Source organism: Pelecanus crispus, chromosome 1 (assembly GCF_030463565.1).
Source record: "Pelecanus crispus isolate bPelCri1 chromosome 1, bPelCri1.pri, whole genome shotgun sequence".
Taxonomy (NCBI): domain Eukaryota; kingdom Metazoa; phylum Chordata; class Aves; order Pelecaniformes; family Pelecanidae; genus Pelecanus; species Pelecanus crispus.
In genome coordinates, this window is record NC_134643.1 from 74,194,041 (window position 1) to 74,338,219 (window position 144,179).

Sequence of the window (144,179 nt, forward strand, 5' to 3'; positions counted from 1 at the left end):
TACTCTGCAAACACTTTGGGCATCATGTGTATTTTGATTTCAGGGTACTGGAGTTCAGAGACAATAGTATCTTTCATGGGGTCTGCAGGATTTACTGACATTGTTGCAACTGGCTTGCAAAGCTGCTGTTATCCTATTTCTCAGATATTTCTGGGATCACTGTCTTAGCATTAAGCACAGACACCAGCTGAGTTAGAAATTAGTAACACCTGAATACACAGAAGGCAGGCAAACGATGAAATGGAAGAAAATGTCAAGGGCCCAATCCTTCTTAGTCTAAGATGTAAGCCAATTCCAATGAGGGTCCTGTTTGGTGAGTGAGGTGCTTGCAGGATCAAGTCCTAAGGTGTCCAAGAGCATGTGCAAAGCTTTGAAGAGGCAGTGTTTTAAACTGTTCAGTTCCAGAGTAGCAATGTGTTGTGTGATTGTACTCCAGCCACTGATGCAACTGTGTATTACAAGGGAAAAGCTGCCAGCAGCACTTAGGGTGAGTACCTAGGCCTACAGTGTGTGAGGCAGAACAAACATCCCCTTTCTCCAAGCAAAACATGTCAATCAATTTAAACTTTTTTTTATAAACTATCCTTTTTCTTCCAATAATCTACGCAGGAGCTCAGAGCAGCAATATTGGCTGGAGGCATTATGGCGACACGGTGCACAAGCCATACTATAAAGCAATGTGTTCATTGCAGCTTGGGGAGCAATGGAGATGGTAAGTAGAAAGCTCTGCTAAGACTTTGGAAACCCTGTGGCTGGCTGGTGGTCCTACAACAGCGCTGGTATCACCTGGTACATGCTCTGGGCTGTGTGGTGCTATCAGCACTGCCTGCAGCTCCCCTCTGCTGACCTCAAGGTGCTGAGTGAAGAGATGCCTGCTGGCCGCAGGTCAGCCCTGATAGCACAGTCCTGCTTTCAACCGCTAGATTTTGACCCAGATCAACATTGGTTGTTTCAAAGCTCTCTGTCTCCAGGGTCCAAAATGCATAAACCCTTTAAGGGTTGATTTGTTAAGGTCCTGAGACCTCTAGCCTAATTCTGCTCTGATCTTTTGGGAATTGTAGAATAACTGAAAGTTTTGGAGAAACTTTTCTCATGACAAACTGGTGTTCAGAAAGATTAGTTTTATCAGTGTTGTTAACTCTGTTTCCATGAATCTGAAAGGACAGCAGACAGCTTCATTTTGCATGTTGGTGAATTAGTTTCATCTTGTCAAGCTCAGGGAATCACAAGTGCTTATGTCTTATCTGGATCAAGCCCTTGCTTTCTGACTTGAGGGAAAAACAGAACTTCACTCTAGACCAGTGGAGATGATAATTGTTTACTGTCATGTGCTTTTTTTTGAGTGGTCTCTCCACTGGTTCAAGCTCTGGATCAGACCCTCTTGGAGCCTGTGTGAGGAGACCTGATGTCTATGTAGGTGCCAGTAAGACTCTGGACAGAAATGAATTTCACCTGGGGTGAAACTACATGATATGTGTATTCTCTGGCAATAAAACCTGCAGTTAACCACAGGGTGAGGAAAAGACTGATTACAGCCGGTGGATGTTTGGCAGTAGGCTGTGTTTTACACGCCCCTGAAGTTCAGCCCTGACCCTGTAAATTAATGGGAGCTACAGCACTTTGGGATCAAGTTGTTATTGTCTAGTTGGACACATTGACTCGTTTTTGTTGGACTCAATCAACTGCAAAGTTTGATGTGTAGATGACAAGTTTGCTTTAAAAAATAGATGTTTTGAATTACCTATTATCTTGTACAAAGTGAAGCTATTTGCCCAACCCCGTGGTTGCCTTAGAGACTTGTTGCAAACAACAGATATAAGCATGAGCTTAATATGAGGAATGTCCAAAGGACAAGTATGTGAGTGTTGAAAACAGAAAAATGCAACATCATTGCAACATCTGTCAAAGAGTAGGAGACTATTTGCAACTTTTCAGTTTCATTGGATACTGGTTACAGGCCTCTGGAACCTTAGGCCAGCACCTGGCATTTGTATTTCTTCCTGAAGGCCATTAAGTGTTTCAGTCGACATTTAATCCATCACTTTCCCTCTGAGCCCCCAGATTGCCTTGTTTGAAGGCAGGAAAAATCTGTTTGTTTCAGACAACATGGGGAAAAGTTCATTCTTAGCATTTGGGAAACAGAAGCCCAAACCCTGGAGTTCTGTCTTGGATTTTATTCAGGATCACAGGCTCTGTAGAATTTGCCTGATGTAAAGGCTTCTGTGTTTGTTATAGTTTTAGTCTTTGTATGTAAAAATTAAAGTTCACAATTGTTAAGCTTTCATTTTATAAAACAATTAAGGGTGGCTATCTAGTATATTCTAGATGTTTATAAAAACATAGATAGCATTTGTTATATAGACTCATAAGCCAGTTATTAAAACATCTGTGAATCATTTGATACTACACATTGCAAATAGAATATTAATGGATACAGTAATAATGCGTGGTCAACTTAGGACCCCTGTGCTTTAATAAACTTTACCCAGATGGAGCTTTTATGTTTGTGCATTTCCCTACTCATACATCTCAATTGCTTCTAAAGAGAAGCCCTGACAGAAGCTGGGATCTGCTGGCATGAATCGGTTTAAGTGGAGCTTTAGGTGTCTCATTCCTTTCTTGTGCATACATCTATAATGCAGTGGAAAATAAGTTAGCCAGCAAGGTCTACATTTTCTCAAATGCTAAAATAAGAAATAAATAATGAGTTTCACTTTGCATGGGATTGCCCAATAGCAAGAGAAATTATTGTATTTAACTTGAATTCAACTCTTAGTTTTTTGGGTTTTTTTAAAGGGATTACTAATGTGCCAGAAAGGTGATAGTTCCATGTTTAAAACAGTTGTAGCAGCTGTTATTCCCCAGCTAGTGATATCTTTGAAGTTTTCAATCAAATTTAATTCTGCAGGCTTTGAAGAGCAGAAGGAACCCTATCAGGCTGATTTGGAGGGTATTTTTGAAGCCCACCTAAAGCCCTGTTGAATCTAGTGAAAGAAGGGCGGTGTGGGAGACCATGAGTAAGTACAGGAGAAGCAGGGTGCCCCTTCCAAATACAGCTAAGGATAACTTAGGATTTTTTAAAAAGCATATCATGGGGGGGGGAAGGATTTGGGCAAAACCTGTCTAAGTGGCTTATCTAGCTGAAATTACCATTTCCCAGGAAAGGTGCACAGTTGAAGCTCCGTAATTTCAGGATCATCGCCTGATTGCAGTAAATCAGCTACTTACATACCACCACCCTCCTCTTCTGTCTCCACTGAATTTACCTATGAATAAACTGTGTGGCTCCCACCTGGCAGGCAGGGGATCGGAAAATCCTCCTCTTGAGCTCCTTATATGTTGCAGGTGCTCTGTAGATGGCTGTGCAATTGGGTGCAGGGCACCCCACTAGGTGCTGACCTTAGCCAGCACTAAATGTTGCTGGTTCTCTGTTCACCCAAAAATCTCTACTTTCTCTGAGGGTTAGGATTAGCAGAGAGTGTCTTTAAGGTTGTAGAAACAGGGGGTCAAGAACTTGGTGGCCTGATTTTATGTTGCCTGCTTTGTTTTCCTGTCTTTCATTCCATTATAAGTGTAGGGTATGTTTCATGAATGTCATGACAAAGTTTCTGGGCTTCACTGGGGGAGGAAATCACTAGTTTGACTTGTATCTCAAGACAACTAATTGATATCTGTGGAATAATTTCAGATACTGATGGATTTTCTGGTTTATGAGCTTAAGGGCTTTCCAGAAGTAATTCACATGATGAATAATTGGTGCCAAACAACAGAAGCACAAATGGGACTTTCCTTCTAAGCAATTTTATTATTCTGGGGTTTTTTGTGCACATGTGTTAGGGGGAGTGATCTGGTTATCGTTATATGACATGCTAAACCTTCAAAATGAAATAAAGGTCTGTTGTGTTGTCAAGGCATCCAGTCAGCAGCTAGGAAATGTGAGCAAAGAAAATTATGTTCTAAATAGAGACAGGAAGTTTTTTTTAACTCCAGAAGCCTATCTATGCTTGAGGATCTGTCCTGTCCAAAGCACAAGTTTGCGTTTTATTGCATCAGTGTTGCTGCAAAATTCTGAACTCCTATTGGCACACAAACTGTTTGTGTTTTCAAACTAAATTTTGTCTCTGCTCTGCAAATAATGGTGTTGCCCTTACAGGTAAGAACAGAGGAACTTTGAGAGATCTGACTTTGCCTAGCTCCAATCCAATTGATTTCAACAGGGATTTTACACAGGATGGATGTCCTTGTAGTATAATCACCATCAGGGCTTGGCATTGCTGCATTGGGAAAACACTTTAAAATGCTTCTTAGGGCAAACAGAGTCTAAGGTGAGTAGAAGTCTGTGGAGTTACTTCACTGCAAGTGGAATTTCATCACAAGTTTTGCTGTGTATGAAATACTGGCCAGCCTGCCAGCCTTCTGATTGTGTGGTTATGTAGCTCTTGTATAAGGTTTTAAAAGCAGCTTTGTTCAGAATTGCTCAGTGGGATCATTGACCATTGTTTTTAACTGCTCCACAATAATGCTCCCAATCAGTGTTTTCTCACTAAAGCATCTTTGAGGCAAATTGTTCAGATGTGATCTCTATGGGCATCATGTAGACCTACAGTGTCATGTTTCATGTGTAGGACTTGTGCATCTATGTCCTGTTCTTTCACTAAAGCAATGGCGCCTTGCTATTTCTTCCCGGTCTCATGCCAGAGCACCCTCAGTTAGTATGTCAACTTGCAGCACATGACATGTGAGATCTAAGAATGGCAGGTAAGATGCAGCATGCTGCAGCAGTGGGGTAGAATGGGCTTCCTTTGTGGTATAGCTCCATGGTGTAAGACTATATCCATCATGCAACTAGCTGGCAAAGTAGTGGGCTCCCATTTCATGTGGCTCAATGTGTGGGGCTTCTTTTCTTGCATCAAAAGGAACTCCCAAGTCCTGAACATGATGAGCCTGCATGGTGCCTGATGCACAGGTAAAGTTCAAAACAGTGGATCACTCTTAAGATTCTTGCATGCATAAATGTATTCCCAATAGTGTGTGTGGATTATAGTTTGGTTTTATGAATACCATTACATTCAACACTTCCCTGATAATAAGTTAGAATTCAGTGAATTATTGTACAGAAGCAGAACTGTCATTTTGAGAGTCAAAGTAATTTAGCCAAAATTATGATTGCTGCACTGGAAAAAAAACAGACAGATGTCTGGTCTGTTCTGTTTCCTGCTGCTTCCCAGATGCAATGTATTCCTATAGGAAAATCTTGAAAATCTTTGGCATGTGCACACCTTTGTTTTTTTGCATAAGCAGTGAGTATGTTAACTAATTACTTAGATAAAAAAAAAACCAAAAACCAACTTTACTATAAATTATGTGAGACAGAATTTTGTATGTATGTGTGCCTTGTTTCTTGAGAGAGAGAAAATAAGGCCACCTGGTAAGCAGGCTTTTAAAAACACACTAAATTCAAGCATCTCTGTATGTGTGTGGTCATAGATAATATCCTTTAAATGCTACGGATCTCTCTGTATGTATATATTTAAATAAGAAACAAAGTGATGTTCAAGTCAGGAAAACTTCATAAATCATACCATGGTGTTAATCTGTATACCACAGTGTATTTTTCATGATTTTGCACTTGAAACCATAAGCAAGAGTATGCTATGACAAGAAAAGAAATTGAAAAGTAGCACCACATTGTTATGAATCCTTAAATTTGTCCAGCCAACAATGATGATTTTTTTGTCTTAATTTGAATCACTCACTGAATTACAGAATGTTCATAGGCAAAAAAAAAAAAAGAACCAACCCATCATAAATCTCCAACCCATCTACTCCCTGAAGGACAGTTGAGAACCCACGTCTAGCACAAAATATCCTAAAATGACAGGTGAGGAGAGCACACACAAGGCAGCATAGCCAATGCATGAGACACAAGATATCAGACAGGGAACACAAGTTAGATGCTCAAAACTGGGGACTGAGATTGGAGAACTAATTAGATTGGAGCAGAGATGACACTGTCGATGATGCATTCCTTGATGAATTGTAGGATGGCAGCCCCCAGGAAGCCCACTAATGGCTGGCTTTTCTGAAAGACTGCCTCTGCATTCCTTGAAGAGACTTAAGGCCATCTCTGTCTCCGGCATGCTGTTGGATCTATGTTGTCTATAAATATGTCTGTCTTTTCTGCATCCCTGTGATTGCAGAATGTCTGAATGAATTGCAATGAGCACTCGTATATGGTACAAATTAATAAATGGGAGACCAGCTGAAAAAAAGAGAGGGAGAAGTATGAATGGATCAAATAGTTAAATACTGCATTAAAAAAACCAAACAAACAAACAAAAAAACCCCAAAAAACCAACCAGAAGTTGATTCAGCCACAGGGAAGAAGGGAGTGATGAACTATAGATTTTGCACAGTTGCTTAGTTTGCTGTTCATAGAAAATTGCATGGTTACCCGAGCAAATGCCACATCAGATGAATTATCTGTGATCTACATGACATCTCCTTCAGTGAAGCACACGTGCACATCCCAGTCACATGGGCTAGTTCTCGCTCAGATATGTTTATTGTCAGACTAGCTACAGGAAGCACAGAATGGATGCTTACCACCATATGAGTTTAAAGTTGTACAACTCCCCCTTCCTCTCCCTTCAAACTTTTTTATGTGTAAGGAGAATTACTCAGTTAGTATATCCTATCTTCCTTCTCCTACTCCTCTCTATTTCTCTGGCCCTGTTCTCTCTAGCACCCATTCTTCCAGAATCTCAGTTTGGTTAACAGGTTTTAAAATCCTTAGAGTGCTCAGATGCCTCTATTCATACATATTGACCTTTTCATTCATCCCTTTTGTCCTCTGTTCTCCCAAGTCACTCTAGCGTCTTGGTGCCTTGCTCCATAATGTGATTTATTGCCCATTAAGTATGGGGGTGGTATTATTCCTGCTTTTACATGGATAATAGTCCCCACCCCCAAATTTATTTGTCTATTTCTGCCTTCAGACATTGTGCAGGATATATCTTGCCTATAAATGTTTCCTTCCAGGGTTTTTTTGACTTTTCAAAAGCATCTAATTCATTTAGAGTGGCATATTCCTCCAGGGTTGTTCTGGAGCTGTTGGGATCTCAGCTTGTTACTGAGTGAACTGTTACAATGCACTTGCTATTGCTGGCTTCTTCCCTCCACTGCTTTAGAGGGGTGGTGGTGAGTTTTCTCCCCCAGCCTTGAGCCTCTACAGGTATGAAGCTTTTGCACAGGTGCCTATTCCTTTCCCATGTCAGCAAACCCACTTCTCCAGAGACCCTGCTTTTGCCCTGCTCCCAGACTAGAGAGTACTGAAAGTCCAGCAGTGAGAGCTGTGTATGCAAAAGGGTGTGTGTCTGTCTGCGGTCAGCTCACATGCAGTGCTCAAAACCCAGGTAGGAGTACATGTGTGGTAGATGGTCCATTGGCTGCTTGCAGTTTCTCATTCAGTTGTAGGTAAAGGTCTGCAGCACAAGAGACACCGTGAAATGGGTAGTGGAGGACTGTTGGTGAGCTCTCATCTTCTAGGCTGCATCCTCTGCAAAGAGGGTGGTAAGGCTTTGATTTCAGGCTTTGATCTGTGCCTGCAACAATCAAAACCTGAGTTTATAGTGGAAAATAGTGATGTGCGGTGGGGAGGGTGTGCAGAAGAAAAATGTGTGGGAACATGGGATTACAGTGCTTAACTTCTGCTGATGTAGTTTAGTAAATGTTACTCTGACTGACTTATGGTCATGGGATCACTAGAGTGAAAATGGGATTTGATCCTGTGGTCTTTGGGTCACCACCCGGCAGCTTTCATCTGTCCTTTTTGTTTTCTATCATAACAAAGATCATGTTAAGTGAGCATGATCTGAAACTGAGGAAGCAGAAGTCATTCCTAACTTTCTTGCATCTTAAAGCACACTGCAGTGGCTGTCCTGAAAACAACTACCGGCTGACTAAGCTTTGTTTAAAACAATGAAGTAGAGGCAATGTATTCCATCTCTCCCACAATTCAGTACATCAACAGGGAAAGTAAGTAAAGTACGTACAGCACTAAGATATTTACTTTGCCATACTCACTTGGCGTTTAAGGTGAAAATGCTAGTGGAACTGTGGATGTGGGGTGGGTTTTTTTCCAGACTCTGATTTGACAGTAAATTTTTGCTAGGTCTCTTAGCTGGATTTTGCCTATGAAACCGTGTCTCGGATTTATTCCTCCAGACGTGAACTGCCAGCTCTGACGCATGTGAGCTTGGAGCTACCTGACTCACTTCAAATCTGGATGGTCCTGAATCAATAGAGACATCTTACATCAGCAGTAGTTGTTAAGCGCTGCTAAGGGGCTACTTAAGCTGCCAACTCATAAATCAAGTTATTTTTGGTACAGCTCCCTGAATGGTGTAGTTCTTAATTAAGTGAATTCAAGCAAATCCTTTATATTTTTCAGCTGACAGAGTGGTGGTGATGCACAGATCAGACATAGCAAGTCCAGGTTAGCGGTGGACAGGTGGTAAAATGTGAACACAGAACGAGCAATGGATAGAAGCCTGTATCACAGCAATAGATGAGGTTCTGCACCTCTGGGTAAAAAAAAAAAAAAAAAAAAAAGTACTTCTGCTCTTTCTGAATCACTGTAAATATTCACCCTAAAATTCTAAATCAAAGCATAAAGCAGGAGCAGTGATAATGCCAAACTGCCAGGTGTCTTTATAAAAAGGTATAAAGCAGGCTGTCTTTGAGGGACCTTCTGCCATTTGGCTTGCTGGCATTAGACTGTACCAGCAATGGAGCTGACAAACTGCACTGAAAATTTTGCACCCTTGTGCAGCAGTACCTGAAAAACCTTCAGTCATCAATAAGCAATAGTGTGATCTTGTAATAAACAAAATAATAATAAAAAAATCCAGGCAGCCCAGGAATCAAAGACATGACCACAAAACTAGAGCAGGAAACAGAACATAGGTCAACCTAGACAGTCCAGGCTAAGTCACAAAGACCCCGATAAACCCCAATTTTTTATAAACCACTTAATTTCTTTGACTTCTCTCTCCTGGGCCGCCTAAGAGCAAAGAGGAGTGTTGGTCTCTCTTAGGTAGACTTTGGGAGCTATTCTAACCTGGTCCTGTTTACAGAAGCTGTTTAGTCACTACACCAATCTGCTGAAAATGGACCTATGCAATACCTCCCACTCCCTTTCCCCTCCTCTTCCTCCAGCAGTTTGAATAGGCACAGCATGATTGACAGGCAGAGGTACTCCTGGGTGCTAACCATGTGTCTGGTTGTTTTCTTGGGCTGTGGACTCCAGAGTCTGAAAACTACAGCTTCTGGAGTAAGCATGATGCCCTTGCCACCTTTTCAACACAGAAAAATACCTGACTATGGGAGCTGACCAGATAAATCCTTAGGAGAAGATGAGGCTGGAAAGCAAGACAGTAGGTTTAGCAAAATTAATTTTTTAACCATAGCCTGGAAAGTTCTAGAGATCCTAATGGCTCTTTGGAAAACAATAAATGGACCTGAATGCTGTGCCTCTGCCTGACCTCATCCCTCCTAAGCCCAGAGGCTTGGTTTGGCATTCTTGTGCCTGGCAGCTGGCCTGTCATGTGGGCTCTGCTGGTGGTCTGGGCTGGTGCTCTGGAAAGCAGTCATTTCTTGAAAACAAGCTTTTTCTCACCTCCTCCAGTGTCTCACCTTTCCATGACCCAGCCTGACCCAATTTCTCAGTAGAAAGTTATTCAAATCAACTGCAATAGTTTAATTGCTTGTAGGTCCAGTGAAGTAGACTTGTTAAATGTTGGCCTGAGTGATTCTTATATGGTTATCTCTCTTCCAAGCATGTGAAATCCTAGCACAACCATCGTGTCAGAATTGACAGACATTGTCAAACATCAATCAGTTTTCAACAGAAACTGGGTATCTCAATCCACTGTGGAGGTTAAAATGCAGAGTGAAAGTTATAATTATGGTGACATTCATAAAGCAACAGGCAATTACAATTTGACACAGATAAAACCCTTGTCTGGCATGAGGTATTTAGCATGTGAGCATTGTAAATGTGCCTAAGCTATTTAGCTGAATAAGAGCTGCTGTCTTTTAGCAGCCTCTGAATGCTCCAGACACTTCTGAAAACAGGGCTTAGATTCACATGACACTTTTGTGCTCTGAAAATGTTATTTGCTTCTGAAAAGAGCTTTTGGAAAAGGAGGAAGGGATAATAAGTCTTACCTGAACATTGTACGAACTACCTGAAGATGCAAAAGCTTGAAAAGTTCTTTGTCATCTCAAGTTAGGTATTCTACCTGAGGCAAGAAAAATACCAGATGTGTTAATTTGTCATGAGAGTTACCAGGTATAAAATTAATATGCCATAAAGATAAAAAATTGGTAGCTTACCTATTTTGTTAATTAAAAAGTGCAAGCACATTATTTGCAGATATCTTAAAATTTTACAAGCACAATATATACAATATATATACAAGGTCAATACATATAGTATATCAATATATTGTTTAGCTTTGCTTTGGAAATGACCTGTGGAAGAGGTAAGAGTAGTTCTACCCAGCCAACTTCAATAAAAATAGTATTAGAAAAATCTCTCCTCTTAACAGAAAGGAAAAATCTTGATGTTGATTGGGCGTGGATCTTAATGTGGGTAAAAAGGGGGAGGGGAAAAAAAGCTTTTCTTTTAGCAGGTGGAAATTAAAGAAGGCATGGTAGGATTTGAGCTTTCTTTGAGTTAGTCAAATGGATTCTAAGGGAGTGATCTGGCGTGCAGGTACCTTCTGTGTGTGAGCTGTCTAAGCATACTAGGTGTCTAGCCTGCCTGAGGGCACAAAGAGGAGAATTGTCCAACAACCCCTGACTTCATTCTTACAAGTTTTGCTGCAAGGCAAAGTAACTTGCCGGGCCCCTAGTGTGTTGTCCTGTTCCAATAACATTGTTATGAGTTTGTACTGTTATAATGATTAACTGTGAAAGATGACCTAGGAGGAAGTACATGAATAAAACAGCAACTGAACCTGAAGCTGCTGAAGACAGTGATAGGAAGATGCTGAAATACCTCAAGAAAAATTCTCCTTGCAAAGACTGCGTGAGTTAGAATATTTGCCAAGGGTAAGCAAGAAAAGGTTTAGATGCAGAGAAAGAGTGACAAGCAATGAGAAGCAACGCATTCATCTGGTGCTACATGTGTACTGTTTCTCCAGGACACTGACAAAGGAAATGGTAGAGTCTAACATCATGAAAAGAGAAAACCAGCTAAAAATGCAAGAAAACTGTAGCCAAAGACCAGGTAGTTATAAAGAAGGAGAGAAGCATATGAGGGCAAGGTAAAGGATAAAATTACTGACTTAAATGAAGCAAGGGACCAGGAAATGTCAGTGGATAAATAGGTATTGCCATCTACATACCAAAGAAAACTATGGCAAATACTGATGCGATGTTATGCAACTTTCCTGAGAAGAATCTTCAAAAGACCTAATCAATGAAAGTTATGAAGGTGAAGTTAGTTTCAGCTGGAAGATCATAAATTGCCCAGATTTCCTCTGTAAGAATCCTTGTGCAAGTATCAAAGAGGCTATCAAAAGGAAGGGAGACGAAAGCCAGTCATACACTCACAGGTTTTATTTGGAAGCTTCCACCACAATCCACTGAGGAATGCTGTAAAGTGTGAGATGCCAAGAAAAATAGCACAAAAGTCTGATGCTGTTCTTGATTATCAGCTTGAACAATTGATCAATTGTAGGTGTTAGCATCAAACTTGAATGTATTCTCTCACCTCCAGTAAATAGCATTGTTATTGACTTCATTATGAGAAAACTTGTAGATGTACGCAGAGAATCATTACATGCTTTGATAACAATATACTAGCATTGCACGTAGATTATCTAGCTCTTTGATGTGACCATTTAGTCAGGAACAAGTAAACACAAGAAAACCATCCAAAAACCAGGGTGTTGGTCATCATTTTTGGAGGGGGTGGGGGGGGGAAAAAAAAAAAAAGCCCTAGAAACAAATTTAATGAGAAATTGGAATCTGGACTCTAGTTTAGAAGACAAAGAAAAAAGTGACTCAATCGACATATCTTGGCAGTAATATCCTCATGAAAACGTCAGAAGCTGGCTAAGGCAGGGTTGCATTTGGCAGCTTAAGATTTGTTTTTGGGAAATATGCAGTTTCAAGTGAATCAGTGAATCTTCAGTGTTCCATTTTAATAAACGTATTTGAATGTTGTAGGTCTTCTAAAAGTGCAGGAGATCTAAACACAATGAAGTGCTTCAACAAATTTCTAAGAAATACAGGGATTCAGCAACTGTCAACAACACCTTAGGTTTGCAGAACCTATTAGGAGAAGATGATGAAAAACATTGGACCCTGTGTTGAGAAAGAGTTTCTAATACTTAAGCAATTGAGCAATTGCCAAATTATGCAAAAGAGACCAAGGAACCTAGATTCCCTCCAGGGGTACTCTTCAGAATGGGGGAAAAATACTGCTACTCTCCAGGACACTAGAAGAAAGGTTCAATACAGATAAACATGGTGGATGCTTCTTTATGGATAGTAATATCTAATATGCCATATTTTAAAGTCAGTGAACACATAGCTAATTAAATTTACAGTGATTTTTGGCATTTTTTTTAAAAAATACACACAAAACTCTAATGAGAACTAAATTCTATTCCATGCATCTCTGATATCCTAGGAACTGAAGATTAAGTGTGTAAGCAGAAGCTTTCTCTCCATGGTTTTAAAAAAACATGTTTCATATATAGCACACAATGCCACTCATCTGTGAACACTCTCAGTGCCTTGTCTGAGAGAAGTATAAAATTTTGCTAGAAAATTTGGTGTGTTCTGAAGATAATTTTTTTTTTTAATAACCTCAGTTTGCAGGTTAGTCTTTCTGTCAGGCCTCAGTTCTCTTTAGTTATGACTGATAAGTACAGGTAAATGAGGCTCCTCTTACATCTGTGTCAATGCCAGTTTGGGGTATAAAGAACCATATATTATAGACATGGATTGTTTTCACCAGTGTATGGAAAGAGACAGAAGGTTCATTACAAGTATAGGCTTGGTTTTTGCTAAAGGGAATATGCTCTTTTTTAGGTCCCTATGTTGATGTCCAAGACAGCACATATGATGCTTTCCTTCATATGGTGCTTTCCTCTATAGTAAATCAATCTTAATACCAGTGCCAGTACTCTGGGGTTATATTTGTTATTCAAATTGTCTGCCTCTATTTTTATATAACTAGAGTAATTTGAACTCAAATAGTTGCCTTAATGCTGAAACAATATATATTAATTCATGACTGGATTTGTGGTGGCATATCCAAGTTAACATTTCTGGAGAAACTTAAAAAAGCATAAATGACTGCTTTTTTTTTTTTTTTTTTTTCAGAGGCAATGCACAGGACATGATCCTTTGCCAAGGTGTGGCCTCTTTTAAGAAACAAATTTTTGTAGAAGCTATAGGTAGGCTGGCAAAGGGGAAACCATAACTTTATTACAGAATACGATAGAGAAAAAAGTCCCAAACAGTGCTAGATGTTTGGGAAACTGAGCCAGCTGTGAGGGATGGATCAGATGTTACTTGAGAAATCTGTCACCAAACCTGGGCCGAGAAGGATAAGGAATATTGAATTAACATCTTGCACTTCATTTGAGTGTCTGGAGATGCCCAGAAAAAAAAACCAAAACAGCAAGGCAGCGCAGAATTGAGACACAAGGGTTTGTGAATAGCACTATGTTGGTGGTGAGTGCCTGAAGAATTGACTTCAGGCTGGTGGTCCTAACACATCACAAAAATAATTACTCCTCTCCTGCTTGTAGCTGCACCTTTCTGCTTTCCTTTTGCCAGATTCTTCTCTCCCTGCAGCTCAGCTTCAAGAAAAGAGCCCAGAGGTTGCAGCAAGGACTCCATGGGAACTTGCCCCCTCTCTTGTGCGAGAGTCCGTGGTGTTAATGGTCCTGGTTGAGCTGCCATCTCCTCTCACTCCTCAGCTATACTGCTTACTGTTAGCCCACAAAGCCAGCATTGCCCACTGTTTCCAAAGAACAGCTTTTCGGTTTCAAGGGGGATGTTAAATCTTCTCATACAACTTGGTTTCTCCAACACCAACTATCTGACAGAATGGAGAAAAACCTCAAACTCCAGCAGAACAACATCCAGTCCCAGCTGCAATATTCTCATCTTCTCCTGGCTTCTGCAGACAAGTTTAAAATTTTCCAGGATTTAATGAAGTACATGGCAGAAGTCTTAGGCATTCTCTAGAAGGCTGTCCAAGAAAAACAGGAAAACTTTTGGAAATATTGCACTAGTCAACACAAGCAGTGTAACCATGCCCATCTGGCATACACCTGTAAGGAGCTTGGCTATGTCCAGAAAAAGCAGATGGAAGATATCAAGCTCCTGCAAAAGCTTTTTAACATGTTTTTTTGCTCCTGTGCCTGACTGCAGTGCTTGAGGGAATAAAGTAGAAGATCCACCCTTAACGCATTCGGTGGGGAAAAGACATCCTTGAAACATTTTGTATGGAAGTGTTTATCCTGCATTTTTTTAAATGGTAGTGATGGATTATGTGATATCATTTTTGTTAGAAAATCTACCTGTAGAACTCGTTAAAGACTGCTAAATTAGCTACAGCTCCAAACAAGTCATCTCTCTCCCTTATATGTCTCTAGGTTACACTAAACATAGCTGGCACTCCAGCGTATGCAATGACTTGTATCAATGCCATCGCAGTTTAAGCTTTCTGAAATCCGCTGAATGATCCATGTAACAGTTGGAGACATCTGTCTGAGATTGTCTTCATCAGTGTGTATGTGATGCTTTCCACATCATAATATGCTCTCAGGCAAGTTCTGCAAGGCTTCTGTCTCATCATTCCTTAGAAAACCAAACCAAAACAAAAGAAAACTTATGACAAGAAGCATATTTTAGTGTGATGTTATTCCGTCACCAGCCACTAAGATTCACAGATTTAACATGGTAGAACTGGAAAAGGCACCCTGTGCTTTGGATGAGACTTCCCACAGGTAGTAGGTTTGCTGATGGCACTAGGAGCATTTTGCACTATTTTTCTATTCTATTGTTCTTGAGATCTGAAGAAGAATTCATCATGAAGTTCTGTCAGATCTATTGATCTTTGCTTTCATAAATGTATTAGGTCAGATAAATCTACACAGCTTAGTATCCTTGCAAACCCTTTGGCTGTTTTCTCTCTTTTCTTTTTTTTTTTTTTTTCTTTTTAAGATTCTTTTCACAAGAGGAGGCTAGTCATCACCTATGTTTGGATCTGCTGATGGAGGTGCTTTTAAAGTTCAGAGGTTTGTCTTTTATTCCTGATGCTTTCAAAGCAGCAAAGGGACTGGAGGCACATACTTGATCTCTAATGTTTTACGCTACTTACAGTTTCAAATTTTGAATGATGATTTCAGCCGTGTTCCCTTCATCCTTGCTTTGGTTTATGGATCTGAAAGATGTGAGATGTCTGCTTTACTGTTCTAATGCTATCAGTTAACCTTCTTTAGTGACTCAGGACTCTAGGTGGAAAACTCATCTGAATTACCCTCTAATTCAGGATCTCCAAAAGCTTGCTTCTGCTTAAGTACATGTTAGAACCCTGAAGCCCATGGCTGGTATACAAAGTTTTCTTCTCCCTTTCTCATGGATTAATTAGTTATAAAGGTAGATAATACCATAATAATACAAGTAACTAATAAAAAAGAGGTGAGAAGACAACCCTTTGCTTTGTCAGGATCCCTTCTTCATTCTGCCCCAAGACATTTCAGTACCTATGCAGGTTTCTTTTAATTAGTAGGAATTCTTCAGACAGTCTTAAAGTCTTAGTGATGAAGGGGCTCTTGAACAAAGAGGATTCCCTGGAACAGAACCACTTGAAATAGAGGAGTTGTGACCCCATGCGTTGTGTGGGAGATAGCTTCCTTTTCTTTTGGATATCGTGACTGGTGTACATATTTAATTCTGAGAATCCTGAGAAAGTAAGGCTGAGATTTCTCTCTAATGAGACAGATAGGCCTGGTATTTTGCTCTGCTGGCAATTGCAAGCTAATGGATGGCTTTACATACCTTACCAGATATTGTCTTTCAGAACAATGAGAAAATCCTGTACCTGGTCCCTTGATCTATTTTTATAGCAAATTAGTTTTTGCTTCACTGAAGGTCCAATAAGAGACCTGTTCTGTTTCAGAGGTTCAATGCAGTTTACTTACAAAGCCAACTTTTTCTACCTGAGAACTTCAGAACTAGTCTTCTCCACAGACCTTGATAGTAATGAGTTCTTTGCTCCTCCTGAAAGGAGCATATGTTGGATTTTGGGTTGGGTTTTTTTGGTTTTTTTTAGGATCTTCATCAAAGTCCACTAGGCAGTAATAGTATGCAAAATAACCTACTGCATTCTTACCCTCTTCCAGAGTTTCTTACTATAGCCATACAAATCATCATACAGGAAAAAACCATAGGATAAAGGTAAGAAATCCTAGTTTTCTTTCCTTAACCTCATACTAACCTGGGAAGAGAGACTCTTACATTGTGTGATGAATTTTTTGCAAGCTATGCTGGGCTAGGGATAGATGGTAGCAATTAAGTATCTACAAAGATGTCCAAGTGCTTCAGAAATTGAATCAGAAACTGTTATTGTGTGGCTGGGGAAAAAAATCCTGCCATATTAGGAATGGGACAGACTCTTTTCTACAATGCATTTTTCTATGACACATTTTCTATGTGGAGAATATAATACTTCAGATGGACCAAAATCCTCTAGAGTAACCCAGGAAACTTGATGTTCACATTTAACTCTAACTGTACCCAGGCATGGGCTTCCTGATAGTATGCTGGTTTTAGGAGTGTTATCCAGCAGTCTCTGTTCAGGTGTCACCCGTCGTGCCTGTTCTGTGATGTACAGAGGATTGATCAATTGTTCACCAAGAGTGGAATCTGTACAGGTAGTGACTGGAAAAAGAAGAAAATTTTATTTACCTTACAGTAATTGTGAATCTTCAAATATGTTTTCTGGATTGAATCTATAATCTGTTCTTCCTCCTGATATTATGGGTTCTTTCCTGCTGGGAGTCCATACTGACCCCATATAAGCCATGTAGGCTAATTCCAGTCTTTATGCTGTCCTCTAGAAAGATGTGAGGCTGATTTTATTGTGTATGTAGCAGAATGCATACTGATGTCAGAAGCCCCCAGACTCAGAGTCCTGGTGTTGAATGAACACCGATGCATGTAGACACCTCAAAGCATCACAATTTCTCCAGAATAGTTAATAGTTCTTAAAGTTTTTGAAAGTGGTCTAGATTAGATTTCTAAACACTTTTGGCTGCAGACTATATATAGTAGTGACTGCACATCACTGGTAGGCTGGAAGAAGAGAGGAAAGAAGGATTTTTTTATAATGAGGAATGTAAAACAGTGTGAAGAAACTGTACCAAGGCAGTGGCATGCATTTAATACTATGCTGAAACTAATTCTTATGGTTCAGCCTTTTGTTTGAGATCTGTAGAAAAGTCTGTTATTTCATTTCCTGTTTATGTTGCGTAAATACCTAATAATGGTAGCTACTGCTTTTCTTTCACATCAGTTACAATTTGGAAAAAAAAAATACAGATCTGGGTCCTCTCTGTTCATTATAGTAGCTATAGAAGAAAAGAGCTCTGGCAAACTGTCACTGTAGATACGAGAATCTAGGGATAATGTAATGACAGTGGAAATGTCAAATAGGTGAATATTATAACTGATTTACTGTAAACAATGCAAGTGTGGCATTTAAGTTACGGAATAAGTGATTTGCTACTTGAAGACAGAGTTAAGTCCTCTGTGTTGGTGGGATGTGGGTGGGCTGGTTGATTCAGAAGATTGTTTTCACTGTCCTAGTATTCAGGAGTAAACTGAAGGGGTTTGATTTGTTAGTAAAATGGTTCTCTGGAAGAATCCTCCAGCTGCAATAGCTGCAAGATATCATGGAGGAAAATAAACCTACCATCCTGTAGAAAAACTCTTGTCTGAGGTGGTTTTTTAGATCTTCTAGTATTCTGTGCCATTTCATACATGACCAGTCCCCTTGGCATAGGTGCTGGTGCTGAAAGGCATAACTGCTCTATATAGCATACCCCTGTAAAAGCAAGGTAGTTTTGTACCTAAAAAAAAAAACCCCAAAAACAAACCTGTGTTGCACATAAATTTGCTAATGTAGATCATTGTCCTGGTTTCAGCTGGGATAGAGTTAGTTTTCTTCCTAGTAGCTGGTATAGTGCTGTGTTTTGGATTTAATATGAGAATAATGTTGATAACACTGATGTTTTAGTTGCTGCTATGTAGTGCTTACACTAAGTCAAGGACTTTTCAGCTTCTTATGCTCTACTGACTGAGAAGGCTGGAGATGCGCAAGAAGCTGGGGGGGGGGGGGGGGGCGGGGCACAGCCAGGACAGCTGACCCAAACTGACCAAAAGGGTATTCCATACCATATGACATCATGCTCAATATATAAACTAGGGGAAAGCTGTCCTGGGGACTGCTGCCTGGGAACTGGCTGGGCATCTGTTGGTGGGTGGAGAGCAATTGCATTGTGCATCACTTATTTTGTATATTGTTATTATTTTCCCTTCCTCTTCTGTCCTATTAAACTGCCTTTATCTTAACCCATGAATCTTACCTCCCCCCTCACCCCAATTCTCTCCCCCATCCCACTGCAGGGAGGGGAGTAGGCAAAGAGCTGTGTGGTGTTTAGCTGCCTGCTGGGTTAAACCATGACAACGGTTTTAAAATTCAGAAACAAGGAGGAGGCAATAATATTTAATGTTCTAATGACTTCCTTCAAAAAACTGTGTCAGAATTTAGGTAGAACCTGGATAAGGGTGAATTTTTAAAGCTCTCATGCTGTGTGTGCTCAGCTTTGAGAAGTGGAAAATCAAAGCACTTGCTGGACATCCAATCATTCGCTTTATGGACTCCTCTGTGTATGCTTTACTCTTCAGTTCATTGGAGCATATGATCTCAATTTTTTTTCATTAGCAGCCTTAAAAATAATCCTCTTACCTATCGCTTCCAACAGTAGTCCTGGCTGCGAAGGACTGGGACTGGGACTCTGAGAAGCATCAATGACAGTGTTTGAATTCTGCATAGCAGAAGAGCTGGTGAGTTAAAGGAGCTTTTGGTAGAGATGATTTTCCTTTTCACTTCTACCATCATCCACAATTTTAAACAGAAGTTGTTTCTGAGTTTCAGCAAAGCTGACCATGCAGACTCCTTGGGGATACCCTGGTCACAGGCTCTGGACAGGAGTGCTATTGTCTGTAGAGAGTCTGAGGAGTTTGCCCATGATTTGGAGACAGGGGAAGATGCAGCAGCAACAGGACAGTGGGTTGTGATCAGTGTTTTCTTTTCTTTGGCTCCTGCTGGGTCTCGTTAAGTTTTCAGTACTTTCTTCAGAGGAATGAGACTCCTGCAAGATCCCCTCTATGCCCAGCTTTCAGGCCACAGCCCTAGCTTGGAATTAGTGGTTTGCCATCACACTGCTTGCATGCTAGAGTTGTTACAGCTGTGAGCAATTGCAGTTGGCCCTGGTAGCCAGAGCAGTGCTATTCTTCACAGCTGAAATGAACAGAGATCCTTTAAAAAACTTGAGAGAGATCTCTGAGGTCAGCTCTGAGTAGTTGTTTGTCCTGACTGTGAAAATAACTTGATTGTAAAAAAACATTTATGACACTTTCCACTGTATCAGTCAGTATATGTTGTCAAGATTATTTTGAAAGATAGAGGATAGACCAGGGATAGAATCATGCTTATTTTTTAAGCAAGATGAGATTAGAGCAAGCATTTACAGTTTGGCAAATCAAAGAAGCCTGGGACTTGCGTCTTTGGAGACCCTAAAAGCCAGCTCTGTCAGCCAGAAATAAAACTTGCTAGATAAGACAACAGAGCTATATTCCAAATCCTTGTCCCATGGTGACATGATCCTGCTGTGCTGAACTGTCTTAGATCTACACCATCGATTGCTCCCTCTGAGGAGCAGCATGGCCTCCTGTGACCTGTCCGTGCAGAGCGCTCCTCTGACGTAAGCATCTGCTTGTGACTCCAGTGACGATGCTGTTCACACAGTCTCTGTTTACAATGGCATGTGGCAGTTCTGGCTGCACTTCAGTGTCATCTTGGTGGTTTTATTTTGAGATGACTGCTTTGTTTTCTCCAGTGCCCCTCATCCTTTTCTTCCTGCCTTTGGAGAACTGATTTACAATGTATTTCAGATTTTGGCCAGTGTCACCTTGACCAGTCCCTTTTTCTAGGAGAAGAAGGAGGAGAAGAAAAAAAACCCTCAACAACTGTTAATTCTGGCTTTATTAGTGTAAATACCACTATGCTGCAAAATGAGAAACTAAGCATGCAGCTTAGATATCTAACTTTAAAATGTGTGGTGGTAATTTAATTTCTGTTTCTTTTTTTCTTTTAACCATTATTTGATTAAAGCTCCCTTTTGACCAAATTTGGAGAGATTGGGGTAAAAGCTTTTGAAGAATACCTTTCTGCTCCAGCTCTCAGTGAAACTTATCCAAATATATGAAACAGAAAGGTTGTTGATACAGTTTCTTTGGAAGCTGTGTTGTATTTTCTCACATTTCAGGCTGTTTCCTTGAAACTTGCTTCCTGCTTATTGCTCTTCTCACTAAACCTGAATCCAAACCAGCATAAATAAATAAATAAACAAAGGGGAACTTCTAGGTCTGTTCTAAGTTCTCTTCTGTGGCTCTCAAAAAAAACACTCTGCCAAGATTTCCAATGAATGTTGTATGCCTGGACAGCTGTAGGTGTAAGCTGAGGCAGGGGAGTACTATTACAGAGCTGTACAGGAGCCTTTTGTGGGTTCAGTAATTGTGGAAACTGATCCCGGTTTGATTGTGCCAAACTCAATGTCTCTCAACAAGCTGCAGGATTTCCTTCCAAGCTTAATATCAAATTTAAACAACCGTTCCTCAGGCTCTCCCTAAATTTTTGCCACTTTGGCTCAAATGTTTGTCAGCTCCTTTTCATCTCATTGGTGGTAACACCATCCTGTTCTGTTATCTCCCTTTCTGCCTTTTACTGAAAAACCCTTCAGTTGCAATAAACTGGGCCTTTTTCCTTTCATCTTGTTATTCTTGTAAGCCTCTTCTGAGATGTCTCAAACATTAGCACTAAAAGTCTCTAATAAACTAGTATGATAAACTAGTACTTCCTTCTCTGTTTTCCTCTTGTCAATCATATTCAGGGTTGCCAAGATAAGTCTTTAAAGCAAGTCCTGAAGCTTAACAGTCTCTTCATCTGACATTTTGTTCCATAGACAGTATGCTGTGTTTTGTGCTTGTATGTTGCGCTTAACCTTGACTTCATGACTAATCGCATATCATTATAAACTGTATTACTAAAATAGTTTTGACTGTCTTCCATAAGAATACTATCTCTCCAGTATGCTTACCCATAACGTAAGACATGACATAGAGATAACCGATCTAGATACTCTTTTTAAGAGTTTCCTGATTTGCTTTCTGCTGCTTCTTCACTTTTTAAAATAATTATTTCAATTGTTTTAGAGACTGGCAATGTTTAGACTCTGTAAAATTCCTTAATAGTAAAGGATGGCCTATGTCTTTATGGATCTGCTTTCTTTTGCCTTTGTGTTTAGTTTGGTATCTTCTGCCTGGTCTGCATTACTATTCCTAGGGAGTTTTTTATTTCAGTCCAGACCTGTCTGAAATGTGTTGGGCTAGTTTTGGTTTTGTTTTGCTTTTTTTTTTTCCCATGCACACGCGGTTGGTTGGTTGTTTTGTTTTTGTGGGTTTTGGGGTTTTTTTTGGGGGGGGGCAGGGAGAGGGAGAAGGGAGGGTGTTTGAGGTATTTTTGTCTTGGTTTAGAGGAATTAGGTTCCTCATACAGACTGGTAGAGGAGCTTTTCACCAGTTTTCCATTAACAAGTCTGTTCCTGGGGAGGGTCAGTACTCTCTCAGGTATTGCTATAAATAGTCACGGCATCATAACTGTGGTTGACTTTGTCTGTTAATGTGCAAGTTGTGAAAGGTAGATCTTTACTGTCAGTTCTCTCATTCAAGATAAATTAATCAACATTTTTAACAGTTCCCAGTGTCTATTCTATTGTGTCTTATGTTCTCTGCTGCTTTCTTGGATTGTGAACTAACAGTAAGTCTCTTGCATGAAATGAATTCTGCAAATATGTGACCATTCCCTTCTTCCTATGCTTCCTGACTCTTGGCCATGTTCTGCTCTATCAAATGTATTGTCAATCTTCAAACATTTTGAAATGTTTTCACATTTGCGGTGACTGGAACATAGCTCCATGTCTGGAGAGAATCCCACGTGTGACATTATTGATATGATAGATGACCACTTTAGTAACCTGAGTGCCTCTGCTTTTCTTTTTTTTTTTTTTTTAATGTTGCTTTCCTATTCCTTTCCACAAATTTGCCATTTTTAGGCAGCCAAGTCTTTATCATTCTGACTGTTTGTTGTCTTCTTGAGAAGAAAGCTAGCAACAAGAAGTAGAAAAATAACCACTAGCCAAATATCTGTTCCGCCAGGGCCTAGCAAAGATGGCGAGGCTATTTTTTGTGTCTCCTGACCTTTCAGCAATCAGGACAATAAGGGTTAACATGAGCCTTCACAGCCTTGTTGATGACTAAAGCCAGTTTCAGCTTACAGTGTAAGTTGTACAGATATCTGTATTCTACAAATCACAGTTTTCATGCTTAACTAAATAATTAATATTAATAATTACAGTTATTTACATTCATAGTATTATGATGCTTTGATATTAACAGCTTGGCTTAAACATAGTTGCCAAATGCTGTTCCTCAACATGTTTTGCATGTGTGTTTCCTTTTAAAGATTTTAATAATTTGAAACAATGAATTTTCTTATCAGACTTGAAATGCATCGTCAAGATGCACATATTCATAATAATGAGTCACTAACAAAAACAGTATCTTGAAAGGGGACCTCTTTTAAGCATTCTTGGCTACTGCAGCAGTCTCCAGGATAGGATTTAGAGGTGGCAGATAGATTAAGTTGCTTCCAATGTGTTCCAGAAGGGACTAGAGCAATAAAATACAGATTTGTTTTCTGTCAACGCTTTAAAATCTAAATCAATATATTTTCCATCCCTCATGCTGAATAGAAGTTGTGAACAGCAAGAAAGTAGAGTTTGAAGGGCTGTTAGTAGAAGGCTAAAGAGCTTTTGTCTGAGCACGAATTGACCTAATAAACATAGTCCAGGGAGCAGAAATGACTTTGCTTGTGTCAAGCACAAAATCTGGCCAGCATCACTGGTTTAATCATAGACACAATCTGCTACACCGAGAAAGTCACTTAGTTTCTTTGAGAGGCACCTAGATCCATTTTTAGGTGAATAAAAGGTGGTGGATTTTCCAAAGTGGTAACTGCTGTTTCCATTGATTGTATTAGTGCCCAGATACAGAATATTGTGCCTAATCATCCATGTTTAAAGCTGCTATTCTTAATCAGTGATCACATATGTCATTCTTCTCACCTGTAAAATCACTACTGTGTGTTCTTTCTCAAAAACTTTCATTTAACTTCAGAGTGTCACTTGGGTGGGACAAAGTCCATGTCTTGGTGTGTATAGGGCACCTAACAGGATGAAGCCCTAACCTTTGTTGGCATCTCTAAACAGCTGTTACTTTATATATAATAATAAAAATGTGTTGTTTGGTTTTTTTCTTAACCTGAGCATTTTCAGAATGCAACATCACAGAAGTCATAAGTATCACTACAGTTTGCTTTTGGACGTTATTGTGATGTCATAAAATTATGTACTTTGTATAGCCACTATCATAAGAGAGTTAGCTTGGACTGGGTATCATGGAACTTATTTTAAGTCAAGCTCAGCCTTGTCTGGGTGTGCCAAAAAACTTTAAAAATTACTATCCTTCCATGCACATCTGGCAAAAAGCTGCTTTTCCGCTCCATTTAGTACAACCTGCCTCAATGGGGAGAGGTAGAAAACTTAAAAATGATGGTGGGATATCCATCTGCCAGGATAAAAATACTGTTGGTTTATATCAGCAGAATATTTGTTGAGAATGAGAGTGAAAAGCTTTAGAGATGGGCTAGCGTTTCTTACACATGTTAAACAGGGTGTGGGTTTTGTTTATCAAAGCTATATTCTCTACAGCACTTATTTGTGGGAAGAGAAATGTATTTAGAGAAAAAACTCTGCTGAAAAAAACATGGGACTGCTTTGGATAAGTAAGAGCTGTGGAGCTGTCAGCAAGCTTGTTACTGCTCCGGGCATGACTGCTTGCTGTGATTCTTGACTGAAAAGCGCATTTTCTGGAATTTTAGGTGGCCTCTGCAGAAAATACCCAAAGGCATAATGGATGAGATGCCCAGAACTAATTATCTGCAACTTGGAGGGAAGTTTATAGTGCTTCTATTTTGAATGAGTAATTCCAATTACTTGAGGACATTTTAAAAGCACTGGCATATTTAATGGAGGGTGGGGAAACCCAAATACAGCTTGTCAATGGGATCTGTTGATGCTGGCGTTTAGTGGTGTAGATATTAAGAGTGGGATAATACTTGCAATTCATTTAACTTGAAAAATGGAAGTGTCCAGTGGAAGGCCAAGGTTTACAATAAATGAGTCTCTGAAGATAGGCTCCTCACTCAATGTTTATTTACTTAATAAAGACAATTGCTTTTTAAAAGTGTCAAGTACTTATCAACAGCTATTAATACCAGCAGAATGAGTAGCAAAGGAAATAACTAAGAATGGTGCCATAACTATTAAGTTGGTTTTGCGCTAGGTAATCTGTGCATGGGGTCAGAAGCAAGCCAAGTATTCAGTTTGCAGATTCTGGCCCAAATAAGCCTACCTTCTGATGTAAAATAATATAAAACCCCAGAATTGTGTGTTACAGACAGGAAGGTAAACAAGGGTAGTAGAAGAAAGGTCATATGGCCAACGCAGGGAGGTGTATGTTTCTCTTGTGGATTTGACATTGTATTTCAACTGTCCTCGTTCCTACAGGCAGCATGGAAAGCAAACATTGACAGACAAGGTCGCTTGGCAGATGGACTTGGACAGCGTACCCTGTGCAGAAGGGGCAGCATGGAAGGTGACACTGAGGCACCTGTATGCCTTTGAAGAAGGAGGCAGGAGATACAGATAGATAGGAACGCACATGGCCAGTATGATGTGAGCTCAAAATGTAGGCTTGCTGTGAAGGGGACTGAATTAGTTTCATATGACATCATACAAAATTACTGATTATATTTAGAATATGTGGTAATATGGTCTGATTCCTTCCATATGTTAATTCTGCAAACTTCAATATATATCTACAGGAAGCTTGTGAAATCAAAGCAAGCCTAGGCAGGGGAAATATTTTCTCTATATGAACTTTAAGCACAGTTCTGCAAAAAGGTAACATACCACAACCAAAGTTGTGCTTTTTTTTTTTTTTTTATTATCCAAGTTGTTTGTCTTTAATGTGTGCAAGAATTGCATACTTACATATTCAGCCTTAGTTCATATTTTGGGACATGAAGGTATTTGGTCCATATATATCATATATATATAGTGGTTTTGTTGAAAAGTAGAGAGTAAACACTTCTAATATATTACATTATAACATGAGTCTTAAGGCTTAAATACCTCTGTGGAATCTGTTAGCCAATGTTGAAAACATTGCCTCTGAAATATCTTAATAACTTACTATATATGGATGAGCTATTAAAAAGAACAGCAAACACCCCCTCTCCAAACAACAACAACAAAACAAACCAAAACTCAAAAAGCTCTTGTAGCCTTATTTTTCATGTGTGAGATCTCTTACTGTCCTTCTGTCCATCCTTACAGTTATCTCAGAAGCATAATACCAAATACTTGAAATTATGAATGTTCATCCTGATAGCAACTCTGTGTAGGTAAGTAGTCTGGACCCTTAAACTCAGGTACAGGGAGGATTAAATTGGTTAAAAGAGCATTATTAATCTAGGCTGAGCTGGTACTGAGGCAGACTACCTTCAGAACATTCCTTCTACCTTTAAAAATACTAATCTACTTTACTACCAGTAATGCATGGATTTTGGCTAAGTATCTGTGGGACAAACTAACCTGCAAATCCTTTTTTTTTTTTTTTTTTTTAATAGAAAGTCATTGTCTTTTACAGGAAGTCTAGTGAAAAAAATTACTTTTCAGAAAAGACTGAAAAGTTTTGTCTGTGCACCAAATAATTTGATTGAAAAACACTGCTGAAAGAAGCTGTTGGAAATTGTAGATCAGTTGTCTTATATTCTCAGTCTACAAGGTGAAACTTTGTCTGGATAGATCTCATAATAAAAGTTGCAAAATTGTTGGATAGTTTGATACAATCTGTTCAAGCAGCCCAGTTCAGACAGAGTGTACAACGTTAAGTTCCTGAACTACAACATCTTACCAAAAGGGACTTTAAATTTGAGATGAAATAGATAACTTCTATAGAAAGCCTACACTTCTCTCTTTCCTACTCTTCCCAACATTTATTGGAAAGCCCAGATTTTAGTTGAACAAATGTTTTAATAGAAAGTCCTTGACTGACCTACTTACAACCTTCTGTTTGAGAAAAATGATTTATTCAAATATGTTTAAAACCAATTCTTTTTTATGCAGGGAAGCTGTGATTTAGCTCAGGTCATGTGGCAACTAGGTATCAGGACTGAGAGATGTCTTTGGGAAAAATTTCTGTTCTTCCTTGTCTTTTGATTCTGCATCTGTTCTCCCCCAGAAAATTTCTACTGCTATATGTGGGACTGAACTACTACTCTGGCTGCACACAGAAGGAGTACAAATGCTTCTCAGAATATTTTACTGAAGTTGTTTTTGTAGTAAATTCTGATGTGGCAGTGTCCCACCGTTAGTGTTTGAAATGTGAACCTGCACCTTCACATTTCACCCAACACTACCTCCTTTTCATTGAAGATCTCCAAATATATAACATTTATTTTACTGCCATGGTTATATGAAAGCACTATGGCAGCACTTACTGTCATTGGAAGAACTGGGACTGTTTGTTCTTCTGAGCTGACTAATGAAGAAATGGAAGAAACCAATTTCATCAATCTCACATTTTTGTGCTCTGGTAGTTTTGAAAAAGAGAACTTCGTTGTTGGTGGTTTTCTTCCTGTGAATAAAGTGTAGTAATAAGCTTTTCCATAACTTTACTAAACCAGATCACATAAATGCTTTGGAATGGGCTCTTCCTATACTGGTCATGCAGAAGGAGGTATTTGCTGACTTGACCTCATAGTCCTCTTTGGTGTTGTTGTAGCTGGTGTGAAACAGTGGAAATGACTGAATACTAACATCAGGGGGCTGAGTAACCAAACTGAGAAATTTATGCTAGCAGTAGGAGAAGTGAAATGGGCATCATAGGGGTAATATAAACAGTGTATAGCAACAGTCTTGACTGGAATAGATGTGAAGGATATTTGATCTTCATTTAAGGTAGGTGGTTTTGCACCAGGTGTTAGTAATAAAATTTTCTGCAAAAAGAAAATGAAAAATCAGTTGGGAGAATGCTGAAGTAACCTCTATTGGGCAAGTCTGCTCTAGATCATTTGGGATGACTTCAAAAGGGAATAGAGATGTCTTTTTGCTGTTAGAAAGAGAGTGACAACTGGGAATTGTACTATTATAGAAAGTTCATCTTCCCACATTAGAGAGAGAACGTTGCGGAGTCCAACAAAAAACAACAAAACTGATACTGTTTTAGGTTTAATTTTGGTAAGCAGTGAAGGCCCAGAAAAAAAATAGGCATAGAAAATAACTTTGGACAATATGATTGAGCGTAAATGCAGGAATTGCTGTAAAACCTATTCACCTTCATTTTATTACTGCATTGTTGTAGTGACTAGATAGATTATTTTCTTTTCAGATATCACCTGATGTTTCTTTACTGCCTGTCTTGCCAGAGAGTTTTTAAAGAGTTGCTCAGCAGGAATTGCAAACTTCTTCCCAAGGGGTACAACATAATCTCTTGTTTTGGTTTACAAGTACCCAGACAAGTTCATCAGCAGCACCACTTTTTTGAGGTTTACTGTCTGTATGAAAATAATGGGCTTAGTGGCTTAGAGCTTTCTGTCCTTTTAACAGTCCTGCAGCTTTGGTGCAGGAGCTATGTATTTCAAGATGCTGGAGGTTGATTCCTTGCCTTCTTGGGAGGTCAGTCTCTTGTTTCCTAAGAGATAGGTTGGGAAAGGCTTGATGGTTTTCTTTTTTTTAACCTCCTTTTTGGCTTCTCATAAAAAAGAGAGATGCTTATGGAAGTGGTGTTTCATAGTTTTATCAGTATGAATAAATAGAGGAGCCAAGAGATGACACCTTGGCATAGACCTGGTATACAGTGGAGAAAACCAAAAATTCTTACAAATTGAAGTCCCTCTCCTAGTACAGGTCCATCCATAGGTGGGAATGGGGGGAATAATGAGAAACGAGTTGCTATGCATGTGAAAATCCAGCTGAGTAACATCCTTTTCTACTGTTATGCTAATAGGATTACAGCCTGCTACTGCAACTGTCTTTAATAATTTGTTTGTTGTTGGGGTTTAACCCACATGACCATTCACTCACTCTGCCCACCCCACCTGTGGGATGGGGGAGAGAATCAGGGGAAAAAAAAAAATTCATGGGTTGAGATAAAGGCAGTTTAATAGGACAGAAAAGGAAGGGAAAATAATTAATAATAATAATAAAAGAATATGCAAGATAACTGATGCATAATGCAATTGCTCACCACCTGCTGACCAATGTCCAGCCAGTTTCTGAGCAGCAATTCTCTGCGCCCCACCCAACTCCCCCCAGTTTATATACTGAGTACGACATCATATGGCATGGAATAGCCCTTTGGCTAGTTTGGGTCAGCTGTCCTGGCTGTACCCCCTCCTAGCTGCTTGTGCACCTGGCAGATCATGGGAAGCTGAAAAAGTCCTTGACTGGTGTAAGCACTACTTGGCAACAACTAAAATATCAGTGTGTTATCAACATTTATTCTCATACTAAGTCCAAAACACAGCACTATGCCAGCTACTAGGAAGAAAATTAACTCTATCCCAGCCGAAACCAGGACAGTATCCACCCCTTATTCTACATCATCTATGTCATGCCCAGGTCCTACCCTTTCCAATACATTTCAATTAATCACCACCACTTTCCCTGTCACACACAGATATCATTCCCTTAGTCTGTGGGCCATCCCTTTAGAATGTCCGTTGAGTTAATTTAGTCTGTTACTTTGGGCTCCATCTGTCATAACAGTCTTTTAGAGCAGGAGAGATGGTGTGTGGTGTTGGATTGTTGCATGCTGAAGCCAGTTCTGGTTCCATCACTGCTGCACTTTGCTTGGTTTCATCGAAGTTCATTCCTCATTAATCTGGGTGATTGTTACTGTAATACCATTGCTATGGCATATAGCAACCATGAAAGAGATGACATACAGTATTATATAGCAATTAACATAATACCCTTCAGTTCATTGGCTATTTTCACCCAGAATCAAATCCCCTTGAGGTACACATCGGAATTCCCCATCCTTTCGCATTACCCACAAAGTGCACCCAGGTCCTTGAGCAAAAGCAATCCCACGAATGGTGTTCCTTTGCCCGAGGCAGGAGTAACCCAGACTGTCTTCCCCAGCATATTTTTTACGTGTACTACAGGGACTTTATCCCTTTTACTGTATGTAAAGGTTTTGATTGGGCAGGGCCTGCTTGATTGGCAGATCCCCTAGTATTGACTAACCAGGTGGCTTTTGCTAAATGTGTATCCCGATGTTTGAATATCCCAGCTCTCAGTGTAGTCTTTAACAGTCCATCGTATCATTCGATTTTCCCAGAGGATAGTTCTATGATAGGGGATGTGATATACCCACTCAATGCCATACTCTTTGGCCGAAGTGCCTATGAGGTTGTTTCAGAAATGAGTCCTGTTGTCTGACTCTGTTTTTTCTGGGGTGCCACGTCACCATAGGACTTGCTTTTCAAGGCCCAGGATAGTGTTCTGGACATTGGCATGGAGCACGGGATATGTTTCCAGCTATCTGGTGGCTGCTTTCACCATGGTGAGCACATAGCACTTGCCTTGGTGGGTTTGCAGGAGTGTGGTAAAATTAACATGCTAGACCTCCCCATATTTATATTTCAGCAATTGTCCTGCTTACCAGAGAGGTTTGAACTGCTTGGCTTGCTTGATTGCAGCACATGTTTGACATTCATGGATAACCTGTGCCATAGTGTCTACGGTCAAGTCCACCCCTCGATCATGAGCCCATCTATATGTTGCATCCCTTCCTTGATGGCCTGAGGTGTCATGGGCCCACCAAGCTATAAATAATTCACACTTATGTTGCCAGTCCAGATCCACCTGAGCCGCTTCAATCTTAGCAGCCTGATCCACCTGCTGGTTGTTTTGAAGTTCTTCAGTGGCCGGAATCCTGGGTACATAAGCATCTACATGATGTACTTTTACAACCAGGTTCTCTACCCAGGCAGCAATACCTTGCCACAATGTGGCAGCTCAGATGGGTTTGCCTCTGTGCTGCCGGTTGCTCTGCTTCCGTTCCTGTAACCACCATCCATGAGTCAGTATGGAGATAAAGCACTGGCCATTTTTCTTGTTCAGCAATATCTAAAGCCAACTGGATGGATCTCACCTCCGCAAACTGACTCGATTCACCTTCTCTTTCCTGAGTTTCTGTGACTTGTGTAGGACTCTATACGGCAGCCAGCCTTCCACCTCTGATGTTTTCCCACAAGACAACAGGACCCATTAGTGAACAGGGCACATTGCTTCTCATTTTCTGGTAGTTTATTATACAGCAAGGCCTCTTTAGCACACCCCACCTCCTCCTCTAGTGATATTTTGAAATCTTTGCCTTCTGGCCAGTCCATGATCATTTCCAAGATTCCTGGGCGACTGGACTTTCCTATTTGAACCCATTGTGTGATCAGTGCGACCCACTTACTCCACGTAGCATCAGTTGCATAATGTGTACAGGGGATCTTCCCTTTGAACATCCAACCCAGCACCAGCAGCTGGGGTGCCAGGAAGAGTTGTGCTTCAGTACCAATCACTTCCAAATAGCTGCACAAAGGCAAACAATCTTTTCACAGTTTTCAAAGCATGGCTTCAAACAACCATCAGGTGAAAGCTTGTGTCTTTGGAAGGATCCAAAGTGTCATCTCCAAATGGTTCTGACCAAGAAAGCATCTGACTACCTGACTGGAAAAGATGACTATGGAGACATCACTCAAAACAAAATCTACAAAATACTGACTTTGAATGGATATGACCCAGCCTACATGGGAAGCACATTCGTTGGGTGGTGCAGAAGAGACTTCAATAACAGGAACATGATATGGCTGTATGGACCTGCCAACACTGGGAAAACCAACATTGCTCAGGCTGTATCGACTGCCATGCCCTTTCATGGGTGTGTCAATTGGTCAAAGGACAACCTTCAGTATAACGATGTCATGGACAAAATGGTTATTTGGTGGGAAGAGGGCAGATCAAGACACCTTGCCTCTTTGACTACTTCATATAATTTCAATATATGTGTCATGTCGGATAATTAGCTGAAACAGACTTTTAAAAGAAATCCCTTTTCCTGTTACAGAAAGAACAGAATTTCCATCATGTGTACAGTGCAGAGGAAAACTCAATACCCAATTAGTAGTTCACTGCATGGCATTTAAAATCAGTATAAAGATACCAAAATCATTATAACAGCAACCTTTTCTTTGCTTCAGAAATATTTTAAGTATTCATAGCCAGGATCTTACTGAGAGGAAGCTCTGCAGAAGATGAGGGTCTTCTTTTGTTGCTGTTCTCTGGACAGTGAATTTCCCCAAGGGTGAAGTAGCAGAATTTGGTGACATCCAGAGGAAGCCATAAAACCTCACTGCAATGCTCAGCTATGAACAGACTCACCTAAGAGGAGAAGAAAATCAAATGATACAATCTATCACCATCTGCCTGTTATTTGCAATTGTATTTAGATATTGTAACGAGGAGAAATGATGGTTCAGTTAGTGAGTACAGTTCAATTTCCTTCCCCATTGCAGAGCTCAAGGACAGATTGTTGAGTTCTTGTTGCTCAACAGGATAACTACCTTGACTTACAAAGTCAAATGGTCTGACTCAGTCCTTAGACAATGAAAATGGGTAGCTTGGTCTCTGCTTAGCCTCCCAAATGTAAATAACAGCACAGAGGTGTTCTGAGGTTTTGAAAAGAAGCATGTGATACTTGGCTTGGATATAAGGCAATGGAAGCAACAGAAGCGGCAGAATGCAATGGATAGCCTATCTGATAAAGATGGAAAAACATCTGTGACAAAAGTAACAGGAAAGAGTCTTGGAGCTGTTACAGTTGTGTTCTCTCTTCTGACTGAATGGGGAAACTCCTAAAAGCATTGAAAAGTGTCCTTGTGGTACTGCACTCGAAGTTAGGGACTTTTCCTGGAAACAGCTTAAGTGCAACTCCAGCCAGGTTATAAAATCCCTCCTCAGACCTTCACCCTAACAACTGACAGCTCTGATGTGTTAAGACACTGGCTTATTTAGCCAATGCTGCCTTCCTATTCATTTCCCGGTGTACAGGAGTTAAAGAACTAAATAGTGTTAAAACACACTTTGAATGCCCCTAACACCTGCTTGATGCTTCTGACTGGAGGAGCTGTTCTGTCATTCTTGTCTGACAAGAGGTCTTTGTAGTAACTCTGTACCTCTGATTGTGCACATAATTTAATGCACATCAACTAAATAGGATTGCCCCATGGCAGTGCTTGGTGTTAGAAGGGTTTTGAAACTCTTGTTGTTTTGGGTTTTAGAAAACTTGAAACTCTCCACTTTTCTTTGGTCTGGCTTTGTATTTCTTGATCTTCATGTTCAGTTTCAAAAAAGAGATTTGGCTATATGCCATAGTAACAAATCTCTTCCATCCACCTTCTGCGTGAAAGAAAAAGTCTTGTAATGAAGTTTCATAATTCTTCTCCCTTGTTGAATGCTCCATTATTTTGTGGAGAAGCTCTTTTCTGTATATTTTCTTTTTAACCTTTGATTTGAAAACTGAGCTACTTCCATGACACAAGCCATTATGAACTTCAGAGAATCAAAGCTGATTTTACAGCTGGAGAGGAGACCTTGTAAAACTTAAAGGATCTATGGCCTTTTGACTGTAAACCAGAGAAACTGCAGCAGTTTAGTCTTGATTGTCATGGCTCAGATTGCTGTCAGAGACATCTCTCTCTCGTATGATTGTCTTCAAAGCATTTCTCCCCTTGATATGCTTGAATGATAGCATGCTATGTTTTGAATAGGCTGCTGAGGCTGCAAGATAACAAATGTATGTTTACATAAGTAGTCATTGCTATTTCTTTTTTTTTTTTTTTAAAGTTTTTATCGACAGGGATGTGACATTTGTGTAAAAATTGACTCTAAACACTTCTCCAATGTTATAGGCATAACAGCCTTTATTAAGAAGGCTTTAGGGTTCTGCAAAAACTAAAGCTAATCTTTGAATAATAACGTATGTAAGCTTTAATTAAAAAACCTACTGGAAATAGGAGAAAACTGACAGAAAGTTGTCATGGAAACCACTAACACCTAGATATGGGTGAAAACAGAAGCTTTCATTCAGAGACCACAATTATTTGCAGAAGAAACTGTAGGTTTCTGAAACATTTTTTCTACTTAGTTCTGATGGTAGGACTGCTTTTAATTTTCATAAACATATATGTGGATTCACACACATACTCAAATGAGGAATATTGTGTATTGTGCTTTGTGCTGGATGAATAAAAAGTAGTTTTGGAAGATGAAATTTCTGAGAACCAAAGAGGCAGACTAAGAGGAGGATTTTATTGGTCTCTTGTGTTTAATTAAAACTTTTTCATTTTTGAAAAATGTGTTTAATTCTTGTTGACTGAGCACAAGAGAGAAAAATGTGCATATAAAATAAATGTACAGGTATGATGTGGAATAAAGAATATCTGACAAGTCTGGCTGATCAGGAAATAAAATAGCAGTTGAAATAAAGAAGAAGAAAGGAAGACTAGGTTTATAGCCTGTGTTTTAGATACTCTTCTATTGAGTTTTTCTTGCTAAAGGTAACTTAGCAGTTACTCAACATTCCTAGCAAATACATAGTATGTATCTAAATATGGATTTACAGAGCAATTTTTTAAAAATTCGATTCTAAACATTGTGTTGGATGTTGAAAGGTCTGCGTCCTTTAGGTAGTCTTTTTAAAATGTCACCTCCTCTATCTTTATAGAACAATTTCAACTCAAATATTTAAGTGTTACAATAATCTTTGGAATGTACAGAACTGACAGTTCTGCACAGAAAACGCACTATATTGTCAAAGGCACACTTTGTGAAATCTGAAGTACAGAATGACTTCAAATAGGGAAAGACAAGTCAGATCTTCAAATTTTTTTGCGTTCTTCAGGTTCATCAGAAAAATATGTCTGCAGAAAAGATTTGAGATGGTTCAGCAAGACAAGTAGAACTTAGAACAATGTTCCAAGCCCACTGGGAGATAAGCACATTCATAACTGTTTATAGAAATTGTCCACAAAGCCCCGAAGTTTATTTCTAGGGAGCGGACATACACAGGCAGATGCCTGGGAGAAGAGTTGAGAACAGGTCAATCATACATGCTATTTCCACCCTAGTACTTTTCAGGCTGTGACTGTACTCACCTCAGAGAATTTCTTGAGCATGCTTATGCTTAGTCTGCTTTGCTGATCTACAATGCATCTTTACAAGCACAAAACAGGTGCTTTTAAACCTGCATGCAAAGTGGCAAGGAGTTCCATAGGTCTACTCTATCCACCACACTGAGAACCACCCTCCTTAAATTTGTTTTGTACCAGTCTCATGGCAGCTTCATAGGATGGACCTTACTTCACCTTGGAAGAAACAGGAAACAGTCAATCCCTATCTCTGCTTTCATTGTCATTCAAGATTTCATAGACTTCAACTCCATGCCATCTTTTCCCAGGCTGAAAAGTCCTTTTCCTTATAAAGCAGCCACTGTGTACTTTGACAAGCCTTGCTACTCTTGTCTGAACCTTTGCCAGTTGTAACATATTCCTTTTGAGGCGATGGGACCAGAACAATGTACATTATTCAAGGTATGAACGAACCATCAATATATACAATGACATAATTAGGGAGCATAATAGCATTTGACTGGATTAGGAAGATTACCTCAGTTTCTGTAATGTGGATAACCTCACAAAAAGCAGGCATGGCATTTCTCTGTTTGTTCATGAAATGTGTATGTAAGTAATCTCATCCATGTATTCCTATGTTTCTGCCACACAACATGTATTTCCAAAACTCAGCACAATACAATAACAGGTTTCATATCAATTTTGCAGGAAACACTCCTCTGGTTGTGGTCTTCATAGACCTGGATGAGTCTCCGGTCTTTAGATGTGTTAGCATGTATGGGGCTTTTTGTTGTTGTTGTTGTTGTCATCAGTATTTCTTTGAAGACCGGGCACCCAATTCAACTTGTTTCCACAATGCTGAGAAGGTTTAATAACATACAAGAAGTTAATAAGTAAGACTTAAGGTCAAGCTTTTAGCTGAAAGACCAGAACCACTTGGTGAAAAATGAATAACAATTGTAATTCTGTTCTATCTCAACAACTGGGTAGTTATCTAAACATTAAATTTTCTTTCTGAAGGTACTGTAGACATTTTCTTGCTGTTAGACATGGGGGGCTCAAAGTCCACAAAGAATTCAGTGAATTGCTGCTCTTGGATTCTGAGACAAAGCTGGAGAGGCAGGCTTATAGCTCAATATCAGACTGCTCTGTCCTGGCAAGCTCTTGCCAGAGTCTTTCCACCCTATCCTTCCCGACTTGGAGATCTACCAACTTCGAGGTGTGGTTTTCATGGACTTACTCCAACTTTGGTATCTTCCTTCAGTCATAAGTGGTGACAACTTCTCACTCTTTTTTTTTTTTTTTTAAACTCTAAACCTGGCTTCCTATTTCTAATCCAATACAACCACATTTTTGATGACTTGCTTCTCCTGCTGCTGTGGTATTTGGAATATAAGTTCACAGCTTTTCTTTCTGGGATTAAGGGCCTTGGATGTTTGAGGGGTATTATTCCTGTTCAGTTTGCTGCCCTCTGTCTAATGCAGAGTTTTAAAGTGATGCTGTGCGTCCTTGATCACTAATACTTAATCTTTCCAGTGTGTGATCATTTACTGACACATTCTTGATCTCGACTTGGAATAGTGAGGCAATAACTTTGTATCTTAATTAACCAGAATTTGTGATGCAGTGTTTACATTGACCTTCTGCTTTCATGTCAGCACTGGGAGGACAGACAATATGTGACTCAGTAAAAAATCCCCATACAAGAGCAAGAAATCTGAATTGGCAAAATGATTACTCTTGATTTAGCAGTAGAGGCACTAGAAACAGAGCTACTGAATAAAGATACCTGGTGAGACCTGCTGTTGACTCATGTTAACAGTTATATAAAAAAGTAGTGTGTGTATTCTGTAAAGCTCATGGTTTCTTCTACATTATTAGTTTGCCAGTGAAACTTCATGCTGAATAAGAATGGCATATCTGGGCCAGATCCATCTAGTCCTGTATCTCTGATAGTGACAGTAGTGGCAATATAAGGCAGGATAGAAGAATAAAGCAAAGATACAGTTCTGGAGTAAAAGGTAGCGTCTTTGGGTTTAAAAGAGAGCTATGTGGATGGCAGGTTGAGTAGCAAGCTCTTTATTCAGCCTGCTTCCTCTGGCACCATGTGTGTGTTGGGGGCAGCCTCTGCTTATCACTCTCTGCAAAGTGCTGCACTGACAGTACTGTGTACATGGCCAAGGACTGTAATGACCCAGACTGCAATACTAATATCCTTTATCTGGACAGAAGGTAAAGCTCTGACCCAAAGAAGTCAAATACGATTGCTTATGTTTCTGAAGCTTGAGTTGTGGCTTTATCTTGAAATGTGAAGGGACTGCATTAAGCCTGTTGTAGAAATCATTCTTACAAAAGCTTAGTTGGCTACTCTGCCTTGTTCTGTTGATACTAGGATAAAACAAGTAAAGGTTTAATAAGGATTTCAAGCAGGTAGCCCACACTATTTATTTTACATGAATGGTTATATACCCATGTCTGTTTAGCTACTCATTACCTTGCTTTTTCGGTACCATTGCTAAGTAAAGGCTAATTCATTCCTATTTTTATTAAACCAAGTATACTTGGTGCCGTAATGATGAGCAACAGACTAAATCCATGGTGGAAGAGAATTACAGCTGGAACCAGAAGGCGTTTAAGAGATCAACATAACATATTTTGTGGAAAAGAATGGTAGTTTAATAAAATATGAAACAGGATTAATGCTGTAGATGACCTTGAAATACTGAATAGCAAAGAGCAGAGTGGCAATTATACATAGATGTATTGCTGTAACTGGCTGATAGTAAGTGCCTGCAAGTTTTCAAAAAAGACAATCAAAATGGTATAAAAGGCCCTAAATACTGAATACTTGTGCTCATACAGTTTAATGTGAATGTTAGCTTACCAGAGAAGCAAACAAAAATAAACTCTACTATTTCTCCCATTCTGTGAAAATGTAAACAAACTGGGTTTGGAAACAGAAATTCTTTAAAGCAAATTTCACAGTGTTTGACTACGGTGTTTTAACTGCCTGGCCAGGCTTGACAGTCTCTCAGGTTAGCTTTCCACTCTCATGCAGACTGTATCCCTTTCCATTCCAGGACCCCCACCGTGTATGAGGGGTGTCTATGTGGCAGGACGTGTTCTTCTGCTGGGAGCAGTCCTTAACCTGCTCAGCGTGCGTAGTGCTGCACTAAGCTCCCACAGACAGCAGATTATTTCTTTAGTGTCGTGTTCTTGGAGACTGTAAGCCATGGGCTGATGCTGGGGAATGCAGTCTGCCTCCAGCAGGTTCTCCCAGAACTTTGAGGGCAATAAACTGTGTTTTTCCCAAGACCTCACTTGTTATGTTTATAAAAGCTCATTTTTAAAAATAAACTCCAGCAAGTATTTCTCATGCATCTTAGTTCAACTGAGATTTGTAATAGGTCCTTGCCTTAGCCTTTTGTAGTAACCTTTTCATTTAATTCACAGCAACACAGAACAAAACTTACAAGATAATGCTGAGATTTGCTTACACCCAGTGTCAAAAACAAGGCATTATAAGAATGATTTGTGACTGAATTATCATTCACCTTCTGTTATTATTGAGTTTTAGGCTATGTACACTGAAATGGCACTTCAATGACTCTTGCTTGAGCTTTAAAAACTATTTAATGCATTTTCAATAACATTGTGACATATTTTCCAAATGTGTTGGTTTAGTTTTATTAGAAATTGGTCCATTTTTATTATACTTTTTAATGCTAGTAATATCTAGCCTTATGCTAACAAGCATCTCATAATAGCTATGCTTTAGTTTTGTAAATGTTTACATTTGTAGTAGGCCTATCAAGTAATAACATGCCCACAGGTATTAAGGCCTTGTTCTGCTTTAATCATAAACTGTTTTCCCCAAGTGCAGTTTATTTGTGCTGAATTTGCAGTGCAAGGATGAAAGCCTTTGGCACTTGCTGAAGGAACACGCCAAAGAGGTATGGTAAAACGAGTGATTTCACTGAAACCTGGTACCTGTGCTGTGCTGTACCCCAGTCCAGACAGTGCAAGCAGTCACTCAGCTCCCTGTCAATGAACGCCTTGGATCTGACAGAAAGGTCTGGGAGGAACTTGCCCACAGGTACTCTGATGACCTGTATGCTGTAATCAGGTTGGGGTTTAAGTATGGGTATCCTTGAGCTTTTCTTTTGGGACATATCTGATGTGAGGCATTTGCTGTGTGGAATGGAGTTGTATACATAGAAAAGTGATATGACTTCCTTTAATAATGCTCAGTTATCTTGATTTCTGAGCATTTTCAGTATTAAATCCTCATTATGGACAATGCATGCTGGTTCCAAGTCAACAATTTTAATGTGGCCTGAACAGCCTGTTCGTGGAGCAGGGTGCCGAGTGCCTCCATGGCTTTTGCAACTGTCAGCCTCTAAGCATGTTCCAGTCTGTAAAAAGTGATGCAGCTAATGTCTGTTACATGTTGTTTAGTCTCTCAGCTTTTCCCCTGGAGGACAAATGTGTGTGCTGTTATTTCTACCATTTTGTATGGGTTTTGTTCCAAAACAATCCACAGCTGTATTCTTGTGGTAGAAAGAGAAAAGGACAAGGTTAAAGAAGTGTGCTTTGCATACAGATTGGGATGTGGTAAGACTTGTCTTAGCTTCTGTGAGAATTTTTGGACAGTTCTTCAGGAAATCTCAGTATCCTGCACAGCTGAGCTTTGCCTTTACGTAAACAAAGTTGTATTGTGCTAGTGTGTCATCACTGCTGGCAATGTGATTTTCATCCTGCAGCTTTGGGAGAGGTCTTAAACATATACGTGCAGTACTTGAAGGCAATTGTGTGATGAGCAGATAAGAACTGTGACCTGGCATTAGGCTTTTTTTTCTGTGGGAAGCTGTGACAGGAGAGCAGAGTTAAGTGTTAGTTTGAATTGCAGAGGAGAGGTGTTGCAGAATCTTCATTTGTCCAGAGTTTATTAGGAGCTGTTGTTTTTTTCTCTGGGCACGCTCTGCTCTTGTAGTAGGTGTGTGTCTGTTAAGACTGTGGTGTCTTCCACAGAAATGGGACAAATTCTTCTGCTGATTGGAGATGGTAAGAACCAACTAAAAAGACATCACTTACAGTTTCTCTGCACAACTGAAAGCAGGACACTACCATTCAATGGGGAGTTAAACAGAAAAGTAATTTCCCATTTCTAGAAATTCATTAATACTCCCTCCCCCATATTTTCTACAGAACTTTTATAAGCAAACTGGTGGTTTATGACCCAATGCAGCAGCATACCTAAGTACTTGCTTAAGTTGAAGTAGATAGGCAGTCCTTTTGAAACCTGAATATTAAACCCTGGCACCAGTGGAGTGAGTAGCAGACTCCCATTGATTTCAGTGAGCCAGGATTCAATCTAATTCCCTAATTGAATTATCCTGTTCTTCAGAAAAAGTATTAGAAAGATAAATGTTCAGTAATTGCTTTGAGTATTTTCAATGAAATCTATTTGCTTAGGATAAAGCTTTTGCATGAGAGTGAAATAACTACTTCTGTGATTTCAGACTGTGCAAGAGATTAATTTGAAGGTGAGATAGTACGTTTGTGGACTATCATGAAGCTGGTGAAGGGTCTGGAGCACAGGCCTTATGAGGAGTGGCTGAGGGAACTGGGGTTGTTTAGTCTGGAGAAGAGGAGGCTGAGGGGAGACCTTATCGCTCTCTACAACTACCTGAAAGGAGGTTGTAGTGAGGTGGGTGTTGGTCTCTTCTCCCATGTAGTTAGCGATAGGATGAGAGGAAATGGGCTCATGCTGCACCAGGGGAGGTTTAGGTTGGAAATTAGGAGAAATTTCTTCACGGAAAGGGTAGTCAAGCATTGGAACAGGCTGCCCAGAGAGGTGGTGGAGTCCCCATCCCTGGAAGTGTTCAAAAAACGGGTAGATGTAGCACTTCAGGACATGGTTTAGTCTAGTCTACCCTTAATTGGTTTAGTGTGGGCTTGGTAATGTTAGGTTAATGGTTGGACTGGATGATCTTAAAGGTCTTTTCCAAACTAAATGATTCTATGCTTCTATGATTCTATGATTTATTCTCTCTAGTTAGTGATATTGGACTCCCTTGTTGTGGTGAATCTGTTTCCTTCATTTGTTCACTTTTCTGTCTCAGACTGTTGAAATCAAAGGTGGCTAAAGATGTTTAAAATCCTTCTTCAAAATCACCTCTTAAAGTAACATTTTAGTTTTTTACATTCAGACCTAAATACAATTATTTAGAAGAAAAAAAGCCTTGGGAAAGAGGATCTTGTGAACAATTTCCCTGTTATTCCTTCTGATCTAATTGGCCTAAAGCAAAACTCCTCTATATTTTCCATTAAGAGGAAGGGACTTTTTTTTTTTGTTTCAAGGAGAAAAAAATCATGATTTGGCAGTTTCTATTCAAGTAAATAGTTGTATTTACTACTTTTGCACTGGAGAATTATTTTGCATTTGTAGAATTAGTCCTGAAGATTTGACCAGGTTTTCTGAGCGAGGTAACTTACATGTTTTTTGTAAAAAAAAAAAAAAAAAAAAAAAAAAAAGTTTCCTGAACAAGTCCCACTGCCGCACAAGAAAGCAGATCACATTGTTCCTGAAATGTGGGTCACAGCAGGATATGCCTCATATGTTTAATTGAATCTTTTTATGAATGGCACACTTTCATGCATTTGTTATTAAAGGAAACATAGTGTTTTCATTTATTAGGAGGTAGGAGCGAGACTTGTATTAAAGAGATTATAGGGTATGATTTATTCACCTCCAGCTGCCAGTGCTTCCGGCCTTTGAGATGATACCTTATGAGAGGGCTTTCTAAGTAAGGGCAGGAGAGTCAGGATTTCAGCCGATGCCCCGGGGGAATATCGTCTTAAAGGACATGCTTTCCTCCTCTGTAGAGATCTTGACTCAAAGAACAGCTGGAGGGTGGGAATGCCATTTGAACACTATCTCTGGTAATACAGCATTTGAAGGTTGTTTCTCCTTTTCCATGTCCATACTGAGCAAGGGAGTCTACTCAGAGACATTGAGTTAGCAACACCAGCTCAGGTGAGTATTACATACAGCATTACATTTCTAAGCAGAGATGTAAGGTGGGAGTCAGCCCTACTTCTGGTTCCCATGTTAGCTCATACAGAGAGCCATCTTAGGTGCCTCTGTCCTGCATTGCATTGTCTTCCCGTTTTGGACTTAGTTTGTCAGGGAGCCAGACAGATGTGTCTATGACAAAATATCCTAAAAATTGAAACTCTGATCCAGAGAGAGCTTGCTAGTAGGTTAGCTGCAAAAAACCCCTTTTCTTTCTTAGGGAGGAACCTGAGCAACCTGATCTAGTTAAAGCTGTTCCTGCTCACAGCAGGGTGGTTGGGCTAGATGACCTCTAAAGGTCCTTTCCAACCCAAAGCATTCTGTGATTCTATGATTCTATGAATGATCCAAGATTACAGTTCCCTTGGAGAGAGTGCCTGGTAAAGATGCAAAAGCAATGCACCAATCCTCTTTCCTACTGCAGCAATTCACAGGGATGGGATAGGAAGATGTTGTTGGGTCTTGTCTTTACTGATGAAGAACCATGTGGGGATGTTTTTATTTGAGTTAGGTGTATTTCCTGTGATGGTAGAATAACTTGCTAAAAGGAAATAGCATCTGATTTGCACAGATATATGTCATTGTAATTATAAGCTTTCAGGTGGTTAGTGTCAGCAAAAATGGTCAGAATCAAAATATTTAGGCTGCCTCCCAAGTGCATTCTAAATTAGGCTGAGCCCTTGCACAGAAACTTGAAATCAATAAGCGCATCCTTCTCTGAGGCCTCTTGTGCACACAGATACAAAACAGCTTTTATCAGAGGAAGGTAAAATGCATTTGGTCAAGCCAGACACCGAATCCACACAAAAATAAAGAATAAAATGCATGTATCCCTCCTCTGTAACATTAGCATGAGGCCACTTCACGATTTGCTTTCCAGTAGCATGCAGAACTGAGCCACAGTTCCAGTCCTCCACTCCTGACTTGGAGTGGTAACAATAACAGATGAGGGCTGTTAGAAAGTCTTTTTGTTTGGGCCCCCTTAGGAGGACTAGAATCAACTCAGCCAGAGATTTAGGTTTTCGGTTTTAAGATCTCAGCTCTGCTGCTCTCTTGTTTTATCTCTCTCCACAAGGTCCTCAGCTGGTGCAATTCCTTGTCATGGAATAATCTGTTCTGTGTCTTTCAGGGGAAGCATAATCTTCGTTGTGTCTGTTAGCCAAGTCAACAGCAGGGAGAGAGAATATTTGGGGCTCTTGAGCAGAATCATTGCTTGGATTTCCTGCTTGCTTGGGAGTGTTTTCTTCTCCCCAAACACACATTCAAGGCAAGCACTTTTCATTGTCCAAGCTCCTCTCATTAGCCAAGACCCCTTTCAATACCAGATTCATATTAGTTAATGTTTATGCAACTTTCCAAATGTTACAGGAGAAGGAAGAATTCTTTGCCAGCTATAATACTGGGATACGGGCATACATGATGGTAATGGCCCATCACATGAGCTAATTAGTAGATGATTACTTTAACAGGAAAGTAAAACATACTGTAAAAACTTTCTTGTATTCCACTTGTCCTCATCAAGCACTAACCCTGAGCTAAGCCACTTCCATCTCTTTTTTCCTTTTTGTTTTGATTTTTAGGACTTTTTTTCCCTAGGGCTGTTAAATCTGCTTTACTGCTTTTCCGTATCTTATTTCAAAACATGACCTTACGCAGGATTCAGTTCATCAGTTAACAATTAACAAACAGGCTTGTTTCCAGTCATAAATACTTAAGTTCTCTCAATGATGTTTATTCGGATCTCTCTTAAACGAGAATCATTTATGCAAACTCCTCTAACCTTGAAATGGAATTCAGATTGCCTGCAATTACCTGCAAATGTTTGAATTAACACAACAGAAGCCTTTCTCACCTCACAAGCATTTTTCGAGTTCAGGGTCACTCCACAGCCTCACCTACAGAAGGGTGAATGGTTTTGGTTTTCTGTGTACTGCTTTCACACCACGTTCCTAAAAGGACAAGTGGCACTGGCACTCACACTGCTCAGCTAGACAGGATTTGTGTAGAACGGAAGACAGGTCATTGCCAGCAATCAGCAACTGTCAAGTCATGAGCGGGCAAATTGCCTGTGTCCTGCACCCCATGCTCAGACTTTTCAGCTCTCTTATTGCCATGGTAGAAATATGACTTGCAACAGGTAAGAAATTTCACCAGTTATGGGGCTTCCACAGGAAACAGTATTTTCCGTGTCCTCGTCCACTGAAATTTTGACATCTCCATATCTGTGACAGAGCAAGAGGCTTGGGGTTTTTCTCTGCTGGAGTCGAGCACTCATGGAATTTTCTGTTTTGATAAAAACTCAGAGGTTTTGAAACTGCACCTGCATTGCAGATAAGATTACCTGTCTTTTTTTGAAGGCCCACAGCCAGCCTCTGATCTTTGGGAAAAAACAGGCAGAGGAGCTAGCCATGTGGAGAGGCTCCTATCTTGAGGAATCCCCGGCCCATAGCCATCTGCCAAGAAGCTGACAGAGCCTAGGTTGATCTGCAGTGAAGCCTTTGATCCCAGACCACTTTCAGAGGTGGCATCAGTGAAGCCAGCGTATGGAAGACCTGAAGACTGGTCTGTGGGTGCTTCCAGGCTTTCAGCTCCCTGTCACATGGTGAGGAAGACTTCTGGGATTAAGGGTAAGGAAGGAGTCAGCTTCCAAGCTGATCTCTCTCTGAACAAATTCATTCCAGTGCAACATTTCAGTGAGAACCTTTTCCCAGTGGAAAAATGTGGTGCTGGAACATCATCTGGCCAGCTCTGGTTCCTGTTTTATTCAGGACTTGAGCACTCCAGTCCTAATTCTTCAGTTCCTTAAATTTCATCCAGGCATTTACACCTGTCAGATGTGGGTTTCATAGGCTTTGGTGTTCTGCTTTCATGCCTTTCTTTGTATTTTTCCAATATAAATAATACTAGAACAGTAAAAACAATAGAATAAATGACTAGGAGAGATGGGATGCAATAGGAAACCAAGGTGTGTGTCATTTTCAAAAAAGCAAGATATATTCGACCAACTGCTTGTCTGGTTTATAGGTACTGCTCACTTGATAAGGGAGTAAGGTACATTGGAAAATTTTGGAAAATCAGTCCCTCAAAAGAAAAGCAAGGATTGTACCTGCTGACAGGTGGTTTGGTTTGCAGATACCTATAGTTTGTGCCATGTGCCAAGAGATTTGCTGAGTGTGTTAACAAGACTGAGATACCAGGAGGGAACGGTGGGACACCCTGAGTTCTGCAGTCAGCTGAACTCAGCTCATTAGGCTAATGCTATAGAAGAGTTATCTGCCACTCTCGGTCCACAGGTGCTCTGAAATTTAAGCAAGGTTTTCTGCCGTCTTGGGAAACGCATGCTCTGATCCTCCACAGCGTAAAAGTCAAGCAGAGCACAGTAAGGTTAGAAAAATGTAGACATTTCTTAGCAGCTCCTTGTGGCTCTTGATCTAACTGTTAGTGGACAATATATGGCTGGACCATCACCATAGCTGGTTGGTGATGGATTTCCAGAGCTGGTCCTGGGAGCTTAGGCAGTTGGCATACTCCGGAAAAAAGCTCATTTGTGGTAAGGAGTTGACTGGGCACCTGCTTCTCCCACAGGTTCTCTAACAGTCTCGGTGCAGCTGAAGTGATATAATAAACATTTTAAATAAAGACGATGCTTCAAAGAAATTATTTCATTTAAGATGACCATGTGGAAGGTCTGCAGTGCATGTTTTATGCACTCATGACAGCCTACCTCACCTGAAAGACTGCTATCTGCAGTAGCTAAGGCTTCTGGTGAAGTTCAGGGACCTCTTCAAACACAAGTGGGTTATGTCAAGTCAGCTTTGAAATAATAAAAGTTTGAAGAACCATTGGCAAGGACTGCCCTGCTCAGTGAACAGGTGCACTCTCCAGGTCATCCTAAAGTAGCAGAAATAATTAAATGCCACAGCTGGCAACCAGAAATGCAGCAGCAATGATAAGGTGCATCAAATCTCTGATCCAGCAAACTACTGGGAGTGCCTAGTGTGCTGCTCTGTATGAAACACAGAGCTCTGAAAGAACAACTTTTTTTTTTTTTTCCTTAGTTCTGGTTCATAGTGCTCGTGTCTGTGTTTGTCCAGGCCTACTGGAGTACAGCAATGCCCCATCCCCATCCGTGTGCTCAGAAGATGAATTGTTCCTGTCCTGACCAAAGGAACACTCCTACATCCTTCAGTTCAGGTGGTGTTGCTCTGTGTCAGAAACATGGCAGTCAGAAAAGGCATCGCGCAGACTGGAGAGAAGTGTTTGTGAAGTGATGTAAGTACGTGCAGAATGAAAGGAGGACTCAAAGGAAAGGAAAGGAAACAAGCAAAGAGTAATGGAAAAAAAGACGATTTCCACCCAAATTGAATCAACAGTTAAACCTTCTGTAAGTAAGTCTGTATGTTTGTAGCATTCATAATAAGATGATGCTGAGATAAAACTGTAACAAGGTAATCTAGCTCCTAGATCCCTGAGTTGAATTTGGAGGACCTGATGTACATGTGCGTTGCTTTAACAGAGAAAAGTGTAGGCCTCTGGGTCTGTGGTGTGTATTTGTGGTCTTGGCATGTATCCTAAAGGCCAGACATCTGCAGAAGGGAGGCACATTATATAAACCTATACATATACACCACCTTCTTCTTGACACTAAAGCAAGTTAACTAGCCAGCTGAAAATTTTAAGGTATCTGAACATACCAGTTGGTCATAAGATGAATGGCTGTTCAAGAGGAGATGAGACCTGTTTATGCCTAATTAGATTACTGCCAGCTGTATCTGTATGGCTTAGGTCTAGTGAGACCCAAGAACATCTGGTCCTCATAAAGACTATGAGCACAAAGAGGGATTTTGGTTGATGGGAAGAATACATTGTTCATGTGACTGTGAGGCAGATGGCAAAAAGTGTGAGGGTATGAAAGTTCCTCTGGGAGTCCCTGGTTAAGGGGACAATGTAGGCCATGTTAGCTGGAGGAACCTTCTGCCCGATAAATTGTTTCCTGAGGCAAACTGTATCTGAACAAAATAGATTTTTGATGTATCTTGTTTTCTTCCTGCCTTGATGAGATAGCTGGCACATATATCCACAGAAAGACATCACGGCTCTTGTGTTATTTTCTGCAAGGGATAATCTGTACTGAAACACTGGTCCTGGAACAGGGAAAACTAAGCCTTTTCTCTGACTTGCTCAAGAAAGTGGTTGTGATTAAAATAATGAATGAAGGAAAAGAATTTGGACGTCCATTGTTAAAATGTTCTATATTTCACCAAATTCGTTAATGCATTGAGCTGCAAATCCATTACTGCTAGGTTGCAAATAGCAGGGCTTTAACTAGCTGTAGGCAGTCCTGGGTCCCTGGAGCTTTGATAAGCAGAGGGAAAGGTCTAAAAGTTCAGCATCTGAGGAAAGAAGCCCAGATTCTTTTTCTGGTAAATAATAGCAATAAAGTAGTAGTGTTCCTGTGTTTGCACTAGATCTTGGAAGTCATGCAATATTCCCCTTGCGCAGCATCATTTTGCCTTTACGTCCTCTCAACCTGACTATTGCAGTTCTCTGGCCCAAATCCCAGCTCTTCAGCAGGAGCAGAATGCTGCAGTCTGCCCTCATATATATGTGTCAGGAAACATGAATGTCAACCTCATTTTCCAACAATTAAGTTGACTCCCATCTGCTTTAGAATCCAGCTCAGAGCACCCTGCATCTATTTAAAACTCTATTTGACAATCTGTATATTAGCACAAAGATGCTGTTTAGCTTTTTCTTGAAAACAAAATACAAAGAAAGGGAAGAATTTTGTTGAAATATATTAGTGGATATTAAAAGCTGGAGCTTGTTTCAGCCACTGTGTTCTCTATGCATCTGGCAAAAACAGTGCCTAGCTTATCTATTACAGAAAACTCCTGTGATCAAAATGTATTTCTGCTGCTGGAAACAATTGTAATTTTCTTAACACTCATTATTTACACCAGGAGAATGAATACTAATAAATTTTTGTTAGGTACTTACTGTGATTGTTCAGCTTTCTAAAGGGAAGACAGAGGTCAAGAATCAGAGTTCATGGAAGGATTTGCTTTTTTTGACATGCTTTCCAAAGGTTTTCATTGCACCTGGAATTTGTCAGCCGTATCCTCTTGGACTGTGCAGGGGGAGTGTTACGCATGAACTTTTGGAGCTAGTGAAAGAGGATGCTCCAGGATTAGAGCCTTAAGCAGCCCTATACACTTTTCTTCCTGTTCCATTTCCCCTTCTTCAGTCCCAGCACTCCCAGCCCTGACCTGCATTTCTGTGGCAGAGGTGAGACTTTGGGGATAGGCAATGGCAGGATTGTGTAGTTAAAATGTGAGTCAAAATTCACAGCCTTGCCCTAATCTGGTGAGATTAAAACCCTACAGCACAACTAAACTTAAAAACACTTATGGTTCTCTCTTATTGGTCCAAAGACCGTCTTACCTAAAAGAGATGAGAGCTTCTGCTTATCTTTGGAATTTATTATTCTGAAAATTTCTGCTTAGAAACCAACTATCAGTATTTAATGAAATGAGCCCCTTTTTAATAATGGTGTCTGTACTACACAGTAGTAAGAAATAAAAATTTGCAATAGCTTTGAAATAAAAATTGCAATAGAATTTGAAATTCATTATTTAATGAACAGATAAGCAGCAACTCTTCTAACGTTGAAATGAGCTTAAGGAAGTGGGGTTTTTTAGTTATGATTTTTTTTTCTTTCAATGACATTTGGGCATTTAAATCTTGGGCTGCTTGGAAAACAGAAGTCTTATTCTTTATTTGGCATAGAATTCAAATGGGGTGGTGGTGGGGGGGGAACTGTCAGAGTCTGGAGCTGGATAAAAAATTTCCCAGATTTCATAGAGAGTTTGGACTTGGGATTTTGATTTCATTCAAAGGAAAGAAGCCAGGCAAGAAGTTATATGTATTAAAATATTTTATATGTATTAAAATATTTGTATGGCTCTCATCACTAGTTTTTGAGTGAATAGATTTGGATCTGAATTTTGGCAGCAGTCAAGATTCTGGATCAAGGCTTTAATTTAGGGTCATCTTTCATTCTAAATGGCTTCTGTGGGTTTATGATCCTACTTTTTTTGGTTGGTTTGTTTGAAACTCAATACATTTCAGACATTTTAGGCAGCACTTTGATTTAAATTGGCAAAGTATAACAGAGTTGCCTGCAGATAATGAACTTTGGATATCATGGGAAGCTGACACCTGTGATTGTCAACCTTGACCTCTGACCCTCTTTGCTTTAATTAAAATCTTTGAAAAGCTTTGTCTAGTCAAAGATCTCTGAGGAAAGGGCAAAACGTAAGAATCATTTGTAGTGATGCACCATAAAAGCTTAAAAACAGAAATCCATTTCTAATGATGGAAAAAAAAAAGGTAAAAAGATATATATACCAGGTCAAGCTTCAGAACATTTTGCCTAGGGATATAGGAAAATCTGAAAAGGCAAAAAGTTCTGTGTTGCTTCCTGACATTCGAGCAAACAGGTTTTTGCAGCTGTGTGTAATTACAAGAAGTTAGAGGACTGTTTATTTAACAATGATATTTTTATACATTTACTAGGAAATACAGCATTAGTCAGGGAGGCATTAAAATATCTGTTAAGCTATCTGTTATAGTATCTGCAAACTGAAGCCCTTAAGAAATAGTATTCTTCCATTCGATCATTTTTCAGTTTCCTGTAAACACAGTAAGAAAGGCATAATCCAAGGGGGAAGTTCATGGAGGTTCACACAGAAACAGAGATGTGCACCTTTTAAGTTTATTTCTCTCTCTGACATAAATTTAACACCTGTTTACAGCTCAGGACTTCAGGGTTTGGGGTTTTTTTTATGTTTGTCTTTGTGTCACTTTTGTTAGGTTAGGGAATTGTAGTATCCCCATTCCTAATGGGGGAAACTGAGCTCTGGACTGATAAATATGAAAAACTTTAGGACAGAAGGGGGATATATATGCCCGTACCCAAGACTAACCTCTTACCTGCACAGCTAGTCTTACAGACACCTTTGCTAGTGAAGTTTTTTGTTCACATAAGTAATGCATGTCCCAAATGGCTTCTGTTATGTTATGGTACAGCAGTCTCCTGGACCTCTATGTGGATCCAGGCAGAATTTGAACACCAGTTATGCATTCCTTCCATGGCCTGGCTCCTATCAGGATACCAGTTAGGGTGTATCTCCTAGACTGGGCTCCATGGGGACTGCAGTGGCAGCCTCAGCATTCATAGGAAAAACACGTGAAGAAGGACTAGATGGTGATGGTACTCCAGTTTACACAAAAGTCTTGTGGTTAGAGCATTTGATGGTGATGCGATGCACTCCCTTCCCTAAGGTATGTGGTATTATAGTCCATGTGCTGTAGAGATGCTATTCTTGAAAAAGTGCCCCAACTATCAGAGGATAGTTGATGTCTTGAAGATACTTGAATTTCAATTCCTCCTTTAAAAGTTTTCTGTTCAGTTAAATAGCTCAGGGAACTGAAGCCAGTTTTTCAAAGTCACAGGCAAGCATCCTACCCATTCATATTAAAACCAGGAGATGGAATTTAGTTTTCGTATTTTTCTTGGGTAATTTCTTTTCTTTCTTCATCTTCTTGAATTAATTTAGTGGTGCTGAAAAGTTCTGAAATTATTTCCTGGACTAGATTAATTATTTAAGACAATGGGAGTTGTTTAGTTTACTTCACTGGGAATTAGAACAAGTAATTTATTAAAAAGCAAGATACAGCATGAACGAGCAGTAAAGCCAGCTCTCCCTTCTCTTGTTCCTCCTACAGAGACACACAGGCACTCTCACATGTAATTTCAGCTTTGATCTCTGATTGTGAAAATAGGTTGTTCTCCAGGCTTTTTAATTTCTTGGTGATTTGAAGAGAGCAAACCGGTGATGATGTGGGCACCTTCCTACTGCAAACTGGATTAATGTAATGAATTCTTTTCACAGGTTTTATCAAATAAGTGCCAGACCATAACATGCAGTATTTAGAATAGATTTTTTTTTTTTCTGGTTTGAAGCAGATATATGGTGTGATGTTCATAAGGTTTAAATGACTCCCTTGCTGGCACATCTGCCCTGCAGGTTTTAGGGGTGGGAAGCAAAACAGAGACTGTGACTGAAAATGAGCAAACAACCAGTGGGATGGATTTGTTATAATGCAGCATCTTATTAATAGTACTGAAGTGCATATTGCCCCTTCACCAGTAGACAGCATAAGTCATTACTGATGTGCTGTTATCACAGCTGCAAGAGCATTTACTGATAAATCTCCTGAAGTGTGCAAAGCCCCCACACTAGCTAGCTGCTTTATGCATGTGAAGGGTAAATGTGAAAGCCTTTTTTCTCTGCCCCCAAGAACATAAGTACTTGCCTTAATTACTGATTACTGCAGATCCTGCTCCTGTTCCCGTTGGGGTCAGATCTTTGCAGCTGATTTCAATGAGAATGTAATCAGGACAGTAGAGAAGAGGGTGCCTCACAAAGAGAAAGCCTTTTATAATAAACCTCAGTAACTATGAGGGATGTTACAGCTTTCTTTTCCCTGTAAAAAAGTTGACTTTCAGTTTGTTACAAAAGGCAGACTATGCACTCTTAACCCATTCTCGGACTTCTTCCATAGATAGAAAACTAAGCAATCTCAGAAGTAAAAAATAAAAGAAGTGAACCTGGGGAAATAGCACCTGCAAAAATGCAAGGGAGAAGTTCTAAGTGGTGGAGAAAGTATACCATGTTTTGTCTTACAGTGGAGAAAGATGTCAGTACTCGATGTACTCTGTTGGGCCACAGTTAATAAGACTGTATTTCTTTTGATGCCACCAGTTGTGGTTAGAAAACCAGCACTGAACAATGCAATGACACTAGAGGGGAAAAGACTCCCACTGACTTTTTCTTTTGCTCTTGTTCTTTTAAGCTTTGCTAAGGAGGGATAGAACTGATTGGAATTAATTTTATGGAGAATCTTAAAGAATATGCCTTAAGGCTTTTGCCTCTTTCTGCTGTTAGCAATACTACTGGAAGGCTACATGTATTGCTCTGCTAAAACAATCATAACTACCCATTGACTTCAAGTTCCATCTTCTTTACTTCAGTGACAGTGACTTGTGCAAGCATGATTGAATTCAGACAAGGTGGTTATTTGCATGGCTTGTTCTGCCTTAAAATTATTAATGTCTGCTTATCCTCCTTAATTTCAAACGTTATGATGCATTACCCTACAAATGCCCTTACCCTACAAATCAACCTGCATCTGGTTTGGAATACTCCAGTAATTTAAATAATACATTAATTTTCATAGTGTTAAGACTCTTTTAATCTCACTCTGCCCTAGGATATGATTTACACAAGCACTCATCATTGATCTAATGCTTCTGCCGCTGAAGTTAACAATAAGGCTTCCATTAAATTCAGTGGGAGGCAGAATTAGGCCAACTTTAATCCTTTTCAAGACAGTACCTGGTTCATAGACCTGCTTGCTGCCTGAGCCCTCAAATAGGAAATTACAATTGAGATTATAGTTTGATAATAAACCTCTTTGTCTACAGTAAACCAGATGACAGGCTGGATCCCAGTCTTAATGGTAAAAGAAGTTTAGGTCCCTACTTGTCTGATGCTTAAATCTTCTGCCAAACAAACTAAATAATTCATTGCTTTTAAGAACCAGAAGGCTGTCTTGTAACTCTTTCTTCTGTTTATTGCTCCCATCTCTGCATTCAATGTAGATAAATAGTCCTGTAAGTAAAGACTCCAAACTTCTTTTCCTCATAGTAGCCCTTGATCTTGTTGCTGCTTTCTGACTATTTTAATTCTGCAATTAGTCATGTGTCCTCTGAAGAGCTGTGCAGAAACATAATCAATTTTTCTGTACAGACAGGGGATGAGTTTTGCAATTGGCATGTTGTGATGAGTCCATTTGGGACCCTAATGACTATATTAAATAGGTTGGGGGAGATGGGAACTGTTTTGCATTTATCTGAAAACAATCTTTGGAGCAACTCAGCAAAACAAAACAAAATAAGAAAAAAAAATATTTTCAGTGTTTCAATTGCGACATTGTTTGCTTCAAAACGAAATGCTTCAGTTTTAGGTGACTTAAACCTCAGGACTCGTTCCAAAGGAAAACATCTTGGTTTAAGAAAGAATATTTTAGCAAAACTTTTTAATTATTTTGGTTCACTGCTTCTTCTTTGTGTCTTTCCCTTTCCTGTGTCTGAAACCGCTAAAGTTGTGGCACTAGAGCTGTAGTCTGACCTTTACTATTTGCCACTGCATTTTTTGCATAGTTCCAGTTGCATTGTCCTCACATCACACCAGAGTGGAAGACAACACTGAAAGCAGAGCCTGGACAGTCAGAGTTTCCTTGAGTGCCCTCACAGACCTTGAGTCACATTTGAAGCCACCTCTCTGGGCTTTGCTTATGTCAACTACAGAACAAATAGAATAAAGATAGAGGCTAACAGAAATTGCATTCAAGAAATGTGTCCTGGAAGAGATTTAAAAAATCCTGACTTAAGGGTGTAACCCTACTACTACTGTAACTACTGGAGATGAAGGGGTTATAAACTCTTCTGTGCTTATTTTCTGGTTTCTGATTCTGCCTCTGGAGCAACTGTGCTGGCCACTGTAAGGAGTAGGAACACTTAACTAAATCGAATACTCGTTCAAGCTGGTATGGCCACTTCCAAAATCTTCCCTCCATAGCGAGATGGTTATAATTAATTGTCCTTTCTGGTGTTTGTAAAGATACTCAAATAAGAAAAAAAAAAAAAAAACCACTATAGAGGAACAAAGTGCTATCAGTAGGTAATGCGGAAGAATGCAGTTACTTGTTCAACACAGCACTTATGGGAGTTTGACCAGGATTGATCTTGAAGTCCCAGCACATTTGCAGGTGAAACATGCTCTGAAGTGAAATAAGAGGTTAATCATTAGAAGACAGCTGACTGCTCTAAGCAACAGCCTTTTTTCATCAGTGCTTGTGATGCAAATAAAAAAACCAAACCACCCTACAACTAAATATAGCATAAAAGTCCTCAAAAGCCAGTCAATAAACAGTAATTATCTCTCACAGCTGGAAGCATGTTTTGCTTTGAGTGTAACCAACAAACTGTGCTTGACTGTGTGATGATTATTTCAATCAGGTTATAAAGGAGAATGTTATTTGGGAGCTGCTCTCTTGGAAGGTGTTCTTGTAAATGTGTGCATATTTCTGAACTCTCCTCCTCCTTTCCAAACTGCTACAGACCTTGATAAATGGTAAAGCCTGGCTGATTTGAATGCAAAGTCGATTTGTGATTCAAATACTGCTGTTGGGCAGAGCTTCATCAGATCTCTTCCCTGTGCTCCCACTTGCTACTCCTGTGCAATCAGGAGTCCCAAAATAGCAAAGCAGGCTTCCAGTGTTTGACCCAGGTCCCGTGGATGAATGCCACTTGAGAGGTGGTGAATCACAGTATTTTGGGAGGAGAAAAAGGAAGGGAAGAGACAAGAAGGCAGCTCTTGGAAAGAGGAGTTAAAAAATAGGCCTGGCATGTTTCATGGTCCCTGACACAGTGATTTTTTCAGACACCTCAGCTGGAGAGTGGCCTGAACTATGAGAACTTGAGAAACATGATCCTCACGACAGCCTACCCTAATGCTGTCAAGCTGAGGGACAAGTTTTAATTGATTCTCAAAATTAACATGTCAACAAACAGATCAGGAAACTGAAATTTGTAACTCTCCTGTAATGTATCCTCCTTGTCCCAGGAAATTAAATTCTCAGTGTCCTACTATTAAACTGCTCATAGAAATCCTGGGCTGGTATACATAACTCCTATTTCAATAAGGCCACATTTTTTAATATCATCTTGTAATTCATGGGACCTGTTTTAGAAACTGTGTGACCTTTGAGGGTTTCTTTTTCCACACTAGAATGATGGTTGCCTTTTGGAAAATAGCATCTATTCTGATGTTCAGTCTCCATTTCTGATGGTATCCGCACATCTGATTGTTTTCTCAGTGCATAAATAAAATATTGCAAGGCCCTTGTAGATGGATGTGCACTACTTGTTGATACTCCAAATTGTTATAGACCTTCCTGTTTATGCTGGATTTTGAAGCAATTTCTACCTGAGATACAGCTACAGCTTCAGATACTTCACATATTCTCATCTTACTTCTTCCTAACTGGGTTGGTTGAAGTTTTCCCATTTGTTTTTATATTTTTGGTGTATTTGAAAAAGAAAAGAGGCTGCCAATCATTTTACTTATTAGTTAAGCTGATCCCTGTTTTGCTAGAATGACATGAGCAAGGAAGAAATTTTGAACTCCCACGAGGGATATTTTACGTTGTTTGGTTATTTTTTCAAACAATGGTCTCTTTTTCTTGGAAGACATTTACATTTTCATAACTACCATTTTAGGATGCTGAATGTAGCTTTTACTCCATTGTGCTGTTCAATTTGTATTTTATGACTTTAAAAGCATTTAGGCTGTCATTAAAAGTTAGTTGAAAATAAAAGCTGGTTCCTTTCTAGGTCAGGTGCTGCTTTCTTCTCATTTGATTTTGAGTTATTTGTGCCGTAGGTTACGTATGAAATTACTTCAATTCACATAGGGAATATAAGGCTGAGAAGTTGTGGGGAACATCTCCAGACGCAGCCTATTTTTTTTTTTTTCCATATTACAACCAAAAGGGAAGGATCCCCACTGTAGTTAAAAATCGTGTTTGATTTTTCTCAGTATTATATTCTGTCTTACCATGCCTGTTCTAGGGCTTCTTATAAACTAGTACAGAACAGCAATATCAGAAAGGATTTCAAAGACAAAAAGAAGTAGAATAGCAAATTGAGTTGTTGATTGACCGGTAGAAATTCATGTTGCTTGCTATAAGATGTTATGTGCCATGTAACTAGATGGCAGTGGAGTCTTGTTGGGATATTTTGCTAAACTAACCATTCTTCTAAACAGAATGTCAGGCAGGACACATTAGATATGTCTGAGGGTTTTTCAGTGGTGTGATTTCCAGTGTGTGCTTGGTCAATCGTTGAGAACCATAAAGCTTGCTCATGTAGAGAGGTACTTTTTTCTTTCTTTTTTTCTTTTTTGGTAAAGGCTCATATATGGAACGAGTCTCCCTTGATCAAAGCTACTGAGGAATAGGATAGATGGAGTCGGGTGGTCATAGCTTTAGGTAGCCCTAAATATTGCAAAACTGTGGTAGAGCATGAATGTATGATACAGCACAGAAATTCATCACAATCAAAATAGGTTCTCCCAAGATTAGTGTAGAACAACATATCTTGGTGTCGTTCAGATGTTCTCTCAAGGCTACATTCTTGGCAGCTATTCAGTTTGGCTGGTCTTTTTGTTTTTCCAACTGTATATGGACTTCTTTTGTTTCAAATTAGTCTGTTGATTGGCTGCAGATGTACACTAAAACAAAGGACATTTTGGTGTACATTTTCAAGTGACTAATGATTAGCATTGGTTGGAAACTTTACTGTTGAAATCATTTGACAGACATTTGTGGTTACAGCAAAATTGATATTTTCTGTGGAAATGCATCAGTTTTGCCAAGGGAAAAAAAATAAACTTTTTTTGTCAAGTCATCCTGAAATTCATGGTTTATTTTAGGTCAGCTTGTTAATAGCTCTAAGTTGTTGCATTGTTTCAGGGCACTACTTAAGACCTGTTTTTTATGACCTCTTTTGTTGCTCCAGGCTCCATTAATCAGTCTACTTCATACATCAGTATCTCCTGTTGGAGGTGGCGTGATAGCAATCTGGGAACTGTAGGCTGTGATGCCTTCAGATGGAGAAAATATCTCATAGAGGACATTGTGGATAAGATCGCAACTCTTGTGAGGAAGGTGCAGCAGCACTAAGTTTGTAGTTGCAACTTGGTAGGGGTTTGGATGTTTCCCATGCAAAAGGTAGTTGTGGAAAGCATAAAGCTTCCTTTTGAAAACACTTCTGTCCAGTCCTAATAGGATTAAAATCTTATTTACATGATGCCTCCTGTTATCATCTGTATTTTTAGCACTTTATTTATTTTTGCAGAGATGCCTTCATGCTCAGTTTTAAGGCTTAAAAATCAAAACAACAACAATAATAAATTCTTCTGCTTCTTTTTATTTGAATTTTGAGGGTATTTTTATTAAGCCTTTAAAATTCCCTTAAGTCCCATTTTCAAGCTCTTCTCCACAAGCACAGGGGCTTGAAACTTAGCTTTCATTAAGAAAATAAAAGATCTTTAAGTAATTACTTGTTTGAGGAACTGTGGCTCTAAGGGGAAAACAAAAACACATAAGACTTTCACTGATATCATGAGAACTGTTACTTTGGGATAGCAATAGTGCTGGCTTTCCAAACATGTGTAAGAGCCATTGCACAGGAGTAAATGTGATATTTGTTTTGGTGGTGACTGCAGTAGATTCCAGGCCTTTAGGAAAAACTGAAAGCAACTTTTCCATTATTATCTTTCTTCTTGCTCCATGGGTGCAGTAGTCTACACATGGGGCTTGTGTACTGTATGTCAATGTGCTTCTGATCCCAAGACCAGATCAGTCAAAGGAAAATCCTTTCTCCTTTCCTTCCTCAAGGAAAAAAAATGGATGGAGGGAGAAAAGAAAGGAAGGAAGGAAAAAGGGAATATGAAAGGAATGAGGAAATTAGTTGGAAAGAGGGTTGGGAGAAGGCTGCCAGACCCTCCCCCTGTGTAAACTGTTTTCACTGACCCCAGTGGAGCTAGGCTCACTTGTTTTCCACAGGGGAGACGATCACTGAAAGCGCACTGGTAGGCAGGTAATGTAGCATTGGTTAATAACTGGAAAAATGTAAGATAGAAATCCTTCTGGCAGTGTTCTTACCTACCCCCCCTGCTGTGGTCACTTCAGAAAGCCTAATGAATATCTGTACTTGCCCAAGATTAAACCATCAAGATCACTTTTCAGCATCCTTTGCCCTTCTCCCACTAACATTTATTGCTCTTTGTAAACTACAGCTCAGAGCTGCTGTGAGCTCAAGTTTGTCTTGACAGTGAGAATATACTGAATACAAATAGTTTTCTTTGGACTCAACAGTGGGCCAATGAAATTTCTCTGAAGCCTGCAGTGATATGGCTGGGATGAATGAATTCACCAAATGCACCTTGGGCCAAAGTGAGGTGGGATGTAAGCAAGTGAAGAAACCAAATTTGTTGGAAAACTTTTAATCTCCAACATGTCAGTGTCCCAGGGCAAGACTTCTAGTACTCACCAGTTTGAGTTGGAGCTAAGCTCATTTCTTCTTTACTCCATCATTTGTACACCTCACAGAGAATTTTGTTACAGTTTGTGCAAGAAAGAGGAAGTCTTTTTTGCACTACAAACTTACTTTATAATAAAATTTATAAGTTTTTTTAAATAAAAAACTGTTTACTGTTTAAACACAAAACCCCATTTTTCTCTTTTGTATCTTTTCTCACACTTTTGCTAAAATGTCTATGTCTAGCTCTGATTCTTGCAGTGGCTCCCATTTCTATGATCATAAGTCATTAAATGTTCACAAAAGTGAATAAGGTGCTTAATGTCCTATTCCCCTGTGACTTGAGACTTTATCTAAAAAATCCCCTAATAAACATCCTCCCAATTACTTAAACATCTGTCCTAGTACTATGCAATTGGAGCATGGAGGAAACAGAAGGGACACACTAACCAAATGTAATTCTTGTAAAACAGGGACATAAGGAGATCAGACAGATAACTGAGCACATCAAGGATTTAATGTTATCCAAATACTTAAAGTCCATGCTTATGCAGGTACTAATAACCTCAGACAATATCTACAATATCCTTCATTTGAAGAGAGGATAGAAAAGCCCTCTCATTTGTACCCAGTAGTGTGCATGCATAGGGGCTCTAACTTATTAAAGTTAATTTTACAATTAGAGAACACACTGAATCTGTGAATTAGCACGATAATGTCAGGAACAGATGTCACTTGCTGCTGAATGAGCAACAGAAAATATCAGGAGCGTACTATGCAATACTGTCTCATGTTTTCTGACAGCCAGCTCAAACTCCCTGAAGTCAGCCTGCTCCTTAAAAACCTTATCCTAATGTTTGTCTAGCCAGAGGCATATCACAGTGGTGACAGAAGGCACCCCCTCTGCAAGTCCTAACCCCGTCCATCCCCTTTCCTCAGTCTGCCAGAAACCCTGGGCAGAGTCTATTCAATCCACTCATTCCTTTCAGGGATGTGTCAAACAGAAAATCAAAGTTCATTCTCCAGAGATCTCTCTTGGACCAAACCACATATAGACCTAATCCTAATTATATAATTACATAATTTCACTAGGTCAAGATGTTACTCACATCTCATGAGAATGCTTTTTTTTTTTTTTTTTTTTTTTGAAACATTAGGTTAATTTAAGGCAGAGGTGTAGACTCTTGGGCCCACAGCTCTGTGATGCCAGCAAAATTATGGGAAGGATGGAAGGATTGAACAGATACTTTGCTGTGATTACAAAGAGAAAAGTGAAAATATGATGACTAGAGTGTAAAGGGTGAACAGTCTACAGGTTCCACTAGAGCAGACATTGCTGCTTCTTTGGTGATGGGAACCATCCTGTGGCTTTTGGGTATTTGAGTAATAAGCAAGATAGGGTTGGAAGGGTTGAAAAGTTATGCATAACATAGGCATGCATAGCTGGCTGCACATTACTAAAAATGTGAAAAGGGGTAATCAATACTGGGGGTCATCTGTAGGGTGTCTGAGAAGACCTGGTGGAAAGACCAGCCATGCCATAGTTCTTCAGTGTCCTCAAAACCACTGCAACTCTCCGGCAGGCTATTTCTGTTCCCCCCCCCCCATTATGACTTCACAGCAGAAACAGTACAGACAAATTACCACCAAAACCAATGTGACAGTTTGATACTAGGCAGTTTTTAATTGAGTGGTGTTATGGTGAGAGAGATTCTAAGGGAGGGAGACTTCATTCCCAATCTGTTTACACAATTACATGCATCTGTCATGGACATGGATAGTCACATAATCCAGATCTACTTTTTGTGAACAAGCCAGGGTCAAGTTGCTTCCCACATGCCCTGAAAATGGGAGTAATGGGATTTTGTCAGAGAGCGTCCTTTGCAGCAGTATGACGTGAAGTTAGGCTCTTGAAGTTTGTTGGCCATACAAACCCTGTTCCCATTCTTGTTGTTTGGTTCAATGCAAGTGATTTTGTGAGGAACTAATTAAATCAGATGAAAGCATTTTGTTCTCCAAAGAAATAGCGGAAAGCTAGCATAGTATTTACAAATCATATACTCCTGTTGAGCCTCCAGCTTGTTCAGGAGGGCTTTTCTGCTCTAATTATTTTGATTTACTTTGGTGAGTCAAGCAATTTTGCGACTTAACAAGTATTCCTATGGACACATACACAGAAAGGTCTTGGATCACATGTGAGTTAAGACACTGAGTATTTGTGAAGCAATGGTATGGTTGAGATGGAAGTATGCCGATCCTGTCTCTTGAAACATTGAGCTTAAAGCTCCATGTTTCGCAGTCATCACTAATAGTTGTCATGTCCTCATTTCTTATTTTGGAAAGCTCAGTTTCTTCTCTGGATCCTCAGTGCAGAATGGCTGGAAGGTGTCTTTCAATTCCAAGAGAGAATCGCAGGCATGATCTCTGGGATTTAGCCTGTCCATCTTTAGGTTTTCTGCTAAGGCATGTTTGCAACCCGAATATAGGAACATTGCATCCTTGTAGCCCACCTGTTCTTAACGCTGTTGCTGGGAGAAATAAACTTAACTTCCCCTGGGGGCACATGAGTGTACTTGGTTAGTGCATGTATAAGATCTTACCTTTTTTAAAGCTAATTCTGTTTGTAGTACATATGCATCATAATGCTGGGAAACTGTATAAGGCTGCAACCTATTGAGACTGCTATCAAGTGGAGTTTTGCATTTGACTTCAGTGAAAACCACGCCGGCCTCTTAACATCGTTCACTGTAATCTGTGGTAAGCTCTGGCGGGCAAGACAAGGAAAGCAGTTTTTGAGACCTACTTTTAAAGGCCTTTAGGACATGCCGTTAACAATTTCTTGTATTTTGCTTGTAGTTTAAGTGAATTACCTTCTCTCCCTCTGTTCTAGCCTGGGTGCCTCCCGCCTAGGAAGCCCTGTACCAGGCAGGACCACGAGAGGGCACCCGGGACACACCGCTCCCGGCTGTGCCAGCCAAAGCAGGGGCAGCCCCGGCGCACCTTGCTCCGGAGCAACGTTTGGTGTTTTTTCATGGGTAACTTCAGTCAAAGTGACTGACGAACTTCAGCTGCTTTATCTCATCCTTCCACAGGTGAGGAATGAACTGTATGCATGCGCACCCACATCTCTTCGTGCTAAAATGAGCAGTTGGTTCCCTGAAAACCCGTAGGACGACAAAATTGAATGGGCAATCCTATGTCAACAGCCTATTCTTGTACTTGTCAAAGCATAAGAGCAACAATTTTCTAGTGAAGTCGGGAAGCTCAGAGAAATAGTCAAGCTTGCTAAAGCTAAAAATGAAATGAGACTGAATTGCTTTGAATTTCCAAGTTTAAATGAAGTTTATTCTTGTCTTACGGGGCAAATGTTAATGATTTGCCCAAGATACTGTCATATATGCCATTGGTTATGGCAATCATTCTCTAACTCATAGTTTGGGTAATAAATTTAAAAAAAAAAAAAAAAGATCTAGACATATCTCATGAGAAGATGTAAGTCAGCTAATTCCAGCCCTCTGTGTTTGTTTTTTTGTTTTGTTTTGTTTTTTCCCTATCTCTGGTTGAAAAGGGCTACTGCTGGAACCAGAAAGAAGTTGTCAGAAAGGTTAGCCAGATTAGAATATGCTTCTGCCATCTCCCCCCTAATTTCTTGGGAAGGGATTGATCAAGCCTCAGATTAGCTGCCTAGAAGCTACAGTCCAAGTAAGTCATCAATCTGCCATCAGTCACAAATACCTAGATATCCATTCTTCCTGTCTATCCTGAAATAGTCTTTGACAATGGGAAGAATTTCTCCTTGAGTATTCTTACTTTTTTTTTTTTCCTGTGAATGATAGAAAAAGCCTAGGGGGCCTGATTTTAGATGGCTTAGCTGGCCAAGATGAGTGTAGAACAAGAGGACCATAACTGGCTAGCAATAGATAGGTGAAGAGAATCAAAGGTCCTTGTTGTCTCCCCAGCATTACTGACCTTGTCATGCCATGCCTAGCAGGTAGTCTGTGAAAGCTCCATGAACTGACATTTACTTGGCTGATACCATTTTATATTTAAATTCTGGGACTCTCCTTAGTGTAAACGTACAGTTTTCAGTTTCATTTTTATATAAGAGAATGGGTCTCAACAAAGGAATAAATCACACACCATGAAAAAGACACCTGATGATACCTTTTCTGATGTTTTTCTTCTTTTTTTTTTTTTTTCTTGTTTTGCTAGAAGTTTTTGAATGAAACATGACAGTGATTTTAAAACTATGGGAGACTTTGTAACATCAGACATAGGAAGCTAAACTTTGAGGCTGTGCTGAGACTGCACAGGAGTTGAGAAGATAGTGAATATACTCCATGCCCTGAAGGCAGGACTGACACTAAACCTTCTACACTTTTCTTAGACTGTGAGTTCCCGGGGCAAAGCCTGTCTCTTTCTTTGTGTAAAATAAAGATTTGGACAACATGAGCTGAAACCCAACAGGACTGTGACTTTTTGTGATCTTGTAATAAGGGTGATCAGTGGCAAACCACATAGATATCTGGTATGCTCTACAGTACAACAGTGTCGTGGTTATCTTGTCCTGGGTTAGGCACAGAATAATTTTTATTAATCTAGGGAGCTTTATATATATAAAAAAGGATATCAATATACAGAGAATGTGCATATTTATAAAAATACGGCCAAATCACAATTTTGTTTTTCTTCTGGAAGTTAGGTATTTTCAGACAAACATTACCTAGCCTTTTATCATGTTTGCATGTTTCAAAACACAAGATTCAAGAGATCTGTGATCACATTTTAATTCATCATATTCTTTCTGTAGCTTTAAAGAACTTTTTTTTTTTACCTACTCCTTAGTTTAGTTTCTCCATTTGCAAAATGTAGATAACTCCATTTTTTCAGGGGTGATGTGAGAGTAAAATCCATTAATGATTTTAAGACACTCATAATAAAGTTGTGAGGGCCATATAAGTACCGAGATGTCAAGAAATATTAAACAATCTGCTGCAAACATCTCTGCTTTTTTCTTGGTTGTTCATTAGTGTGCACTTGGAGATGACCTTAGTGTTGCTGGTGGCACCTTTTCAGATCCTGTTTAAAAACAACTGTTGAATGACTCACTGTTTTGGGAATATGGAAAGTTTCCCAGAGTGCATTTATTCTCTACTGTCTTAGACTTTAGGAGATGGAGCTGATCAGGAAGGCTGTTAGAGATGACTGAATGTACTTACAATGGGTGGACTATTCTCCCCTGCTTTGGAACATCTGATGTAGGTTTTAAAAATAAATAAATTTTTAAAAAGTCTGTTGGCTGTGCCTGCTAGGAAGCAAATGCAGGTTGTTTTTGTGTCACTGATGATGTATCTTCAGAAGATTACGCATGCCAGTTTCTTGACTTCAAGGAAAATTTTCACAGTGGAGTGATGACACAGATGTAGTGTTGATCTAAAGTAATTTTTCTTTTTTCCAGTACTTCTGTTCTCTCTTTGCTACTTTAGGCATGGCACTAAGCCTTACCATTCAAATCTGAACTCCAAGATTCTTAAAATGTGAGTTAAGATGTAGGTTTTTCACATGGGTTGTTTTCAAAACTAGAACTCCTTCTTCCCCCAGCCAGGTTCTTTTCTTCTGTTTGTTCCTTCAGTGAAATTTATAAGCCCATGTTTTTGCCATGGCATTCTGTCGCTGTGGAAATTAGTATGATGTCATAAACCTGACATGACTTCAGATTCAGAGGAAATAGTCCACCAAGAAGCAAACAGAAGCTTGTTGAGTATACAACTGTGTTGGAAACAGATGAGTGAAACTTGAACTGAGGATGCAGAATATAAATTCTAATGGGATTTTTCCCAGAACTGGAAAGAGAGGAACTCAGGATGTGGTTGGTCTCCATGTCTATTCCTGACACAGTCCTGAGGGTGATGGATATGGCAGACCACGTCACTGTTGTCTATTGTCTACAAGTTTATTTAGAGGAAAAAAGGAACTTAAACAAATATGAGTGGCATGTGAGATTGTCATTTGAAAATGAAAAGCATTTGAGATTAGTGGGATCTGATTTCTTTCTTGAATTGCAATCTTGCTTTCTATATTGTCCTTTTCTCTTTTCCTCTTTCTTTTTTTTTCTCCCTGACTGAAAGTCTTTAGTAATTTAGTTGGGAGAAAAACTTTGGGAAAAAAAAAAATGACAGAAGTGCTCACATCTGTTTGCAAAGGAAGGTAGTATGAATCAGTTGGTCTGGAAATGAACAGATCATCTCATCTGGAATAAATGTAAATATCTGGTTTAAATGTCAGCATTAACTGTTTTACTGCTGGTCAAAATATTACATGAGAGTGAGTTGATCAATGGAGCAAAATTTGCATCAGTTCTTATCTTCATGCAGCCAGTGAAAAATACCTACAAGACTGAGTGGACAGCTTTTCTGAGTTTTGTTTATTTTTCTTTATTGAGCATGGGGGAAGAAAATGGAAAAATGTTAGTGGAGAATGGTCTGTCCTTTGGACAGACTAATTGGTAGATGAAGTTACAAATCTGAACATAGCATCCAAGCTCAACAGAGAAGCAAAACCCCTGATGCTCCTAAATTCTGCTAAGAGTTAAGGATACTGAAGGCGAATTACGTACATTTGTAGTTTGAACATTTGCTGCTAATTAGCACTAACACCTTTCTCTCGGATGAATTTGAATACTGGAACACACAATCACAAATTCATATATTTAGCTGTAGCAACGCTCTGAGTGGGTAGATTGAGGGAAAAGATGGGCTTTCCTGATAAAAAGTATCTCCAAAACTGGAAAGCTAAAGTATGTTGTACTTTCTCTAAGATATTCCTATTATGTGCAAGGTAACCACTACCTGGACAAGAGACTGGAGTAAAAAGGAGATGAGAAGATCACAGTGCTGATTCATACTTTGTTTTACAATGAAAGAATTAAGATACTTGCAGCTTGTGAAAAAAAAAAAGGCTTATTCTTGATATGAGTGTTTATGTGGTGGGAAGATAATGACAGGTTCTTGAACTTAGCAGGCAAAGTTATCACAAAATTGTAAAGAAGCAAAAAACCCCTTTTTAATTGGATATAGAGTGCATATGTTAAGAGCAAAGGTGCAAAAGCTATTTAAACACCAAATGAGTAGTGAAGATTCTTTCATTGGAAGGCTGTCAATATCCATGGGAAGCACTTCTTAGTGATATGCATTAGTGCAATCAGAAGTATTGGACTTGATATAAGAGTTTCATCCAAGAAGTCTGAGGCCTAAGACACAAACTAGAATTTCCATGTTTCCCAGCCTTGCAATCCATGAGTCTTGAATACATTGTTGGTTTTGATAGAGCAAAAGCATGTTCATATTGCAGTAGAGCTATTTCTATGATTAGACATGATAATAGACACACATTTCTTATTTGAATATGATTTACCGATGCATTCTTGTACTTAGGAAATGAAGAGGGGGCAAAGAGAACTAGTCTTTACTGTTTCAGAGATACATGAGAAAATAAGTTCAAGTAATGGTTTTCAATGCCCTTATTAGGCTTCATTGTTATGTTGCATCTCTTTACAGTGGTTTTGATTACATTCTAGGTCATTATTTTGTTAATCAGTTTTATTGGATTTTACTGGTATTATCATTGTGGTTGTAAAACTTTGCAATATAACACAATAAAGACTAATGAGCTGTTGTGAATAAGGTATCAAGGCTACTTGGTTTAATTAATATTTGAAGAGTGAATTTGGCTCATGAGCTGCTATGACCTGAATTTTCACTAGATAGGGTTCACTTTAAGGTAGCATGAGGCTATATGACTTGTTTAAATGTTAGCAAGACACTAGTTTTAACTTGCAAGAAGAACCTCACTGCACTTTCAGAGACATCTTTCTCTATTAATCTTTAATCAGTAGGTTTTATTTTTAGACTTTATATATATAATAACTGTGTATGTTTATGTGCATTTCAAAGTAAAAATATTATTTCTATTGTAAAAAGTGTGTTTGTGAAAAATGTTCCAATAGTCCAAGAATAAATAGTACCCTGCAAATAGCATCAAAGACACATCAAGGACATTTTCTTGGATGAACTTTTTCTGTGCTGCTTGTTGATGTTATGTTGTGAAATGTTCTGGCAATTTGTGAAGCAGTGAACAGATGAGTTTCCTGTGGTTCTAGGAGGTGTCATGGATACTGGACCACAGCATTTCTTCTAATTACAGCTGAACACATCAGTGCCTTGTGGTCAATGTGACTTAAAAAGGGAAAAATAGATATGCCAAGTCTTTGTGCATATTCATTAGACTGATATATTAAGAGAGAATAATTTATGAAAACATGCCATCTCACTGAAGTTATCAGAGGTCGTTCGTTTGGGGTTTTGTTTTGGTTTTGTTTTTTTTTTTAACTTTGTTTTTTTCTAAAATGCTGCCAGGAAAAGAGATGTTCTGGTACATGGATAATGAGGCATTGCATCAAAGGTATTTCTTAAGTGCAAGTAGTTACAATAAAAATTGCCAAGAGTGGCAAGTTATCTGTAACACTTGCTTTTTAAAATAGCATCTGTTCCCACACACCCATATAGATGTACTCAAGAAAAATGCTGTGATCCCACTGGTCTGTATGACAAAAATCCTGCCCTGAATTTTCTTTGCTTCTGATTAGGATTGAAGAGATTTATGCTATTGCACAGTCCGCAGTGTAAGGTGTCTCCTCGATCATAACCTTGCCACGACAACCCTAAGTGTTACAGTGAAAAAACTGTGGTTCCTATGGAGCAATTTGTACTAAAAAGATATTTTCATGGGTTCAGGTCTGCAGGCTGATGCATGCCATGAAGCACAGTCAGGGTTTTGCCCATTTCCCACCTCCTGGCAGCAAGATTTGGGTGAAATAGAGGCCCTTTTAACCCTGCCTAGGATTTAAATGCAGATAGGCTGCTCTTTATATCTCACCTTGGATTCAGTGTGGACTGCAGGTAGTTCTTTGAAATCAGCAGGAGAATTGATGGAGGGATGTGCAACTCCTCAGAATCTGGGGGAGAGAGGGGAAGAGAATCAGGTCAGTTGCTGGCATTTTTAGCAGAGGTGTCTAAGGGGTTTTTGAGGCTGAATTCCTTTTTTGGTTCTGCAGCTGGCTTGGCTTGGTCTCAGTTGGAAAATATAGGGATGGATCTCTTATTAGGGCTTATCTTCAGAGGAAATAATTTTAAAAATAAATCAAGGTATAATCTCAGGTCAGAATAATTATTCTGTAATAACTTTCACATAGATGCTTGTCTTACATTTTAGCTCATGCTAGTTTGGGATATAGATTAAATTAAATAATGTGAAGGCAGGCTTACTGTGAAATAAGAACCGTCCATATGGTGAGCTAGTGCCAAGTTATTAGCTAGAGACATTTCCTAATATTAGACAAGCTCTTACAGGTGTTTATACAACTCCTCTCCTGTGAATAATAAAGAATATGGGTCACTAGAGCTGTCAATCAGGTCCTTTCATTCTATTAATTTCTGGTGTTAGTAAAAATGGTTTTTTCGATTATGGATTGAACGTGTTGAGCTAAAAGCCATGATGAAACACATGGTCTAAATCATCAAGCTGCTCAAACATCCATTTAAGAGGAAGAGTTCCTCTTATTGCAGCATACACATGTAACATACTGAAAATGGCATATTCGAATTTTGGGTAGATAATAAGTTTTTTATACAGTAGGTCTAAAATATATGAGAAATTGAAGCTTATAGTATAATCAGAAATAACTGCAACTGATTAGAAAAACATTTGCTTTTAAATGGCAGCCCAAAATATTTATTAAAGAAAAAGATTGTGGTTTTTTTTTCCCCATCAGAAATATTGAAACATATCAAAACAAACTTTCCATGTTGCTTCTAAACAGCCTTTCCCAAATCGTTTTGAAGAGTGTGTAAGAAATTGGAGAGAGAATCTAATTTTCTATTTCTTTTTTTTTTTCAAAGAAAAAAAATGCCTAAAGAATAAGAAAAAGAGATTTTTCATCTTCTCCTCCACTACCAATTTCTATTTCAGGCTTTTTCTTTTTTCAACTTTTCCTTTAAAAAAGGAAGACAAATGAGTGGAAAGAATGGGAGAAAATATCATAAATACCATGTGAAAAAATATAAGTTTTGCATTTCTGCAAAATGTGTTCAAAGAACATTTTCAGAGGAAATGCAATGGTATCATTTTCTTTCAGCCTGCAGTCTCAACTGAGGTTGAAGTGTTGAATTTTTTGTTCAAAAACTGGAAGAATTAATCAAAATGACTCTGCCTAATACAGTATGTGAAAGTCGCACCTTTTATCCTGGCAATTTTTCAGTACTTCTTGCAACTTGCTATATGAAGTTTTGTGTATATGGAACATTTCTCGACTGGTATGTGTTGCTCAAGTTTGGGTTTTTTGTACGCCGTTATGCGATTCTAGAAGTGCCAATTTTTATGTGGTATATCAAACGGAGTTTCTTTTTGCTTGTTGTAATTGAAAATATCATGAGCTGATCCAATGTGGGGGAATTATTTACCTTTCAGTTCTAGAAATTGCCAACTGTGTGATTACGTACTATTTTCCATGGTACTCACCCTATTTCTTTAAGGTAGCATTTTTACTGGCAAACATCTTACGAGCAGAGGCAGTAGACTTTACAGAAGTAGATAGCTACCAATTTCATAAGGGTCTTTGATTCTTCTTTGCCATAACCTATTACTTCAAGGTTTGATAAAAGCACATTTAACACCAACATGAATTTTGTAGAAGTAGTAGATACAGATACTGTTGGCTGTGAGCACTAACCTCATTAGACACTGAAATGCAATTTAGTTGCCCAGAAACCCTTGAAAATCTTGGTCTTTAGAGAACTCAGTTCATATAGATTCTACACATCCTTCTCTGTTTACATGTGTAAAATGCCTTGAGACTCTTTAGATCCTTAATAAGTTGACCTGCTTATGGTAGAAAGACTGAGGATGGAAATAGAGGCATATGAAGTATAATAAGCACCCCTGATACTACAGTATGAGAGAGAAGAGGTGAAATCTCTGGCCTTATGAAAAAGATGGATCTTGATATGGGAGCTGAAGAATGTCATAGGGAGGCTGTCTTACATGCTGAGAATAGCAAGTAAAGACCTATATTTAGGAACCTGGCACATTCCTGAAATGTAGCTCAGTAATTTTTCGTGTTATTGTACAGGTCAGGTTCTTAAAAATGCATCTGATGTTGGATACTAAAAATGCCAGCTGTCATGCTGCAATAATAACTGTAACTAATTGTTGGTAATAGTCAGCTGTATATACTGTTGTTTATCTACCGATCTCAGAGCAGTTCATGAAGATCATCAATATTACTGTCCCAACTGGGAAAGTTTCCTTTTTTAAGCCAGGTCTTGAATTCAAATTTTTCTGGCTCTTTGCTGCAGTTGTAAACTTATACTGTCAGGACAGCTTTATTTCAGCTTTTTGCTCTAGCCTTAAAATTCTTTCTTTCCATCCCTCTTCACCCTCTTATGAGTGACGTCAGTCCTTTTTGTCCCTTGGTGCCATTCTTCTTTGCTACTCACCTCTGAAAGTAACTTTTACCTCTTACAGTATCCAGACTTAAGTAATACAAATTCTGACATCTACAGTCAAACAAGCAATGTTTAGGCCTGAGTAAAACCTCCTTGTACAGATGTCAGTGTTTGCTTAATTGATTTCTGAGAGGATGAAATTGGATAAAAATAGAAGATTCAGCAAAGTTAACTGTGGAGACTCGGAAAACTGCAGAATCCACTACTGTTGTTATCAGCTGGTGAGCATTTAAAATGAAAAAAGGAATGATTATCTATAGAGTCTGAACCATCAGAACTAAAGCATGTACATGGATCTGTGTAAAAAATCATGCTATTGTCTCTGCTTTTCCTGTTATGTTGACATAATTTGCTCTTGTCACAGTTTTCTTGCTTTTATAATGAAGGTAGTATAGAATACTTTGTCTTCTGTACTATAAAATTCAGCACTGTCTAATTTCACAGCTGCTTTTTTGAGCATTCAATACAATACCATTTAAGAGGACTTTTTCCAGCTGTGATTTCTCAGCCTATGTGGTGTCACAAATATGACTTTTTCATGGCTTTGATTTAGCAGCTATTTAGGATTTATTAATATTTTTGAGATAGATCACAAAATTAGGTTGTATCATTCTTAACAACACTTAACAGCGATTCAATGGAATTTGTTACAATGAAAATAGTGACTTAGTTAAAGATTTGAGAATGGCAAGGATCACCTGAAATTTAGACCAGGGTTGCACATACAGATGGGGTTTAAATCAAATCACACACACACAGACAGACAGACCGACAAACAGCTCTAAATCACATCGTGCACACACATGTATACAGACAGAGAAACAGTTCTGAATCAAATTGCGTGCGCACACACACAGAGATTAACCTGTGATTAAAATTTCCCTTTTTGTGTGTTTCATGAATTACTCACTTCTAAGTGCCACGTCCATCAACGGACGGTCGGTGAACCTTGTGAAATCAGGCCTTTGAGTCCTTGTGAAATCATTGATGGGCGATCCTTCAATCCTTGCAAAATCTACCCCGAGAGGCGTCCCAGCTCAGGGGGAGATACTGGGTCACACAGCCCGCTGCAGTCGCAGAGAGCTTGAAAGATCTCCCTTTTGGATCACTATTTCTAGGATTTCAAGATGATTGGCTTTGGTCAGTATTTTACGTTCTGGCCACAGTTCGTGATGAGTCATTCTGGTATACAATTCAGGCAGTAGATGGCCCAGGTGCGGACAGGGAGTGTCTGACCCCCAAGTCGTTGCACTTGTGACGGAGATAACGGCTCAATAGGGCTTACCCTGAGGTCACAGAGGGGCCCTGGGGGCTGCACCACCACATGTGATCTAGTAAGAGCCTCTGGAACTATCCAGGAGTATACCTAGTAGAGCAATACAACTAATCTTTTTATTTATGCAGATTGGCAACCGAAATGAGTCCCTCAGGAAAGGCTTTTCTTTGATTATTAAACAAACTCCTCCATAGCCATACTGTACATTGAGAATGATTTGTTTTCATCATTTTATCTGTTGCTTTGGGTGTCTAGCAGTGTTTATAACTACATCAGTGCCTACCTCTTTACTCTCCAGAATAACCTACCGTTCCAACTTATTTTCTATATGTTGCCGAAGTCCCTCCCATTAGAATTACCGGCCTGTCTAGGAGCCAGACATGAAACACAAAATTTATCATGATATTTTGGTTCAAAACAGGTGCTCGTTGGTAGCATGTGCTAGCAGCTCCACCTCAACACATGCATCCCTTCACACTGTTAGTTTATGTGTATATTAAGGACACAGCCTATGTATAATTGCTGTCACAACCTTTTCATTAGTACTCTTTTATTTTGCACCACCTGTTCTTTTGGTGTATTTAGTATTTCTGAACAGTATTAGATAAGTGGTGTACAGTCTTCCAGATGCTCCCAAACCATCCTGCCAATATGTTTCAAAACTCTTATTACAGTGTTTTCTTATTAAATGGCTTGTTTATAGGTAAGAGATTTAGGAGCAAGACAATTCATATCTGGATAGTCTCAGCTGAGACTCCTGTCCAGACTAATGCAAATTCTAATAGAAATAGCTATAGATATCATCTCCAACTGCTTAAGAAGTGGTCTGAGAGAGTGATCTGTCTTCATGTAAACCAACTCTACCTACAAACATCAATAACTCTGGATACTATTAACAGTGTCTAACAATTTAGGAAAATCTCAGTTTTGTACACTGGAGTGATAAATAGTTCAGGAAACCAGCAAATCTTATGAGGTTGTCTAACACAATATATTGATCCAACCTCCGAGGAATGTGTACTGGCCAGAAAGCAACAGTCAATTTGTCTGGGGAAAGAAGAAAAATTACCAGGATTAAGAGAATACACAAATGGTGAAAAAAGCTGTACTTCTGGAGCAAGATAATTGATGCCAAGTATTTATTTAGAGTTTTCTTTAAAATTTCAGAGCAATTATCAAATTACTCCTCAAATCCAAATTGGAAAGCTTTTTTTCTTGGCACATGTTCATGGACCAGTACAGTTTAGAAGCGATGATAGGTAGTGAAAGAGCATTTAGGATGAGAACCTAGTCTTTTCCCCAGTTCCTAGTAGCAACCTGAACACCTGAGCTGTTATATAAAACAGTTTAGATTTAATCATCTGTCTGCAGATGCAACTGTCATGGTTTGATATTTTTAAATCCCATTAATTTGGAGTAGTATGGAGCTGTCCCAAACTACTTTCTTTGAGCTTATTTTGTTATAAAACATGTGACAGAGCCACTGGAGTAAATTCATGCCATGTGGTACACTATCTACAGTGTTTGTTTATCCTCATGGACTATAGGAAACTTCTTTGTAATAGTCTACCTATTGTCAAGATGTTGGTACTTCTCTTACTGCAATTAAAAAGAGAAAAGTTGATTGCAGCTCCAATTTATTAGGTATTGGATATTTCACAGCTGACTTAATGGAGGAACTGTTAAACTTCTGAAGTGACATTTTGGAGAAAAATTATTTGTGACGTTTGGCCGTTTTACACAAAAATAAGTTTTATGATTTGAAGAAAGAAACTGCATATATTTAATGAGGAAGACAAATACAGGTTCGAGAAGTGTGTTGGATAAAGGCATTGTTTTCTTTGAAGTTTGAACTTTAATATTCTGTCCTTACATGCATTTCTCCATGTCACATTCAGAAATGAAAAAGTCCCTTGTTTTCATGGATCCTTGTGTTGTGGTAACTGTTCTTAAAGTTGTCTTTTGAGTAACAACTGTTGTATGTCTGATTTTGTGAAGTTCATGTTCTCATAGATGGCAAAAAACGTTACTAGACTAGACTTTCACAGCTAAGAAATTAACTCCAGCTCTATCTGAGGTTCCTATTGAGTAAATAAAGTCATATATTCATGAATTTCCCTCACTCACATTATAAGTAGAATTATAGGGATTGATTGCAATGGTCACTGAAAGGAACTAAAGAGAATATTTGTGGGAAGGAAATTTTAAGTTCATAATAATGACTATTTGCTCTGGAAAACTGATTCAATTCTGCTCATCTGAAAAAAATGGAACATGTGACCCATATGTTAGTGCAGTGAAGGTGGTTTTGAAAAACTAAATGCTACAACAAACTTAAACCAGAAATTTTGTGCTGAATGTGCCTGGAAGTGCCTAGTGTTTAGGCAAAACATCTCTTTCTTGTTTGTGCAGGTCAGTTGTTGCTTTTGCTTTGTTTGAATCAAAGCGCAAGGCTGAAATAAGACATACTTACGAGGAGGCTGATTTGAAAACTGTGGGAATAGTTATGCACCCAACTCTTACTGAAGTCACTTGCACTCGGTAGTCACTACCTTTGATTCTTGGGAATTGCTTTCCCAGGAGACTAGTCCCAGATCATCTGAATTTGTGTGTAGAACTACTGGATTCTGGTTATTCCATAGATCATAAATTACTTTATAGATTATGACAGCATATATAGTAAGATCTATATTTGCAGTTTAAGTATTGTCTAATAAAGAATGCTATTACATTCCACGTTATTGTAATATATGTAATGTTATAGTGACTAGAAGCTTCCAGTCAGGAATGTGATGTTTCTGTACTAGGTGCTTGTTGTAAAATACAAATGAAGATCCCTGCCAGAAGTGTTTTACAAACTTAACCTCCAACTTGAAGTGCTATATTTTGTCCAAATGTACTGTCTCTGCTACTGAAGTCTCTGTATCCTTCCACTAATTTCTGCTTTCAGAATTTAAAGAAGCTTAACTGATATCTAAGATTCATGCTTGTCTCTCACCCTTTTGCAAAACCACACAGTTCTGGAAAATACATTGTAAATTCAGTCACTACTTGCAAGACTCTGTTACAGCCCTCAATACTTCCTGTGACTTCCATGCAGCAATTGGATTTTGTTTTACAGATGTATATGCAAATTAATTTTAAATACTTATGGGAAATTAAAGTTTGCCAAACTTGTATTTGCAAAGTTATCTGAATGTTTTAAATTATTGGTCTATTGAGAAAGATTCAGAACAACTGTTTAATTATGAAACAGTGGCATTTGTTCTGTCTGAGAACACTTCAGGGATCCTTTGTATAAGCTGTTTACAGAACCTCAATGCTTCAGAGACTGTACCAGCATAATAAAGACTTTGTTTGGTCATATGTTTATAAGAACATAACCTATACTGTCAAAGATTAGAGATTTTCCCAGGACTATAATTCTGTACCGTAACTGGCAAATCTCCTAGAATTCTTAAGCTCCATGTACCTGGAGATAAAATGTATGTGTGTAAAGAAATACTGCCAATTGTATGAACAGCACTTTATTATCACTTGCTGTAAATAGGTATGGTAACCTCTCATTGTGATTACAGATAAAGGTAGGCTGATAGGTGTTGTTTTCTTATATCAAGAACATGGTAGAAAGTGACAGTTACTAGAGAAGTGTTTGTTTACCATAGGCCCCAAATTGAGAGGGATCCTTTAAAAGGAACGTACCTTCTGCTACACCTAAATGCTTTCAGAATAGGATTTTTTCTTACTGTCTGGAAAAGAGGAATGTAAATGGATAATTGCATGGTTTTGCTTTTGTAGTAGTTTAAAGTTTGAAGAGACCAAAGGTACAAAGCCCTACTGTGCTCCATAGTGAATACCCCAATGACATGACTTGCCATGATAAATGTATCCATCCATCTGTCCACATACTATACATAGACTTTAAAAACTTGCCTGCAGCTGCATACTTATGCCTTAAAAACAGGGCAGATTTTTCCCTTGTGTATTTGTCCTGGCCATGAATGCTTAGGGAAAGCCATTCCTTTCAAATCCAGACAATGCTACTTGAGGCAGGCAGATACAGTTTTCCTCCAATGAAAGTTCTTGCTTTGCCTAAAGGATTGGTGTAATCCTCTTTAAGTGTATGGTGGCTACCATGACAGTTTGAGTCTGGGAGACAGAGGGTCTAACAACATGCTTTGCCCTAAGTTTCCCGCACTACACACTGAGAAAATCAAGCATTTAGAGCCTACTTCTCTGTGTTGCAGTTAGATACCAATACCCCTTCACTGCCTCATACTACTAGCGCATACCTCCAGCAAAAAGCACATGACAGTTTACTACTAAAATCCATATATTCAGAGAGATTCAGACCACTGGTGAGAGAAGTACAGCACTTTCATTGCTTCATCCATCTGTTTTCTTGCTAGACTTGCATTCAGTAGGCTTTTTTCATTAGTTTTGATAAACTTGTTGCTGATAACATCACTGGCACTTCCAGTCCCATCCTAAGGCACCATTAAAACTGGTCAAAAGAACAGCAATCAGCTGTGGTGGTATAACCAAAAGCTGAGTGCAAATCCTCTTTCACCCCCTTGTACCTCTTAACTACATACTTCTAGGGAGATTTCATCCTCAGTAGACGGGGTGAGATGGAAATGAAGAAGGATCAAATGTGGTTCCCTTTTCAGCACATTGTAAGCATTATGTACAGTCCCCAGCCAGCCAGATCTGTTGCTGTTAAGATCAGTAGTCAAGTTCTGTGAAGAAAAGCCTGTCTCTTTTTAGTGCTCTAGAAGTCTAATTAGATACGGTGCCCACATATTACCTAGGCTGACAGTTTTTCATGCATCAGAGGAGTCTGATCTCACTCCCCCTGAAACTGCCAGGAGACTTTCCATGAATTTCTATGGCAACTAAATGAGAAACTACTTTTAACAAGTACTTTGATACTTAAAATATTGGTGAATCTGAAGGGTGGTTGGAGACTTGGCATCACAGAAGAGGAAAAATTGGTGGTAACAGACAAATCTGTGCCTTGAACAGTCTTGAAACAATTGGTAAGTCATGAGCAGTAATGGAAAAGCCTCCCATCAAAAAATGGAACTCAAGGTGTTTTACAATGCATCAGTAATGCAGGGCTTGCTTATGGACTACAAAATTTTTAGGAATTATAAAAAGTGGGATTCTTAGCACAATGCAGCGGTATAAAGTATGCTATTCCTTTCAATCTGCTCCTTCTGGTATTGATTCTGCAATAAGATCGGTGGCACAGATATCTTTACAACTCCATAGTGTCTCTTGAAGTTAAATGTACTCCATAAAGACTCAGGGGTCTGAAAGAATAGGTTTAGTTGCAAGGCTGAGACCTATGCTTATAAAACTGAGGTCTCACCAGATGAAGCAAGCATCAGTGTGATAACCCTGACACACACTGAGCAAAACATATAACTGAACTCTGAGCAGGTAGATATTTTTTAAGACTATTTACTAGCAGGCTCAAAGATCAGTAGTACCTACCACTAATTCACTATTCCTTTCTCTTTACAAATCTTTTAACTGGGTGTTCCCACATCAGCTCCTATACAACATGTATAGGATAATATTGTCAGAGATGGTTCTTTCATGTAGTTTTGGTGATTGTGATGTTATACTGACTATACTGTAACACGCTAAACACCCTTACTAGAGAAGAAGGTATTTCTGGTATTTCTCCCATATGTATTGCAACATCTCTAAAAGCAATGCAGGAGGCAACACCCAAATACTATTTTAAACTACTTTTTTAAGCTTTTTGGGTTTTGTTTATTCAAGAACAAACATGTTCTTTCTGCAATTTGGTAACAAAAAATGTGGGATGGAGAATGATTACAGAGATATTCTTAGAAACAGGTATCAGTTCAGCCAGTAGATCTGATATGTAATATCTGATACCACAGTGAAAGGACAGCAGTAATGCTTCCCTTTCAGTAAAGGACATCTATGGTGGAAAATAAATATTTAATCTAGCAGTTCTTACTTCCATACACCCAGTTTTCAAGCCTTTACATGTAATCCTAATAAGCTTGAACTGAACCCTACTGAGTTATTGATGCTTTATTGAAAATAGTTTCCAGGCTCTCTTTTTCCAGGTCTCTAATGTAGTTATTTTTCCTGTCAGATAAGGACACATTGACTGACCATCTAATTATGAAATGTTATTGATACAGGTAAGTCAAAAGAGGTGTGAGACTGATAGATATAGAGTGACACTACTAATTGATAACTTGCTAAAATGTTCTATTTGTTTTACTTTGTCTTTGCTAGCTTGTATGTTTGAGCATTACAAAAGATTGAGCTTGTGTGAGTAAACAAGCTTCTTTCTGTAATATATGTTACTATTAGCCACTGTTTGTAAATGTTTGCATTCCAGTTTGCTAACATTGGAATATATTTCAGTCCTCCGGTTCACACTTTTCCTTGCTCCTGGGGGCTAACACTTAATCTAAGTGAAGCTAAGATTCTTGCACCAATTTCAGCAGCTGGAGCTTTGACAGTTATCAGATCTTGTGAGATTCCACAATAACATGCAGGAGTGGTTATCAACAGTTATTCCTTTCTTTCCTTGGGAATATTTTGTTGGTACTTTGAGCTATGAGGTTGTGCAATCTTTGGAAGTCAGTGTGGATTATAATCATATTCTAGTCAGTCAGGACCAGGAAATTGGTGAGATCCTTCCTGTGGCCCCCATGGATCACCACGTCTACAGTGCCAGCATGGAACAAGTGAAGTCACCTGACCCTTTCACTCTGATGAAAGATTGGGAAAATGAGTACGAGGCCTCCATACTTTCCTAGAAGCAAAGAAGGCTGAGTGGCTGATTGCCAAGTGTACCATGCCAAGAGTTGCTGGGATCTCCGACACATTCCAGTGGGAATATTAACAGGTCTGCATATTGCTGGGTAAAGTCTTCCAAACTTTCAAGAGTGCTGTGAATTTCTACTGTTTAATGTATGTACGGTTTGTGGTCCCTAGCTACCCGGAAACTCTCAAAACTCTGCAAATACCTTATGAAACTCTCACACCCTGACAGCTCTCCAAACATTCCTTCTCCCCTCTTTGAGCATATGTGGTCTCCGAATCCTAAAACCATCTGGAAGTATAAGCTATAGGCTTCCAATCATCACCTTGTAATAGGATTAGCACGCCATCAAGCCCACAGATGCTGGGCATCTGCTGAAATAGCTGTAATACTTTGAAATAGAAAATATCATTAAAGGGGTATGTGGAGCCTGACCCAAAGCTTGCCAAAGTCAGTGAATTCTGCTGCTCCACATGTCTCAGTGGATTTTGGGCTAAGCCATGGTCAGTAATGGCTTTGGATCCTCTGGATCTTTATCCCATCTGAATATACTCTGAAGTGGCTCCTAAAGACCAGCTGAGAGGTATTTTGTCCCTTTATGCTGTGTGAAAAAAACTGAAATAATATAAAGTGGCTACCAAAGGTCTACTTCTGGACAAGGTAAAGACAGTCTATGGAGAACCTTTAGAAAAGCCTTTTTAATGCATGGCCTTAGGAAGGTGAGAGAAGAGTATGTCGGGTGTAGACAATGCCAGTTAGTACTTGGCTGACCCCTAGCAGCACAGTAGCCCACAACAACATAGAGTCCAGAAAAGTTCTAACTTAGGTTTTGGGTTGTCTAAATTATGTTGCGGACAGAAGTCCAGCAGCCTAGATTTGGGATGTTTGAAAGCTTCCTTTGCTCTCTGTCCTGCTGCACTGTGAGTGCTGTGCTCTGTCTCCCAGAAGGGCAGTAAGGAAACTTGCCCTTAGGGTGCTTGGCACCTTTTAAGCTTAAATTTGCCCTGTAATTTTATCAGAGTGGCAAGAGACTTCAGTTCTAATGTAAAAAAAGAAGTTACCATTGAGGACATGCCCTTTGCTATTTTGGAGGCTCTGCCTAAACCTACATGCATCTTAAATGTCAAGAACATTTCTAACAGTTACTTGTAGCTTGTTTGTCCCAATTTGATAGATTTATTAGTTTTCAGTGCTTGTTTGCCTTTATTTTGTGTTCCTTCTTGGACATCCTATTAAGAAGTGTGACCTATGTTGAACAGTCACTCCTTCCATCAAATTATAAGCTGTCTGGAAAATATCTAAAGCAGTGCCACTTTCGACCAGGAGATGACAATGGCTCTGTCTTCCAAGAGACATAAAAAGGTTATCAGGTACTATTACTTGCCCAGAGAAAAGTTGGCATGAGTTCAAGTACTTTGCTGGATCTGGAATATACTGAAGAAATAATGATTCCTAGTTTTTACTTGCATTACAAATGATCCAGCCACCAAGCCAGGAGGCGTGGGGTTGCTACTCTACCCTTAATTGGTTTAGTGGTGGACTTGGTAATGTTAGGTTAATGGTTGGACTGGATGATCTTAAAGGTCTTTTCCAACCTAAATGATTCTATGATTCTATGATTCTATGAAATATACATCTGTCAGAGTAGGATGTTGTGGGGTTGTTTGGTGGGGTTTTTTTGAGCAATATGGAGTTTCTGCTAGAAAAGTGAGATGTGAGTCAGGATCTAGACTTCTGCAAGAAACAGCAGACATCTGTTTTCTTGCTCAAATTCATGTTTTCATTTCACCCATCAGGGGAAGGAATCTAATGATGCTTGTTTCCAGATCTGAACATCATATGAGGGCATTTGAATATCTGTCTTTGGTGTCAACCCATCTAGTCTTTAAAGTAAGGTCAAGAGAATGGTAAAGGACTGGAACTGAAAGTCATATTAGAAATTCTTCAAAGGGAAAGCATGCATTATCTGACAGTAAAGGAATTTTAAGAGGCAAGCACCAGCTGTTACACTAATAGAAGAAAGACGGAACACATTTGACCTGGCAATTGTTTGGGGACTTCATTGTAGTAGAACAAAAGGAGAGCCTGAAAGCACATGAAAACTCTTATAACTGGGGGGGGGGGGGCAACAGGGGGTGGAGGGAAGGGGGAAAAAAACCCTGGAAATTACAAGTGTCTTCAATTCTCATTTATAAACTGGCCTGGTCTCAAATTAAAATTAAGATGCAAATTGTTCTGTCTTTTCTTGTAGACTGCAATACATATAAACCCAAACTCTACTCAGTGTATTTGTGTTGGGCTTAGTTTGCTCATTGAACTGTGTTTTCCTGGAACTGTTGAAGTGGGTAAATACTGCCTGAGCTGTCGCCTTCTTGCTAGATTTTATGCCAAGGTGGGTACCTTTGAATTGTAGCCGTAGGTTGCCCACAGGATGAATTGTACCACTGCTTCCCCCTACACCTCATCTGTCCACAACAGTTTTTTGGCTGGCAGTCCTTCTTTGGCATCAAACTGGGTAGCTGTGAGCCCCCAGCAGAGGCAGATGATGGAGATGCCAGAAAAGCATGTACCCACATCCCTAGAGAGGCTTTCCGCCTCCTGAGTTGTTGTGGCAAATATCAGTAAGCTGAGGAGTGTCAGAATTTAAGATTAGGACTCTCCCTGAATGACAGAGAGATCTCTTGCAAAACTTGGATCAGATTTCTGGCTTAAGTTTGCAATTATTTGAATCTGAGATTTTGGTCTGCATTTCTCTGTAGTAGGAATGAAGAAAAATGATTTCAACAAAATGAGAAAGAAGTCAGTGTTCACTCTCAAAATGAACAGAAACAGAATCTTTTCTTGCTGTTTGAAGTTGCTTTATCTTTAAATTATTTGGAAAAAAACCCCTCTAATACTTTTAATCATCTTTTTTTCCAAATATGGCAATGAAAATTGGCTACCCTTGCAGAATGCCTGCTGCAGTGGAAATGCAGAGTCTTGTAATTGGTAAATAAATTGTTGCTTTGCTCACTTCATATTTAGACTGGTCATTTGTTATTGTTATTACTAGTAATTAATTTAATAATTTGGCAACTTGAACAAATATAAAGCTATAAATCCAAAATGAAAAATAAAGTACAAATACTAGAATAAGAAAACTTTGTACTGAAAGGTAATTTTGAGATTAAAAAGTTGAAAAATGATTAGAATCAGTGACATTTGAACAAACTAGTGTTTGTAGTTAGAGAATATTTCAGTGAAGTATCTCTATTAAAATGTAACAGTTATGTCTAGAATATTGAATTGGTGGATGATGAAGTCAGCCACTCAATTTCAACTGATTGTGAATCAACTCCTAAATGCCTGTAGACATTTCCTAAAATTCTTTTGTACATCTTATACAGCAAAATGCACCTTTTCAAGGGTGGCTGGTACTGAGTTAAAAAAATAGTTTTAGAAAAGTGAGGAGTTGTGAAAGGGCTGCTGCCTTTTTCTGGAACTTAAACAAAATTGCAGCTCTTGTGCTGGGTAAGATGGTAATTTCTGTACAATAAGAAATATGGAAAAATAAATGCAGGATAAGTGAATATGGGAGATCAAAAAAAGGATGTCATTAACATCATTTAGGAATAACTTTGTTTCAGAAAGAAGGGGTGTTTTTTTTAAAGTGTATAAGGAATAGAAAATCCACTTTATTATTTCAATGATGTATTTATGAGACAGACAAAACATGTCTGGTAAACTGAAAAATCCTGTTTAACATGCAGTGATCACTGGAGTAATGTGAACCTTTGCTTTATTTCTGTGGTGCAGGTCTTTTGCATCTCTTGACTTTTTTCTGACAGTAACACATTATGAGGGGCATACAGGTTACTACTTATATTGTACAGCTACACAAGCAAACTAAAACTTCATAGGGCTTCAAAGAAACTACAGTTTATATTTTCACTTGGTGTTTGTACTTGTAATGATCATGATGTTACTTCTTTCATTCCAGCAAGGGCTGATTCAAAGCCCAAGGAAACTGTGAATGAAGTAGTGGTCATCTTAAATGTCATAAAACATTGCAAGTATTACAAAGTGGTTGTGTCAGATTCAGTCAAGTCATTCTATTTCTAATGTCACAATAGGTTATACTAGGTGATTAAGTCTGACCTCTTTGAATGCCAGAGATGAACCTGAAATTGTCAAATTATTCAGGTACTTGTACTGATGAAATAGTGCAAAAAGCTGAAAAAGATAGATCCTAATAGGCAGGGAATTGGTTGAGGCTAGAAAGGTGAGGGTAGCTAGTGAAGTGTGAAGACTGGGCTAAGGTTCTGAAATAAAAGGAGAAATCCCACCTAATGAGGCCTGAAGTAAGATGAACTAGCAGAGACAGAAAGAAGAAACATTCATCTGTGCCTGTTGAATCAGGTTCCCATCAGCAAGCCAAAATATGAAATTTGTGATTTCAGTGTCAAATGGAGGGAAAATACTGTATTGGTAAAGAACTGAACTGGAAGAAGAGCATGCCATGGGCCCCCATTTAGTACTTAAAGAATATGTTTTTACTCAGTTGTCACAGGGTATGTAGCTGGGTGATGGTGACCAAGGAAGTAATGTAAAGCTATTTCTGACCTTTGTCCTCAACCCACTTGGGTGGTAGCAGTTGCCTGAGGATAACATGCCAGGGCTCAGCTGTCCTGCTCTGTGGGGAGCAGCAAATTTGCTGCCGAAGACGGTTCAAACCAAATGGTTTCCCACCTCTCCACACATCATTTGGGGATTCTCTAGGGTTAAGGAGTCTCCATCAACCTCTGAGACTCAGTCCAGGAGCAGATGGCAACCATACTTGGGAAAGCAGAAAGAAGTGTTTCTTGGCAAACGTAAACCCATGTGCTTGTGATGCGCAGTAGGCAGCTTCTATCGCAAGAGTAACCCATCATATGAAAGTAAGTTAGTCCCACTTCCTGCAACTAGTTCAATCCAGCACTCATTCTCTGAATGATAATTTTGATCAGGCCAGTTAGACTGTTACCTCTTTTACCTGTCTTTTTTCCCCTCAGTCTATCCTATTCACAGATTTGTATTTTTGCCTTTTTTGTAGTACCCCCTATTTGTTGCATGTAAGTGGTTTTCTCATTTGTTTCTGTCCAGGGGGTAGGGCAGCAGGGAGGAATAGGCCACAGATACTTTAGGAATAATAGAATGTTTCTGGACTAAAATAATCAAGGATCGACACATCGACCTTTTCCACAACTCTGTCTGGCAGTAATGGTTATCAGCTGCTTTGAAAAGAGTTCCAGTGAGACTAATGAAATGGCAGCCCCACTGCAACCGGCTACACTGCCTCAAGTAACTTCTTGTCAGCCAGCAATAATCTGCCTTATGGTGACTCTCTTTTCTGTTCCGTAGCCAATTTTCAGTTCATGGAAACAACTTCTTTCTCTTGTCCCCACTGTTCAAGACATTTGTTGCATCTGAAACATTAATCTCCTGTGAAGTTTGTTAAATGTTTTCTGAGTATCTCAGGAAATGCTCTCCATGTTATCCCCCTGTATGTGTACCCTGGCCGACATCCCCTGTGAGAACTCCAGCCAGTTACCAAGACATGAACTCCTTTTCCTGAAGCTTGGTTGGCCATCATTAATCAAGCTGTTCAAATAGCTTGCTGTGTTTTAAAATCAGCTTCAGCTAATGTGTGTGTAATTTCCTGCTGCATCCCCAGGCTCTCTCAAAAACAGTGACATGATCTGAGACCTTTTCTGGTTGCCCAGGCTGAGGGATCTCAAAGTGTTATAGAAGTCATCTCTAAGGGAGTAGCACCCTCTTCCTCAGCCCTGTGTGAGTGGCATGCTGCAAGATGGTGATGCTTTTCCAAGAAGGGAAATAAAGTTGCTCGATTGCCATGGGAATTCAGGGTACCCTGCTCATGCATGCAGCAACACTTCATAAGAAAAAACTCTCTTTGGTGCTGTGGGTCACTACCTGTCTCTGATGGCTTCGTGGCAAATTAGTGCTAACTTCTCTGAAGTGACTAATGGACTTGTGTTAAGATCATTGATGGCAGAATCTGTTTTCTGTTGCTTTTAGAGCTGCATTAATTAATACCCCAGCAGAGCTATATGACAAGAAATAGTTAAATCATGGAGAAAAATTAATCTGCACCTTTTATGACTCTTTGAAATTAATCTTGGCAGGGAAGGGAGCCTAAGGTGGCAATAGTTTCTTTCTTACCACTAACCTGGAGACAGAAGTAGACAGTGTAGGGAGGACTCACCTCAGTTCCACCTTTTACATGTGAGGTTTCTGACCTTAATGACATATCCCAGAGTTTTATGTGGCTGGTCATCCTGCTAGAGATGTTCCACTTCAATATTGAATATTCACTGAATAAGTCAATGGCAGAACTTACTTACCTGCAATAGGAAGCCAAATATATTCAATTTATGATATATTCTCTTTCCCCGATGAACACTCAATTATTTAAGCAAAACAAAACAACGTTCCTGGGAGAAACAAAAGTGTCCATGCAGTAGTACCCTATGGTTAGATGAGAATGTGAGAAGGTAGCATTCACACCTGATTAAGAAAACAGAGAAGTGAACCATAGTCTTCAGTATCCTGGACATGTCCTATAGTTCCTCTGTTCTTGTGTGAAAGTGAAGCAATCATGAGGACTTCAAATATAACTCTTTATTTGTTTTGTTTTTATTGGTCCTAAAAAAAAAGGTTTCTTATTCAACTGTAGGGAATGTTACATTTGACACAAAACAGATTTCTCCCTCTCTCTCCCTTTCCCCCCGCCCCCCCCCCCCCGCGCCTCTCTTTCTCTGTCTTTCAGTAAGATATTGTGTTTTCTACAGTTTTATCATAAGAAGTTTTTTCAAAGAAGCATTTTTGATTTTTTTACTTTAGGTGAAATTGGCAATTTAACAGCTTTTTTTAGTCAATGAACTAGTTTTGTAGCCTTTGGATGCTCTCTCTCTGCATTCTACCATGCAGTGAAATGCGTTGTAATGCACTAGTCCTAACATAGTGCACTACCATTGTGCCAATGTTGACCAAATCAATCTGCCAAATGAGCTGTAAGATCATCTTTGAGGGGAAAGAAAAAAAAGTGGGTTTGGTTTACAAGAGTTCCTAAATTTGCTTTCTTTTTTTTTTTTTTAAAAAAAAATTCCATTTTTTTGGTGAGAAATGAATTAAAGGTGGCAAAGACGTGATGCTGTTAGACAGATAGGATGGGTCCTCTTCAAAAACCTCCAGGTTTTTTGCAAGATGTAGTTTGGCGTTTTGCATCAACAGAGATGTAGCGTAAGACAAAGTTCTTTTTCTGTGGGCAAAGAATTATCCGTGATTAACAGTAGAGGAGGCAAAACTTAAGGTGGTATCGAGTAATTTTTAAGGTGGCAATATGCCTGTCAATCTTAAACTTTTATAACAGGATTCACTTTACATATGAAGCTCCTGGTTTTTGGAAAGGCCTTTTCAAAATATAAAGCTGTTCTTATATGGAGTTTTTAAAACTCAATTTCCTTCAAACTTTTCACATTCTTCAAAAATTCCTCTTTCAGAAGGCTGTAAAACATGGACCAGTACTCTGCATCTTGACCTTTTGCTTGGCAGGCAGCTTTCAAAAAAAAGTAGATTATATCGATCCATAGCATCTGCCAAAGTAATTATATGCATTTTATGTAACTGAATAAGTGTCAGAACTTTTACAAAGCATTGCAAGGGACACCACTGCCATGATAAATGCCTATATGGGTAAGGTCTTTTACGGTGAGAGGATGCATGATCAGCTTATGGACAGGGGCTGCAGGTAAGATCAGCTCAAGCCTTTGGCAAGGCAGCGGGTTGTTGGAGATCCCCGATTCCTGGGGGAGACCACAAGTGTGGGTGGGAGCTCCTCACTGAAGCTTGTCCTGCCTTCCCAGGTGGCAAAAGCAGCTGCAAGCCTGGCCCTCCAGAGACCTCCCTTTGGCTTGTTGCCCCTTCCCACTGCAGGAACGGCCTTGCCCAGGCTGGGCCTTGGCAAAATTCAATTCTGTCTGAGCGGCTAAGAAGCCTCAAGTTCACCCTGCCTGCGAAGAACTTTCACAGAGCCACAAAGAGTGGAAAAACCAGAGGAGTGGCCCTTTCTGGGCTGAGGGTGTTGAGCTCTTGTCAGCATTGGCTGCAATGGGATGGGTTAGGTGACACCAGTGGGGACTGGAGCTGGTTTTGGTGGGCTAAGCACCCTCCAGGAGGGAGCCCAGACTCCAGTCAGAGCTTCACAAAAAGAGGGAAAGGAGAGGCCAGCAGAGATGTGCAAGGAGGAACTGGGAGAGGAGGGTGCAAAGCTGTAAATCCTCGCCGCACACATAGCGGTGTGATGCTTCTGCTTCCTCGCTGAGTGCGGGATGGCTTCCCTGGCATTGCTGGAGACAGGCCCCACAGCCACTCTGCTCTTAGGGAGCCTCTTCTTTGTTCTGGAGTTCTTTTTCTTCGTGCTTAGATGCTGATTGACTCTGCAAGTATGCAGGCTGCTCTGTATGGAAACTATACTACTGTTTGCATCAAGAGGTTTTGTTTACTAAAGCAAATACTAGTTAAATGTAATTTATCATAATTATTCACCAGCTGGTCATTTAAAAAGCAAAACCCTGGTACTATGTGCTTGGTGCCTGAAGCTGTTCAGTTTAAACCTTTATTAATAATGTTCTCATGGCTTTTTCTTTTAATTTCCATAATGGCCGGATACTGTACTGCACATCAAAGGAATTTTGGTTTTAAAAGCAATGGTGAGTGCTATACACTGCATTCGCTCCCCTTTGATCGCCATCCACAGCACAAATAAATCTCATTAATCAATATTTTTTCTATTTCCTCCTTGCCTTTCTGTCAGTGCCAGAGATCTGTTTCTGATTTGCTACGCTTTGTTTTAAATGAGGGGGAGATTTCTATGGCTATCTGCTGTCTAAAAGGTAAATTTTTCATTACTTTAGGAATGAAACTGTATCTGTTGTAACTAGGGCTTGATCTAAGCCTCCTCAGCTTGAATGTCAAAGCAGGAATATTGAAGCAATTAGAACAGACATAAGTCTGTGAGCAATCTATTGGCTAGGATTCATTCACATAAAATATTTGGTGTACCCTTGCCAACTGGAGACAAATTAATAAAAGTCACAGTCTGCTCACAGACAATTCTTGAGAAAAGTGATAGATTTGCTGAACAAATTGTGACTTGCTCATCCACTTCCAGTTGTGACTAGAAATTATTATGAGTAACTGGTGTACTTTCCACAGAAGCCTCTGAGACACAGTCCTTTTTCATTTCCTCCTAAACTGCTTTGTAATTTTGTTGTGCAACTCCACGCACTTGCTGCTATGGTGTGAATGAATAACCTGAAAAGCAGTTTCAGTATAGCTTGCAAGTAAATGTGAGGAGGAACTGGAGACCTTTGGATGAAAGCCTCTGTTGAAAACTCCAGTCATCAGCAGTCTCCATCTCCACATGACCCAAATCCTAACTTTCATCAAGCCAAGTATATGGGCCATGTATATCCCCAGTATATGGGATCATTGGGTGCTTCAAAGCACTGTCTGCCCTTGAGAACTGAGTGTGGTGGAGGGAATCCAGTGGTGGTAAGGAGTCACATCTGCAGATCTAATTTTGGGGACTGGGAGCACACAGCGACTAAAATACAGTGGTTTTAAGGTAAGTTAAATTGCTTCTGGCCTTAGAGGTGCCCTATTCCTAACCTTTACTATGTTTTAGCTATGCTGTACTGACCATTACTTCACTATTTCAAGTGTGTTATCTGTTTTAAGACTTCAGTGTAAAACATGAAATGCAGCTTTACCTCTCTGCATTATGTACACTTGTGAGGTGGGGGATTTTTTTTCCTTTTTTGTTTCCCCCCATTTCCCCTGTGTATGTTTTCTATTTGTCTTCAGTTTCTTGGTGCCAGACATTTTGGTGCATCTGCTGCCACCAATGAATGGTTGTGCCGGGAAAATCTAACTCCTTAGGGGCGGAAAGGGAGAGAATGGATGATTATTTTTCCATTCTATTGAACAAAGCTGGCTTCTGTTGCCATTTTTAACACTCCAGTGTTACTGGAATTAATTTGATGCATCTGTTCCTGAATTACCTCCCATAGTTCTAGTCCTTACTAGACTTCCAAACCAGTGTTGATTTAGGCCTGTTTGTTCCAATCCATATTGCATTCCCATAAACTCTTTGCTATTTTAAAGCAGTTTAATTGCTTTTAAATCCTTCAATATTAAAGTTACAATAAATTTCAAACTTCATTATGTTATTAAACATACATCTCTAGATTCTCTCTAGCGCTGTATAAAGCCTAGCACATATCACCTTGTCCAAGTAGGTTGTTGAATATTCAGGTTCCAGAGCCCGGTCAGGGACAATTTAATGGGAAATCCCCAGTGTAGCACTCTTTCTGTAGGGATTCTCCAGATCCCAGCTTAACTTGAACCTATTACTCTTGACTTAAACAGCGTAAATGTTGAGAGAATAAAAGCCTGGTGGTCATAGATAACATTTTTTCACAATTAACCCTTTCAGGTAGCATGCTATTGACAGATAGTGGCTTCATCTTGAACTTAATGTTTTTGTACTTAAAGCTGTGGGGAGATAAAGATTCATTTAATCAATATATATTTAAGATGATGGTGTTGAACGCACATAATTTCATTTGACTAGTGTCACTGTAACTCATCCTCTGTGCGTTTCCAGAGTTGCATATTGTCTTGGTTCTTATGCATGGATTAATTCAGAAACAGGAGGAGCAAGGTGGGAGATAATTGTCTTATAGAGAGGGATTAAAGAGACAACACTGAAACTCCCATTAAAAGCAAAGGTATACTATTAAAAATCAGTCCTTAAACAGGCTGCTGTGGAGATCCATATTTTGTGCCTTCTTCAGGTTAAATCAATTTGACTGTCTAGTCAGTATTTCTCCCTTCCCCTTCCCTTTCCCCTGCCCCAGGAAACAGAGCTGAAAACACAGTGGGAGACCTAAAAACTTCCCCTAATCTTGGTCCAGCCTGGGACATAAATTTAGAACGGCATTACATTACACTTCCTATGGCCCCGAGAGGCTGATATGATGGCCAAGAATAGCTGAAATAGAGCAATGCTCTGGCCATGTTCCCTCAACCTCTCTCACACTGGGAACCGAAGAAGGAGAGGTACCGAGTTACTGCAAAGGTCCCACGCTGCCTGGGGAAGCCAGCTGCACTAGCGGTGCCCTCCCTCCCTCCTGCGTGTACTGACGCAGATGATTTATACCACCAGAAAGAGTTAGCATGCGTGCGACATGCTGAGTGGCAGCTTTTGAATAGGCTGCCCATATCAGGAGTGAGAACAGTGAGGAGTCCAGAGGCAAAAGATTTATTTTAGGCTGGAAAGAGGTAAAACAATGTATGCTTGATATGTACCTTTTCCTAACATTTCGATTAAACCTAGCCAGAGTGTCACGCTCCCCACAGTTAGGCTAAAATCCATTGGAGATTCTTCCCAGCGCCCCAGAAAAAAGCTGGGAAAACCTAACCACTTTTCCCAGTCAAAAGTATTTTGAGTATTAAGTGATTAGGCTTTTTAATGAAAAAAAGTACACGGCTTATCTAAAAAACAAACTGTGAAGAAAATAGTTTTAGCCATTTCAGTTCTAAAATCTGATATTTTGAAATCAAGTAAAATACATACCTGTATTAAGGTATCTTATTTTGGTTTTAGATTATTTATACTGCTTTTCCTTGGTATGCATGAAAGAACAGTAGTTTCAGATAGGCCACTTACAAACAATTGTAATGGAAGCACACACTCTACAAATGCATCAAGTCACTCCATTTAAGGGATAAACTCCTTGGCATTAAAACATTCCCTGAGGATCAACTACTTGAGCAAGGGTGGAAGAAGAGCTGGTAGGATTCCAGATAAACATTTCTGCTCTCTGTCCTACCCTTTTAAACCCTGAACTAGGCTGGACCTTTTCAGCATTGCACTGGTTTTGAGCAAAAAAGGAGTTCCTATGAATCAATCGAATCTCTTATTTTGTTCTTGTGAAAGAAGAATGCTGGTGCTAATCCTTCTGATTTTGTTGGGGAAAGCAGTAGTGAAAAACTGTTGGTGGTGGGAAAGCAGTAGTGAAAAACTGTTGGTGGTGATCCTCCTGGTTTTTGTTCTGTTTCTGACCAATCCCATCAATGAATGAATGTTTCCTCAAACATCATTTGTACTCCTTGTTGCAGGAACATTGAGAGAGAAATTCTTCTAGGCCCTATGCTTCAGAGCACAATCCGAGGTATGTTTATTCTGGAAACTGGACTTCTTAGGGAGAAAAAAACCATACTCAGTGTGATGTTCACCTATGTTTTTTGTGCATATAAACTCAGGCAAAATTCACCAATTTTTCTGTCATGTGCAAAATACTGCAATGCACTTTCCCTTTGAAGAGACAGTAACCTTGTAACCTAAATCAGGAAGTTTAATCTGAATCACAAGGCTCAATGCCATTCCTTAAAAACTTCAGAAATTTCCAAGTATCGCTGTACTCATCTTGGTTTTTTTTTTTTTTTTAATCCACCCCTCTGACATGACATCTTTCACATCCTCTTTCCCTCTCTCCAGCAGCAGAAGAGATTGGGTGGCCTGCGTGGGTGAGACAGCACCATTCTGCATTTACTTCATGTAGCTGGAGTGACTGCACTGGCTGTGGCATCTCCTTTTAACTGAAGGCTTCAGGTATGCTCTTCATAGGTCCATGCATTATGATGGCATGGTATATGAGTGAGGTAAGTACACAGCCTGGGGACTACATAAGGTGTGCATATGTCTGTCCTTACATGAGCCAGAAAGGCTGTAAATGCTTCTTTGGGAAGAAAAGAAAAGCAAGTTCTGCTGCCAGACCCAGCTGTCAGCTCTGTTCTTTTCAAGCACTTTTAACCTACCTTTGTGCCTGTGAATACTAGAGATCAGGGTGGTACTGGATAAAGCAGGAAGATTTTAAACCTACTTTTCCTGGAAGTGAGTGACTGTGCCAGGTGCAGGAGACGAAGTAGTCAGGCCGAGACTGAAAACTAAGCTACCCTTTTCTGTGTATTCTTGGTCTTTAGAAGCAGCTGATTCCTTTTGGCAACAAGCAGAAAACACGCATATTGTAAGATTTTTTTCATAAGTGCTCAGGGGGCTTAGGAAAATTAATCCCATTAACTTTCAGTGAACTTCTTCAGCTCAGCCCTAAAGATGTTTTGGATATTTTTCCCTCTAAGAGACAGTCCAAAAAGTTCCATATCATGCTCAGTGGAAATACTGTTCATGTTTTCTTTACTGTTTCTACATTTTGTGGAAATGATCTGGTGTGAAATGAAATCTGTTTCCTTCTGTGTCTCTGTCCTTGCCCTTGCCAGTTCTTCTTGCCATTTCTTCGCTGGCCAAAGCCTGAATTACAACAAAAGCACAGCAGCCATCTTGCAGATGGAGAAAATGAAATAAGATTGACTTCGGTCCTGCATTTTTGGAAAACATCTTCTTGGCCTTATGGAGCAGATCATAAATAACCTTTGGCTTCTGCTTCAGCCAAACATTTTACCTGGGAAGATCAACCACATACCTAATTTCCCATTTGCTATGGTTGTTACTCGTAGAAGACAAAACCAAAACAGGAAAGCCACTGGGACTACAAAAAATGCTTGAGAGTACCAGGAAGTGCCGAGAAGCTACAGAGGGAAGTGTCCTCTCTAATTGTGGTTTATAGCTACTTCTCTTTGTGCATGACTGCATTACTGAGGAGCACTTGTTATGGAGAAGCACCTGCTGGTGCGGGTGTAGCGCAGTCCTGGGCGAGGGACATGGCACCATGCGCTACCTCCCAGCTGGGGGTGTCTGCGTATCATGCTGGCCCACAAAGCCTTGCAGTCTGACTTGGCTCTGCTTGACTGTTGTTATTTCTGGTTTACCTCTGTGTAAACTAAACCACAGGGACGTTAAGTTCACCCAGGCTGAGCAGTTAATTTGCTTTACATTAGTATAAGTCATATACAGAAAGTCCCTGATTCCAGACTCACTTGGTAAATACAGCACTGCGCTATCTCTTGCAGCTGCTGATTGATGAGCCAGTATTGAGTGCTATAGTACCTACTCTGACTTTTGGATGATTAAGTGGGTTTGGGTGTTCACAAAATTAAATTAAAACATCTTAACTGTGTGGAAGCTTAGTTTAGGAATCTGTTCCTTTTTCTTTCTGCTGCTTATATAGTCATAGGAGAGGGACATAAGTTGTTTACACTTTGCATGGCTGTTTGAAGAAACAAACCACCAAATCCTATCAGATCAGAGTAGGCTTCTGGCTTACATATCCATATTTAGAAACTTAACATAGAAGGTGTGAGCAATTAAGGAGGAATTTATCTATGCTACTAAAACACATGCCTATTTAGCTAAGTGCTTTTCGTTAACCAAGTTTGAAACTGGTAGCAGATGGGCGTCCAAACAAAGCGTTGATACAAGGATCACTTACAGTAGGAGCAAGTAGAATCTTCGTTTTCCAAGCACAAAGATTAATGTGTTAACCTTTTGCAAGCTGAATTGTTTATTCAGGGTTTTTTCAAAGTCTGCTGAAATAAGATGGTTATCTACAGAATTCCACCCACTGAAATCTGTGGATTTCTGTAGTTATCTGGTCCCATATCTTATGGTTTTTTGTGAGCTGGAAAGTAAGCAGAGTTTGTCTGGAAGGAAGCTTGTACTGAAGTTTCAGTGTCTTCTGAGTCAGATTCACTATTTGACTATGGAAATGATCCCCAAGCTATCAACAACTTTGTACACTGACAGACTTAAACTTATTTGGAAGAGTACTGATTTTTTATACACATAGTAGATTCTAAAGTGCTTTTTATATAGTTCAGTTCAAGTGGTTAAAGAGAGAAAGCATGAGAAATGTAAACATTGTTGACATGAGCTGTTTTCTATTAATTAACTTAAGCAGATCAAACAGAAAGTTGTTGCCAGCACTTTGCATGCTGTTCCCTTTCCCCAGAAGCTTGTTTGCCAAATACAACACAGGTTAGATGGTGGGAAAAATAACCAGGGGAATCAAGTCTTGATCTAAATTTCTACTGCTATGTACGTGTCTGGCACTGGCACACCTGTGAACGTGTTTACAGGAGCAACTAGTTTTACTATGTAAACACAAAGAGCTCGACTGCTGAATTACCTCACTGACTCTTTCTACTAAGTGTATTTGGAGGTTTTGGGTAATAATGCTAAACAGGATCTCTATGCTGCTTTGTGCCTTCTTGGATAACTGGTAATCAAGGACTGCGCTGTTGGCTGGGTACTTGCAGCCTTGCTCCTTGGCATCCAGCCCTGCTATTCTTTTGTCTCAATTCTGCATAGCGATTATCACACTGGCTCAGCACAGAGAAGGAGCAAAAATATTTTTAAAAAGTGCAAAGGAAGAAGTAGAATTAAGATAAACATTTACATAACTGGGGAAAATTACCCAGGAAGGACTGGAAATCTGATGACATTCTGTTTACCTAGTGCAGTATTAAAACAGTTTGTGAGAGATACAAAACAGAACACTTTATATAAATCACTGTGAATGTAAGGACCTGTGAAGTGAGACAGTAAACACTAAAATTATCAAGCTGGCTCAGCATAATAGAACTTACTCAAGACAATATTTTGCACAATACCTTTACTAAAGTTTTCTTGAGAAGGGAAAAGGACAAGATGGTACACAATTTCATGTTAAAAGATGCTATATACTCTATATGTAGCATCTACAAACTTTTCCCATTCTAACCAAATCTAGGACTTGCTATTCTATAAATGCACGTCTTTCTGAGACTAGAAAAGGTGCATTCTTGCTTCGTTTTTGTTAGGATACTGTTACTAATGCTAGATAATCATATGATGTATTTGCACTTTTCACCCATTTTAGCCAGTAGAGGTAAAGCTGTGCAGTTCATTTGTCTGCTTGATACAACTGACTTTGGTGCCCCAAAAATGTATTCATGCTTCTAAGAGATCAGACCCCATCTAAGAGATGTACCCTGTTTTTTTAGAAGCAGAGGTTTCATTTGGAAAACTACCACAATATTTGACTCCCCTTTCTAAAGCTAGTCTGAATTTTTCATGCTGTCAAATTAGAAAAGCTGCATGTTTTCTCTCAAGATTTCATTGTAATCCTAAAGAGGCTTTTTCAAGAGTTAGGGTTCAGTTGCAATATTGAAGGAGGTGCTGGCAAGTGTGGAAATGGACATTTCCTTTTTTGGCTGGGCTAGTCTAGCAAGCCTCTTGATTACAGCATGCAGTGTGTGAAAGCAAGCGTCAAACCAATCAGATAGGCAAGGCTGGAAAGAGGAGTATCTAAAGAGGTCTGGGAAAAATCCACAATTGGGAGACCTGAGCAAAAAAGAAGTTGGAGAATTATTAATGTGCAGATGGATCAGAAATCCTTCTCCAATGGGAAAGGACCACAGCAACCACAAATTTCACATTTTCAAAATAAAATACAAAGATCACTTCTTCAACCAAAGTTTCTCAATAATAACATAAGACAAGCATATTCATTAAAATAACATAACCACCCTTCTCTCTGCCTGGGAAGACAGAGAAATAGTTTTGTGCACAACTTAAATTTTGTGATACATACTGCATAAGAACATAAGCTAGATAACATATATCATGATAAATAGAGTCTAGTCTACCAGGAGGCATTTATTAATAAAAACTACAGCGACAGCCAAAACAAACAGGCCTCCACAGAGCTCAAGTTTCTGCTTCATGTTCTTTATTTGCCAGAGATGTCTTAGAGCTCCGCACACAGCAAAAAGACATATAGTAGCTGAATGATAAGTCAGAAGATGGGTACAAGCTACTCGGTTACACAAGTAGATATGGAGGCACAGAAAGAGTCTAGCACTAGATGACATGAGAGAGCAGGAAGAGAAGAGAAAAGTAAGGCTAATGAAGCACAGTGAACACAGAAGCGTGACAACTGTGAAAGGAGTCCTGGGAGGAGGAAGGATGAGTCGCCTGAGTGCTGGAGCTGATTTATTCACTTTTTGTGGGAATGAAAACTAGCTGTAGATCCCAGACCACTGTCAGTTTTGAACATCTGGACAGATTCTGGACTTCCATCCAAACACTCTGTTCCCCTTTTCTTCTCACAGTTTCTTGCCCTTCTTTTTGTCTTTCTTACATGTCTCTGCTTGCTCTGGTGGCAGATGTATGCTCCTTGAGGATTTCCCCATGGGAAAATTTTCTGGACTTTCTCAAGTCAGTGGGGAGCTGCTTCTTGGATCACTACCTGTGATCAATATGGCACAGTGCCCAGCCCTATTAGCTGTCAGTAAAATGTAAATGCACCTTTCCCCATGCTATCTTTGTCAAAGCAGCAGTGTTCAGAACACCAGGAGGATGTCATGGGATTTTTGGTGCTCTGAGCATGTTCATATCATATCTTATCTTATTTGGTTTTATTTTGTTTCATTTTTTTAACCTTTGGAAGCAGGTTTTATTTTCTTCCCTTTGTAAGCAAACAATTGGTTCCAAGGCCAGTAAAACGTAATCCCTTCATAAGGCCTAAAGCTGAGCCTTTCCCAGTAATGTCATGGCAGGTCATTGTTCTGTCATAAGATTATAAACTTTTTTTGGTGTTAAAATATAAATAAATAAATAATAAAGTTGTGTGTGCCCCCAGGGCACTCGCTCAGCTATGAAAATACAAAGTACAAGTACATTTCTCATCACAGAAAGGAGAGTGGGGTATGTTTGGAACAATAGCAGCCAGTTTCAGAAATGCTGTCATTTATTAAGCGTGGCAGCTTCAGATTTTTGAGGCATGCATAATACAGTCTTTCTCCCCCTCCCCTTTTCCCCAAACAGATAAAAGTTTTGGTTGAATTAGGAGACAATTCACATGATGCTGTATGCTAGAGGAGCAGGGAAACATTCATTCATAACAATTTGCTCTGCTCTTCTCTGAAACAGATTCATAATTAATTGTCTTACCAAAAATTTGGTGTCCACTGTAATAACTTTTTTTTTTTAGATATGGTTCATCACTTCCCCAGAAGTTAAAAGCCACGCACATACCATGAAAAGCAAGATGAGAATCCTTCTCTCTCAGGCCAGCTAATATTCAGGTACATGGAAAAAATGTGAAATGTTTTATGCTTTTGCCTCTGTATTTTCTCTTTAAGACACAGAGTATCATAACTCAATTTATTTTCTGTTAGGATGGTGTTAAGTAGCTGTTATCAATAACACAAATTAAGAGTACTGTAATATAATTCTTCCATAGAAGTGACATTTGAAGAAGTTTCTTCTTAGATGGGAAGGCTTCCTGATCCATAGTTTCCAGGGGTTCATTTTTCTCATAAGAAACTCCCCATCTCAATACACAGAGCTGAGCTTGCTGTTGGAGCCCTGACTTACTGGTGTGTTAAGAATTTTTGGCACGTGGAAGTAGAACATATAAAACTGATTGGTGTTGAAGCTTAGGTTGGGGAAAAAATTCATATCGGATTTCTTGCTCAGCTTTTGCACTTGGGAGGTCTCTGACTTACTATAACAATCAGATAAAATTGGCTGCCAAAATCAAAAGTCATAACAATCTACTTAGCAAACTTGCCAGATTTGCTGGAAGATCTAACACTTGATCTTCGGACATCTGCCTTTACTCTCTCTGTCACTCAGTAAAAGAATATTGTGTTCCTAGTTAGGCTTGCTTCTCCCCATACTCAGTGGGGCCATTTTTGTTGTCCTACCAGGGACTTGGTGGCCCTACTTTGGTTGCTGTGGTTAAGAAAGATCATTCTGACTCTTGTTCACTATGAATCTGCTTCCACCAAAACTGATAGCCTGGACTTTTGCCTTCCTTTTTCGCATGAACCCCTTAGTTGTCTGTAGCTCATGTCAAATCCTGCTTAGCCCCACTACAGCTGCTCCCTGGAAGCTTGCTGGCAGAGAGACAGTTCTTATACTTGTCACCTACTAAGAGATTTATCATCTCCACGTTGAAAACATTACCTTTTGGCCAAAGGTTGTGATCTGCCACATGCACTCTGTTCTTTCTTGCTTGCTTCAGCATTGGGCAGGGCCGATGTGATACCAGCAGCCAGAAGGGTTGTTCTGGGACAATGGAAGTGGCAGATGTAGCCAGAAGCAGGCTATGACTCACTACACAGAAGAGTCCTCATGCCGTGCTGGATGGGGTCCTGGCATGCTCCGCTCTGTGACTGGGAATGTCATGGCTGGCTTTGGCTAGATGTGCACAATAATTACCGAGTGGGTTAAGGAGGAAACATAAAATAGCTGGAGCTTCAGCCTTAATGAAAGCAGGGCTATTTTGTTTCAGTGTAACTGCTTTCCCTCAAGCTAACTCATGTATGGCTTTATGTAGTTGTAACATGACGCTCACCCTGTTTCACCCCAGAAAGCTAAATCTCCTTTTTACCATGCCACTTCATCATCTAATTGTTGGTTGTATGCATTATGTGAGACAGTGCTTCAGCACAGCAGGCAGAACTGATCCCTGTTGCAAGTGCATTAACTCGGATGGAGCTACCTCCAGAGATGAATGTGTATAGAACTTCAGCGTTACTTTAATCAGAGTATTTCATATTCATGAACCTGTGTGTAAAGAGAGCTGTGTAATTAAGATCATTCATAATGCTGCAAGGTATTCAAGCTAAGATAAGGAAGGTAACTTGTTTTTTAAGGGCACAAATTGATCTCCTGCTGTGGTTAGGAAAGCTTGATCCAGTGCATGTGTTCAGAGGAAGATTTAACGGTTGTGCTGCAACTCTCTGAGTGCATGTAACAAGAATAACATTTTTTTTGGTAAATGACATGTTCATTTTTTTCAGTGTTGATGGCTGTAACTAAGGCTAAAGCTCAGTAATATGCATAAAAATTGCACTGAATCAATGCGGTGCTTGTCTACAATCCCCTCCTGAATACTGGGAAAGGACAAGATTTTGCAAGATAAACTGCTGGGCCTTTCCTTTCTGTCAAAATCCTTAGAATTCCTCAGCATGTGAAAATACATGCGCCTTTTTCTGAAGGGGAAAAAAACCCCACAGCAGGTATAAGGTGTATGCACATTCTCATAGTTCCTCTCTGTTCCTCTCCTGGCTCATTCAGAGCCTGGGAAACTCTCCACCACCTAAAATATGACCTGCTGTGGGAAAGTGGAGTTTTGTCCCTATAAGTCTGCAAGTGGTAGTTATGGAAGAGGTTTAAAAATGTTTCCGCAGTGTTTTCAACACATCGTGCAATTAATAATCAGCTCTGTATTCCCTTCCGGCTTAAGTTATGAAGGAAGGAGGCATTCAGCAAGACTCTCCTTGCTTTCCACAAATCCCACAGCAACTTGCCGTGAAGTTGTTCAGGAGACAGGCCCGAGAGCGATCTGGGGAGACTTGAGAAGCAGTTTGTCTGTTGCTGCAGACTGAGCCCTTTACTTTTTGGGAGAATTTGGCACTTTTCTTAAGAAAACTCATCTGAGGGAGGTTGTTGGATAGGAAAACACCACCTCCTTCATCCCTTGGTGAAGTGCAGATCCTATCTGCAGAGGGAGCAACAAAGTTTTCTCCCATTTCCTTACATGCTGATTCTAAGATCCAAGAGACAAACCCTCCTTTTCCCATGGCAGCACCTCTTAATGTATTGTGTTATCAGTCCCTTCTCCTTTTAGTGTGCAAACCTCTAGGGGACTTGTGTGTCCCACAGCCTACACCAGGTCCCCTAATTCCTGACTCAGTCCCACGTTGTGACCAACTTTAAGCATTTTATGAAAGTGGAAATGGTATGCCAGTTTAATCACCTGAGAAGCTCCATAAATTGATCTCAAGGGTTTGTTTGGGTTTTAGATTTACACAAATGGCCTCATGGATTTGATTTTGGTGTACTATTCTTATTTCCAGTCTACTAGTTTCTGACCTCACAAATATTCATTTGCAGTTTCAGTGAAGGCTCACTAGCAGTTTCTCTGATACTGTACTTTAGGAAACATAACCTGATTTTTGCCATATTCATTTCTATGCCTTGCACAAATGCTTTTCCAAATGACATTGGGAGACCTGAAAAGATGATATCATTTGATATAGTAATGTTTATATCTCTGCACAATAAGGCAGGCAGAAAACCACTGCTCTGATACTTTTGCATGGATGAGAGGATGGATTTCAGTTTAAGTCTAAGACAAATTTGGGTGCCTTAACATAAAGGTATCTGCATGTGAGCTAGGAGCTTGTGTTTCCATTTTAGTCAATACAGGTCTAGTAAGTGCCATCAGGAGAGTCTAGAGAGCTAATCAGTTGACAAGTCACTAGAGCCTTGTTTCATACACAGGCACCAGTGCCAGTGTGTACTCTCAGCAGTACCTGGCCTCCAGCTACTCCTCAGGAGAGCCTGTGTCTCACATTGCCCCTGTGACAGATCTGCCAGCCCCACCTGGAAGTCTCAGATGGCAGTAGGAATCCGTGCTTGGACAACTTAACTGAGCCCTAGATGTCTACTTTGGGAGAGCTCTCAAAGCTCAGTTGAATGATTTGCCTGGCTCTGCACTAGGCTGTAGGTAGAGTCGAGTCTTATTCTGCAGCAAACCCCCACCTTGAATGTCAGGAAAACTCCAGGGTGTTTCACAAGAATAATCATATAGTCTTTGATGTTTTTGTCAAGTTCTAAGCAAGATTATTCTTGATTTGTGAAATTTACCAGATGCTGCTAAATGGCTGTCACTCCTCATTGGTCTTGAATTCACTGGTGGGTGAACCGACCCAATGTTTAGCTCACAGAGCAGTAAGTCAGGTTTGTAAAGGAGTTTGAGATTCTCTAAAAAAAAAGGGACTGTTGAATGTAAGATTATAACATTGAACAGAGAAATCATTCTGAATACACTGCATGTTTCACTCAGACAATTTACAGCAGCTGAGGAAGGACAAATGATGGTTGTACATTGCAACACTTACAGAAATTTATATTTTAACAAAAAATAAACTTCTGAACTTTTTTCTTGACATTTAAATCCAATAGTGGTTTAACTTCCAAATCTGTTCTCATGCCTGGAGAAATACCTTTGCAATTTATTAGGGCTAGATGCTTCACAAAGTATAAACTGACAAATGATAATGTTTATATGTATAGCATTACGCAGTAATGAAGGTTTTGAGTGAAAGCTGAAAGATTTTGGCATTGAATTTTCCATGAATTGTAATGGAAAATTCATGGCTAAGCCACTCATACTGCAACCTTTATTTTCATTAGAAGTTCTACCACTACCTTCTTTCCCTGCACTGAGATCTCTGTTGGTTTTTTGTTTTTCTTTTTTTCCTTTTTCTGCTCCAGACAAATACCACAATGATGAATATGGCAGAATAACTTATAACATAATGGAATTTCTAAGGTTTTCCCCTGTTTTCCTCCTTCTGTACTTTACCCACTTTTACCTGATGATATTTACAAATAGACAACCAATAGCTGAAACAATTCTTTTTTTCAGAGGACTCCAAGCAAACCATTCTGAGGTTCTAGAAAGCTCAAATAATTTATTTCACAGCAACTCAAATATTTATATCCCTGGGCATTTCCCAGTTCTGGAAAGAGGAGAAACACCAAAGTACTGTGGCACAGTCACTTTTTTTATTACATTCCTGCTTTAACCTCAAATGGGAGAACTTGCCATCTAGACAAATGTCCTAACCACCTGGATCTATTCCAGTATGAGGTGCTCTAAGTTTCTGTGAGCAGCTTTGAAGTCTTGGGGTTTGTTCTGAAGAAATGCTTTAAAGTTTTTAACTTCCTAAGCTGTTTCAGGACAAAGAAATGGCTTTTCAAACTCTCTGAGCCTTTCCTAATATTAGGTTTTATAGGTAGGTGGATCAGTACCTTTTTGTTTCTGAAAGCAGTAACTTAAAATGCATTTCTAAGTAGTTTTCCAAACAGTAAACTTATTACTGGCAACCAGTTCAGCTGTAAGCAAATAATATCTAGCTAGCATTTTATATAATTTTGGTGAATATGGGATAGTGAACTAAGGTTTTATCTAAAGAGCTGTGCTTTGGAAGGAGATCAAATAGAGTTTCTCTTCAGATTGCAATTTTGTTTTGCTTCAATGTTTTTCTCAGGAGGACTGGAATTATTATAGCTGAATAGAAAACCATCTTTCCCACTGATTTGAAAGCAAAATGTAAAACAAACTGGTGTAATAAAACTTAGTCCATAAATACAGAAAAAGAAGAAGAAAGGAATACCCTCAAACCAAACAATGAAACGAACCCATTTTCTTTTGGGGTTTGTTTTTTTTTTTTTGGTGATGACATTCAGTGGTTGATTAATGTCGCATCAGGCCACATTTAGTTTAGCTACATAATAACTTCTTGCAAACTGTTTTCACGCCTTTCTGTATGGTGACAAAAGCTTGGATTTTCCTAGTGATGATTAGTGTCCTGGGGCTCTTCTCAGTGTGGTGAGTGATGCTCTGATTGTCCATTCTCACCAGGCAACATTAGAAGCAAGTGCTTTCTGTGGAATACTTTTCGTGCCAGAGGATGTGCATCACTACTCCAACTCTTTGGTTTCTCTCCTTTATTGAGATTCATTTGGATCTGCAGAGTTGTCCCTTGAACATGAATACTCTGTGCAATTGGATATACCTAATTTTATTCTAATCTCTCTCTCACTTTATACCCATTTGTACAGGACATGCTTATCATTCACAAAAAAAAGCATTCTCCTTTCTCCTATAGTTCAAGCATCGAATCAGGCTAGGTATATTCTGGTAATGCTCCTGTCACTTCTTTTTTTTATATGACCTAGCATAAGTGACCTAGCCTTTCAGTATCTCATTTGCCTCATGTCTTAAATAAGGATGAAATACATTCCTGCCTTCACTCATTACTGCTATTTCTCAATCAGACCAGCCAAGTCTATGAGTAAGGGAACTGCATATTTCTTGGGGTAGAGTCTCAGTGACAGGGAACAGGAATAAGGCAGCAGCCTGACTGAACCCAAAAAGGAAAAAACAGAGAAGCCATGTTTCAGTGTTCAACCTGCACGGTGAACTGCTGCTCCCAGACAGCCCATCTCCACTCCTTGTTGCAGTCCCATTCCTGCACTTTGGTTAGCCTTTGCTGCGATGTCTCACCCACAAGCTGTACAGGGCTGCCTGCCCACCTCCAGATCTACTGGCACTTGGGCCTTCCTCACATGTTCAGTAGCACTGTCTGTGATGTGGCAGAACAGTTAAAGTCAGTATGTCTGCTCAGGTAGTACTGATGCACTGAGTTCAAAGAATACAGAATTATGTATCTGAAGTGTAATTTTTCAGAGGCCAGCTAAAAAGAACTGTAGAAAGTATATAATATACTCTGATGTAATTATTTTGTAAGTTTTTCAGAAGTTTATAGACCAATCTCCAGGAATTACTTTTGAAAGTTTCTTGATTTGGTTCATTTTGAATAGTCTAGATTTTTCTCCTTCATTTTCATTGTGTGGTAGAAAATCACACTTCAAACATTGGTGCTGCTTCATTTCAGTAGTAAATATAAATGCATTAATTTTTTTTTTTACAGAAACAGATTAATTTAGTATATAATTTCCAGCTTATTTTACCTGTACTAGTATCACTTTTGCAGCATCTGTTGCAGTACACTTGTACATAGGGATTTAAAATTTGAAAAAAAATTAAAGGCTTGGTTCCCACAACAGAATCACAGAATAGAACAGCATTCACAAAATCACAGAACAGGTGAGGTTGGAAGGCACTTCTGGAGATTATCCAGTCCATCCCCCCTGCTCAAGGTAGGGTCAGCTACAGCAAGTTGCTCAGGGCTGTTTCCAATTGAGTTTTGAGAATCCCCAAGGACAGAAACTTGACAACCTCTCTGGGCAACCTGTTCCAGTGTTTGATTGCCCTTACAGTAAAAATATTTTTTATTATGTTTAATTCTATTTTCCTGTGTGAGAAGAGTCTGACTTTTTTCTTCTTTACTGTCTCCCATTGGGTAAGATCCTCCCATATTGGTAAGATCGTCCTGAACCTTCTTTTCTCCAGGCTGAACAGTTCCAGCTCTCTCAGCCTCTTCATGTGACAGATGCTCCAATTTGTTCATCAACTCCATGGCCCTTTGATGGACTCAAACCAGTAAGACCATGTATCTCTTGTACTGAGGAGTCCAGAACTGGACACAGCACTGCAGATGTGGCCTCACCAGTGCTCAGGAGAGAGGAAGGATCACCTCTCTCAACCTTGCTGGCAACACTTTTCCTAATGTAACCTAGGATATTGTTTGCTTTCTTTACTGCAAGGGCACATCGCTGGTTTATGTTGAAGTTGGTGCCCACCAGGACCCCAAGGTTCTTAACTGCCAAGTTGCTTTGTAGCTGGTTGGTCTCCTGTGTGTCCTCATGCATGGCGTTATTCCTCCCTGGGGCAGGACTCGGCATTTCCTTCTGTTGAACTTCATGAGGTTACTCTCTGTTCAATTCTCTGATATGTTTGGGTCCCTCTGAATGGTGGCACAATCACCTTATGCATCACTCCCTCCTTCCAGTTTTTTATCTCTGAAAATTTGCTGAGGGTGCACTCTGTCCATCATCCAGGTTGTTAATGATGGTCAACAGTATAGCCCCGCCAAAAAAAACCTGGCATACAACCCTAGTGACCAGCTTCCAGCTGGATTTTGTGCCACTGATGACATTTTCAGCCCAGTAAGTCAGCCAGTTTTAAATCTACCTCACTGTCCACTTATCTAGCCTGTACTGCTTCAGTTTGTGTATGACAGTGTGTTATAGGAGACTGTGTCAAAAGTGTTGCTAAGGTCAAGATAAACAACATCTACTGCTCTCCACTCATCCACAAAACCATTCATCTCATTGTAGGAGGCTATCAGGATGTTTAAGCATGATTTCCCCTTCAAAAATCCATACTGACTACTCCAAATCACCCTCTTGTCCTCCACAGGTTTGGAAAGAGTTTTCATAATTATCTGGTCTATCACCTTCCTATGAACCTAGGTAAGGTTGACTGGTCTGTAGTTCTCTAGATCCTCCTTCTTGAAGATAGGGTTTTTTTTCTTTTCTTCTTACAGTCCTCAGGAACCTCCCTCGATTGCCATGACCTTTTGAACGTAATTGAGAGTGGCCTTGCAATGATGTCAGCTAGCTCTCTCAACACTCATAGGTGCGCCTCATCAGGTCCCATGTACTTGGGTATATCCAGTTTGTTTCAATGTTCTCTAACCTAACCTTCATACACTGAGGGTAAGTCTTCCTTGCTCCAGAATTTCCTGTGCATCTCAGGGGTCTGCGATTTCTGAAGCCAGGTCTTTCCAGCAAAGACTGAGGCAGAGAAGGCATTGAAGTCCACAGCCTTTTCCATATTTCCTATCACCAGACCCCTGAACTGGCCTACAGCAGGCCCATATTTTCCCTAGTCTTCCTTTTGCTGCTGTAAAAAACTGTAAAAACTTGTACAAACCCATCTTGCCTCCCTTCTCATCCCTCACCACAGTGAAATCCAGGTGGAGTTTGGCTTTCCTCACCCCATCCTTTGCACACCCAACCACTGTCTCTTTATTCGTTCTGAGTCACCTGTCCCTGCTTCCACCTCCTGTACATTTCCTATTCATGTTTGGGACTAGTAAGGAACTCCTCATTCATCCATGCAGGCCTCCTGCCACCTCTGCTTGATTTCCTTCTTGCGGGGATAGACCAAGTTTGGATACATTATCCATCAATATCAACCAGCTCTCCCAGACCCCTCTTCTCTCCAGGACTGTCTCCCATGGGATACTTCCAAATAGAATCCTGAAGAAAACAGTATGCTCTTCTGAATCCTGAGGGTTGTGCTCCTGCTTTTTGCCTTGTTTTCTTCTTAGAAGATCCTGAAGTTCACCATCTTGTGGTCACTGCAGCAAGGCTGCCCCTGACCTTCACACCCCTGACCAGTTCTTCCTTGTTTGTAAGTATGAGGTCCAGTAGACCATCTTCCCTTGTTGATTCCTTGATCATGTGTGCCAGGAAGTTATCACCAATGCATATAGAAACATCCTGTGTTGCTTGTGCCCTGCTGTGTTGTCCCTTCAGCAGACGTCGACGTGGTTCAAGTCCCTCATGAGGACCAGGGTCTGTGAATGTGAGGCTTTTTCCAGTTGTCTGGAAAAGGTCTCTTCTTCTTCCTGATCAGGAATTCTGTAGCAGACATCCATTGCAACATTGTCCATGTTGGTCTGCCCTCTATACTCACACACACACTGTCAGCTGGCTCATCATTCAACCCAAGGCACAGCTGCTTGCATTCCCACTGATCTCTCCTGTAAAGGGAACTCCTCTCATCGCCATCCTAGTTTGTCCTTCCTAAAAAGCCTGTATGCATCAATTGCAGCACTACAGTCGTGTGCTATACCACCACCTCTCTGTGGTCTCAGTAAGTTTTCAGCTCTGCAGCTGCACACAGACCTCTAATACTGTTTGTTCCCCACACTGTGTGAGTTAGTGTACAGGCATTTCAGAGAGGCATCCACTCATGTTGATTTCCCAGAAAAAGCGAAATCTTCCCCCATAATGTTGTCCCCTTGCAATTCTTTATTTGTGTACATATACTAGACATGGACCTCCGTCTGTCCTGTTGTGGTGCTTCAACTTAGGAACACTCAAAATAAATGTTAATTTTTGATAGGCTTAAGTGTGTATAATACATTAATTTCCAATTGTAATACCACCACTGGATATTCAGGAATGGTGACTGACTTGCAGTTGCCTATTGTGACAATCATCTTTAATTTTTCTGACATCCCTGCATTTATACTCCCAACCCTATAGCTAAGTTAAATAGAACTAGCTGTAGTAACTGCTCTGCTGGCTCACTGCCCGTAAATAATATTCCACCATTTCCTGAGGGGAAAAAAGTCTTGTAGACTCATTGCCATTTGTCCTCACATCTATTTGCAGCTCTGTATTTCCCTTGAGAAGCATCCAAGACCATTTGGAAGTTGTACTTTCCAATGTCCTCACTGATCTCCAGCACCCTCCCCCTCCATTTCTTGGAAGGATCAGCTTATGAAGACAAATCTCCCACATTATTCACATTCACATTGTGAATAATTCCATTATTCACTACTATGTGTCCATTTTATTTCTACTCATCACACAGCATTCTTTAGCTTCTCCTTTTTCTGAACTGATTTGGAAATCAGCTCCCTGTAATACTTAAAGATGCTTAAATGTATAAAAAGTGAACACTTTATGATGTTATAGATATTTTCTTATTTAACAGCAGATTCAGTTATCAGATAGATTATCGTTAGGTAATGTGCTGACATACACATCCCTAAGGGAGATTATTGTGAACTGCTGGAGGAAAAATGATCAAGTTCAGTCTGCCAAATATATAGTAGGTATTAATCATCATCAAATACAAGCTGAACCAGCACTTTTTCTTAGAAAAGCAGCAAACTACAATTCAAAGCTTGTCCCTTTGCAGAATTACTGTAGCATGCAGTGAACTGGGTTTTTTTTTGACTGAATCAACTTTGACAGTGTATAGATCTAATAATTTCACAGTTGCTTTCTAGCATTTCAATGTTTTCTCTTCTCAGAATTCCGCTTCAACACGTAAACACACAGAATTTGATAAAATTGGACTGAATTCACATATAACTTGCATTATCTCCATTAAGAGATTTCAGATAGTCTTTTCTCTCATTCATTGATATTTCCCATTATTGAAAATACCAAAACCTTTTCAATAGGTGTGTACCTTCTTATGCTTGGAACAGAGCTTGCTTAACATGCATCTTTGTATTCTATATCTGCTACTGAATACATAGAATAAATATTAAGATACTTGTATGAAGTACTTGAACTTAAATCAAGACTTGATATCTTGAGCCTAGTGAGATTCAGATCCCCAAACAATGTTAGTAAACTGAGGCTTTAGAAACATGGCATTAGAGTCTTTGAAAATAGTCTCTCCCCAGCCCCTGAGAGACATTAGTGAAGTAGTCTGAAATTCAAGTAGATATGTAGAGAAAAAAAGATGCAATAAAGAACTAAGACAGTTTTTATGTGATCATATTCATTTTTTTCCCATCTTGAATGCTGTAGATGACTTAATTTTCCACTTCTCATTATAACCATTTTGCCCTCACTACACATATTGGTTTGCCTTTCTTTAAAATAAATGCATCAGGTGTTACATATAGTGTCAAGAAAGGAGCTCTAGTCATGCTGGTCGTGGTCTAAGTAGCACGATGCAGATCACAGTGTAAATGGTGTCATCAATAGAATACAAAAGAAAAAAAATGTTTTGTTGTTATCTGTTGCCTTTAAACTTGCAACATCTTCAAATAAAATTTTGTGTATCTAATACATTGTTTAGAACTGCGCTGTGGGCACCTCTCAAGACTGGGAACTCACTGTTGTTAACAGTTCACCACTAAGAATTTGCCAGGAGTCACTAAGTGGCACAATTAAATTTGTCATATTCCTTCAAGGTCCATTTCCTTTCAGGGAAAGATCAGCTGTCTAATAGAACAAGAGCTGTTCTAGGGAAACAGGATAATCAATTGGTGACTAATGGAGTACTGTTAACCTAATGATCTTATCCATTAATATAATATTTTTCCTAGCACAGTTGAAGAATGTTGTTTTGTCTGAATAGTTAATGTTGTTAAACTTCAGAGCCCAGATGAATTTCTAGCTTCAGACTGGGAACTGAACATTGTAGGGAACACAAAGCTAACAATTTTGGGAGTTTTGCTGAAGAGAGTGAGTCAATTTTTCCAGTAAATGACTCTTTGACAATATGTTCTTCTATGTAGAAACTGCTGAACTATTACCATAACGCCACTGAAATTCTTTTAATTCCTGCATATTGGTTGGCATAAAGATCTTATCTTATTCTGTTGACAAAATTGCCATAAACAATACAACACAGAAGTTTGATAAATACATTACTGTTTCCATTTAGATTTGCAAATGCTTACATCTGAAAAGAGGAGGTGAGAAGATTGCTATTTAAAATGCTTTTTCTTTCCTCACATCAAATACACTAGGTGAATCCAATGTTGAAAGAGATAAAAGTATTACTGTATTCTGGTCATGAACACAAGGTACCACTAAGCACTGATTTAAAAAAAAAAAAAAAAAAAAGCTTGTGTAGGACACCTCCTGAGAATGAATTAGGGAGCGTGTGATCACATTAAAATAAAAGGATTTGCGTAGCATTAGCTGGAAGAAGAAGTTGGTTTGTTCTCCTGCCAAATGGATATATACTGACTTGCACTGAGCTTATTTAGTACATGGGGACCAAACTATGTTTTTATTGAAACCAGTGGCAGAACTCCCATTGACCCAAACAGGATCTGGAATTAATGCTCTGTTTCTCTGTAACTTATGTTTTCACATCATTTATAAGAGGTAACTTTTTCTCCTTGGTCAACATGGTAGGAACTTGCAGAACATCATGGGGATCTATGAAATAACTGTAGATTAATGTGACTTTAAATGAGAGGAGAGTTTGACCTGTTGTCTGTTGGAGAGGAAACTTGAAGTAATGAAACCAGAGTACAAGGAGACCGCTAGAACTGGACGATGGGCTGCCATTTGGAAACAGTACGGTAAGGTTGTAACAGCCACTGCAGCTCCAGGATTGCTGTAGCTAATATGTGGTTTGGAAAGGGGGGAATTTCTTATCCCTCATACTTCCTTTTAACGGCTTAACACAGCTCCTGAGAGAGAAAGGGCTGGGCACATAAAATAACCTGAAGGCAATTGAAGCTAGAAAGTGGTTGGCTGTAATATTTCTTTCTAACATCCAGGCAGGAATTGTAACAAAGAGGTACGACTAGTGGCTTTCCTCAGTAAATGGAGTGATACCTCAGCTAAGCTTATACTGTTCTCTCAGTTCCCTGGAAATTTATGCACATCGTAACAAGTTCAGAGATTACGTTGATGTCAGGGCACATCTGGCTGAGAAGCGCAGATGTGCAGTCTGAAAATGGTTAATGTTTCTTTTTCATTGCATAGCCAAAATAAGACAGAGCTATACTGCAGACTCTTTCCCACTTATACTCTGGGGATTCTGAAATATTTCACTTTTCCTGGTGGCTATATGCAGCAAAACAAAACATCAGGCAGTAGTTTACATTCTTGCTTCCTGCTTTATTTAGCATCAACCCTGAAGTGACTCTGGGCATTTATAAAAAGAGAACTCTCACAACACTAAGCCCATGTGAAAGATGGTGTTGGCTTTCCTCTATGGAGATTAAAAACAGAGGGTGTGCTGTACAGTGCCAAGCCTAACTTCATGGCTATGTGTGTAATGCTCTCTGCAAAAGTGCACTGTGGGTTAATGGTATAACTTTTCCTGACAGTCTGTCTTTCCATGTGAATTCACTGGTCTGAGGATGTGACTGATACTTTAAAATGAGCCCTGAATCTAGATCAAAGCAGGACAGTCCTCCTCAGGACAGCGAAGTAGGTATTGCAAAATGGATCTGAATTGCCATTGCCCAGAACCTTCTATTGCATTAGTAAAATTGGTTCTAGGTTAGAATAGAAACATTAAAAATCCCTAAAAGTTAAGGACTTCTCAGTGTTATCATAATAAGGCATAATTTCATAGAAAGTGTAGGATATAACCTGTTTCCTTTCTATATTCTGGTGTCTTCATGCCAGTAAAAGACAGTGAATTACACATTAGTGTTAGGAAAACAGGTTCTTTTTAGATGTCTTAAGTGCAGTTCAACAGCTAAAAGCAAAGAGGAGAGACAGTCTAGTGGAAGTTTTCCTTAGGTCTCTATTCGGCAAAGGCCACAGTTCAGAACTTCCCCAAAGAGCATCAGCACCCCTATGAACAATGTAAAACAGCCTGGTGGCATGGAGGAGAATTACATGATGGTAGAGGCTCTGAAGAAATCACACTCTGACAGCCTATTTTGCTTGTAGATGTGGATGCTCAAAACAGGAATCTCTCCTTGAGAAGGTGACAGGGCAGAATACAAATAAATCAGTACACCAGAAATGCTTGTGGGACAAAATATTTCAGTCTTTCAGGCAGCTAAAGTGCAGACATTCAGGGGAAGTAAGTTAAATAACTGGTGGTGCATTTGAATGAGAACATTAATCTTGTTTGTCAAAGTCCCACAGATATTCTTCAAAATGACAGAAGTGTCTGACCACATTTCCCCCTTTCCCTACCCTGAATGAACTTGTGAACTAGTTAGGCGCTGTCTGGGTTCCGGACATTTCAATAGTTTTGGCTCTATTCTAACATTCAGCCTAGAGGAATTCCCGTTAATTTTGTTTATGCTCTTTATTAAGCTTTTGTTTTGTTACTTCAGGCCTTTGCTGTGTGTTGAATGCACTAATGGGAAAACCATTTTATCCGATGAAATCTACATTTCCATGATTTTGAGCAATGGCTATGTTCTCTGAGAACATCCTACGCAAAGATCCAGAGCCCAAACATTCCTGAACTTTGTGTTGTTTGTGTTGCTCGCAAGATACACATGGATCTAGACTTCAGTTGTGCAAGTGACTTTATATATAATGGGGAGAAATGAAATCTTAATGTTCTGCATCTGAATTTGTTATGGGTAGCTCTAAACCCCAAACAGTTTGTAAGGCTTGTGCCATTAAATGTACAAGTAAATTGCAGAACAAGTGACTAGGAGGAGTGCTTGCTACTCTCTTAGCAGTGGGCAATCAAGTAAGCAAATATCTAAAGGGTGCTGGGTATTATTATATGGGAGCCTGCAATTAGCAAATCCAGAAACTTGTGTTTCAAGCACGTTCTCTTGGCAAGTGTTATAACATCAGGACAAACACATTGAGGAGCCTAGAAGAGATCAAGGTTTCTTTTTCAAAGCATGGTGTGGAAATACCCAGCCATCCTCATACCACAAGTATTGTGCAACCTGCACTGTCAAAAGGAACATTCTTTCAGCTGCTTTTCTGGATAAGCATCATAATGCAAACATCAAGACTGATGCCAAATCCTTCAACCTCATCGATCTTGGATTAGTCTGGCAGGTGCATATGCTACCTGAAGTCATCCTATTTGATGTTTGTTTAATGTGGTAAGGCAATCCTGCTACGCCTTCTGATTTACTAAGTTTGTGGTTGTGCTAACCACTGAAACTGCTCATTAAATGTTTTTAATATAACTCAAGACATAACTACCATTTTGCCTGATAAAGCTTTTATATATGCCCTTCTATTTTAATTTTTATTTTGGGCATGTCAGAAAGTTTTGCAAAAATTTGTATTCAAACAGTTAAACTTGGCTCAGAGCCTACAAACAGGTTTTTTTTCTGTACTTTCAAAGTCTATAGGTAAAGAGAGATTTAGAAGTTTGTGTTTTGCTTGACCATCACTCTCTTTCTGCCTTTGTTTTTATCTCCCAGAAAGTAAGGCATAAACCAACATAATCATCCTTGGACTACAGGGAAGAAGATCTTGAAGGCAGTCAAAAAATCTGTTCTGATGCTCTTTAATTTAAAATATATATATAATTTTACAAGATCCTGGTAGATAATGATGAAGTATAAAGTGTTAATGAGGATGTACTATGTTCAGTGGAAACCTTTTACTCTGGGTCTACTTGATCTGCCTGGCTAAGATGGATATTTCTGAAGAAGAGAAACACAGAAGAGTCTTCAAATCTTGAGCCCTCATGAGTGGTACATGCTTTTTGAATGACATTTCAAAGGAGCTGAGCAACAATTGAGTGAGGAAGTGAAAAGACTCAGTCTGGTATTAATCTATTGCTTATGAGACTTGTGTACATAGAAACAAATTCATTATTTTGCTTTATGCATGTTAGCCTCCTGGCTGTGTTGACTCATCTTAATTTCAGTGAGTGGTGCCATGTGCAGCACCACTCAGTCAGCATTCACCTGAACTGTTTGTGCAACATCTGCGGGAGGAGTCACTCCCCCACACCCTGTGCAAGACTACAGAAAAAGCAATTTGACATCTGTGTTGATATTCCAGGTACAGTGACTGGTACTTGTCTGAAGCTTTGAAATCAAACTGGGAGAAACAAATCTACTGCAAACAACAAAATGAAACAGAGATACATTTCAGCTAATTAAAAACTGTGTTTCTCCCTACTTCACCTCAGGGCATCAGACAGATTATATGTCTGTTCTTCTTCTAAAATAACTTGACAGTTCTCTTTGGAAACTCTTCTAGGAAACGTGAGACTGCGTCACGGGCTATGTGATGAGGTAGCACTCTGATCAGACAGGAACGAACAGACTAGCTCAATATATTACAAACCAAATTTATGATGTTGGCTTTGACTTTACTAGGACAACAGGAGCCTTGTCCAAGCAGCTGTCACCAGGACTGGCACTAGCTGTGAGACTGGGTTTGTTCTTAGAGTTTCACTGGGGAAAGATTTAGCACTAGGAAGTTTCCATTTGCTTGCCTGCTTGTGTAATGGATGGTAGGTCTCTTTCTCTACGATTTCAGGTTTTTCCTGGCTCACACAGCAGCATCTTGTAATATCATAACATCCTTTATTTGGATCCATGTAAGGAGGAACTCAGGTTGGTTGTTTATTTATGCTTGGAACTGGGTTACTTTCGTTCTGCATGGTTTTCCTTCACCTTAAGGTAAGAAGGGACTGACTCATCTCAAAATCAGGCAAATTAAATACTGGCAAAACTAAGAGTAACTCTGATTTCACCATCAGACTAGCCTAAATGATAACTTGATCTACTGATTATTGGAAAAATTATTTCAAGAAGAAAAAGACTTGACTCGGTTTTGCATTTAAAACTTGAACAGAACTATGTATCAAACTTCTATCATTACAAACCTCCCTTAAAAATGTCCTTCCTCTATTGTTTTTCATATGTCTTTGCATTTCCTGATTCTGACCTCAACTGAAATTGGCATGAATGTGTCCACTCAGGAAGCTTGGATGTTACAGTAGGTACTGGATAAGCATCCTCACCTGGTGATGATATAGGTAAGCTATAGTAAATCAAACCTCTTTCTAGTCTTAAGCCTATGTATTATCTTGTATGAGAAGTGTTCACAGATGTGTGTTAATGCTAGAGACTCATGGAGAGACTGAGGAAAACTTCTGTAAATGCTACCTTTATTATATGAGCATTTCTGGTCAGATTGCTTAGAAAGAAATATTCTGTGATAAAAATTATAGTGATCCAAGTACTGCAGAAGTAAATGACAGGATTGGTGAAAACACAGAATAGCCCTGATAAATAATTTGTGTTCAACAGCTTTAACTGTGCATTAGTGCATATCATGGTTGACACTTCTGTTTGTAACTTAAGATGATCATCTTCACTGACCCACAAGGACATCAACAGTTTGGTGCTTGTTCTTTGAACTTTCTAGAAGGCCACCTGGCAATATGAAGCTGCCACTCTGCAACTTGATGGTAGGGCCAAGCTCAGTTTTCTTCCTCAGCTCTAGCTTTGGCTGCAATTTGATTTCTTCCTGGGTATGGTGGGGACAGCAGTGGAATGGATCTGTTGTGAGCAAGCTGATGTCACTTTCAAGGCCTCTTTTCTGCCAGTAGAACCGTGCTCATGACATGCTGGTGGGAAGGGTCTGCCTTACTGCTCAAAGCTGTTGGGTTGTCAGGCAGACACAGAAGTCTCTGTAACCTGGGGTGGGTATTGGGACTGGCGCTGTTTAACATCTTTGTCGGTGTCATGAACTGTGGGATTGACCGCACCCTCAGCAAGTTTGCTGATGACACCAAGCTGTGTGGTGCAGCTGACATGCTGGATGGAAAGGATGCCATCCAGAGGGACCTTGACAGGCTTGAGAGTTGGGCCTGTGGAAACCTCATGAAGTTGCTTGATTTGCTTGTTGGTTGATGAGAAGCTCAACATGACCCAGAATGTGTGCTTGCAGCCCAGAAAGCCAACTATGTCCTGGGCTGCATCAAAAGAAGTGTGACCAGCAGGTACAGGGAGGTGATTCTCCCCCTCTACTCAGCTCTTGTAAGACCCCACCTGGAGTACTGCATTCAGCTCTGGGGCCCCCAACATAAGAAGGACATGGACCTGTTGGAGTGAGTCCAGAGGAGGGCATGAAGATGATCAGAAGGCTGGAACACCTCTCCTATAAAGACAGGTTGAGAGAGTTTGGGTTGTTGAGCCTGGAAAAGAGAAGGTTCTGGGGAGACCTTATAGCAGCTTTCCAGTTCCTGAAGGGGACCTACAAGAAAACTGGAGGGGGATTTTTTCCAAGGGCATGTAGTGATAGGACAAGGGGTAATGGCTTTAAACTGGATGAGGGTGGATTTAGATTAGATACAAGGAAGAAATACTTCACTATGAGGGTGGTGAGGCACAGGAACAGGTTGCCCAGGGAAGCTGTGGATGCCCTGTCCCTGGAAATGTTCAAGGCCAGGTTGGGCGGGGCTTTGAGCAACCTGGTCTAGTGAAAGGTGTCCCTGCCCATGGCAGGGAGGTTGGAACTAGACGATCTTTAAGGTCCCTCCCAACCCAAACCATTCTATGATTCTATGATCCTATGATTCTATTCATTCTTTGCCTTTTTTTGTGGTAATTGCCAGAAAGTGTCTTAAACCATGTCAGATAGGTCTCATCCTGCTCCCATTTAATCACAGGCGAGTCTCCAGCTCACTTAACTGGGGCAGAATCCAGTCCATTGTGCTTGTGGCTTTGTTTTCAAGAGCTCAGCTGCGACTGCTAATTCACTGCACCCAAGCCAGATGATGGATTAAATTAACAGCTTTTTCAAAGAGAAAACTGATCTGCACAGGCTTTTTCCTGATGTTGTCTCATACGTGGTTTGTTTTGTTGTTTCTTTTAAAATCTGCTAGTTTTTAAGATAAATCTATTTTTTTTTCACTTTCTAAAAAGTATCTGTATTTTAAAAAACTGTAAGCCTCCCTCCCCCAAAGTTAAAAGCCCCAGCAAAGAGTATGCTGTAACTCTTTGAGGAGGAGTAGCAAATTGCTTTGTTCCCAGAACTGCTTTGAAAGATCCAGGACCTTCCTCCTGGTACAACCCTGAAGAGGTACTGCTCCATACAGTGCCAATCACCAGATTGTGCCTTGCAGGCCTGAGCCAGCTCCCCTTGACAACAGAGGGAGCCTTTCCAGTGGCAGTGAGGGATCAAGCTCTAAAGGCATGTTTCATCCCCAAGCTTTAAGCAAACTGTTTGGACTGAATTATGACTTCTTGACCCCTCTTACTCATCTTTGCAATGTCAGTATGAGTAGTCTCATGGAAGTTTACTAACACAAGTATTATCAAGGTGAAGTGTTGGACGAGAAGTTACAGTGTCATCTTCAATGTTTTTGAATACAGCTATTCTGTGTAATGATATAAAGTGTGATTCAATCCAAGATACTGCTAAACACTTTATCAAACCTATGTTATGGTTTGACAAAATATACTTTGTGATCTATTGAGAACGTTTTTAGCTGATTGCACCTCTGTCTTCTAACCTTCAAATCAACACTACTATTTGTTTGAAATACTTAAATGCAGATTTTAAACAACTGCAAAATTATTTCCATCTCGCCTAGTTAGAAAAGAGTCATATACCACAAAATTAATTTCCGGTTTTGCTACTACTAACAGACCTGAATACAGTTATGAACATGTCATTAAGTTTTGCACCCTGTGATGAAGGCAGGGAGAGCTAGGGATCATTAGGTAGTTTGTATTCCACAGCAGGACATATTCCACTGAAAAAGTCGAGCCATCAAGATAAAGGTGAATATAGGAACCAACGAAAAAGGGGCTTTTGAGTTATTTCTTTTTTCATTATGTATTTAAAGGCGGTATTTTGCCTTGTGAGTCAACTGGTATGTCCCAGGGCCAAAATTTATGCCTGAAAATGTAGACTGGAATGCTACTGACGGGAAAAAGAATTGATACAAGATCTTCAGCTTGTGTAAACATTCATAGTGCTGCTGACCACGAGAACTGCGCTGCTTAAGGACTGAGTTTATTAAGGTTAAAATACAATGATAAACCAAAACCCTGATCCTTAAAACTAACATTTTCTTAAACAGTTTAACTCTCTGATCAGTTGGATTTAATATCTACATATATGAATTATATCTATAATGTTACACAATAGAGAGATCCCATATTATTTCATTAATGAGATAGGAAACCATTGAGAATTAAAAACATAAATTGCTGTAAAATAGATTTAGAATGAGGACTATGCTCAAAAAGCACCCCTGCCACAGTAAATAGCTCCAGTTGAAGAGTATAGCAGATTTTCTTCTCCTTCACAAGACTTAAAGCATAGCTATGGCCAGAACCAACCAGCAGGAAAGATTCTGAGGTACAGTCTGCTTTGCTTTGTATAGTTTCATGCTACGTTAATACCACAGTACCTTCCAGCATGCATAAAACACCTGTCTTAGGTGGCTGTTCTATATCAACATGTCCCCAAGAAGAAACATGCATGATATTAAAGTGGTGAGGTTTTTCTTTTTAAAATTTGTTCAGACAAATTCACATGGAGGAGAAACTTCAGTAGTAACATTTTACTTTCCGTTAATAAGTATCACTGTTATGTCCAATAATTACAGTCTATTTTTATCTTAGGATGTGTTTAAAAAGGGAAAAAAAATATCTGACAGACAGAAATCAACTTGGTAACTGAGCAAATTTTGTCTTTAATTCCTTGACAGGTTATAAATATGGAACTATGTGAAATTATTTTTAGAGTCATATTAGGAGTGTAGACACACTTTAAATCCAGATCAAATATACATCCTAATATACAAATATTAGGTAAAATACCAGTAGGTAGTCAGATATCCCCTGGTAAAATTTGATACAGTCCCAAAAGAGATAGCCCTTGATACCAAAAATTAAAAAAATACTTGAGACATTATTTATTTCAAAGACTGACTTTCTATGAGAAATTCCAAGCCATGCCAGCTGAATCCAAGAAGAGGACCAGAGACCTTGGAAGGTGTAGAAGTAGAACATGATTTTATAATTTATGGTTCTAAATGCACCTTATTTGAGACATTACCAGTGAAAGCATGGTGACATTTAAAGGGCATATGTGTTTCATCTTGACATTTCTTGGGTAGCTTGCTTAGTACGAAAGTCACAAAATTAATGACCATATCCAAGATATAATGTATTTTTATCTGGATTTGCAAACATCTATCCCTGCTCCAAATTAGGAACCTTGAGTACAGTAAATTAGTCCTAGAATATCAGGTACTGCATTGTATATAGAAACCATGTTTTCTTTTTTATAACACCTCCATTTTGTAAACTAGGACAGGAGTTTACTATTGCCAGTAATATGTGTCCCTAGAACTCAATGACTGTCTCTAATCAAGGCAATTAACCCCCTTCTGTTAGAGACTTGATCCTGGGATGTAATGTCTCCAGCATGTTGGTGCTCTGTTGTATAAAAGTTTTTATTTGAAAGAAATAAGAACATCTTAAAATTTTCCACAGAAAGCATCTCAGCCAAATCAGTTGGTGATGGTCTTTCCGCTTCCAAATTAGCCAGTGGATGATGCCCCTCTTGTGCAAAACCATTGGAATGAGCAAGCAAGAGCTGATGGGCTAGAGAAGAGGTCTTTAGATGATCTCAAAAACCTAGAGAACACGGGGCAATACACAAATGCTCTTTCAGAAGCTGCACTGAGCAAATGCTCTTTCCTAACTAATACAAAACTAATTGCTTGAAAGGAAGGCATTTAACTGAACTAAGGTTCGCATATGGTGAAAATAACCAGGAATTACACCAAGGACAAATACCACCTTCATAATAAATCTTTAAAATGCAAAATTGGAATTTCTACTTAATATTGGGTGCAGAAGTTATTAGAAGCTGGGAATATTATTATCTTCCTCTCTATGCATGAGACTCAGAACACACCTCTACAGTACATATTGTTTTAGCTCTTGTTGTAGCTGTATCTGAGTCCTAGTATCTGTCAGACCGTCCAGGAAGGCCATTAGGTGCAATAGAAGCAGAGAGCAAATCAAAGTAGATGGTGCTGACACTGCACTATCAGCACTAGCTGTGCTTTGAGGGACGGTTTGCTTTGGACTGGATTTAGTGTGGTCCCCTGTAATGAAAGTCCCTAGGATCCATGTGGTTTGAAACTGTCCACAGTGCCAATCTCCTCCAGACCCTGTGTCCCTTGTAGGAGCTGGAGTACATTTGGAACACATCTGGAACAAAATATCCAGCTCAGTTTCCTCCTGAACATATTTAGTCCATGGGTAGTGAAATCACTCTGTGAATCGAATTAATACCCAGCAAGTGGGGATGACTGGGGAATTTAATTCAAAACTGCACTCCTGCTCTGAACAAAAACATAAATGTAGATGTCATATCTTCTCTCCTTTGTTGAACTTTGCATTGGTAACTTAGTAAAGAAGGTGGTCTGTCTTCACTATCCCAATAAAACTAGGAATAAAAATAAGGGTTTTTTGCAGGTAATGTTGCAAGGCTGATTTGAAAATTTGAAATTTTGTTGACTCAAATGCCAGATAGCTGAAGCCTATCTAATTTTGAACACAAGTAAATCAGGTTTTCCCAGGTAAATCCTATGACTGAGAAGTGTTAAAAAAGTTTTGCAATTAACCTCAAATATGCATTCATACGTAAATACAGTCACAAGACATGTCTAAATGTGAAACATACGTATTCAAATGTGTTTGCTTTATTTTTCTTGAATGCAAGTCATCATACATGCAAAGAATTATTTTAATTGGCATAACTGCTATTATTTATTTTGTTTAACTTCATATAACTTGCTTCATTTCACATTACAATAAGTAGGGCCTTTTTCTCCTGACATGGGTACAACTCAGCCTTTTGGAAATGACGTACTGTTACTACAGCAATGAGTGTCGCAATTTACAGAAAGTTTTGCTGCTGCCTAATAGTCTTGGAAGGGAAGAAAAATCTTTAGTGACTCACAGCTTGATTCTCACATATTTTTACACATAAAAATGGACTGGCATGCATCAGTACTGAGACTTAACCTGGGAAAAAAAAAAAAAAAAAAAGACCTCAAAACAGACATATCTTTTTCATTTATTACCTTTTTAAAGTTACTTTCCTAAACCTTAGCTATTCTTGTAAAATTCCTTCCCCCCTGCAATATCTGGTTCAAAGAGATCACAAAATTTTTTACAAATTCATATCAATCCTGGTGAACGCAGAAAAATCTTCTGAATTATTCTGGGTTTAAATTTTATTAAAGTGCCTTTTTAGTGTTCAAATGCTTTGAACACAGTTCCAAAAACTGAATACACTACGGAGCACTTCAATACTTCAGAAAATTAAACTCAAACTGTAGATTAGTTTATACACTCTTTTGAAGGTCAAGCAAAGTAAAATGCACTGTTTGTGTATCTCTTAATGTAAGCTCTCTTGCATGCTTCCAAAAGATAATTTTTACAGAGTTCTTCATGTTGCCATACGTGGCAACATGTATGTAGTATGTATGTAGTATGAAAGTGGCTAATCAGAGCTTGCTATTGATTCTTAGTAGACTATGGAAAGGAAGTGAGATACTTGTTAAGGTCAAGGTCCATGAAGAATCAAATGGGGAAAACATGGTCGGAAGTGGGATGGAAAAACATCTAAGCTCCTATCTGCCCCAAGGAGTCCAACAGTGCAGATCCAAGTGCTCTTGCAGTGAGTGTTTGGGTTTAGAAAGGACATGGCAGGGAATGCTGACTTGCTCAATGGAAATCTTGACAAAATGTCTGGTCAACTCATTTCCCTGATAGTCACAGAGATTGCTCCTGTCTAGTTTTCCCTATGCAGAGGCATTCTTTCCCCTGACTTACTAGGGCCCTGAGAAATAGAAAAGAAGATGTCATCTCAAGCTAGTTCTATAAACACTACTATCAGAAAAGACATTTTAAACTATCGTAAAAAGACCCATTGTGCAACTGGAGTCTTGGAACAAGAATGGATTATAGCTCAGCTATTGTTAAAGGTTAATGTTCCTATCATTGCATTCCTTTTCTAGTTCCCATAACCAGGCTGTAATGATAGATAAATATATGAGCTATTTCTTTGTGTTGGCAAAATCACAATTCAGAAAGACATAGTTTCCTAAGTTATTTTTAAACTAATATGCTGGTTTATAGCTAGATGAACAAAACCATCTTTTTTAAGAAAAAAAAAGAAGAATTTTTTTTTATGTTATGCTGCTCTTGCAGAAAGCAAGCATTTTTTTCTATCAAAATGGAGTAACAGCTTTCTGAAGTCAACTCATGAACTGAAAAGGAAACTAATTAAAACAATAACATTAATTTAATGCTGCCAAATGTTAACCAATCTGGTACTGTCCATAATTATTTTTACTGTTGTAAAACAATTAAAATGTCTTTGTCATTGTTTTGTATTGTTATGTTCCTGTAAGTGTTGAATGCTGATTCCAGGGCAAAAGTTCTATTTACTGTTAGCTGACTGAGCAACAGAGTCTGCACATCTCTCTTCCCAGCTCTTCCAATTTTCATACAAGGAGCAAAGTAACATCTCCTATGTTTTAATGAGTTGGTGTGTTGCTTGCTTAGTGCATGAAGAGCACTTTCAATACTGAGGTGCTCTGATAAGAAATTATAGCTTCAAGGCAACTCTGCAGATCAAGTCCTAGAAGTTTACTTATGACATGGCAGTGGGAGAGCATCTTCTTAGCCCAGGCTTTCTTTAAAAGTCAGGAGAGAGTAGACTCAGTCTTCATAGTCTCACCAGATTTAGAGAAGCTTCTGAGTTTCTGTAAAATTCATCTTGTCCAACGCTACTAGGCTGCTCAAACACCTGCAAGATCACAGGTGCTTCTGAGCTGGTAGGTCCTAGTGATGGAGCTTGCACGTTGTTTGCTCTGTGTTTTGAAGGCAGTTTTCTGGCAAGTCCTTAACATAGCATAGTCGTGCTGTGCTCAGTGCCTGTTCAAAAATGTTGCATGCCATATTATTGTTACTGGTTATAGATTTTCTGGTTCAGGGACAAACCAAGGCCAGCTGCAGCTGCCTCCTATTTTTGGAGTCCTATCTACTGGAACTATATGTTTCTGAACTCAAAGTAACACCAAATCATTTTTTTCCAGGGAAGAAAAGAATTCCATTAACTCTTTCCTGGCTTGTGATGGCTTTGAAGGGAAGTAAATAATTCCTCCTTTAACAATCTCAAGGAATATACCTGTTAAAGGTAAGTCAGATGAGACTTTTTGGTAGCATGGCTACCACTATGCCAGCGGTATATCCTAGTCAACAGAGCCAACTCAGACTTGGGCTCCAGATGGTGTCTGAAAAGATGAGCCTTGTTTCCTGCAGAAATTCAAAGTATCAGATTATTCTTTGAAGTGTGTGTTAAACTGGCCTTAAACAAGAGATGGATGGTAATCCTTGTTAAGGAAATCCTTATTGAAAGATTCTTGCAAAAACTTGAACTTTCCATTTTTTTACACAAGAAGAAATAATGAAGGTCCTTTTGTAATTGCTTTCCATATATGAGTGGTATAGCTGCCAATCCTGTTTAGGTAACTTTTTCTGGAAAAGAGACTCTCTTCCAAAAAAAAAACCAAACCCAAACAAACCCCACCCACAAAACAACAACAACAAAACAACCCCAAAATCCAACCAAAGAGAAAGGCAAGCTTATATTAACCTTTCAGCAAAATACAGATACTGCCAGTGCATCTCCATGAACTGTGAACTGCCCTTTAATAATTTTCTGAAGTTAACTGTGAAGTCTAAAAACTACTCAAAAATTATGGGCATTAGATGTTTGGTTCCTGCTATAATGATACTGAATGCAAAGAATCAATAATGCACGATTTTCAACTTTTGTTATCATTAAAGGAGCTTCTGCATCTGTTCCTTGTGCAGATCTCTCGCTAGCAGTGTTGTGTGTTGGTTGTTCATGCACAGGAGCAGACAGTGCTGTTTATAAGCTCCATGTGGGTACAAATGAAATTTGTCCCTTGTTAGCACTGAAGTAGCAACTCTAATATTTTTTTTCAGGTTATACTTTTACTCCACAGACTGCTTTTAAACTTCTGTGCAACCCTTCTGTTGTGTCTATCAGAAACATCAGAGAAAAGAATCTGTGGTATTTGAAGAGGAGGTTGTGAGAGAGACACTGGCAGCAGTAGTTTGGGCTAAATATGTTTTAACAGCTATAGTGATACACAACTGCTATGTCCATTCTTTTGTCTTTCTTTCAATGATGTGTTAAAGAATTGAATTTCTCATTTTATTCCCAGTTGTGAGGTTTACTCTATTAAAATTGAACAAACATTATCTGGTAGTATTCTTTTTTCTGCTGGTGAACCAGATATCACTAAGAGACAAGACAAACATGTGTCGTATCTGTACAGCAGGAGAAACACAGGGAGGGGATACCTTTTAAAGTGCTTCAGTTAATAGTGCTGATGTGGAAAAACCATGTTAGTTCTGCTTTTCTCATCAAATACCATGTACTCAGCTCTTTCCAAAACCTAGAAATACAACATCACACATTAGTGTCTGGTTTGCCTTCGTTGTGATTTTAAAATTAATATGGTTTCAGATACTAGTTTGGATACAACCCCTTTAAAACCTAAGCAACTACGCAAATTTTAAGCAATGAAGTGGGCCTACAGATTTTGGCCTATGGTAAAAGACAGGTAAAATAATACAGCTAATTGCATGAATGTTTACCCACAACATGCAAGCATTTGCAAGAAAAGAAAAGATAAATAAAATTTAAAAAGTCTTAAAGGAATTTTGTTCAAGAGGTCTCTTCAGAGTGGAAAACTGTAAAGTAGCATGCCTTTTGTTTTCAAAAAATACTGTGTTTATTTAAATAGGATGATATATAGTATACACACTTTGGCTGATGACATATAATGTGAAGATTTGGGAGGTTGTATGGTACTTTATATATAATTACCCTGTGTTCTCAAGGCTGTTCCCTGCAGTTTTACTAAAGGTGTTTTGAAAGCCTGCACAACTACCAGATTTCAGGAGACTTCATGTAAAATGACACCCATGCTTATGCAACACAGTATATTCCTCCAATTTTTACAGAATATAATCCCAAATACTGAGGTTTTAAAAAAATCAGCATGATTCTAGTTTCTGATCTTTTTTATTCAGAATAAAAATTAGCCTAACCCAGAAACATACTTTTTATTAGGAACAGCAAAATTATAATGTATTTTTGTTAAATTGAAAGTTAGTATATGATTTGCTGGTTTCAGAGTTACAGACATTATTTTCTTAAATCCAATTTTGGTTTAGATTTGCTTTAGGTTTTTAAGCTCACTTGTGTCATTTCCATACAGAAAGTGAAATATTTTTCGATGTGATAGATTTTTCCCTGGACTGATAATGAAATTTAAAACTTCAGAATGAAGATACAAATTTTAACTTTTAAAAGTTTCACAAAGAGAGAAATAACAGCGTAATGAATTGTAAGAAAGGAGGGTATGTTTTTTTTCACCGTAGGTATTCTAATTAGAATTTTGTAAACTCAAAACCTGTTTCTAAAAACATGTTTTGCAAACCACCCCACTCCTTCTGAAAGTACAATGCTTTAAATCAAAAGAGTTCGATTTATTTTAAAAGAGTAAACACTCAAAATCTTGCAAAAAAGGAAATGACAGATTTTTAAATTGCTACATCTGGTTAGTCTATCATGTTCAAAATATGTAATATGGTTTATAAGTGGATATGAACAACTTCAGGTGGATTTTTTAGTACACTTTTCACATTTCCATACAAAAAGGGAAACATATTTTACAGTAAGTAATTTTGATTTAATATTAAAAAAATAAAGCTTTGATCCTCCATTATCACTTAGATATTATTAAGTATTAAATATTTTAGATATACATACAGCACTTATTGATTTCAGAGCAACTACCCCTGCCTTGGAATTAGTAGGAATATTAATTTTGAATTATCTGAATTATCTTAACTATTTGGGTATTTAAGAAAAAGAATAAGTCTAATATTTCCAGAAAAGGACAGTGTTTGTTGTGATGTTCTTTGGTAGGAGAAATCATCTTCCTTTAAATATGAAATAATATGTTTACCTGTAAAGATTGAGTTCAGAGACCTGAAAAAGTTAAACACAAAGAAAAACTGATAATCCACAGTTTCAATACACCTTAATTTCTTGGAAAGACTTTACAACAGCTCCTGAAATTCTTCTGTCTTGTTCTTCTTTGTTAAATATGCTTTGCATACTGCTCAATATAGATTAAACCCCAGAATTTTCAGTGTCAGAAACTACAGCATTTCAAAATAGATTTTTGCTTGGCACAGATAGTCAAGAGGTCTTTTACACAGAAATTTTAATTCAGAGGCACTGGATAATTTCAGGTAAGTATCCAGGATGACCACAATGCTTTTACTGCAGTGCTCTCAATGGTGCAAGCTTCTCCACCAGCCCTATGCACCACTGAAGAAATGCCCTACATCACCCATCCCCTGCCCTTCTCCACAGCATTCTGCACCTTCTCTCTGGCTTCTGTGCGCTGGAAAATTTGACAGTTCAATTGTATTTGGGTCATTCTAACTTTTGATTGTCACCTATAGCTAGTGTGAAAAAAGGTTGCTGTGCGCATGCAGCTCTATCTCATGGTGGAGTTTTGCAGATCTGCAAACTGATCTGAACGTGCACTCAGAGCCTCATCTTTGTACATTCAGAATGCTCTCACAGATTTAATTGTCTTGCTAACAACTTTGGTTCAGCAGTAAAATTGGCTGGCTCTTCCTGGCCTAGGAAAGAGAAGACAAGGTTAGAGTTGGTCCTCACTGGGAAGGGAGGCTGCAGCCCTACTGAAATGGTTAAAACTTTTCCCTAGGTCTTAACTGGGACTTCGAGCTGGATGCTGAATCGAAGTTGTAAAGAATGTTGCTCTGCAGGCTGAAAGAGGAAGATTGATTAGGCAATGTACACAAAACCAAAGCAATCCTTCCCTCTCTCTCCCCTCTCTCTTCTTTGAGCCCTTCCCTTCAAATAACCTCCTATGAAAAGATAGTGACAAGTTCTGAGGAAGATTGCTGGACTTAATTTCCATTCTGTTTTTCTTTTCCTCCCTATATAACCTTTAATGTCATAACTCAGAAGCTTTTTTTGGCAAGAGGCTAGGGTTGTGTCAAGAACAGAGATAGCTAGTGATACGCTTTAGTGTATCACTATATACGCAAACACATACCTTGGGTAGCAGGCGAAGAAACACTGAGGACTGCTGAGGACTGAGAAAGAACAGGATGGACTTGGCCAAGGAAAGGTGCCTCTGTAGAATGTCATCATGCTCTTGATGGTGCAGATCTTGGTTACATTGTGAATATTTTTTCTTACAAAGAATTGTGTTACACTTGTAAAGTTACTTTTGTAGTAATAGGCCACACAAAGATGACTGGCGATGAACAAGTCTCTCTTTTCCATGTAAAACTGATTCAAGTGACAAGAAATGGCTGCCTCAAAAGTGTAGTCAGTGCCACATTAGCAGTCTTTGGGTGTTTACACTTACAGTGCAATCCTCTCAGCATCACCTTCATCCCAGTATGATGTCAATGGACGTTAGCTCCCATCAAACATTGTAAATGGCAATGACTCATGCTGAGGCATATGTAATTAATTATGGTTGCATTTTGGATGTTGATACTGCTGTTGGCTCTTTATATAAAAGAAATGGGAAAGAAGGAAAAGGGGCAGCGTAGTCCTTTCTGGTAGCCAGTATTTGTATTAGTAAAGTATTTGTAGCTTTCAAAATAAATGGCTGTTTTTTTCCAATTATTTTGAAGGGGAAAAAAAATCCTCCTGAGATGCAATCTTAAGCAAAGTACAAGAAGTTCCCAAAGGATGCTGAACATGAACAAAAACATTTCCAGCATTCTTATAATAATGCTGTGTTTACTTTGTCAATTAATGATTCATTACCCAAAACAGCTTGTGCATTACAAATGGCTCTGCACTGTATTTATGGGCTGCAAACTGTAAAAGGCAAAGATGGCTTCACTTTTCTTGCAACCATTTGTTTGAATACTGGACAAGAGAGTTGTAGAGAGGCTGTAGTATATCATATGTTTATTTACCTAGTCCTCTGGTGACTTTGTTCTTTGCTCCTATCCTATAAAGTTTGCCACCATAGGAACTACCAGATCTGGGCTATCTTTATTTTCCTTTACAAAGTGCAGGGCTTGCAGACTGGATGTAGTCTGGAGTTAGTCACCTAAGTCTAGGAGTATCAGGCAGATGTGGTTTCTAGTGCTGTTTCTTCAGATCTAGAGAGCCTTAGCACAGGCTCTACCACTGCTGTGAGTGAACAGGGCCTTCTGTTGGCTCTGAGCAAAGAGACCTAGGCTACAAATAACATTTATTTCCCTTTCAGGAAGACATGTTGCTCCATTACCTGCATGGGTAGAGGGACGATGTGACCCCATTATTGCAGTGTGCCTAGAAGCTAAAGGCACAAATGCAATTGGTTTCCAAGAGCCATCATAAGTCGGCCATGCAATTACTGCAAGACAGGAAAGAGATCAGACCAAATATTCAGTTGGTGTAAATCAGTCCAGCTTGTCACTGACTTTAATGGAATTGGTTGATTTATATCAGTCGAGAATCTGACCTATCACACACAGAGATGGAAAATGTAGCGCAGTTGGCTTCAGTGGGAGTTGTGCTCCCCTGTCCAAGGCACAGTGTAATCACATGTATAATATAACTGAGTTCCTGCAGCTGTGGGAGACACATCTCAGATTTCCCCACTTTGGTGTTCTTAAAATTATAGCAGAGCTTTTCAATCACAGAACATTTTTATTTTATTTTATTACCATTAGGCCATCTGAGCTTGGCTAAACATGTGGTTGTAACTTTATTAGACTTTTTCTAAAATTAATTACACCCCTTTCACCCTTGATGGCTTCCACCTCAATAAATTATGTCATAAATGGACATAGGTGAAAGCTGGAATCTTCTAGCATTAGTCTAAAATAACAGGTTTAATGGTTTTACTTTGCACATAATGGTTACAGAATTTGATCAAGAGACTCTCTCTTGTCTTCAAAAGGCTGTCCTAAACAGACACTGCCATCGCTGGTGCCAAAAGCTTCAAGTTGTTTATTTGCAGTCTTATCCTCAGTACAGTCTGTTTGGCTTCCAGAGACAAGTACACAGAGGGATTTACTCAAAAAGCCTCAGACATCCAACTCTTCCAAGAGAATTCAAGGTGCACAGACTCCATCTCTAACATCCAAAAGAAGAGTCAGTACTTCTGGGTGAATTGAAAAGCACCCAGTGCATTTCAGGCCAGCAGGTAGAAAAGGTAGAGGGCAGCAAGTATCTTATATTTGAAAAGAAGGGGAAGGACACTTGGCTCAGCATCACTAGACTATACTTATCTCCACTTGGGATTCATGTAATGGAGTTCACTTGTGAGTTGTGTGAGAGAGAAGAGCTTTGGATCCCCTTACAGAAGCTATCATTGCTATAAAAATAAACCTGCCATATCCTGACTGTGCAGTATTTGCACATTTGTTGAATACTAGTGTATCATCACAGTGATATTAATCAATAGTATCAGATAGTGTCTGCAAATCATCAACTTTTTTCCCCCAGAGTTATTTTTTGTTCTTATTGTTATCAATTTTTATGAACATTACGTATCTTGTGAATGCTAGCTAACTAGGGTTATCTAAATCTTAGAGATGTGAGAACTCTAAAGATACCTGCAAGCAATTATGCAATAACCATATTAAAATAAAACAAATTGGGGCCAAAGTCTAGACATATGCCTTTCAGTTATGTGATTCTTATCTCTGTCATTCAGTTTCTCCATGGAGGTTGTCAGTAAAGTGTCCCCACAGAAGAAGTGGTAGAAGGTCAGCAGCAGAGTTGGCCAAACAGTACAGTTTAAACTGGTATTGTATCGTTATTCCTTATTGAGTTTATTAAAAAGGTAAAGCCAAATTATGCATTATTTTCTTTGATAAGCCTTCTGTATATTTCACTAGTAGCTCTTCTGAAGTCCAAAGAGCCCAGGTCTGGATCCAATACCTTTTAGAAAATAATAAAATTATGCTAGTTTCCAGATGAGCAAAGGTTAGACTCAGCTATGGAAACTGAATAAGGACTCTACTTTGCAGGTTGGGATTCAAGTGAAATTTCAGGGTGTCACAGGCAAGTCCATTCTCCAGTTGGTGCCACACCATCCTTTGGCAGGGACCACTCTCTTCAGGATTTCCAGAGACTTCCAGACATTTCACCAATGTGCAGTTTCAGGACATAGTATTACTGTTATCTTCCTGGAAAGGACATATGAGGAGATGGATGGGAAAAGGCCACACAAAATTTAGATCTTCTTTTGAAGAGCTTCTCCTGTGAGTATGCTGCATGTCTTTGCAGGCTTACTGGTAGCCTTTAATTTCTTCTGCAGAATTTGGCTCAGTGACTTGGATCAACAACTTTGCATGAATTAACACACAGTGTGAGTAAGCAAAGAGTACCTACAGGTACAGAAAAGACTGCTCAAAAAATAGTCTTATATAGAGCTAAAAGTATGCTGTGGCTCAAGAGCATGTTCAATTTGCTTACATTAGCAGTCCTACAGAAGCCACGGGGTGTTGTCACATAAGTGAGGTTAGAAGAATTTGGACTCCTAATCGGATTTTACAGCTCTAAAGTGCTGTTGTGAAGTGCTTTGGATGCTGTAGAGGAGCTTCTGTCCTCAGAGCATATAGTGGAGGAAAGAGCAAAAATAATCTTTTTGGAGAAAACAAAATCAAGAGAAAGCAAGCATTCTGATGGGGTTGCTACTGATCATAAGTTTGATGGGATCCAGTTGTGTATTTTTCCTGGATACTTCTCTGTTTCCAAGGTGTTTTGGTTTATGAAGAACTCTTGTGGAAGCTTCATTTTCTGACAATGGAAACTAGACAACCTCAGAATACAGCTGAATACGTTTCTTTAACGTCAGACAAATAGATAGAATGGTGGAGAAGTCCTGTGCTTATATCTTTCTTTCCAAAATCCTGTTGCCTTAGGCTACCAGAGGTACTAAACAACAGAGGTACTAAGAAGAAAGATGAAAGCCTAGTAGCTATACAGAAGGGCTTATGACAAGTTAGGTGGCTAACAGACACTTTCATAAACCTGGACTAGTGCTTTCATCTGTAGGCTATCTAGGTAAGTTTGTATTGCATTCATTGATGTCATGGTACTCCAGCCACATATTGTGATAACTTTTTTTTTTTTTTTAATTTGAAAGCATATTTATAAAGTATATTATTTTTATTTAATGGTTCCTCCATTTGAAAACTCTGGATAACCATTAATATGCAGGCATTACTGATGACTTTTTTCTGCCAAGTATTTAGGTTTTTAGTACTTGAGCTAATTTGTTAAAGCTACAGCAGTTTTATCTACTTGAGCTGTAGACAATTCTCTTGATCTTTTCTTTTTTGAGGGGGAATTGGAAAACTATTCTTAAAAATAAATATTTTAATATGTTATAAGAAAGAGGATCATATGATAAGAGAATAGCAGGAGAATTGCTAAAAACATTTAGCAAAATTAGCTCAGAGGGGATTAATCATTAGGCGGTAGGTAAATTTACATGATATATTGAGGCAAAAGGGCAATGCTTAAGAAATGGTAGAAATATTGCCTGTTAATATGTAAAATGAGAAGCTGTGGTTCTCATGGGTTCTTATGAATTGGCAAGTTCAGTAAAAACATATTTTCACTGTTTCCACAAATTTTGCTGTTTTGAGAACAGAAGAGATTTGAATGTGCTCAAGCAAAACCACTACGTGCTTTTACAATTGAGTTCACAATTCCCAGCGCAGTTTGCCCCCTACTTTACCAATTCCCTCCCACTATGATTTCTTGTCACAGACAGGTAGTCAAGACCTATGAATAAATCACCTGCTGTCACCTCAGACATTTTTTTTTTTTGAGGTTGTTTTCTAGTTTATTTCCATGCTGAAGTCTCACAGTCATGTTTCTCTCTCCAACCTCTAACATTATTGTTTTTCTGAGCATTTTTTCTTGAGCTGCTTGAGACAGTTGACAGAAAACCACTTATTGAAGAGCTCTACCAACACCACTCATAAGACTGCCAGAGTATAAAAGACAGAGGATACTACCCTTATTGGTTGAAATATTTGAATCAATAAAAATACTCATTGTCTTCTAGAACCACTTGATTTCATCCTAAATTCCTTCTTTAGCACCAAGTGAAACAGTGACAGAAGTAATTACTTCTTGGGTGATTCATTTTTGCACTTAATTTAGGTGGGGATCAGGCCTATTATCTTCTCTTGGAATGCTTCTCTCATCCTTACATCTCCTTCGTCCAAATTGCTCAGCTAGTGTGTTTATAATCACAATTAGTCTCCCACAGGTCTTTTTTTTTTTTTTAATGTCTTTTTGAAGAAAGCTATTTATGGGATTACCCTGATAAAATAATGAAAACGTACTTTATTGCAAGACAGAGAAGGTTCAGCCTCTCTCGTAACCTAACTCAAAAGTGTTGGAGCCAGTGACAATCTCTTCAGAGATTTTTATTCAGTGAAGTTTGCATGGGAGCTGTGTTCTGTCTGCTATATTCGTGTAGGTGTGTGAATACAAGCAGAATAAGTGAGTGCCAGCCCAAACATTCTAAGCACCTTCTGACACAACCTCAATAGAGGCAAATAATATTTTAAGTTTTGAACTACAGTAATTTAATAACCCACCACTGCTAAGATTGGCACTTGACAGCTTGCAGCCACTCTGATACTGGCAGATGAGGGACTTGGCATGTGAAACATTAAAAATCTTTCTCTTTGAAGTCCACAGTGTCAGTGCTATGCTTGGATACAAAATTGTTTTAAATTTCATACCTGCCCTCCAGAATTTGGCCTGTTAGCATCTGAGGTTTTCGGTTCAGGCTTATTGCTAGTAGATTCATTCTCTCCCTTTTTGAACGCCATAGAGTACTTCAATTAAACAACCTGAGCTGTTCCGATGCTCTAACACCTTCCTCATTTCAGTCCTGGACTAAAACAATGGAGAAGTAGCATATTTCAAACCCACTAGAAAATAACTTTTGACATATGATAGTTAAAGCCCAGGATAGTCCCTATTTCATCTCACTGTGTATTTTTAATCCCTCTTGAATTCCAGCACATTTTGGTTTGATATTTTTCTCAAAAGTTCCTGAGACAAATATGAGTAGTTTCAATCTACTCCAAAACTCTCGATACAAAATAAGACACCAAACGTTTAAATGATATAAACAGTGATGTAGTGAATACTTAACCAAGTCATGACAGGAGAGCTCAGGGACTCAGTTTCAAAGGGGGAGATCCCATCACACTCATGTCTGAAAAAAACTGAAATAAGTCTCACCATGTTTAGACTGGGGAAAACCAGCAGCCTCCTTGTTAGTGAAAAGTTGTCTGAAGCAACTCAGTAATTTTGCAAGATGAAGCCGTACTACCTTTCCCTCCCACTCCCGCTCCCCCCCCCCCCCCCCCCCCCCAGGCTTCTTACGTTGCTCTATCTTTCAAAACCATTCCAGCAAAACATAGACTCACTTGCTATGTAGCCAACACAAGCAGCACGTGTTTCCTGTTCATTACTTACTGTATTACCTGCCTTTGGGGGACTGGCACTTCAAATATGGCAGAGGGAAACAGCTGCTGCCCTAAAGTGGCTGTTGGAAAACTCCTGCTTTTTGACTCTTTACATCCTCCAATCAGTGAGTGCCTGGTATACCTTCCACATGGTCTGAGACCTGTGCACACTTTGCAGTATTGCACTTCAGTGAGGTCTGCACCATGTAGACTAAAAACGTTCAATTGCACAAACAATTCTGGGATAAAATCCCTCAGTTGTCTCATCTCATTGGAGATCTTTTCTTGTGGGAAGATGGGGAGCTGTGCCTGGTTGTCCAGACGGACAGATTTTGAAAGCGTTTCAGGGGTAAGGCTGAATTGACACTTGTGGACAATTGTACTTAAATGCATTTTAGCCTTGTGTAAAATTAAACACTTGTGTAAATGTCTTCAGATTTAAAGTTTGCTTAGGAAAACTGCTTGGACATTATGTTGGGAAGTGCTTATAGCCCTCTGCTTGAAACTTGTGCAGCCTCATCTGAGGCACCATGTCCTGCTCAGAACCCTATCATGTAAAAGACATATTGATAAACTGGAGCAAATGAACCAGAAGACCGCTTAGATGGTTAGGGGGCTGGTGCCTAGAGGGCAGCTCAGGTAACAGAGTTTACTCAGTCTGGAGAAAAGAAGGTTAGGGGAATCTAGTTGCCCACTTCATCAACCTAAACATAGCAGGGTGATAGAGAAGATGGGGCCAGACCCTTCTCAGAGGTGTACAGGAGAAGGGCAAGCGGCAACTGTCACAAATTGCAGCAAGGGAAATTCTGACTTAAAAGAAAAAAGCAAGAATTTGCAATGAGGGTGGTTGAGCTTTGAGCCAGGTTTCCCAGACAGGTTGTGGGCAAGGCCATCAGGAACCTGACTTAACAGTGATATCAACTGTGTTTTGAGCAGAATGTTGGACCAGATGACCTCCATAGGTCTCTTGGCCTTAAATGGCCCTATGATGCATTGATCGTCTCAATTTTATGTCACTGATATTTTCAATATGAGTGTCAGATTATTCCTAAATTATGGTATTTTAAGTGTATAGAGAACAACAGCAGCACATGGCATATTGCTACAGAAATTACTGCCTGATTTAGGCATGTGATTGCAAATAGTCGTACTTTCCACTGAAGCAGGAATCAGCAATAGAATAAGCTCTACTATTAACTGCATTCTTTATCTTGTGTTTCATCACAGAGGTTTGTATACATACAAATTAAAGGGATGCTATATGATGGAAGACTTGTTTCCTTTTTAAAAGTCTCCAGTTGATCAATTATCCAAATAAAAGGATTTCTAAAATGCAGTCCTAATTTCTGAAGTTATGCACTCATTGTTTTATATTTTATTATTGAATTGAGATGTGTATATTGCTATTTTCTACTGTCATTTTGCAATTAGACCTCATTATTGCTTTTTTGCTATTTGTTTAAAGGCATTTGGAACTGTTGTGATTTGTTTTGGTCAAATTTTGCATGAATTTACTTACTTCTATCTTGTAATGTTAATGCTATAGACACTGTGAGAAATTGCAGCCAAACCAAAATTAGCTTAGAAGGCCAGTGCTTCTGTCAATATTATATTTTTACAGAAAAGTAAAATAAAATGTCATTCTAAATTGCACATTCCCTTCCCTTTAGGACAGATTACAAAAGGAAGGGCTCTTCCAAAGGACTTATTATTGCTGCTTCTTATTTCTGTTACAGTCATCTGAGGTCCCAGTCAAAATCATGGCCATGTTATTCTAGGCATTGGTTTAATACATAGAAGCAATTCTTGCTCAGTTAACTTATATTTAAGTGACAGTTAAAATGGATAAAAGAAAAGAAAATGTATTATTCACAATTTTATAAGCAACTTGAACTTTATCTTCACTGCAAAAAGGCAACACAAAAAGCGTTCCTGAATCAAGATTGCTAACTGAAATTAAAATTCTAATGAATTGAAGGAAGAAGGGTCATAGTTACCTCAAAGGATGTAGCTGCAGTGGTAGAAATTAGATGGGTAAGCATAAAATGTGCTGCCTAGAATTCTACTTTGACCAAAATTACTTGAAGTAAAAACATCATCCTTCTAATCCACCCTATCATCCATTGTTGTTAATACCTTTGCTAAGGGTTTCAGTGTTGCTTATGAGGTCTTTTGCAGTGAGTAGGAATGAATCCCTGTCTCTGGAATTAATTCAGTGATTTATAAGTAGATCACCCATCTTTCTTAATTAATAAAAAAAGTAATTAGGGTGAGTTCTGAGCTCTTGCAACTTCGTATTCATTTCATAATATTGTAGTTGGTACAGATACTGAACAGAGGTGAGAAGCAAACTAAATGTAAATCATCATATGAAAAAGTTAGTTTAAGGTCTTCCTTATCCTGTGAAAAGATGCTGCCTGGTTTTGGTCTATGTTTTATGAAAATAACCGTACAAAGGGCATTTGTATGAAAAATGCAAAAAAGAAGATCAATTAAGATCTTATTCACTTTCCCTGTCTGATTGTTCTTAACCACATCTCCATGTATAGTATGTCTAGTTAATTGAGATCTCCAAAGCTAAATATTGATTCTGACGTGAGCTGGCTAGACAAGAGAGGCTACCTTTCACAGAATATCCATGTTCAAAGCTAGGTTTCTCATGTAACAGAAACAAAAAAAAAATCATTATTCATATTGAAATTCTATTATAGGTCTTTATAATTTATTCTAATTCTATTCCATCCTGTTATGGTTCCAATGGGGTGCTCTTCTTTGCTATTGCTGACCCACTTCCAACAGTGCATTAAGGTATGTGATTAACATCTGTCATATGTTGTTTGTTCTCTCGTCTTCTCCCCAGGGATGTAAGTATGTGCAGTGAAGTGTCCTGTTAATTTGTTATTTTAAATATGCATGTTGCTATGTATTTATTAACAAAGGCAAGGTCATGGAAATGGGCCTTACATTTGTACCAGAAAATACAGGTTTGTGATGCATTTTTTCCTCAGCTCTGATGTAAAATAATAATATTGTGAGTAAAATTAATGTAGAGATTTCATTTTATAGAAGTGATGTGGTGACACCTGTTCTTTTTAAAGGTTCTGTCAGTGTTTTGTTTTATTACATTTGTTCTTACAGAAATGCATGTCTACTTACCAGTGAATTATCCTGAGTTGAAAATGCTTTTTTGATTATATATTATCTTTTATTTGCAGTAGTAACACTGAAGATATCATAAGCACATACATGTATGGTACTATCTGACAGTATTTTAACCTTGGAAGGATTAGGACCACCAGTAAAAAAACAGGCCTTCATCAAGAACTGATGGGCACAGTTTCACAATATTTTAAATTTTTATCTTATTTTTTCTCATCTGTGGTTTCTGAAGTGGTTGTCGTGCAACTTCTCTTTGCTTTCCTTACTCATTTTTTGTCTGGTTTATTTCTGGTCAGCTTTGCCTGCATAAAAGCTAGAAGCTGTGAGCCATTAGCTTTTAAAACTGTGAAGAGCTGATTTTGTAGTTATTGGGCTGTTTCAGACTGAAGTGTTGGAAACAGCTGGGACACTAATCAGTAACTTTCTGAGAAATACTAATTAATGAAAAATGTAGTGGTCTGGATTGCTTTTAGAAAAAGAGGCTCATTCCTTGTCAGGTTTCTATATCCACTGGATGTTTTCTTTGTTATCTGAAGAGCGCTTTCTAAAGGGAAAAAGAAAAATTTGAAAAAGAATGCATAGTAACACAAAATGAGAATATTATAAATATGAACTCTGTCTCTCTTAAACTGAATGGCTAAACTTTAACTAACCTCATTGGGGCTAGAATTTCATTCTGAAGGTTTTTGATAATGTTTTTCAAGCCACAGAATGCAAGTGTGAAGAAATACTATTACCAATGATATACAAAAGTGGAGCATGCCAAGAACTACAATGTATTCTGCAAAATTCAGAAATCTTTCTCTGTGTCTTTGCACTGTCACCAGACTTCCCACATGGGACTGATTTTCTCTGTCACACTCAACTCTGAAGCAATCACAATTGTGAAATTTGGCATATCAGATTTCAGTACTGCCACTTACATCCCTTCTCCTTCACTCTTTGTTGCTTGGTCTAATGTAATTGCTCATCTTGTTCTGGTTTTGCCCCGGATATGCCGCAAATTACAAAAATATCCATTAGCTTTGATTAGAGTTATCTAGGTTTTCAAAGCTTAGCAAGCTGATTTAACAGTTCCTATTTCATGTTACATTTTTCAGCTAAGATGAGACCTCTGACCCACCGTTGATAGAGCAAGGACAGCCTAGGATTACAACAAGGAGAAGACCTGGATACAGGAGAGACTATTTGCCTTACAAAATCAATGTCATCATTTACCAAGCTAGGCTGAGAAGCTGTCATTCAGTAAGCTGCTATAACAAGCTACCTTTGAGTGACCATATCCTCAGGCAGAGAGACATGAGATTAAACTGTTCTGTCAGAAATAAAGCAAGATAGAAGACAGCCTTAAAAATGGAGAAGAATTTTCAAAATTAAAAAGAAAAATCCGTTCCTGATGTTAAGCTGAAAGGCTGTCAACACTTCAAGAGCATACTTGAATTAATCTTTCTCTCCCATATCAGGCACTTACTTAAAAGACCAGAATGAAAGGTCTTTTTTGTGTCATAGGCTCTCCTCAGTCTGCCCCCAGGATTCGTCTCCCTCTTCTGAATCCTCTCATCCTCTGCAGCAGTAGGAGATGATAGAAGAAGAGTCTTCACTTGCAAGAATTTAGTACCACAGACACCTGGGCCACCCCAAAAATCCTAGGCCTCTGTGATCTGGGTGCTGGACTTTCGACCTTTGTGTCAGTACTTAATCACTGAGCAAACAGGAACTTTGTGACTGCACATAATACTGAGCATGAGTTACTGCAGATGCCATTGCTTCCTGTTGAATATTATTAGAGGGATAATTTCTTATGTAGTTAATTATGTCTAATGTCAAATTAGAATTTGCCAGTGGTGATTATAATTGGTTGTGTTTTGCTGCACATGGAAATTCTTAATGCTGCATTGTTTAAATCATAGTTCTGGAGTAGCAGTTAAGAAGGATTCTTCATAGTGAAGAACTGACAACTGTAATTGTGCAATGGATTAGTTGAAGCAGGTTAAGCAATTAAGGAATTTTATTTATAGCCAGAACACATTTCTCACTCTTCTTCCTATCCTCCTTATTTATTACCTTATGTGCAAGAGAAAGAAATAGCACAATTTATGTTCCCACAGTCTTAACCAGCAATGATGAATGTTTTGCATAAAGGTAGATTCAGGGGGCAGCATTGAGATCTGGATTAGACATAGGTCAGAATTTGGGTTTCAAGTCAGGACCAGGGCTCAGGTTCTCATTTATATGAGTCAAAGAACTTGGCAAAATTCTTGATGAGATTTCTCATCAGAATGGGAGTGTCATCCCTTATCCTCATCTTCTGGTACAGTCCTCATCTTGAGCAAAGTGGGTCAGCTGCTCCTTTGTGCAACTTTCATCACTCATCCTAATGTCAGGAAAGTGACAGACTGTTCCTTAAAGATTTTGGCAATAGCTGAACCTCACTGGAAGAGGGGCCTCCGCATTGTTTGCACAGGGGCTGGGGCCAAAACCACAAATGTGGTTTTTGATTCAGAGACTGGAGTCTGAATAATCTGGAGGAATTTGTATTTGGAGTTCTGGTTTTGGCCTATTATAACTACTTTCTTGTTTTTATTTCTTATATATTGATGAGGTGTTTGAGCAATATAATTCACAATTAATCAAGAAATATATGACCCAGGCTGGGGCAAAGAACATGGGGTTTTGCTTTGTCCTCCAACTGCTACCTATCCCTTGGCCTGTTTCATGATCCTAGGAAGACAGGGTCCATGTGTCATGGGAGGGGAGATGATTATCACTAATGCAGAGAAGGATAGCAGATTGCAGTGAAAGAGCTAAGGTCGTAGTCCATGGAAAACAGGTGAAATAAAATTTTAGCTGCTGTAAAACTGGTAACTCTTTGGCAGTCAGCAATTAGTTCTTGCAACTTGTACTTTAGTCTGCCATTGCAAATTTGTGTCAGAGCTGGGTGCATATCAATGAAAATCACTGTGATATCTCTCATGCCCCATTCACTTTGCTTATTTTAATTATGGTTCTAAATGATACGAAGGCTCTTCTCTTGGATTGCTCTTCACATCAGAGATAACATAATTTCTTTGCTGGATCATTTCTAGATCTCAGTGTTTTCATTTAAAGGTAAAAATTACTCTTCTTATTGTGGCAGCAAATTCCTGTGCATTTTGTTTCACAGTGCAATTACAGCTCTTTTTCCTTGAAAGACTTTTTAAGGCCTGAGATGCTAGTAGGACTTGAAGATTGTTCATTGTTAACTCCATTTTACTTCAGTAACAGATTAGTATTAGTTTTCAAATGCTTATACCCTTTTTAAGTTCTTAAGTCAAACATAAAACACAGTAAGTGTTATGGTCAATTGCCAGCAGTCCAGATAAGATCTGGCGTTACTTTCTTGCTATTTCCAAAATCATAGAATCATAGAGGCATAGAATGCTTTGGGTTGGAAGGGACCTTGAGAGATCATCTAGCCCAACCCCCCTGCATGACATGAAAAGAGTCATTCCTACTCCTCTAAAATTCTAAAAAAAAAAAAAGAAAAAAAAAAAGAAGCAAAAACTTTTAGGTATTTCTATTTGTCTAGACATAAACCCAGGTACTTCTTTTTCTACACTAAAAACTTCTGCTGTTACTATTATGCTAGCATTTAGAGACTAAGCAAGGACAGAGCCCCAAAGGTGATTTCTGTCCCAACAATCTTACTGTTACAGATGGCAGAAAGCGACCTGGCAAGTCATTTCCTCACTGTAGTCTCCCATTTTGACAAACCTTCATGAGGAAGGCTGATTTCTGGTTTTAGACCTTTGTCTACCAAGTGGCTTTGGTTTCTAGGCTGTGTGGCCCTAAGTGTGCCACCAACTCCTGAGTCAGCTGGGTTTCTGGGCTTCATTGGTAAGTTGCCACAAACCCAGGGTCATTAAGGTTTGACCCAAAGTAGCACTTTGCTCTTCTGGAAATATTTTTTTTCTGCTTTGCAGAACAATTACTTATTTTTGTCGGTTTTCACTTCAGTGAGATAGGCATGAAACAGAAGTACTCCTATTCCTGTGAGAAGCCCAGCTAACTTGTAGAATCAATAAAGAGGAGCCAAAGGCTTGGGAAGCCTTCAGTGTGCACAAGAGGGCACTCGGGTCTGTGCACCAAGTGGGCTTGCCTGGGAGGCAACCCTGTGTCCCCAGGGTGTGTCTCCTCACTCTGCTGAGAGCACAGACCAGACCCAGGTCCTTCCACTCTCTCTTTGCATGGCAGCAACAGTTATGGAGTTACAGGAGGGTCCTGTCTTCATGCTGTTGGTCCTGTCTCTGTGCTGTTGGTCACATTGCTGGTGATAAGACAGTTAGGCTCATTTACTGCTAGCTGCACACACTCAGTACTGGGTTTCCAGGTTGTGGGAAGTGTGTGGATGAGCTCTAGAAACAGGAGGCCATTGTCTTGAGTACAGCTGGTAAGGTTTCTGCGAAAAGGCCTTTATAGGGGATCTGAATGACGGTTCATCTAGAACTTGATATGGCATTGGTGGGGACATACTGAGGAGTGTGATTTAAGTCACCCAGTATTGTGGGAATCTTAATCACAAGGACACTCATGTTATCTTGGAGCAAACAAGACAGGCAACCCCAGACAAAAATAGCTGTATAGCCAAGATATTTGCCGTTATACTGTCACTGTGGGCCTGCTGTGCTTAAGATGAAAATCATAATCTCGCTGCAGGCTCCTTTATGCCTACATCATTTTTCATTGTACAGAGATTTCAATTTCACAAATGAAAATTAAGAAGCATCATTGCCTTTACTGCTGAGCTGTGCTTTGGTGCTAAGCATTTTAACTTATGTATTTTCAGGCTAAGATCAAGACAAAGCATTTCGGTGCCATCTTTTTGCTAAATCTGATGTTTATGATTGCGGACAAAAGGACCTAACCACTGAGTCAGCTCAGTGTATGTACTAAGATGACTTGTGCTGAAGAAATATGAATGCTGCTGCCTTTCAAAATGGGAAGCATGATCTCCATCTGCCAACATAACAGAACATTATGAGCTTATCAACATCATGGTGCAGGACACACAAGATAAGACAATCATCATCATTCCTTATATAGATTTATAGATGCTGACTTCTATATCTGAAAAAACCAAAAAGCCCTGTAAGACAAGTCTGTCAGATTGCCAATCAAATGCCAACACATAGAAGCAAAAGGACCATGGCAAAAATTCTTGTCTGCAGGTATCAAATCAACAGCTATTTCCCTTGACAATGAAGTGGAGAATCTCTAGAATGTTCAGAATACCCAGAGCCAGGGCTAGCAGGTTCTGAACTGGTGAGTGGTTTTAATTGGGTGCAAACAGAAGATGATGTTCTGGTATGACTGTTGTCAGTGAAGATGCATTCTGTCACTACCTTCCTATGGCATCAAGTTCATTACACAGTCTTGGACACTACAGTAGTTAGGCTATCGGCATTGTAACCAGTTATGAAAGGAAAGTTTTGACAGTACCTTCTATGAAAAGCTGCCTTTCATTATTTCAGTCATTTAATGCAAAAGCCTGTGGGTAGGAATTTGTGCATGCTCTTGGGAATCAAAGTCCATGGCATTCATTAGCAATCTTTCCAAGGTTTTCCATGTTACCAAATCCCTGAAAAGTTTTCTGGACAACTGTGAGACTGTCAGGGACTGCCAGCATTGTTCCACCTGTATATGATCACTGTAAAGGACAACAATATCCCATCTCTCTACCTGAAGAATGGTGAAGACCTTGAGTCTCTTGCTGAACAGGGAGTTCTTTAAACTGATCACGCACTGAGAACTCTCTACACTGACAGCAACATTTAAGCTTAATGGAAGTATGGGCACTTGTGGGGGTCACAAGTGGTGTGTGAGCAAAGCATTCGAACCATTCCTGTACCTACTGTTTACTGAAGTAAGAATCTTTCCAGTACTGCTGCACCTTGCCTAGCATACTAGTGGGTGACAACAGACATTAGATGATTACCAATTTTGGAAGAGCTTCCCAAATCAGGTATCTCCATATCGGAATTTGTACTGTACCAAGAGCTTCAAGGAGTGCTTGCCAGAATTATAAGAAGCATCATAGCATCCTTCAACAGTGTGCTCACTGTAGATGTAGCTGAGCCTAACCTTGCCAAATGACTCAAAAAGTTCTAGGCGAATTTAAGAAAACAGGTGTTCTGAGTTAAGAGAGAAGAATATGCAACTAGAAGAATCAAAGTTGTTTTCTTGTGCTGTGGCAAAAAAATAAATGGCAATGATGCATCTGAAGATAAATTAAACAAAGGCAAATATAAGTCCTTCATTTAGATGGAAAAACTCCATGCAACTGTACAGGTCAGAGCCTAAGCAGATGGAATAGAGCTTTGCAAAAAAAAGACCTGTGGGTCCTAGTGGACAACAAACTGGACATGGATCAGCAGTGTGCTGTTACAAGAAAGAAGGTTAAACACATACTGGGTGGTATTAATGAGAGTGGAAGCAGGTTCAGGGAAGTGAGCCTTCCCCTCTATTGCTCTAATCACTGCTACAACAACTTTGTTTCATAAAAGTCAGCAAACATTAAAATGCTTTACTGCCTGTTAGCCAGGGAGATCCTTAGAGAGGGATTTGCCAGCATATAGAGGCATTCAGAAATATCAAGCAACTGCTGTCCAACTCCACACTCATCTATTACAATTAAAAGAGGCTGCTGATTACTAGCTATGCATCTTTTTGTGGTTTTGGAGCCTTTCTCAGCCATTCATTAAGAGATGGAATTGAAGCACCTTTTTCTTTCTATTGAGGAATGCTGACACCAACTGAACAAAATACAAATTGATTAAGGGCTTGCCACTTCTAAGGATTTACTTCAAAGACAAGCCAATAGCTTCAGTCATATTGCTCTGCATGCAGTGATAGAGTTGCTTGTATGCAGTAATTGAGTGTTACACTAAGTGCTTATGATCACACAACTTTTTGTGAGCCAGAAAAATAGATTACAAAAGCCAATATATGGAGATGACTGCCATTGCATATGCCAGATTGTGCTCTTCCACCTGCAGCTGAATTCTCCATGCTGGAATTCCTCCCATGCCTTTTCAAGCCAACCATGTCATGAAAATGGCTGCCAATGATCTATCCAGAGCTTGGCATGAGTCCTTGGCTGGGTGGGGAGGAAGAGGTTGGCCAACAGAGTAACTGAATGGAGTTGAAACAATTTTTAACCCAGCAATCTGATCTATCTGCTTGTGAAGAAAACCTTTTATTTTGCTGTTCCTACAGGAAATCAACAGATTATTTTGGTTTTAGCTACATTATCTGTAGCAAATTCAGACATAGTGCACCTAAAAACATTGACCAGAAGTTGCATATGATGGTCTGGAATCAGTGCTACGATGGTCAAAGTTGGATGTGTCAGCCACCAATAAGCAGTCTTTCCTTGGGATATGGTCAAGAATCAAATTCACTGGCCTCTTCTTTTCCCGAGTGTTTTAGGTTTCTATAGAAAATAGCTTGAACTGATTTTTGTTGTCACTGTGAATGTTCATTTCAACAGCCTCTGCTGTTTCTCAACTATTTGCACATCCCAATTACTGAATATGCTGTATTTGACATCAGAACTGCCTTCATTTCTGGTAAATTCAAGGGCTTTCCCAAAAGCAATCTGATTTGAACTGTTACTACTGCATCATGCCTTTTCCAGGGAAACAGTCTGTTCAACTGACTCAGAGATGTTTAAAAAGGATTATAATATGCTCACTCCACATTAGTCAGGATAGTTACTCGTCCAACTACTGGAGTCAGCCCAGATGAGCTAAACTTGGGACAGGTCAAGCCAAACAATAGTCCTTTCAACCCTGCTCTGTCTGAAAATTGTGACACAGGTAAAAATAAGCTGTGAAGTCATCTCTATCATTTTACTTCATTTGTATTTGCAGAGTAAAGCAACTCAGAATTGCAAGAATCTGTGAAGCTGGACCAGTTTAAGTTCCTTTAATACTTGCTTATACAACCCTGTTCAAACTCATTTTAGTCTTTACTTAGATGGAAGGAACACTTCCAAAGTGTCAAGCAATATATAGAAAGATTGCAGCAGAAGTGAGTGCACACTGACAGATGACTATATTATCTATAGGGGAAAGCTATTTGGTATATGCACAAAGGGAGATCATAGAACAAGAGGCCATTTGTGATGCCCTGTTGGTATGAACAGGAGTGTTTTCTCTTGATGCAGGAAAAGTTAATGAACTAATGAATGTTGTTCTTTCTTCTCTCTACTGCTACAACAGCAACCTGAAATACAGGAGGGTCTCATTTGTGGGTTTGGTTTTTTTTTTTTTTTTTAAATATATATTTATATACTCTAAAGGTCATATTCACTTGCTGGTGACTGCCTCAGTTTGTGTCTGCTTCTCAAGCACAATAGTGAAAGAGAGAGAACATATAACAAGCAGAGTAATGATGTGAAAACATTACATTAATTCCATTATTATTTAATTTATCATTTAATGCCTTTAGTAGGTTTCAACTGAAAGAGAAAGGTATTGAGAAAGTTCTCTGGAAGAATAACTGACAGGGCAGTCAGAACCTGGGTGAAAAGTGAAAAGCATGTAATATGAGACTAAGATGACAGACTTTTTACCTTTTGTGGTTGAGCTAACAATTAAAAAAAAAAAGAAGGAATTACACAGGCCTTCTAGGATCCAATTAGCTGTACAGGCACATTGCTCCTTTGGTGGGACTCGTACCAGCTCCTTTGCTGGTATATATTTGTTTGCCAGACCTACTTGAGCCCTTAGGTTCAGGCTCCTACTAGAAGTTGGGGGAGGGAGGAAGGGTGAACTACAATACTTCTGGGGTCTGGGCTAGTAAGAAGATTTTGGTGATTCTGATAATCCCCTGTCAATTGTCATCATTCCTGTACTGAATTCTGAGTCTTCCTAAGTGTTAACCTCAGTTCCTAGCATGAACTAACCTTCTTCCTCCAAATTTATCTTGCTAAATTAAAGTACAAACAGTCCATAAAATGTTAATGAAAAATGGTCTCTTTTCCCTGACATAAGATTAACAAACCCAGGGAAAACGACCAAATGCTGTGCAGCTGTATCTAAGCTGAATAACATGAGCTCTTACAACAAACTTCAGCACATAAAGGAGATGAAATTTCTCTAAGAGTTTATTGATGTTTCCCATTATGACACAGTGCATATGGTTCAATTCATTCAATAAAGTTTTATATAAAAAGAAAATTAACCTATAATTCTTCCATTAACTGCCAACAATCAATATTACCTCTGTAGAAGGAAAGTTCCCTCAGTTTCATTCTTGACAATTCAGCCCCAGAAATTGGTTATTTATCTTTATTGCATCAGTGCACCTTAATCAAAAACAGAGTGCAACTACTTAAAATAATTTCTAATTTAATTATGTGCCTTTAAAAAAGATATTTCATATTAGTGATTTCTTATGATGGGAGAAAAAAAAATCACTCTGTAGCCTTTCAGGAAACACAGTATATAGATAACAAATCTCTTAATCATATTTTTCTTTTCACAAAACTTCATCTATGAAGTGTTCTGAGAATTAATGAGTAATCTGTTCATCTGAGTAATGCCATAGTGGCAGTCTGTTTTATGTAGCCTCACCATAACATGCCTATGAGTCCTCAGAAAACATTAGAAGGTCCCTATTGTCTTTGCAAACATGGGGCCAAGTTATTAATATTTTTGCTTCTAAT